A 141154-nucleotide genomic window follows, 5' to 3' on the forward strand; every position below is an offset into this window, starting at 1 on the left:
ACTTGCCAATCAGAAGGTCGGCGGTTCGAATCCCTGCGACGGGGTGAGCTCCCATTGCTCTGTCCCTGCTCCTGCCAACCTAGCAGTTCGAAAGCATGTCAAAGTAAAAGTAGATAAATAGGTACCACTCCGGCGGGAAGGTAAACGGCATTTCCGTGCGCTGCTCTGGTTTGCCAGAAGCGGCTTAGTCATGCTGGCCACATGACCCGGAAGCTGTATGCTGGCTCCCTCAGACAATAAAGCGAGATGAGCGTTGGAACCCCAGAGTCGGTCACGACTGGACGTTTACCCTTTACCTTTACTACCAGGCAAAATTATCAGTGCTTTAAAAAAACCAAAACACTTTTAAAAAGTGAAAACAGGAGCCTCTACAGACCTGAAAGTCCAGATTCCCTTTGAAATAAAGTAACCAGAATAGAAACACTGTGTGCAATTTGATTTCACTTCTGAAAACCAGGTCTGGAGTAACATGAAGCTGTTGGGCCTGATTCTGCTGAAGTCTTGCAGCCGTACTTATCTGCAATCTCACCCGACTTAGGCTTGTGTTTCCGTGTAACATTAGACGCAACTGGTAGGAAATGATTAATTGGTACTGTTGACAAAGCATATTGTTATATCCCTGTGTAAATCTTGGCCGAGGAACCAGTTCCACAAACATTCAGCACTTTATAGCCGTATATAAGTTAATGGAGCTTTGCAGGGTTCTCAAACATGAAGTTGTCCAGACGGGCCGAGAACAAACAATTTCTGTTGGAGTTCACCTAGGAGACTAGATCCAGGATCAGATTAAATACACTAGCCGGGGACCTCTGTCCCAAATGATTGCACAACAGGCAAAAATTCACCAAGATGAGCTGCAGTTCTGGGGAAAACGGCACCTGTTGAAAAAACAACAGCAGCATGGTATAGTGGTTACAGTGTTAGGCTAGGACTTGGCTGGCCAGCATCCAAATCCCTACTGAATCATGAAACTTGCTGGGTGACCTTGGGCTAGTCATACTGCCTGTCAGTCTAACCTACTTCACAGGGTTGTCGTGGGGGTTTAAATGAAGAATCATGGACAAGACCTTGAGCTCTTTGGAGAGAAAAAGGTGGAATATAACTGCAACTAACTAACTTCCACCGCTATTAAAGAGGCACATTTCTTATCAGGAAAGAAAATACCCTAAGTTAAATTAACTGAAAACAGCTTGCAGATACTTAATTGGCTAAGGATTTTATTTATGTTAAGTGATGAATTAATATGTTAAATTTCATAATCTGAAGATTTAAGGATGTTAATGTTTAAGTTAAATTTTATAAGAACTGTGATTTGGAAAACCGTTAAAAGGATATGCAATGAAATTCAACCAAGGGGATGCGAGGAAGTCACTCAACAACGTTAATAAGTGTAATTTTTAATAAGGCTATGATTTATGTTTGTTTGTCTTATGTGTTTTGTTTGTTTATAATAGTGTGAAAACCAATAAAAATTTTTTGAAAAAAAGAAAAAGAAAATACCCTGTGCACATGTTTCCCGCTTCCTCAAAATGAGTTCCAGGAACATATATCGCAGTGGAACTTACAGCATTGTCATAATATTTGTTTTATTTGCAAATATACAAGCAGATCATACTGGAAGTAAATTGGCACTCCTACAGCAGGCAGCATATACACAGATCCATCACTAGCTTTCTCATACAAATTGGTATCACCTTCCCCGAAACTCTGATGGAAATCACAGCTCAAGACTGGAGAGAGAGAGAGAGCTATGAAGGAACATCAACAGAACTTCTGCACTTTTCAAGGTCACTCCCGGCTGACCTGTTTTACTGAGCACTCATTCTGAGTCGTTTGCAGGGATGTTGTATGACACAGCGTCAAGCAACTGTTATCTCCACACTTCGCAGAGCATCTTTCCGACCACAAAAAGTCTGGGCGGTTTTAGAAACGGGTTTGTTGTGGAACAGCACCGTAACCTCTGCAAACTACATAACCTGAGTTTGCAGAATGCAAATCTCACTTGCTCAGTAGCCGCAGTCTGGAAGTGCCCTGAGAGTTGCACAGAAGTGAGAATGTTGTCAGGTGTGGTTTCCCATCTTGCTTAAAGAAAGATGGATTTTAAGGTGGCTGGGATGCTGTGCCTTTAACAGTCTTAGAGGAACTTTTGGCAGAAAACGTATTACACAAGCTGAAATGTCCTCTTTACACAATTGCTTCTGTTCCTTGATGACATTTCAAATCTCCCATTTTCCCCAAGGAGTTTCGGTTGGTACACACAGTTCTTCCCCCTAGCTTTTATCCCCACAACTAATGTTGTTGTTGTTGTTGTTGTTGTTGTTGTTGTTTGTTGTTGTTGTTGTTTGTTGTTGTTGTTAATAGAAAAATAAGGTGCTGATACGCACCATGAAGTTGCCACACTTTTAACATCGCGGGTGGGAGAAGGTGCAGGTACTGGCTACCCTTTGAGTACCTTCAGAGAAAAGCACTGCCCACAACGGCCCTGTGAGGTGGGTTAAGTCACAAAAAAGCCCCTGCCCAAGATTACCCACTGACTTCCATGGCTGAACAGGGATTTAATTGCCACTAGTTCAGGGTGAAGCATTCTGTTGACTAGGCTAACCAGGCTCTTTACTATCCTTTACATCTGGTTAGAGTGAGCCGAGGCTGCAGGTTCGATCCTCATAATGGACAGCTGCATATTCCTGCATTGCAGGGGGTTGGACTAGATGACCCCCAGGGTCCCTTCTATGACCCTAGCTTAGAAAAAGGGAGCAGCTTGCTCAGAGCTCAATCCAGCCTGCGAAAATAGGCTTGCCAACTTTTCAACCGTCTCATGTAGCTGTGCCTTAATCTGGAGCAATTAGCAGGTAGAGCTTTTCACAGCACAGAAATAAACCTGTTCTCTTCCAAGATCCCACAGACCGTGTGGCTATTAAATAAAGCCTAGCTTGTATGTAGCTCAGCTTCTTTCCCCTGTGCAAAAGCATTATAATATTCTCTTGGTGGCTCACTGGGAGAGCAGGTCTACCCATGTAACCGAGTGAGGTGGTAGAATCCCAAGGTGGCTGAAGTGGAGTGGTCAATTTAAGATTGTAGGTGGGGATGGCATTTAAAGACACACACACACACACACACCCCTTCACCTATTAAACAATAACACACCTCCCTGCAGTAAAAAAGTAGCACATCAGTGAGAAACTGGGTCTAGTCTAGCTTGCTTCCTGTTGTGCTAGATTTCTACCTGCACTGCTCTCTCTCCCCACACGCAAAATAAATTTAAAAATGTGAGCCGCTACTTGCAGTTTGAAGAGGTACCCAGGGCTGGCCTGAGATGCAGTATTTTGTTGCCTGTGCAGGGGGACAAGGCGGCACTGTTTCTCATGCCATGTACAAAAGTCAAATTGAATCTTCCTGCAACACTGACAGCGGGACATTTTCATTGACTGAGCAGGCTAGCTTGGGGAGGGGTTGCGTACACAAGGAATACCGCAAGGCACACAAAGGTTTGCCTTCCAAAACTTTGCAGACACTCCTTGCCCCACCTCACTCCACCCAACGGTAGGGCCGGCCCTGAGCCCATTTTTATACCTCCATTTCACTTATACGTGTTGACTGGCAACACAAGGGATGTGGAGCTGGGAGTGCTGAAAGGCTCATGTCCTGTAGGCAGCTGGCTGGAACAGGATCCTGGGATAGATTATAATAATTATAATAATTATCTTACATTTATATCCCATCTTTTTCTCCAAGGAGCTCAAGGTGGCCGACATAGTTCTCCCTCTCTCCATTTTATCCTCACAACGACCCTGTGAGGTAGGTCAAGCAGGGAGACTGTGACTGGCCCAAGGTCAGTATGGCTGAATGGGGATTTAGAACCCTGGTTTCCCAAGTCCTAGTCCGACACTCTAACCACTACACCTTACTGACTCTCAATATATATGGAACATTGTCCAGGAGGGCTCATCTTATGACCAGGCCTCACACACGGGAAAAGGGACATGCAAATTCTTCTCCTGTTGGAGAAACTGCAAAAGAAATATTGTCAGTTGATGCAGAGAATGGAAAAATCCTACTGAAGGTTGCTTTTCACATGGAATGGAAGGGGTTAAAAAACCCTTTGTCTTAAAGAGTCCTTTCCCAATAAGGCCCCTGTTAAAAAATTATTTGCTGACCAGGCCTCAGCTGCACCTGCTGAAATTCTTTCTGCCCTTCAAGATCTGAGTCCTCAACCACATCTCGCTGCATCTGGGGGAATTTCATTTTCTGTCCAAACCCTTATAGGCACAGGAAATGTCTCATCGGCTCACACACCACACCAGAACCGAAAGAGAACACAAATAAGAGGCATTTCTGCATTTCTCACGCAATTCTGTGATGAGCAGCAACAAATTAAAAATTAAACCAGCTTTTGAATCATACTGTAAAAAAGTAATTTAAAAAAACCTTCTTTCTTTGGTAGATTTAAAAGCTGCGGTCCTATGCATAAGGACTGACCTGGGCATAAGCCCTATGGAAATTGGTGTGGCACTTACTCCTAAGTAGACTTACCCGGGCTGGGCCTGCAAATGCCAAGCAGAGGCACAATGCAGTCGGGTTTGCAGCCCAGGGCATTCTCGGTTACTTCTGTGAAGTTTACAGAGAAAGGCAGCAAATCGCTCACATGACTCTCAGGTCTGGCCAGCAACAGATCCCTGACAGATCTTGTTTGTATTTCAGTGCATTAAAAATATATATGTCGTCACGTTTCCCCAAAGAGCTAGGAATTTGAAAACCTTGGCACAAACTGGAATGTACCTGGCAACAGAATATTAAGCAGTATTAAGAAAATACATTTGTGACGTCCAATGATGCTGCAAGTTTACTCAGATGCAAGTTCCATTGCATCCAGATGGGCTTACTCTCAATGATGCATCAGTTTAACTTTATTTACATCTTCTTTTTTCCGCCCTGCTTTTCGGGTGGGGGGACGGGGGACGGGGGACGGGGACGCCGTCCTCCAAAGTCAAGGGTATATAGGACTGCAGCCTGAATCCCATCTCCTCAGCCCATGTCCCCGAGGAACTTTCCTTTGCTCTGAAGGTCTTTTGCTTTAGCCTGTCAGAGAGTTCTAAAGTCCGGGGCTCCATCACTTTCTCTTTCAACCTCCGCCGCTCCCCGCCCCCCCCCCCGCCCCGCGCCTCCCCAATCTGACTGGGGAGGCTGGACAGCAAACTGGGGGAGCGATAATAGGCAAGAAAAGACGGAGTGAGCTCACCCCTCCTCGAGAGCCGGGATCCAATGGAATGAATGGAATATAAATACTAGCCAATAGGCAGCGTGCTCTGGGTATCTATAAAAGTGATGGGAAGGTGGGGGCCAGGTTCCATTCCCGGCAGGTCTTTCTGGGAGAGCTGTAGGGTTGTAAGAGGCAAAGGGAACAAGCGCTTTGCCTTTTCTCGTCTTTGAAGCCCTCGGTAAGTTTTTGGAGACCAGGCGGAGGAGCAGCAGCAGCAGCAGCAGCGGTCCTCTTTAGCAATGGAATGAGACTCCGCTTAGAGATGCAGGCTGGGAGGAAAAGGAGATCGGGTGGCGGCGGCGGCTGTTGTTTTCCTTTTTAGGGAAAAGCAGCCAAGAAATTGCATAGGGATAAAGAAAGCTTTTTGGGGGGGGCGGGGGGGTGGGGTTGCCCCAAGATGCGCGTTTGTACGCTTCTTGGGCTTGGAAGGGAACGAAGATGCTAGATTTTATTCTAAGGCGCGGGGTGGGGGAGAGGACGCAGCTCAGAGCTAGGAATGCGTCCACCATAACCAGGAAACAGAGATGCTTCAAACATTGGATGCCTCGCTTTAAAAAATTTAAATTCTTCTGCTGCAGGTGTATTGCTAGGACGCCTCAGTCCGGCTCAGCTGATATTTAGCAGGGTATTCGCATCCATTCATCCCTCGCTGAGGTCTCCAAAGCAGGCAGAGGAATGCGTTATATAATGGGGACTGTTTCATTTTCCATTATTTGCCTCCCGAGCTAAGCGATCGAGAGGAGAAGAAAGAGAGCCCTTGTAGCGAATGAGGACTTTTTTTTTGTAAAGGGGGATATTAGAAAATATCTGTATCGGTCCTGCGGAGCAGAACTACACCCCTTGAGAGTGGAGAGAGAGAAAGAGTCAGGCGCTGTAGAGAAGCTCCAGGAATCTGGGCGCGCTCGCCGCGTCTTCCTCCCCCGAGCCGTGGCGCTGCCGACTTACGAGCTGCAGCCAGCCAGCCGCCCCTCTCCAAAACGCGGGTCTTGGGTCTTGGTCCGCGGTTCTCCGGGCTGCCCCCGAGCCTCGAGCAAGGCAGAAGGAGCCGGCTGCATCGCGGCGGGCGGGGCGGGGCGGGGCGGCGAGAGCGCGGCCGTGCGCCCTGGGCGCCTCGAGCCCGCGCCCTGCCTGCCTGCCTGCTTGCTCCAAGGGGCGGGAGGCGCTCGGCTTCCCTGCGCTCTCCGAGATGCACCAGCAGCAGGCAGCCCGTGCCACCTGCTCCTCGCCAAAGCGCTTCCTAGCGCGCGGCCGAGAAGCGTCGGCCGGATTTCCTCGCCCCCTTTCCCGCCTTGCTGGCTTGCTGTGCGCCAAACGCTGCGCATCCCGGACCGGCTTTTCTACTCTTGCAAAAGAGAGGCGAGCCGGGGCCTGGGGCGCAAGAAGAGGCTGGGCTGCTCTCGCTCGCTTTGCAAGCCTCTCCCCGGAGCCTGGATCTCTCTCTCTCTGCAAGCGAAACTAGGCACCTTTTAGTGCGCGCGTAATTTTGCTAGCGAGGAGATCGCCTCTTCTGCCTCGCTGCAAAAGAAGTCTCCTCCTCTCCGGCCTTGAAGGTCACCCCTTGGGACCGAGGAAAGGAAGGGAGGCGCTCGGTAGCCAAGCTCTTTAAAAGCTCCTGGAGGAAGCGCTTGGGCGGCTTGTTTTCTATTCCTGGCGCTGCCACCGATGCAGCGCCTTGACCTTGGGCAAATCTCTTAGCGACGGCTTCCCCTCTCTTGCGCTGGCCCTGGAGGCGACCTGTGCCAGCAGGAGAGGGAGCCGGGGACGGGGGACGGGACTGAGCCATGTTTGCCAAGTCCCTGGCATTCCTCCAGGAGGGCAGGTGCCAGGCAGGCAGGGTGTTTGAATGGGCAGGTAGGGCAGGCGGCAAGGTGACCTTGCTCCGTGGCCCAGCCTCCTTCCGGAGAGCGACTGCTAAGCCAGTGCCCTGCGGGAAGAGGCGAGGTGATGGCAACACGCTCTCTTCTTCTTCTCCTTCTCCCCTAGCCAGTCAGGTGCCAGCCATGCCATTCTCAAACAGCCACAACCTCCTGAAGTGCAAGTACTCTGCAGAGGATGAATATCCCGATCTGAGTGTCCACAACAACCATATGGCTAAAGTGTTGACCTTGGAATTGTATGCCAAGCTGAGGGACAAAAAGACTGCTAGCGGCTGCACCGTGGATGATGTGATTCAAACTGGGGTGGACAACCCAGGTAAAAAAATAATAATGGACACCTGCTTTGATCCGGATCTGTTCTCCCTCCATTAACGAGGAAGTGCTGCTTTGAAATGGCATCTGGAAGGGGATTCAATCTTGAAGCCTCCAAAAGGCCTGGCTACTTTAAAAAGCCTTGCGTATTGGTGCAAAAGCCCTTGACCACCCAAAACCTTTATTCAAGGAATATAAATCCGGTCATTACATGCAATGGCCTCCACGGTCACCCAGCAAATCCCTATGCAAATACCCTGCTAAATATGCAAACTGCTGCACAAGAAGAATTTTTCTTTTTAACCCAAGTTCTTAAAACTGAGGCTGTTTTATAGATATAAAAAATATCCCTTCCTTGGTTGTCTTCCGTGGCACTTCTTTGGCAAATTAAAGGGGAGCAGATCTTGGTGACCTTTTTTGCTGTCTGTCTTAACGCTGCCGTGTTTGCGTTTGTTTTGTTTTTGTCACACATTCTCTCTCTCTAGCAAGGATAAAATGGCCCTCTTTAATAACCAGAAGCTGCCTGCCGATGAGGAATACCCAGACCTGAGCGTCCACAACAATCATATGGCCAAGGTCCTAACCCCGGAATTGTACCAGAAACTGAGAGAAAAAGTAACCCCTAGCGGCTGCACCGTGGATGATGTCATTCAGACTGGGGTTGATAATCCCGGTAAAAAGCCTTGATTGAGATTCTTCTCTGGACCGGTGGCTTTTTGCTTAGGCTGGCATTGACCCCTGTGTATGTGTTTGTGGCTGTGACTGCGGAAACGTCCCAGCAATTTTACGAGAAATGTGGTTCCAATGAAACAAGTTACGCAACTGAGCCGAGCTCATAATTTGTGATGGAGTTTCTTAAGGCTTGCTTTCCCCCCACCCCACACTTCCTAATTTGGAAACAGTGCCCTGTGCCATTAACCTTAATGGCTTTAAAAGGAGATTAGGAAAAGACAGGAACGTGGTTACTAGTCACGATATCTATATGTACAGGATCAGAGCTGGAGTTCCTCTGAATATTGGTTGCTGGGGAATGGCAGCAGGAGAGCAATGTTGCTTTTGGGTTTCCCCTAAAAACTCGCCCCCCTCCAAGGTATACCTTGGAGTACCAGTCATTTGCCTGAGGGCTGCTGTCTTGACGTCCTGCTTGTAAATTTCTTGGATGTCTGGGCAGCCAGGTTGGAGACAGGATGCTAGACTACGTGGCCTCTAGGTTTGCAATTTTTTGGGGGGAGATCTGTGTTAACAACTGGACAGGCTCCCGAACTGTGTGCACCTTTGTATAATGGCGATTGCATCATCTAAGCAGTGTGACATTTCCAAACAAGGTTTTTTTGGCCTTCATGGTCCTATACTGGTTCCAGGCAATACATATCTTGGTTAGCTCCATTGGGAACTAGTTCCTTAAAGGATTGCCCACCCCCAGACAGCATAAACACACACAGCATGAAGCTAAAATGTATGCCATGATTATGTGAATCACAGGATTTAGCACTGGGTGCAGAACTTGGTTTCCTGGGAAACTTGGCCGGCTGATGGAGAGAAAATGTTTGCAGTCCTTACTGCAGTTTCTGCCGAAACTTCAGAAGCCAAAGGATTCTCTTGATAAAATTCCAGAGGTTTGAATGTGAAGTTTCTTCCCTTCATAACTCCTTGTTCCTGCAATATTAAATGGTGCAATAAGAAAAGAAAAAATAACTAGAGTTATGTGGGAAGACGGTTCTCCCTCCCCTTCAAATTGCATCATGTGTACTAGCTTCAGAATCTTGATTAACTGGGTCAGATTTTAATGTTGATGCTGAAAATACAAAGCCCTGTAAATGAGAAATGGTGGCCAGACTCTTTGAAGAGGCCAGTATGGGGCTTGCCAAGCTGTAACCTTCCACTGGGTGATTATATTCGTACGGGGAATAGATGCAATTGAAATTAGTCCTTCAGTTTCAATGGGTCTACTCAGAATATGAATGACAATGGATAATTGCCCATTGTCAGTAATCTGCCAGGCTCTTTCTCAATACTAGGCAGTGCCCCAAAGCTAGAAACCCTTTGTAATATCAATGAACAAAAACCAGTTAATTGTGACCGTCCAAGTCTGGTTTTGGGATTTCATAAGAGTCGTCCGCAACTGGACCTAACTGTCAGGGGTCCCTTTACCCTTTACCTTTAATGTTGAATGGGGACAGCTATCCAGGCACCTTTGCTAAAACTAGCTTTCTAAAAATATTGCATTTTTGTTGTTGATGTAAGCTGGTGTTCCGGATGGTCATATTCATTTGTCTGCAAACTGCAAAATTTATTGAACTGGGCTTCACCTTTACACCACAGCGAAACATGCTTTACTTATACCTTATAAAGTGAATGGCATGCAAAATCTGTTTTTGTTCTTCCTGATGACTTGAGTGCATGAAGCTGTTGGTATCTTGGAACTAGACTCGAGCACCATCCAAACGTTGGCTTTTCTGGCTTCTTGACCTCTGTAGGGCACCCCTACATTATGACAGTAGGATGTGTAGCCGGTGATGAGGACTGCTACGACGTGTATAAGGAACTCTTTGACCCCATTATTGAAGACCGGCATGGAGGCTACAAGCCTACAGACCAGCACAAGACGGACCTGAATGCCGATAACTTGCAGGTAGGAAAAACCACTTTAGGTTTGTTGGAATTGCATTTTAAATTGACCTTACAGGGCTGACAGGACTTCAGTACATCTGGAGGGGGGAGGCAAAAGCTCCCTTGGCCTGGGACAATATCATAGGTACTTGCCAAATGTTACACCCTGCCTAGGCGCCGCCTCTTGCAAAAGTGGAACAGGCTTCCTTGAAGGCATCCTTAGTTTGACCTTGATATTTGCATGGGTTGACTAGAATCACTGCTCCTGCTGGAAGAATAGTAGACTCAGACTTGGAGAGTTGGGGAAGGGACACCGGGGGCCAACCTCCTGCAATGGAGGGATTTTAACGAAAGCATCCACGACAGATGTCCAACCAACCTCTGCTTACAAACCTCCAAGGAAGGAGAGTCCATCACCTCCCAACGGGAGACTGTTCCACTGTCAAAGAGCTCTTGCCACCAGAAAATTCTTCCTGATGCTTAGCTGGAATCTCCTTGAAACTTGAAGCCACTGGTTCGAATCCATTCTTAGGGCAGGAGGAAACAAGCTTGCTCCCTCTTCCACGTGACAACCCTTGAGCTATTTGAAGATGGCAATCATATCCCCTCCCTCCCTCAACCCTTCCTCGTAAGGCTGGTGGGAGAAAGTAATAAACCCCCAAAGAGCTTGTTAGCACAGCCTCTGAGACGGATCCAAACCCGTATTTCTTAAAAGAGGTGATTCTTTCCATGTAAAAAGCCCTAATAATGGCTGTCCAGGCATATATGCAGACATAGATAATGAGAATTTATTAAGCTTGGTTGTGTGTAGGGGGGCAAACGCCATCTGTAGATGGGTGCTTACTGTGATTGCCTGGTGGCTATTGCTTCTTGGAGCAATTCTGGTGGGACATGTTCCTCTTAAAGCAGGCATATGGTGCCTCTGAATGAGATTGGTGCAGGATTACTCTCTCCCCTTTGCTTCTCTGCTGCTTCTGCAAAGTTAACCCCTCCTCCCTCTGTGCCCCACTCTCCCCAGTGTGAAGCTTGGAAGGAAGAACAATTCCTAAGAAAGGAATAGAGTAGCCAGCAATATTTTGATCGTCTGCATAAAACTGATAGTGCTATATGTGGCTGAGAAAACAGATCTTTCTATAGCTGTGGTGCTCAGACTTTTTTCTCTGGGCCACACTTTCAGAAGTAAAAATTGCTCATGCCACACAATTATATTTTTATTGGAAAACAAAAAGGAACAACTCTTAGCAGTGCTTGATTTACGGCACGGAACACAACTATTTTATAACATGGTTACAGGACATCCAGGAAGTATAAAACAATGCGGCTACGTATGATCAGGAATCATTCCCAAAATATAATAGATTGTCCTTGGATCTTCCTCCCCCACACCAATGCTGAGAACCACTGATCTATCCATTCACACAGCCAGGGATACTGGGATTGAATGAGCCCTAGATCACGTTGATGGCTGTTGGTTTTAGTGGTGCCGTTAGGTAATCTTGGACGGTTGGGTTGTAATGAGCTTATGGGGCCCCCCTCTGGTAAGCTGTGTTACTTCCGAATGCGGTAGGCTTGACTTGCTGTGCTGGGGGTCTCATTCTGCTGTGTGGGGCCCGGGATCTCAGCCCCTAAGTCCTAACCTGAGCGAGCTACTAGCTGGATTTGACCAGCAAGCAGTCTTTCTGTGAGTTTGGAAGGTAACTTCTTTCCCGTTTAATGTTCTGTGTGTGCACATAAACACCCGCACACTAAATCTATGGTCCCGTCCACACCATATACAGTGTTACCTCAGGTTACATACGCTTCAGGTTACATACACTTCAGGTTACAGACTCCGCTAACCCAGAAATAATGCTTCAGGTTAAGAACTTTGCTTCAGGATGAGAACAGAAATTGTGCTCCAGCAGCGCGGCGGCAGCAGGAGGCCCCATTAGCTCAAGTGGTGCTTCAGGTTAAGAACAGTTTCAGGTTAAGAATGGACCTCTGGAACGAATTAAGTACTTAGCCTGAGGTACCACTGTATATAAAAAACACATTTATACTACTTCAGCAGTCAGGGCTTTCCCCAACAAATCCAGGGAACTGGAGTTTGTTAAAGGTGCTGGGAATTGTTACTCTGTGAGTAATAAATGGCAATTCCAAGGGTTCTTGAGGTTGCAGCGAGGGAACCATGGCTGTTGAAGTGGGATGAATCTGCTTGGAAGGGATGGTGTCGATGTGGCCAGAGCTTATTTAATTTAAATTGTAGCCACTTCCTAGGATTGCTAGGTGGGCTGGTCTCACGGACAAACTGAATCTTGCCGCTTTCCCTCCTTGACCACACCCAACAATCGGGAGGGCTGTGGAGCAGGGGCAGGACACCTGCCTGGAATGCAAAAGGCCCCAGGTGGAATCCCCAGCTCCTCTAGGTAGCGCTGGGAGAGATCTGAAAACCTGGAATTTCTGTCAGTTGGTGTGTCAACAATACCAACGATGGAACTGAAACTTGTATTTTATCACGTGAACCACCCTGATATCTTGTGTATTATCTTAATAATAATAATAATTAATTAATAATAGCAGCAAACTGCCTTATTAATATTGTAATCCCAAGAGCATTCTCTTTGGCAAGTCTGCCATTTATGGCCAACGTCCTGTCTCTTAATATGGACACGAGTCATGTAACTATGACTTCTCCCCTTCAGGGATTACTTTGCACTTCTCTGTGTGTGGATGACAAAATGCTGCTTTCTGCAGAACTCCAGGACCAGCGCTTTTAATTTAGATCAACCCAAACTTGGGTTTCTAGCTGTTGTGGGACTACAACTCCCATCATCCCTAGCTAGCAGGACCCAGTGGTCGGGGATGATGGGAATTGCAGTCCCCAAACAGCTGGAGACCCAAGTTTGGGAAACCCTGATCTAGATGCTGGCTGTGCTTGAAATGTTGTGGCTGCACCATCATCTGGGTAGCTCAGTTGGCTAGAGCATGCATGGTGCTGATAACACCAAGGTTGCAGGTTCAATCCCCACATGGGACAACTGCATCTTTATTCCTGCATTGCAGGGGGTTGGACTAGAATATATATATATATATATATATATATATATATCGTGGCAGCTGAGAACTTGTGATCTGCTGGCTGGGAAATGCATCTGCACCATCTATAATGCATGGCTGTGAGGCAGGCCATTAAAGTTTCAGCACAGAAGCTTCGCCGAATGACTTGTGTTTTAATTCCTGGGTTGTTGCACTCATTAAATGCTGGACAGGACAGCCTTGTCTGCGGTTGTGCCGGGGTTGGTTCTAAGACGTTCCTTCCTGTATCTTGCAGGGTGGCGATGACCTGGATCCTAACTACGTCCTGAGCTCACGTGTCCGAACTGGTAGGAGCATCCGTGGCTTCTGCCTTCCGCCTCATTGCAGCCGAGGAGAGAGGCGTGCTATCGAGAAGCTGTCCGTGGAAGGTAAAAGGTTCTGGCATTTGCATGCTGCAAAAAAAAGCAGTGAGCAGAGACTCTAGCCCGTAGCCCTGAACGTAACCTGATCACGTGGGCCGAGGAAGAATGCAAAACGCATGAATCATTCAAGCCTTGTATACGATGACATATGAGTTACAGTTAAACAAGGCGCTTGGGACTGAATCCTCTCTGGGTGCGCCCTCCCCCCCCCCCCCAGTTTAGGTTCTTGGCAGCGTTTGGGAAGCTGGCACCTCTGTTCCATAGCACCTCTTTAAAAGACAAAAAGGACTGCATTGTTGTCTCCAAAAGGTGAAATGTGGAAGAGGAAGTTTATTGTGCAATAAAGGCAAGCACACAGCCAGACAAGCCACACCTGCGGCAGGAAACTGGAGGAGTTCTGTGTTCTTTCCCATGCTTGCATAATAAGCCTTGGCTCCTCCCAGGTATGGAAAAGCATACCTGGCCGCAGATAAGCAAGCGTTGCTCCTTGGTATCCGACAACTTAATAGGACAACGAAAGGGTTATGAATAGTGGGCTTAGATTCCTTTTTTTCTCTTCCCCCATCACTGACTACCTGGGGAAATTGCCAGCTAAGCTGGTGGAGAATTAAAAAATTATATATAAGCACACCTGAGTTGCCATGCTAAGCTTGGATTTGCTGCCATCTTGGTATGCTGAGGTCATGTCTGCAGCATGCATTTGAAGCACATGACTTCACCCAGAGAATCCTCGGAATTGCAGTTTGCCCTTAGTGGAGCTACAATGATCACCACCTTCAACAAACAGCAGTTTGCAGGATAGGGGAGGGGAGCCACACGAATCGAATCTTAGCTTTGGGACCCAGGGGTCATCTAGACCAACCCCCTGCAATGCAGGAATCTTGGCAAAAGCATTCACAACAGATGGCCATCCAATCTCTGCTTAAAAACCTCCAAGGAAGGAGAGTCTGCAACCTCCCGAGGGAGACCGTTCCGCTGTCAAACAGCTCTTACTATCAGAAAGTTCTTCCTGATGTTTAGTTGGGATCTCTTTTTTTGTAAATTGAAGCCATTGGTTCGAGTCCTAGCTTCCTTTATGATGCGCACATGTATAATCAAAATAAGAACGTTGTTTGCATTCCCTTAAAGATTGTGACGTGTTAACTCGTTTTCTGTAAAAACACACACCAAAAAACCCCCAGCAGTAATTCTGCAAGCCTCTCTCTTGCTTTTTCCAGCTTTGGCTAGCCTGGAAGGGGACCTGAACGGGAGGTACTATGCTCTGAAAAACATGACGGATGCGGAACAGCAGCAGCTCATTGATGACCACTTCCTCTTTGACAAGCCGGTCTCTCCTCTGCTCTTAGCCTCCGGAATGGCACGTGACTGGCCTGATGGCCGGGGCATCTGGTGAGTAACGCCCAGTAGAGGCAACCCTTAAGAAAAATGACGGAAGGAAGGAAATGGGGGGTGCTGATATTGTCTTGGCTGGCAGCACCTAATATGTGTAGGTAGATTCTGGTCTTGCATGTCTTCAACGGACAGGAGGAACAAGCCCTGGTCAGTAAATAGGAGAATTAAGACCTTTTGAGCCATGATTAAAAAGCAATTGCTTCCAGTGTAAAATGGCCTTAGGGGGCAGCCTTTGTCAACCTGGTGCCCTCCAGATGTTTTGGATAACAACTCTGACCACTGGACATGCTGACCAGGGCTGATGGGAATTTTAGCAACTTCTAGAGGGCCACAGGTTAGCCACCATCCTGTAAGGCTGATTCCAAGGGAGGTGTTGATATCGACTGCTCTTCTGATAAAACAGTTTCACGACCTATTATCGAGCAGCTGTTCCCAGAGAAATGATATCCTCTTCCAGGATCTTAGCTTAGCCTCAAAGATCTTTTCCAGGATCTTAGCTTGGCCTCAAAGAATAAAGGCAACGTGAAGCGTTCCCTAGATTGCCCTGATATTCAGTTGTAGTGTGTGAATTTTGTCTTGGGAGCAAGCCAAGTCATGCGCCAGGGAGTGCCAGTTCTGGGATGGGAATGAATCCTTGCTATGCAAATAAATCTAGCATTGCTCACTTCTCCAAGTAGCCTGGATTATAGACGTGGGCATCCCCCTCCGGTATGATTTAGGGTTGCTATACATAAGAGGATGAGAGCTTTAAATGGCACAGCCATGTCTTGGCAAGAATATATGGAAGTCTGAACTTGTCCCAAAGCAAAGATTTGGGAATTGAGCTAGGAATTGAGGATTTCAAAAGCAGAATGCCAGTGACTATTGCAGGCACTGAACATCTTTCAGTAAGGTTTTATTACAGCCTTTCATAATACAATCCAGTAAAAAACCAACTGATCTAAACGAGAGACGGAGAAGTATGCAAAGTCCTCTCTCACAGGTAGATCTTAACTTGTCCCACACCGAAAATGGTGAACCCTCCCAGCTCTCACCCATGAGCTTCCCTTTCTTCTTCCATCCTGCCTCTCACACAGGGTCCTTCACCAAGCTTCCTTCACCTTCACCTGTATGCAAAACCTCTCATAAACACTGAGTAAAGGTAAAGGGACCCCTGACCATTAGGTCCAGTCATGACCAACTCTGGGGTTGTGGCGCTCATCTCGCTTTATTGGCCGAGGGAGCCAGCATACAGCTTCAGGGTCATGTGGCCAGCATGACTAAGCCGCTTCTGGCGAACCAGAGCAGCACACGGAAATGCCGTTTACCTTCCCGCCGGAGTGGTACCTATTTATCTACTTGCACTTTGACATGCTTTCGAACTGCTAGGTTGGCAGGAGCAGGGACTGAGCAATGGGAGCTCACCCGTCATGGGGATTCGAACCGCCGACCTTCTGATCAGCAAGTCTTAGGCTCTGTGGTTTAACACTGAGTAGACAATAACAAAACAACAACGCAAAGAAACATAGTAAAGTAGCAGCAAAAACAAAGTGGGGGAAAAATTAGAGATAAAAATATTAAAGGAGTAAAAAAAAGAAATTAAGAAAAAAGATAAAGAAAATTATCATTGAGGAGGAGTTTATTTGCAAGGCACCTTCAAACCCTAACACCCCATGGATTGGATCCTAACTAGGCTTCCATTCATGGATGGAACTAAGATCCAGTAGATGTTCCTACTGGCAGAATTTCCCAAAAGTTCCCTGTGCTGCATCTCATGCTGTGCCCCCAAATCTCTAGAGCAGGGTTTTTTTTGGGGGGGGGGCACAATAAACTCTAGGGACAAGGGGAGATTTTGATAGTTGCTTCCCCCCACTGTCTTCTACTGGTGGGAATGATAAGTTAGCAGAGTTCCAGTTGTGGGATCTGTCTGCCAATGGGATCAAACTCAGGATCTTGGTCCAATCCCATTTTATCCTTGCAACAAACTGAAGTAGAATAGGCTGAGAAATGGCGATTTGCCAGGGCTCCCTACTTGGGATCCAAATGCAGATCTCCAGGTTTTGAGTGCATTGTGTTACCCACTGCACAACCCTGAGTTGTTGCTTTGTAGAAACCCAAAAGTCTTGGATCCCTACATTTCCAAGGTTTTCTTGTTCAGCTGAAAGCTAAAACAGTCAATCTGTGGTGTGCGTAACATTTGGTTGAAGGCAGAAAGCTCAAAATGCCCTGGGGTAGTTTTGATGGCCATCTAAGAGGGGGGTGGGCTTCTGCAAAGTCACCGTGGGCACAGAAAGCATCTGTGGAAGATATCTCGAAAGCTACAACTACATACGGAGCAAGGTTTAAAAATGTGGCTAGCTAATCTTAGATCTGTGGCTCAAGGAAAGGTTAAAGGAATAGCTCTCAACGCCGTCCCTGCCTTGTGTCCTTCAGGCACAACGACAACAAGACATTCCTTGTGTGGATCAATGAGGAAGATCACCTTAGAGTTATTTCTATGCAGAAAGGTGGAAATATGAAGGAAGTTTTCACCCGCTTCTGTACTGGGCTAACGCAGGTAAATATAAGTGTGTGTCGAAGCAAGTGGAAGTCTTCTCCCTCCCTCCCTCCCTCCCTCCCTCCCTCCCTCCCTCCCTCCCTCCCTCCCTCCCTCCCTGTGTGTGTGTGTGTTCGTGTTTTGATGTGGTGCAACCTTCTCTGCAGAGCTCAAAAGTGCTGACCTAAGTGTCGGCTCTAAACTCAATGCAGCAGAGTGTGGCTTTGCGAATTCCCAGTTCAGGCAGAGGTGGTGGCGCAGTGAGAAGAGAATGCAGCTGCGTTCTGGCAGCAGAGGCCCTGTGCCTGCGCTGGAGTGCTTCTTACCTTCGTATCTGGAGGAATGAGAAGTCTCGGGCAATTGACCTTGGCCATGTGCTCCCAGGGGGGAAGGCCTGTCTCTGAAATTTCTGGAGAGCACTGGAACGCAGGCAACCCTGCATGCTTAAAGCTGTCCTCTTCAGATGGAAACACGGTGCTCTTCGCGGTTGCCTGCATGTACACAGCAACCTGGTTGGCTCAAATAGATGCTCTAAGGCAGTGTTTCCCAACCTTGGGCCTCCAGCTGTTTTTGGACTACAACTCCCATCATCCCTAGCTAGCAAGACCAGTGGTCAGGGATGATGGGAATTGTAGTTCAAAAACAGCTGGAGGCCCAAGGTTGGGAAACACTGCTCTAAGGCACATCCGTAGTGGAAGGCTTTTGTAATCTGTTCCTAAGGTGTACCCCTCTGAAAGGGGTAAGAGGGCAGGCTTCTCTTCTGTGTTTCCAAATCTTGCATTAATCATCTGGGTATTTGGTCACTGCCTCTAAGAAAAGAGTTAGTCGAGTGTGAGGCAGTAGCTACCTATTGAGTGGGGAACCTGTCTCAGCCTGAGGGCCACTTTCCTTCACAATCAACCTGCCAGGGGCCGCACGCTTGTGGTGAATGGAGCCAGCTGCAAAAGTTGGCAGGGAAACAGGTGCAGTTTGCAGTATCAAAGCCAGAAGTTTTCATGCTCTTCCATCTCTTCATCCTAGCAGGCAAGAGGCATTTTGTTGCCTTTTGAGGACATACTCCTGAAGGACTGTATTAAGCCTCAAGGCTGTGAGGCCATGTGGTGTAGTGGTTAGAGTCCTAGGACCTGGGAGACCAGGGTTCAAAGCCCCACTTAGCATGAAGCTCACTGGGTGAGCTTGGGCCCAGCCACTGCATAAGCTCCTGGTTTCATCTCCCTTTTATCATCGCAACTAAACAGCTCATTCGGTCAGGTTGAGAGACTGTGGCTGGCTTCCTGGCTGAGTGAGGATTTGAACCCTGGTCTCTCAGGTCCCTAGCCCAACACTCTAACTGCTGCAGCCGACTGAATTTTACCACACTGCAATTATAGCCATGAAGGGGCCTTGTAGCTCCTTAATCTTGCGAGAGGAAGGTGTTTCTTCATAATGGCCTTGTCTTTCCCCCCCACCCCTGACACACCTAGATTGAAAACCTCTTCAAATCCAAAAACTACGAATTCATGTGGAACCCTCACCTGGGCTACATCCTGACCTGTCCATCCAACCTCGGGACAGGGCTCCGTGCCGGAGTGCACATTAAGCTACCCCACCTTGGCAAGCACGAGAAATTTGGCGACATCCTGAAGAAGCTGAGGCTGCAGAAACGGGGCACAGGTGAGGAACCCAAAGCCTGGGCTTGGGGCTTTATATCAAATTTACTCCTTGCTCTTTTGGCAAGAGCAAGTGGTACTCAGGCTGTCCCGCAGACCAAGCCGTCAAAATATGCAAAATGATCACAGCAGGCATTTAAAAAAATGAACGTTGAAAATTAGGGCTGCGTATGGCTGTTCTCTTGATTTGGTGGCCGGATCCAGCACTTTTGTTTTGTTTTGTTTTGTTTTGTTTTTCAAAAAAATCATTAGTTTTCACAATATTATAAACAAACAAACAAGACGAACAAACATAAATCATAACCTTATTGAAAATTACAGTTATTAACTTTGTTAAGTGACTTCCTCTCTTCCCCTTGGTTGAATTTCATTGCATGTCCTTTTAACGGTTTTCCAAATCCCAATTTTTATGAAATTTAACTTGAACATTAACATCCTTAGATCTTCACCTTATGGAATTAAACATATTAATTCATCACTTAACATAAATAAAATCCTAAACCCATTAAGTATCTGCAAGCTATTTTCAGTTAGTTTAACTTAACAAATTTAACTAAATAATCATTAAATTTATTCCACTCTTCCTGATACTCTTCCTCCTTCTGGTCGCGGACTCTTCCGGATCCAGAGTCCGGATCCAGCACTTTGGAATGGCCCTGATATAACCCTGAGGGCGGCCAGACAGGGTCAAAGCAATGAACCCACTTCATGCAGTTGGAGCTGGGGGTTCTTTGAGAGCAGGGGAGAGTCCTGATTAAGCATACAGGGGGAAGATAAGGTGATGACAATAACTTTATTTATATGCCACCCATCTGACCGCGTTGCTTCAGCCACTCTGGGTGGCTTCCAACAAAATATTAAAACACAAAAAAGCCCTCAAACATTGCTAACCTCCCTGTACAGGTGTCTTCTGAAAACCAGATAGGTGTTTATTTCCTTGACATCTGATGGGAGGGCATTCCACAGGGTGGGTGCCACTGCCAAGAAGGCCCTCAGCTCTTCCCTCTCAGAAGCAAGCAGGCACCCCGCTGTTGGCGCCTGCCCCACCGACAGCCCTGGACTGGGTCACCTCAATTCAGTCTGCGATCCAGTGTTAACAACCATAAGGGAAACCAATCACGGCAGGGCAGGGGACACTTTTTCACCAGGTGCCCAAAAGGAGCGGTGTTCTTCAGCACAAACATTGGGAGAAGACAAAGCTTTCTATCAGTTTCCTCCCACCAATAAATTTTACTAGTTTTCCACTATTTCCCAATAATAGCCCAATTATAACACTCAGTAAAAAGGTAAAGGGGACCCCTGACCAGTAGGTCCAGTCGGGACCGACTCTGGGGTTGCGGCGCTCATCTCGCTTTATTGGCCGAGGGAGCCGGCGTGCAGCTTCCGGGTCATGTGGCCATCATGACTAAGCCGCTTCTGGCAAACCAGAGCAGCGCACGGAAAAGCCGTTTACCTTCCCGCCAGAGAGGTACCTATTTATCTACTTTCACTTTGACGTGCTTTCGAACTGCTAGGTTGGCAGGAGCAGGGACCGAGCAACGGGAGCTCAGCCCCTTGAGGGGATTCCAACCGCCGACCTTCTGATCGGCAAGCCCTAGGCTCTGTGGTTTAGCCCATAGCGCCACCCGCGTACCTTAAACACTCAGTACGAATTGGTAAAAACCAGGCAAAAGCTTTACCCTACAGCGAACACCGCAGGTGCAGCGAAACATTGGAAGTGGCTCTATATCAAGTCAGAAAACTGATTCATTTGGCTTCATATTACATGCACTGGCTGGCAGCTGCTCTCCAGGATTTCAGGCAGCACTCTTTTCCTGAGCTCCCTGGAGATGCCTGGGATCAAACCTGGAACCTTCTGCTTGCAAACCGACTGCTCCATGTACTGCTGTTCCCTTGGATGTAGTCCCATATTTGGAAATATATATATATAACGCAGGTTCTTGCTGCTTTAGGTTTATGCCCAGCCTGCAGGTCCAGCTGTTAGGCTCTAGGGCAGGCACAGGGAACCTTCAGGCAAATGATGCTTGCCAGGGTGCTGAATTGGCCTGCAAACCCTCAGCCGCAGCAGAGAACATATGGCAAAGCTGTGATTGCAATGGGCCTTGGAATGCATTCCTGATTATTCCTTTGCAAGCAGGGCTTGCCTTCAGCACCAAAAGCAAGCCCTGCTGGGCTTGGTGTTACTCAGGAGCTCTTGAGTATAGCCAATTCCTGCTGTTCATCACCCTTCCTGCTTTCTGCAGGAATCTTTCCAGCCATGGTTTGATTTCTAATAATAATAATAATAATAATAATAATAATAATAATAATAATAATAATAATAATATATTATTTGTAGCCCGCCCATCTGGCTGGGTTTCCCCAGCCACTCTGGGCGGCTTCCAACAAAGATTAAAAATACATTAAAATGTCACACATTAAAAACTTCCCTGAACAGGGCTGCCTTCAGATGTCTTCTAAATGTCAGGTAGTTGTTCTTCTCTGTGACATCTGAAGGGAGGGTGTTCCACAGGGAGGGCGCCACTACCGAGAAGGCCCTCTGCCTGGTTCTCTGTAGCTTTGCTTCTTGCAATGAGGGAACTGCCAGAAGGCCCTTGGCGCTGGACCTCAGTGTCCAGGCAGAACGATGGAAAGGAAGAATTCAGACATGCACCTTTGAAGTTGAAAGTGCCTGGTGCAATGCAACACTGGTTGACAGACAGTGGAAGGGAGGCTGCATCTGGCCTTACCCACTTCTGCTCTTGATAGTGCTAAAAAAAAGTATATAGTCAGGCAGAGGTACCTATTAGGCAGTGCAGCCAAGGTGGGGGCACCCTTTGAATTTCATCAGGACAACACTAGGGTTGCCATATCTTGAAGGGCAAAAAATAGGAGAGCTTGAGCAGCTGCCAGCCCGAGAAAGAGGCGCATGGGGCCGTAGCCACACCCATGCACCTCTTTCCCCGGCTCGGGTTGGCAGTGGCCAAGGCGTGCAGAGCAAGCCTGAGCTGCTGCCAGCCTGAGCAGAGGCAGGATCCCAGCTCCTACCTGATGTTTGCTGTGATGGCCTCACTCTGTGGTGGTGCTTCCACTTCCAGGGCACAGCGCCCTCCAAAGCATGTGCTTGCCCCCCCAGCTTCCCCCCAATATTTAAGGAACCCTCCCCCCAATCCAGACATTTCCTTTAAAATGTAAAAAAAAATCTGCCTTGATGAGCATGTTGGCTCCCAAAAAGAGGGCATGTCCTGGTTTTCCCGGACTTATGGCAACCCTAGACAACACTTAGTTATTAAGTTGAGATAAATGTGTGATGTTAGATAGGTTTACAGGATGCCATTTGTAAATGGCTAAGAGGCTGATTCCTAATGTAGTGGAGAAAAATCTGTTTTAGGATTTGGTGCAGGAAGGCATAGATCAGGCATGGCCAAACTTGGCCCTCCAGATGTTCTGGGACTACAATTCCCATTATCCCTAGCTAACAGGCCCAGTGGTCAGGGATGATGGGAATTGTAGTCCAAAAACATCTGGAGGGCTAAGTTTGGCCATGCCTGGCATAGATAGACTCTGTATTCCTAAATTTCTTAGAGCCGCAACATGCTACTCATGTTTTGGAATTTATATCTCCTTATTTGAAGGACCACCCCGAAGCCAGTCTCATAAGTCAAAATAATTAGAAATAACACAGCAATACAACCTCCGGTGCAATAAAATAATTCATAAATTTGGATCCCATTGTTCGCTTTATTGTACTAGCCTGGCTGTGGGGAACGTCTTTCATCCCTTCAGTCTATCCTTTATATGCTGCTAATATAAAAATATCAAAGTGGTTTACAACAACACATAAAAACATATAACGAAAAGAATATTAAAAAGTTAAAAACAGACCCATTTCTGTCTGGCTTCAGGCCTGGTTATGGTACTAAAACAACCATTACTGAGGCTCCTGACTTTTATTAGGAGAAAGAGGCTAGAGATCATCTATCGAATCTCGTTGGCCTCTCTGTGTCATTCATCACCATTGACGATGGTTTCTTTCTGGAGAGACTGTTGGGAGAAGGGAGCGCCCTGTTTATTTAGGAATATATAAATACAGTAGGACCTCGGGTTACATACGCTTCAAGTTACAGACTCCACTAACCCAGAAATAGTACCTCAGGTTGAGAACTTTACCTCAGGGTGAGAACAGAAATTGTGCGGCGGCAGCGGGAGGCTTCATTAGCTAAAGTGGTGCTTCAGGTTAAGAACAGTTTCAGGTTAAGAACGGACCTCCGGAACGAATTAAGTACTTAACCCGAGGTACCACTGTATATATATCCCACAATTCATAGATATCTGAGCAGCTGACAACAATTATCCCATACAGTAGAAACAATATAAAAAATTTAAATCAGAGTTCAGCAGTTACAGAAGGATATTTTCTTAATTGCTGGCATAATTTTGGCAGCATGCAAACGTTTTCAGAAGGTGTTTGAAGGTGTGATTAGAAGGCACCTGCTGAATCTCTTTCGGAAAAAACTTTCCACAGGGGCGGGGCAGTGACACTAAAGACACGGTTTCTTGTTGCTGTCAGAGAAACCTCGCCAACTCAGGAGATTTGCAGACTGGCTTGGGAGACTGAGCTGGATATTAGGGTTTAGGTGCTCCCTGAGCTACCCTGGACCCAAGTTGTTCAGGGCTTTATAAATCAATACAAGGACTTTGATGCTTCATTGACTTCACTCCTCCTTGCTGGATCAGTAGCAAAGGAGGGAAACAAAGATGGCTGCCAGCCATATGGGAAAGAAACTCTGTGAGAAAAGGTTGAAGGAACCGGAGCCTAGGGAGTGGTGGGTCCAGCTCTGTGCGCCTTCTAGCAGCCCCCTCATTGTGGGAAGCGAAGCTACAGGGAACCAGGCAACAGGGTCTTCTCGGTAGTGGCACCTGCCCCATTGAGCACCCTCCCATCAGATGTCAAGGGAAGGGGTGCCAACTTGAATAAAATATTGTGGGGGCCTAGGTAAGCCCCGCCCTGCATAATCGATCACATGATGAAGTGCACACACACCATTTGAATGGGAATGCCCATCAACTTTGTGGGGGCCCAGCCCACCTCAAATATTTTATTGTGGGGGCTTTGGCCCCTAGGAGTTGGCTCCCTATGGTCAAGGACATGAGGAACTAGAAGACATTTGAAGGCATCCCTGTACGCATAGGGAAGCTATTTAATGTTTTATTATCTTTTTATATACTGTATTTTCCCGTGTATAAGACTATATTTCCCCCCATATTTTTTTTAGTTTAAAATTGGGGGTTGTCTTATGCAAGGAATGTTGCAATTATTTATTAATTTTGGGCTCAAAAAATAGGGGTCGTCTTATACATGGAAAAATACAGTATGTTGGAAGCCACCCAGAGTGGCTGGGACAAGCCGGTCAGATGGGTACGGGGTACAAATAATAAATTATTATCTGCAAGGCCAATTTGGGTTTTATGCAGAGTTCTTGGCCTCTCGATTTGATCCCCTTTTCCTGTTTGGTTTTCTTCAGGCGGAGTTGACACGGCTGCTGTGGGAGGCGTGTTTGATGTCTCCAACGCCGACCGCCTTGGGTTCTCTGAGGTGGAGCTGGTACAGATGGTGGTTGATGGGGTGAAGCTGCTGATCGAAATGGAGAAGCGCCTTGAGAAAGGCCAGTGTATTGACGACCTCATCCCAGCTCAGAAATGAAAAGCACTTTAACACCCCAGCTCTCCCCCATGCTTCTTCCTAACTTATTGGATAATTAATTAAAAAAAATAAATGATGCTCCAATCAAAATCCTGGAGTCGAAAGAGAAATTCCCACTTAGTAACACTTGTAGAAAGTCTTCCATCTATATGTGTTAGAGTTTATTTTTTTGATGGCTGAAATGTCACGGAGAAAATGAAATAAAAACCATTGTTTGGCCTGACAAATGACTGATTTGTTGCCTTCTGTTTTTCAAGGGCATTTAGTGGCTAAGCAAGGCTTCTGGCTCCTCAGGGGGTAGTGGGATTTGGGGATGAACTAAAATTATAAGATAATTTATCCTTTGACTCTAGCTTGCTTCACCAACATCATTCTAGGGCCATTGTACAAATCCTGAATTGATATATACCCAGAACACTCCCCCCCCCCATATTTATGTATCTTCCTATATAAAGAAACATGTAAGATTTGCATGCCTCCCAGTTGAACACCCTCCCATCAGATGTCAAGGGAAGGGGTGCCAACTTGAATAAAATATTGTGGGGGCCCAGCCTGCATAATCGATCACATGATGAAGTGCGCAGACACCATTTGAATGGGAATGCCCATCAACTTTGTGGGGGCCCAGCCCCCTCAAATATTTTATTGTGGGGGTCAAAGCACCACAGCCCCTAGGAGTTGGCTCCCTATGGTCAAGGAGACGGACTGCAGCATGAGGAATGGCTATACAGTGGTACCTGGGGTTACAGATGCTTCAGGTCACAGACTCCGCTAACCCAAAAATAGTACCTTGGATTAAGAACTTTGCTTCAGGATGAGAACAGAAATTGTGTGGCGGCGGTGTGGCAGCAGCTGGAGGCCCCATTAGCTAAAGTGGCACCTTGGGTTAAGAACAGTTTCAGGTTAAGAATGGACCTCCAGAATGAATTAAGTTCTTAACCTGAGGTACCACTGTATATTGAAGGGCGAGGGGAGCCCTGCCTCCACCCCTCCTTTTCACAAGAGCTCAGGGACAGTGTACTTTAGGGTCCCCCCCCCTCATTCTCGAAGCAGCTGAAAGATGGTTTAAGACTTAAGATGGTGACTAACTTCAATGTCTCCTATGGGGAGGGGCTGGCTGGAACGGGCAATGCTATGCAACATTGGCGCCAACTCCAGGGGGCCATGGGTGCTTGGGTACCCACAATAATATAATTGTGGGGGCTGGGCACTCACAAAGTCCATGAAAAAAGCCAGCAGGGGGGCTGGCTCTGAGAGAGAAGCAGTTCAGCTCCATCTTCTGCACAGCCAGCAAGCGAGGTATCCTTTTCTGGGGGGTGGGGCTTGGATGTGGAGGCAGGGGCTGAACCCCTCCCCAAGGAAAAGGGTACCCTTTGAGGGAGATTGAGTTGAGAGGTAGCAACAGGCCGCAAACCACCCAAATCTATGGCTACATAGAGATTTCAACATTGTGTTTCTACCGCGTTGGTCCCAATGCTGTAAGGCGTGGACTACAGTGGCTTTGAGGGTTCATGTGTCTTGAAATACCTGAAGGGCCTGTCAGGCTTGTTCTCCTCTGGTTCCAGAGGTCTAAAACTAATGGGTGGAAATTGCAAGGGCATTGGAGAAGCTTTTTAAGCAGTGGAACAGATTGCCTTGGGCCATGCTCTCCTACCTAAACAGGCATTTAGGTAGAAGTTGGGCATATGCTAAAGTTGCATCCTACATTCAGCAGGAGGTTTAGACTATAAGATCTCCTTTTAACTCTACAATCCTGCAAGTGACCTTGAGGTATACAAAACAAGACTGAGTGTCAAATGAACATACAGATTAAAAAATATATATGAGAGTGTAACAGTTACAACAAATTCTCCAAGCACTTCAAATTGTTATAGCAAGATCTCCTGGGCTGCATCCCAACTGATGCTTCATCAGAATGAAAGGGAGAATTTTTCACAGCTGTAGACTCCATTTATAACTCCTCTTTCGACTTTCCAAAATTGTGCTAGGTCATCTGGTACACTTCTTCTGCAACAACTCAATGCAGTAACAAAGGGTTTGTTGTTCCCAAAGACTATTATATGAAGGAAAAGTTTCAAAATCTAGAAAGGGGTGACCTTGCTGTTGCATATAATAATAATAATAATAATAATAATAATAATAATAATAATAATAATAATAATATCCTGCCCATCTGGCTGGGTTTCCCCAGCCTCTCTGGGCGGCTTCCAACTGTATATTAAAAACAATACAGCATCAGACATAAAAAACCTTCACTTGTCTTTAAAAGTAAAATAGTTGTTTATTGCCATGACATCTGCTGGGAGGGCGTTCCACAGGGCAGGTGCCACTATCGAGAAGGCTGAAATGCTTCTGCTCTAACCACTGCACAACACTGACCCTCTTGCCCACTTGTCAGGAGGATGGCACAGATGGCTAGCCTACCCTGAGCACTCAAACAACCGCCTTGCTAAGTGATTGCACAACCACCATGCTGTTTTCACTTGGACCACACCTGCATCATACATTTCATGACTGTCATGGCTTCCCTGCAAAGAATTATGGGAACTGTAGTTTGCCAAGGGTGCTGAGAGTTTCCAGGAGACCTCCTCAGCACCCTTAATGAACCACACTGCCCAGGATACTTTGTGGGAAGCCATGACTATTAAAGTAGGACAAAAGTGCTTTAAATGTATGTTGCAGGTGTGGCCTCAGTAAGTAAGCTATTCACCCATAACTATACTTGCACCTGAGAGAGAGCTGAATATTCTTTCATTTACAAACACCACACACCTTGAGAATTATATTCAAAAGTCTAATGGGGGTATGGGGACTAATTCTCCACACGGCTCATTGAGACTGCAAACATACCGTTGATGCTTATCTCTATCAATTTGCAAGCAGAGAATATTTTTCTTCCCCTCAGTGTGATATGTGCTTTGCAGGTAAACCAGGAGAATCGAGACCTGTTCAACATTTCAAAAGGAGATTTGGGGCCATAGGTGCCAACTTCCTGGGGAACTGCGTGCCCGAGCACCCACAAAATTCCCCACAAATTTCAGTGTCAGGGCCATGAGCGCTGTGTGGCACCCACGGCCCCCGTACCCACAGTTGCAGGGCCAAGTTGGCACTCCTGCTGTTGACATGCCGTTTGTTAAGTTGTGGGCGAACATATCAGATGACACAGCGATTCTTGAAACAGCTCTTCTTTATTCAGATGCCAGAACAGAACTGAACCGAAGGGCTCAGTCAGCCTGCTTATATAGAGCTCCAGAACAACGTAACTGTTGCAACTTTCTAAAACTATCCAATCACTGAACGTCACTTTCAATCCTTCATTTGCATAACTATCTACAGTACTGTATCCCCCTGCTGGCCCAGGGTGAGAACTTCAGTACATAACACTGTTGACACCCAGCTCTATTTCTCAGTTACGTCTGAATCAGGAAAGACTGTGAGACTGGCTTAAGCCTTTTTCTGGACACAGTGGTGGAGGCAAGCAATGCTTCTGGATAGCGGCTGCCGGAAACTACAGGAATGGATCGTGCTCATGTGCTTGAATCCTGCTTGTGAGTTTGCCACAGGCATCTGGTTGGCCACTGAGAGAAAAGGAGGCCGAACTAGGTGAGCCATCAGGCTCTTCTTGTGTTCTTATGGATGAAGGCCAGCAAACTGAATCCTGGTAAGGTGGAGATTCTGTAGGTGAGTGGTTCCCAGGTCTGGAAGTTGGGGAATTCAAGTCGGGTTCTGGGCATGGTCACACTCCCTCTGCAGGAAGAAGCATGTAGTTTGGGAGATGCTCTCAGAGCTACCTTTGTCACCAGATGCTCAGGTGACCTCTGTGGAAAGGAACATGTTGAATAGTGGGTAGACATGGCAGACGACACAGCGATTTCTCCAAAGCAGCTCTTTATTTTGTAAGCTGGAACAGAAACTGAACAGCAAACAGCTCAGCCGGCCTGCTTTTATAGGCAGTCAGCTGTCAACATTGTAGCAACAACAACCCAGGGTTTCCTGCCTAAAATAACTGACGTGGACCTGAGTGAAAACTATCTACAGTATCCCCCTGCTGGCCCAGGGTGAGAACTTCAGTACATAACAGAACACCTATTATCAGCTTGGGTTGATAATGGGACAAACTGTGCCCTTTCCTGGACAGGGATGCTTCATGGGCTGGTGACCTCATAACAGGACCACTCTAATACTCTCTACCTGAGGCTTTCCTTGTGACGCTGAAGTTAGTGAAGCATTCTGAACAACTCAGGACCACCTAAGGGTCTTGGGACTAATGATGTGCCTGATGCCCCCCAAATTCCTGCTGCATTTGCTTTCATATGTTTTTCTATTCCTGCCTTATCAGTTTTAGGTTGTACATTTTGTAAGGACCCCACAGATGCAACAATTGCCCAGAGAATGAAGTCTAGGCAGCTTGTTAAGACAAGAAATCCTCTTGCTTCGGTGAGTGGCTTGGCAAACGTGGTTCAACCTTTCCCTGCTTCCACGAAGGAGAAATATCAAAAGGGTGTATACTAAATAGGAGGGATGAGTGTTCCCTACTACAAAGTAGATACATACCCTAAATTGATTTAGATCATTCATATATATATATATATATATATATATATATATATATATATATATTTGCTTTCGTAGATTTTCACGGGTACAGGAATGCAGGTTTTGGTGTCCTCGGGTGTCTTCCCGTGTAAAAGTTGGGGTGTCTAGGCGACGTTCCTCGTCGAAACGTCGCCTAGACACCCCAACTTTTACACGGGAAGACACCCGAGGACACCAAAACCTGCATATATATATATATATATATGAGGAATTATGAAAGTGCAGAACAGAACAGAACATGGTGGCCGCTAAGAATAAATCGAGGTGTTCTGACACAAGCAATTATTCTTACTGTGTATTATTGCGATGCTAGCAAAATCTTTGTCACCGTGTGTGTGGGGAGGAAGGTCTTATAAATGACGCACATAGATGTCAGGGAGTGCAATTTGTTGCTGAATGCTTTAAGCCAGGGGTCGGCAGACTTCAGGCTTATGAGAGCTGTGCTTTAAATTAGAAATCTGATGTGCACTAGCCAAAGCCAGATGTAACCATATAATTATTGGGGGTGTGCGCGCACACACACACTCATTTAAGGAAAAGGCTCTGGATATGGCAATCATGCGGGGGTTTTTTAGTGGAATAAATAACGTGCACTGACTGCCTGCTAGGGTTGGGGAGAGAGTTTCAATTCAGTTGCCATTTCAAGGGGAATTTATTTAATTCACCCCTTTTAGGAACAATACGAGAACTGAAATACACCAGTCTTCAAAATTTGCACTTCTCAAAATGCAGTTAATGTGCACAAAAATGAATACATTAGTGAAAATAACATACCTTGTGCATTATGTTATATATTATAACAACATACACAATGCATTCAATTAGGAGAAGTTTCACCGAAATGTGTATATCTGGCAAAATAGAAAATTGTGTGCATTAGGAGAATTTTGCAATAAAAGACTTATTAATTATCATGAGGACCTTTATGCAGGGTGGGGGTGGGTGGGGGTGGGATCACAAACTGGTGTGGAAATGTGAAGGCCTGAACTTAAGACTGGGAAATTAAAAATGGAGAGGAACGAAAATTGACAGATTCTCCTGTTCCTACTCCCTGCAAAAAAAAACCTTATAGTTGTACCTTGGAAGTCGAATGGAATCCGTTCTGGAAGTCCGTTCGATTTCCAAAATGTTCAGAAACCAAAGCGTGACTTCTGAATGGCTGCAGGAAACTCCTGTAGCCAATCGGAAGCCGTGGAAGCCCCGTTGGACGTTCAGCTTCCAAAAATAGTTCGCAAACCGGAACAGTCACTTCCGGGTTTGCGGCATTCAGGAGCCAAAACGTTTGAGAACTAAGCTGTTTGAAAACCAAGGTATGACTGTACTCTGAAGGACACTGTCTAGGTTTCCCACCACAAGAAAGTAAAGGATGCGTGTTGACTACATGAAACAAACGATGACTTGGAATGGATAAGGCACGCGCCACTCTGGAATGAAAGTACTATTTTTGCCCAGCTTATCTAGCTTTCAAAACATACTCAGAAATCTTTATTGCCTCTTAGTTCCCAGCTATGGGACATTTGGCACAACGGAAAGCTTTCCTTGCTAGGTAGCTGCAGCTATGCTTTGATCTTGGCTCATAATCCCTCCTTTGCTAATTCTCAACATGTTCCTTCTTGTCTTCCTACCCCACTGAGGGAAAAATAATAATGCTTGAGTTCACATATGAAATTAATCAGGACTAAATTAAAACTAATGGGGGCACTAATAATGCAGGAGGCCCCTTGGGCGCAGTGACTTCCCCCCACTTGCGATGAACATCGAAATCCACAGTGATTCACAGCATTGGAAAACACAGAGGCAAACCAACCACATTCCTCTGCGATCTCTGCAGCTTCACACGTGCCTGTTTACATAAACAGAGAGCATTTGACAGTAGTTTCCCCCTTTACTGCCAGCAGGGGGAGATGTTGCTTTACCTAGCTCTGCTTTAAGGGTTTCACTGGTGAAAAGAATTGCATATGGCGGACTCCCCTTCATTGGAGGCTTTTAAACAGAGATTGGATGGCCATCTGTCGGGAATTATTTAGCTGTGTTCTCTGAATTGCAAGGAGTTGGGCTAGATGATCCTTGAAGTCTGTTTCAGCTGTACAAGCCGTGGCGAAGGGGCTTGAATAACTCAGAGAAGCTATGAACTATGCCGAGCAGGGCACCCAAGATGGACAAGTCATAGTGGAGAGTTTTGACCAAACGTGATCCACCTGGAGGAGGAACCGGCAACCCACTCCAGTATCCCTGCCAAGAAAACTCCATGGACAAAGACAACAAGGTCCGTATAGTTAAAGCTATGGTCTTCCCAGTAGTGATGTATGGAAGTGAGAGCTGGACCAGAAAGAAGGCTGATCGCCGAAGAATTGATGCTTTTGAATTATGGTGTTGGAGGAGAATCTTGAGAGTCCCATGGACTGCAAGAAGATCAAGCCTATCAATTCTGAAGGAAATCGGCTCTGAGTGCTCACTAGAAGGACAGATCCTGAAGCTGAGGCTCGAATACTTTGGCCACCTCATGAGAAGAGAAGACTCCCTAGAAAAGACCCTGATGTTGGGAAAGATGGAGGTCACAAGGAGAAGGGGACGACAGACGACGAGATGGTTGGATGGTGTTCTCGAAGCTAACAGCATGAGTTTGAGTAAACTGTGGGAGGCAGTGGAAGACAGAAGTGCCGGGCGTGCTCTGGTCCACGGGGTCACGAAGAGTTGGACACGACTAAACGACTAAACAACAACAAAACAGGGTCCCCTGCCCCTAACAGTCTGCGGTAGCCAACCTGGTGCTCTCCAAGTATGGCTGGACTCCAACTCCCATCCTCTCCAGGCAGCATGACCAACGGTCAGGCACAATGGGAGTTGAAGCTGAGTGATATTTGAAGGGCATCACATGGCTACCATGGCTAGGCGATATCTGGTTTTCAACACTGTAATAATAAAATTTAAGGTCTTATATATATATATAATAAATGTTCATAAATGTACCAACCAAGCACGTACATAGATCAGCACAGGAAGATCGACCTGAAACCATTTTGACTCCCAAACTGACCAAATGTTTTCTCTGCAAAGGGTCAGGGAGCTTTCCCATTGTCTCAGGAATTGAGAAATCACCATCTCAAAGGAATGGCCAGACTACCAGGAAAGGCAATCAGATAAGGCATTATCCGATAACCTGGCAGACAGGAACAACAACATTCATATTTCTGTTGTAGACCACCTTTTCTGTGGTGTAGGTATGATGTTTGTGGGGGGTGGTCTTGGGTTACGCCCCTTCTGTGATGTATGTATGATGTATGGAGGGGTGGTCTTGAGCTTCAGGGCAGGGAATTTAAAATGTCTATATAAGGCCTTGTGCACCATTGTTTGAGGTCCTCCTTCTTTCCTGCGTGTAAGGGGAGCACCCTGTTGCAGCAGATCAATAAAGATCAGGCTTACTAGCTGCTTTGCTTCTCAATATTATCTGGTTGGCTTCTGTTATTTTCTCCTACCAATAGGGAACCTACGTAAGGACTCTGTATGGGCTCTTGGATACTCCATAAGGGAAAAAGGGCAGATTTTGTTTACAACAACATCGCAATAAATAAATAAGACATCGAAAAGCCCACCACCAAATTAAACAATTTCCAGAGGGAGATCTTACACAAAAATACAAAGAATTAATATCAAAAACCAGCAACAACCCCTTAAACAATACCCCAGCCCAAAAATCTGCTCAGCACCCTCAGCTTTTGTAGCTGGAGTCAGTCCAGGCCCCGCCCTCCTAAAGGTAAAGGTACCCCTGCCCGTACGGGTCAGTCTTGACAGACTCTAGGGTTGTGCGCCCATCTCACTCAAGAGGCCGAGGGCCAGCGCTGTCCGGAGACACTTCCGGGTCACGTGGCCAGCGTGACGAAGCTGCATCTGGCGAGCCAGCGCAGCACACGGAACGCCGTTTACCTTCCCGCCAGTAAGTGGTCCCTATTTATCTACTTGCACCCGGGGGTGCTTTCGAACTGCTAGGTTGGCAGGCGCTGGGACCGAGCAACGGGAGTGCACCCTGCCGCGGGGATTCGAACCGCCGACCTTTCGATCAGCAAGCCCTAGGCGCTGAGGCTTTTACCCACAGCGCCACCCGCGTCCCCCTCCCCGCCCTCCTAACCAGGTGGGAAAAGGCCCGCAAGGCAGGGAGCAGGTCTTCAAGGACTCACAGCCAAAGGAGCCTACTCTTGAAGTTACTACAACAGTAACAACAACAACAACAACAACAACAACAACATTCCTCCTCCATCTGACTGGGTTTCCCCAGCCACTCTGGGTGGCTTCCAGCAAAACATAAAAATAAAATAAAATGTCAATGCTAAAAGCTTCCTGATTCAGGGCTGCCTCCAACTCCCTTATTTATGGCTCCTTTTGCAGTGTGCTGCTGGCCTAGACTTTATTTTGCTTCCATGTATGGCTTTCTGTTCTGCTTTCTGATATATGCAAAATATAGACCCAGCTTTTGGAGCAATGAGCTCCCCGTTGTGCTTTTGCACTTCCTCCTCAGCCCAGCAGCAGGAGGGACATTGATCTGACACACGGGCACTGCCAGGGCGACCCTCATTTGACTGGCTCGTTGCTGCCAGTCGTAAACAGCAGCTTGACTTAAAAATAAAATTTGAAAAAGTCAGCTGCAAGGAACAGCAAAGGGCACAGCTTTTGTTTCCATGGGAACGAGGCAAATAAGTGCCGTGTCGAGCAAGGCTTTGTTTGTGCAGGAACAATGCTTGCCCCTCTTAGCGTTACCTAGCCCCAAACTAGCCCCATATCTCCATGCTCTCGTAAAAGAGCTGCTTTAGGGACATAGGAACCCGCCTTATACCGAGCCAGGCCATTGGTCCATCTAGCCCAGTATTGTCTACACTGATTGGCACAGCTCTCTTCTAGGAGTCTCTCAGCACTACCTTGAGTAGCTGGAGGTTTAGGCTGGGACCACCTGCATGCAAGGCCGATCGTCTCCTACTCCCCTACAGTCCTTCTCCAGCCTTGTGGCTGGGGAGATGGTCACTTTTTAACATTTTACATTATAATAAACTTGCTACGCTTTCAGATTTGTTTTCAGGCACAATCCAAAATGCTGGCCTTTGCCTATACCAGTGGTTCTCTTGAGGATGTCAAGAGGATGACAGGTGCATCAGGAAGATTCAAGGACAAAGAAACAGTTAAACATTTCAGCGCAGTATAGTATAGGATCAAGATCAGAAAAAAGAGAAAGGCTTCTTTGTGTTGATGAGATGAGAGTTAGTTTGTCTCCAACCAGACCCAATACAGTCATAACTCGGGTTGAATGCGCTTTGGGTTGAGCGCGTTCGAGTTGCACTCCGCGGCGACCCGGAAGGAACAGAGCGTGTTCCTTCCGGGTTTCGTCACTTGTGCATGCGCAGACGCTCAAAATGATGCCACGCGCATGTGCAGAAGCGGCGACCTGCGACCCGTGCACACACAGACGTGCAGTTGCATGTTACGTTCTACTCAGGATGCGAACAGGGCTCCGGAAAGGATCCCGTTCGCATCCAGAGGTACCACTGTATAAATGAGATTACCTGGCCACAGCAAGCTCACACCTCTCACTGAGTTTGTATAAGGCATGTAAGAGTCTCATTTATAATTATATTTTGGGAATGATCCATGCTCCTATGTAGCTGCATTGTTTAATAACTTCTGCATGTCCCTTGATCATATTTGAAAGCAGTTGTGTTCTGAGTTATAAATCAAATGCTGCCAGGAGTACAGTAGTTTCTTTTTGTTTCCCAACATGTTTCTTAGCAAAATCAATCAATCAATCAATCAATCAGTGTGGCACATGAGCAAATTTTTATTCCGAAAGTGCGGCCCAGAGAAAAAAATGCCCGAGAACCACTGACCTATACAGACCTGAAGGGACACTTCCTGGAATAGTACAGAGTTTTAGAGCTGGAAGTTGCAAAAAGAGATACTGTCTTAGCTCTGTGAAAATACTTCAGGCAAAAGAAAGCCCACCATCTCTCCCGGCAGTCTGTTCCCTTGGTGACCAGGTCTTAACTCTTGTCAGGCATGTCCAAAGTCCACTTTGGGGGCCTGATCTGGTCCGCCAGTTGGTTTAATCTGGCCCCTGTGGCAGTTTATTTTCTGAGGTAAAATCCTAAAAAAGGTTGGCCCCTTGGTTGGCCCTCACGGCCCCTCACTTCATCAAATCCGGCCCTCTTTGAAAAAAGTTTGGACACCACATCGGCCCAAACGCAATCAGGCATCTTTGGCCAGGAAGCGATAAATTTTAGAGGCATGAAATTAAAAACACTCATGTGCGGATGAAGGCAGAGAAACACCCACATTTAACCAGCAACCCATGAATGCATTAACACCGTAGTACGGACACAGCCATAGTCCGGAACCTCTGGAGAGCACCAGGCAAAGGCTGGCTAAAGCACTAGTTTGTGGGCTGGCGGGCTGGCTCCAGCCATTGTTGCCTCTCCGCCAGCACTGTTCTTCCCCAGCTATCTGAAGCCACCGATGCCAACAGCAGTGCCATTTATTGTTGCTGCTTTCATTCTCACGATTGTTTTGATTTCACAGATCATTTAATATTTACTTGACTGCTAATTTGCATTTTGCTGTGTTTAAAACATAGCAGAATGCTGTTCTGGGGCTTCGCCAGGGAAATGAAAAGGCTAAAAATATTTTTAAAAAACAAAAAACCTAAACCAACCAACACTTTCATCAGCAAACCAAATTAAATCCTGGCATTCCCTCCCTTGTTACTAAATTGCTGCGGCTTTTTGAGGAGCTGTCTATGGCAAGACAAAAAGAGCAGCACCTTTCTTTGCGTCTTTGCATCTGAGCGTCATCTTGTGGCCACTGCAGTCATTACCACTTCCTAGCCTTCACTTTGTGCTAGTTTTTAGCCCTGCTATAAATTCCAGAGTGGTAGTCCTGTTAACTATAGGGATGTGGGTGGCGCTGTGATCTAAACCACTGAGCCTAGGGCTTGCCGATCAGAAGGTCGGTGGTTCGAATCCCCACGAGGGGGTTATCTCCCGTTGTTCAGTCCCAGCTCCTGCCAACCTAGCAGTTCGAAAGCACGTCAAAGGGCAAGTAGATAAATAGGTACCGCTCCAGTGGGAAGGTAAACGGCGTTTCTATGCGCTGCTCTGGTTCATCAGAAGCAGCTTAGTCATGCTGGCCACATGACCCGGAAGCTGTATGCCGGCTCCCTCGGCCAATAAAGCCAGATGAGCGCCGCAACTCCAGAGTCGGCCACAACTGGACCTAATGGTCAGGGGTCTCTTTACCTTTACCTTTAGTCCTGTTAACTGGGGGTGGGGAGGCTCCAGTTTGGGGGTCTCTTGCAAGGCGTCCTTCTCCAATACTGCCACATGAATGCTGTGTGGAGGAGCTACAGAGCAGCATCAAAACAATCAGTCCCTGGAATACAGTGTCTGATTCTGGGTGCCACGCTCTAAGAAGGATGTTGTAACGTTTGCAGAGGGCGACCAAGATGATCAAGGGTCCGGAAACCAAGCCTTATGAGGAGCGGTTGAGGGAACTGGGTATGTTTAGCCTGGAAAAGAGGAGACTGGGAGGAGAGATGATAGCCATGTTCAAATATCTGAAGGGCTGTCATATGGAAGAGGCAATAAGCCTGTTTTCTCCTGCCTTGGAGGGTAGGACTCGAACCAGTGGCTTTGAGTCACAAGAAAGGAGATTCCGACTAAACATCAGGAAGAACTTTTTGACAGTAAGAGCTGTTTTGACAGTGGAACGAACTTCTTTTGGAAGGTTTGTGGACTCTCCTTCAAGGCCACAACCAGATGGCTGGGGTTAAATAAATAAATAAATAAACAAACAAATAAATATTGGAGGTTTTTAGGCAGAATTTGGGTGGCCATGGATGAATTAGCTGAGGGGTCCCTTCCAACCTTGTGATTCTATGAAAAGGGGTATAAAAATGATTTTAATAATAACCCCAACATAGAAAACTACCTTTTTATGGTGACCCGTGGGGCTACTTTTGAAGGTGACCTGGAAACTGCAATTAATCCAGAATGCGGCAGCTAGACTGGTGACTGGGAGTGGCCACAGGGACCACATAACACCGGTTCTGAGAGATCTGCATTGGCTCCCAGTACGTTTCCGAGCACAATTCAAAGTGTTGGTGCTGACCTTTAACGCCCTAAACGGCCTCGGTCCAGTATACCTGAAGAAGTGTCTCCACCCCCATCGTTCTGCTCGGACACTTGAGGTCCAGCGCCGAGGGCCTTCTGGTGGTTCCCTCACTGCCAGAAGTGAGGTTGCAGGGAACCAGGCAGAGGGCCTTCTCAGTAGTGGCACCTGCCCTGTGGAACGCCCTCCCACCAGATGTCAAAGAGAACAACTACCAAACTTTTAGAAGACATCTGAAGGCAGCTCTGTTTAGGGCAGTTTTTAATACTTAATGCTGTATTGTTTTTAACACTCGATTGGGAGCCACCCAAAGTGGCTGGGGAAACTCATCCACGTGGGCGGGGTATAAATTATTATTATTATTATTATTATTATTATTATTATTATTATTATTATTATTATTATTATACTGAGTCAGGCCATTGTTCCATCTAACTCAGTACTGTTACACACTGAGTGGCAGTAAAACTCCAATGTTTCAGACTGAGAACACTCCCTGCCTGAAGATACCGAGACTAGAATCTGGGATCTTATGCATGCCAAACAGATGCTCTACCACCAAGCTGCAGCCCAAGGTTCGCAAAAATACCAAAAGCCCTTAATAAAAGAACACAGGAACAGCCCACGCTGCACCATTTTGTTGCAGAACCCTATTCGTCCTATTTCTACGCATGGTCTTGGAGGAGGTGGGATCCAACCGGTGATATATGGAATCCACAGTCGCATTGTTAAAACCGTATTTATGGAAGCCAATCTTACTCGGCTACAAGTGACTGCCAAAGAAGAAGACAGGAAATGTGCAAACGCCCTTTTAGTTTCTCCCTGTTTTTTCAAATGCGGGCAGATGAAGACAATTTGTAAAATTAAAATGGCAATTTAACTGTAGTAAATTCTCTTCCCCCTCCCACCCAAAACGGACAGAGGGAAGAGATGGCCTCACTCTTCCTAGCAGCTCGCTATGAATAAGACCCTGTGTGTTCCGTCACTAGGGGGGGGAAACAGGCGGCCCTGGGTCCCAATGGTTTCAAAGAAATGTGTGACCAAATCTGGTCACTAAAGGCTGCACTCGTTACTGTGTGATTGCTTGGTGGCATTCAGCAGTGAACAAACTGCTCTGTGGTTGTGACATTAAGCTGCTGGACTCGGAACGGCCAGTGCTTTGGTTTCCAGAGCAACTGTCAACACAGCCACTTTGTATTGCAGAGAATCCATGTGCATCCAATGTTTCGCAGAGCTTCCTGCCCTCGGGAAAACCCTTCTGCGCCAATTTTTCTGCCCGGAGCCCTGCATGCTGCAGAAGGCACTTCACCAACCTGCTGCCCTCCAGGTGATCTAGATCAGTGTTTCCCAACCTTGGGCCTCCAGCTGTTTTTGAACTACAATTCCCATCATCCCTGAGCACTGGTCTTGCTAGCTAGGGATGATGGGAGTTGTAGTCCAAAAACAGCTGGAGGCCCAAGGTTGGGAAACACTGATCTAGATAACAACCTCCGTCAGCCACCAACCAGCATGGAGGGCATTAGATTGCTGAAGGTTGAGCTGCTTGCTCAACTTTGAGGTTGAGGAAGACAGTGTGGTGTAGTGGTTAAGAGCGGTGGACTCGTATTCTGGTGAACCAGGTTCGATTCCCCGCTCCTCCACATGCGGCTGCTGGGTGACCTTGGGCCAGTCACACTTCTCTGAAGTCTCTCAGCCTCACTCACCTCACAGAGTGTTTGTTGTGGGGGAGGAAGGGAAAGGAGAATGTTAGCCGCTTGGAGACTCCCTAGGGTAGTGATAAAGTGGGATATCAAACCCAAACTCTTCTTCTTCCTCTGCATGCATAGGGCAGGGGAAGGGTTGGAAAGCCCTTGCCCCCCAAATGAAAACACACACCACATTTACAGAACCCCTTCAGGGGAAGTTACTTGCCATTGTGATATAGATGCAGGTAAATTTGTGGATTCTGGGGCGTCATGGTCACACAGCTTGGAAATTCAGAGTTTCAGGTGAAATTTTTAGGCAGCAATCCCGTACACACTTCCCTGGGAGCAAGTCCTACTGAGCTCTAAGAGGTTTATCTCTTGAGTGTGAAACAGAAACTTTAGTAGAACAGGTTGTTCAATTTGCCCTTGCCCGAGACTTCAGTTTGTCTCAGCTACGCTGTTGGAAACATCATTAAAGCTATACGTAAGGCACAGCAGGAGAATCAGCTTCTGAAAGTCACGGAATTGTAGAGTTGGAAGGGACCCTGAGGATTAATAATAATAATAATAATAATAATAATAATAATAATTTATTTATACCCCACCCATCTGGCTGGGTTTCCCCAGTCACTCTGGGCAGCTTCCAACAAAAGATTAAAAATACATTAAAACATCAGTCATTAAAAACTTCCCTAAACCTTCAGATGTCTTCTAAACATCAGATAGCTGCACAAAAAAGGCCTAAATAGTTTTTTAAAAATTCTAAACTAGAGATCTAGATACTCACCTAAGAGTTTGTGCCTTGAAATGTTTACTGCTTTAACAAAATGGGAGAAGCAATGCCCATTACAGCTGTTGTTCAACAATCAAATATCTATACATACCAAGCAGTTTCAAAAACCAGACATTTTATACTTTCTTCTACAGTCATGATAACCTTTATCTCAGCCACCAGCAACTGGAGTTGATTATAGAAAACACTAAGGCTGGCTGAGGATGCTTTTAACCAATAGGTAAAGAGTCCAGTCAAAGGTGACTATGGGATGTGGCGCTCATCTTGCTTTCAGGCTGAGGGAGCCGGCGTTTGTCCGCAGACAGCTTTCTGGGTTATGTGGCCAGCATGACTAAGCCACTTCTGGCACAATGGAACACTGTGATGCAAACCAGAGTGCATGGAAACACCATTTACCTTCCCGCCAGAGAGGTACCTATTTATCTACTTGCACTGGTGTGCTTTTGAACTGCTAGGTTGGCAGGAGCTGGGACAGAGCAACGGAAGCTCACCCCATCATGGGGATTCGAACCGCCAACCTTCTGATCGACAAGCCCAAAAGGCTCAGTGGTTTAGACCACAGGGCCACCCACGTCCCTTTTAACTAGTATAGAATGTTTGCAAGAAAGTTTTACACAGATGTGAAATTGGATGTGAAACATTCAGTATTGGCCTCCTGGGCTGAACTCAAGACGGGTGCATCAAGTATGTTTTCAAAGTAATGTAAAATAAAGCTCGTTCCACGCTTGTGCTTTGCAGGACTGGGGGCCACAAGCACTAAATCACACAAGAGGACCCACATGAAAATTATGTCAGGTAATTAAGCCCATATCAAATCTAGGTCTTGAAGGACATTTCATATAACCAGAAGAGCGACCAAGATGATGCTGTTCTGTGCTTTGATTCAAAGATGACATATCCATTTTGGTAGCTGTTGCTAGAAGCGTTGTCTCATAGAAAAGGTTGGTCACTTCTGGGTTCTTAAGACCAACAGATATGGAGAATCTATACAATGCAAATCATAAAATATACTCTGCAATGCAGTGATCCCAGCAGGTTTTTTATTTTTATTATTTTGATTAAAGGTTTTCAGTGATGATGATTTCACAGATGGTGTGCAATTCTTTGGTAAAGGTAAAGGGACCCCTAACCATTAGGTCCAGTCGTGACAGACTCTGGGGTTGCAGCGCTCATCTCGCTTTATTGGCTGAGGGAGCCGGCGTACAGCTTCCGGGTCATGTGGCCAGCATGACTAAGCTGCTTCTGGCAAACCAGAGCAGCGCACGGAAATGCCGTTTACCTTCCCGCTGGAGCAGTACCTATTTATCTACTTGCACTTTGACGTGCTTTCAAACTGCTAGGTTGGCAGGAGCAGGGACCGAACAACGGGAACTCACCCCATCGTGGGGATTCGAACTGCCAACCTTCTGATCGGCAAGTCCTAGGCTCTGTGGTTTAACCCACAGCGCCACCTGCGCCCCCCCCCCCAATTCTTTGGTAATAACTAAGAAAAGAGAGGTATGGATAAAGGCCCAGGAACCAGACTTAGCTACTCAGCGTGACAGTTCATACTGACAACCTTGCAACTGCTGTCTCACGCTGTCCCTTTTCCTGATTCAATGGAATGGAAAAAGTTTCAGATACGAAGCCTGCAAACCCTGATTCTGTGAGCACACAGGTTTGTTCCAATTGCTTCCATGTCTCAGAATATGCTTGGTGTTTGTGTCTGTGTCTGCATGTGCAGAATCTTTTTAGTATTTTAGATATGTATCAAGAAGAGGGCCTCTACTGCCTTTACACTTGCAGGCAAAATGGCAGCCCTCTTTTAATCACCTTTTTTTTTTTTTTTTGCTTTAAGGACAAAATCTCCTGTATACAAGTTAACAGTTTGCAAAGGAAGAGTGGCCACTGGCTTTTGCTCTGGCCACTATTAGGTAGATTTAGAACACTGGTATCCCTCCAGTTGTTTTGCAATAAATGATAATGATAATGATAATTTCTGTACCTTTCCCACTTGACTGGGTTGCCCCAGCCACTCTGGCTAGCTTCCAGCAAAAACAAAAAAAAACACAAAACTACACCTACCATCTTCCTTTATCATTAAATATTCTAGCTGGAGCTGATGGGAGTCCAAATTACCTGGAGGGTTGTGGAAGACTAATTTAGAATAGAAAAATTGACAGGGAAAGAAAGTACAGTGGTACCTCGAGTTAAGAACTTAATTCGTTCTGGAGGTCTGTTCTTAACCTGAAACTGTTCTTGACCTGCGGTACCACTTCAGCTAATAGAGTCTCCCGCTGCCGCCGCGCCGCTGGAGCACGATTTCTGTTCTCATCCTGAAGCAAAGTTCTTAACCCAAGGTACTATTTCTGGGTTAGCGGAGTCTGTAACCTGAAGCGTATGTAACCTAAAGAGTCTGTAACCTGAGGTACCACTGTACTTTCCTCACTTATTTTTGCAACCATTGGTAATCCTCCTCCTCCCCCATGGCCAGCATTAATGGTCAAGACAGTCAGCATTTTAGTCATGGGACAATTCTCCCATTAACTGGAATTCAAGACTTCTCCGGCTCTTGTCCTTTCTTGGCTGGCTTCTGTCCTATAGAAAATGGGTTCCATCCCATGGTGACTTTCTGCTAGCAGAGATGCTTCAGCTTGTGCAAGGAAGGGTAGCTGATTTTTTTCTGGTCCCTCCTACCCTCTGTCCCCCAAAAGCTCCTCCTGAGGGGTTGGGGTAGCCAGTGTTCGAAACTCCCATTGCTTTAGGCTCATTTTGCGACAGGGAACTTCGTTAGTGTGAGCCTTTTCTCAGCTCTGGGCGCAGTACTGCACCTAAGATTTCAGAATAAAACTACAGACTGGAATGAAAGGAGGACCCTTTTCTGCCTCTTCACTTCCAGCTACTCTCTGAAGACTGGAGAAGAGACCCTCTTAAGAATATTAGGGTGGGTGGGCAGGGGAAGGACTAGAGCATGTGAAAAATGAACATAATGTTTTAGCTGCAGTTCATTCATTTTCAGCTTTGTATTCTTGTTGTAACTTGGCTTCGCTGCGAGAAGCCAAGTTAAAGGGAACCAGGCAGAGGGCCTTCTCGGTAGTGGCACCCGCCCTGTGGAACGCCCTCCCACCAGATGTCAAAGAGAAAAATAACTACCTGACATTTAGAAGCTTTTAATGTTTAGTAGGTTATTGTATTTTAGTGTTTTGTTGGAAGCTGCCCAGAGTGGCTGGGGAAACCCTGCCAGATGGGCGGGGTATGTATGTATGTGTGTATAAATAAATAATAATTAGCGTGCCATTCCGTTATTGTGCCCATAACCTAGGTTTAAGGTGCCATTTAGCTCCTAGCTTTCATATCTCAGTTTCTAACACTGGAGGAAACCCCTGAATAGTACGGGTTATGGTATAGAGGACTGCAATTGGTAGGGAGGTTGATGAAATCGGGGTGCTTCGCCTTGTGCTAATGAAAGAGCTTCTATAACACAAAGCCACCACAGGATAACACCCAACGAAAGACATGTTCCAGTAAGTCTGCTGATAAACACATTTCTACCTCAACATAAAGGGTTGCATCCGAAACAGTGCCAGTGGAATTCCTCTGGAACAGTGGCTATTCCATTTCCTCTCCTATCCCTGCGCATACCCCCCAGATCTTTTTGAAGGGTTTCCCAACTTTCCAGAGCTGATTTCGAGGGTGCGTGGGGGACTGAGCAGGAGAGGTGGGGAAAGTTCTGTTCTGCTAGCACAACTGTCTTGTGGTAGCAGAAGGGGAGTGCTGGATACTGCCCATCTGCGTTAAAGAGGAGACGTTAAGTGCACAATTCCCCAGGAAAGTTCCCTGAACTGGCCCCACTGGAGTGAACAGGAGCAATGCAAGAGCAAAGTGGCCCAAAATAAAACGACCAAAAATTGCAATTTGTTCTAGTAAAAACCTTGAGGAGAAAGGATCAAGAAGATAAAATGCTCAACTTTTGCTTGGCAAGGAAAAAATAAAAACTTGAAGCATTTCCCCACAGTTTTAATTATCACAAATGTGTAGTTTTAATTTTGATTCCAGACTTAAATAATAATAAATAGGTGGGAGAAAGATTGCAAGACTTGAGGGGGGGAAAACACGAGTTTTAAGTTACCTCATGAGAGCAAATAAGAAACCACAGGAATACTGTTCACAGCCATAAACCCAAACCCTTCATACTATTCTTAAACACAGCAGTGAATTGCAAAGCCTGAATTTACTGGTGAGCTCGTTAGCTTTGTTTAACGTATTCTTAAGTGTCTCCATCTTGGCCATTTCAATTTTAGCACCAAAAGTAGCCCAAAAAAGAGGTACCAGTACAGCTCTAATGCTTTAAATGGTTTACATATAATACTTTTTATATTATAATTATACACACATACGGTACATTCACACATCCACACAAACAAGAGGAATATTCAAAGGTATATATTTGTGTGTTTCAGATTGTTCGCCAAGACTCGGAGCAATGGAAATAAAGCAGAAGGGAATAATATTTTACATAGTAGGCAACTTTAATGCTGTAGTGCATATATATATATATATATATATATGTATATATATAAAAAGTCCAATTCTCCCTCCCAGCTCAGCAGCTTGTCTCAACAGTTTTAATATCATGATTCAGAAGATGCAGAAATTATTGCCCTAAATATTATTCTATACATTTCCATTGGTGTTCTCAAAAAAACAAAACGGAAAAAAAACCACTTGAAATTTGCTACTTTTAAATTTACAAACTTGATTGCTCTTCCCATTACAGCTTTAATTCATTGGCAATTTTGGAAGCAATGTTTTTAAAAGCTATGGATGTTCCCGATATCCTTTTGAAGCGAACTCCGTTCAGCGACAGTCTTGGCAGCTTACACACCTCCATCTCCCATTGCACGAGGTTCTCTGCGTGGCCGTCTCCATGGACACAGAAGAGCAAGAAACGCTCTCTCTGTTCATAGTCACAGTTATTGGCGTCCAGGACCTTGCGGATTTCCCTCATCATATCGTTAGGGTCCATGGAGCTGGTGGTCTTCATGCTCCAGGTGAATCGTAGCGAACGGGGCTTGGCTTCTTTGTTGTCATCCTTCTGGTCAACGGACACGTTGCGGCTGAAAGGAAAGAAAGCCTTAGTATTCATACCAGATGAGCCCGTTTCCTTTCCGAGTCGTTATGTCAGTGAAAGCCATTATGTTAGTAAAAGGCTTCGCAGCATGCATTATTAAGCATGCTCTCTCGGCAACTGCTTACCAAGCCCCGCTGCGATTAAAAGCTCCCGTTAGTGCCTAGCAACATCTGAATTAGGGGGAAAGCCCAACAGAGCTCAAGCCAACGGGGTGTTATTTGAAAATACGTGTCGCTCACCTCCAAGGTTTCCTTCCCCTCCCCTTACAAAAACAAGTTTCGGAGGGGGAGATGTGAAAAAGAGAAGTCACACACATGTGTGGGTGTGATGCAAACTTTTCCCAGGACACTGATTCTCTCTGCTGCAAATCATCTTCCACTTCCCATCATCATGGAGTGCCAAATATGCATAATACACTAAATGTAGAATTTGGTGCTGGGGACTTTTAATGCAGAACTCTGCATGTCACGATTTAAGTCTTCCCAACATTGGGCACTATCAATTACATGTGAAAGATCCCTTAGGTCCCCTTTCCCCCCCTAACTTTGCTGGAAGCAGGTGGGGACTTTCAGACTGACTTCCCACTTTCCTACAAGTTGAGAGCAGTTTTTTAAAAACTATCACATTCAAGTAGCAATAACTATGGTTTAAAAACTGCCCTTTAAGTTTAGTTCCAGGAAGGATCATAAAATTAACCTCTACTTTTATTTTAAAATGAATAAACTCTGCAGACAAAACTGGAAGGGATTGTAAGTGACGGGGAAAAGATCAACTACGGTGATTAGAATGGAAGCATACTATCAAACCTGGAGATCTAGTGAAAGCAGCAAGCATGACTCCGCCAGCAGCCATAGAATGAATGCTGCCAGCAGTTTCCTGGGCTGCACACTTCTGGGTGAAAACACGCTTGTATCAAGTATACAAAAAACACAAGTCCCCATATTGATGCCTTCCTGTCCCAATTTCCACTATCCTTTTTGGAAGGGCTATGAAAAAAATTAGAAGTCACAGGTATTTCTAGAATTTCATATCTACTTCAACCTGTGAATTAGCAGCCCTGCCTCCTTGAAGGCAGGCAGATATCAAGTTTTAGGGGGGAAAGGCGTCTGGTAGTGTTAAGCTTTGTGTATGGAATCAGAACCAGACACAATAAAGACACTTCCAGAGGTAATTGTTCCAAGTGGTGTCCAAAGACAGAGCAGCACTTTATTCCGTAATCCAGTATTTGAGTCTTTCTAACAGGATCTCAGCATAATTCAATCCAGGTTTTCATATCTGTTAATGAAATCCCAGAACTTCTGTAGGAAAACGAGCCCACCATTCAAAACCAAGGCTCTCTTATAGACAGTTCTGTGATTAATTCTTAGTCACATGACTCTGGCCTTTGTGCTAAAAGGTAATAAAAAAAAGAAAAGCCTTCTACTGTAGGCAGAAAAACATTTCTCCTTATATTTTCCCATTCTCTACTTGACAATGGCAGAGAGTTTTCAATGACAATTTCAGGCTAATTGGGGAAGTCTCCTTTTTGAACTATCCCGTAATCTGCTGGCTCTCTCAGCTGCAATCTAATAGTCATTGCATAGCTCTGAGAGGCTAGATTTTGGTCAGGTGCATGCATGAAAAGTCAGAATCATGTAATATAAGTGATTTAATCACAGCTTTGAGTATAGGAGGCAATCTTAGTTTTGCATATTCGTTAAGTTTGACAGATACCACCACCAGTGTCCTACTGCTTACATCCCTCGAAGGAGTGGATGGGGGGGGGGGTGGAGAGTGTAAAACATCTAAGGTTAACATTTTAAGCAAAAAAATAGTTACCCTCACCTTGAGCCCTCAAATCTCCCGTTCCTCTCATATTCAGTTGGGAGCCTCAATGAAAGCAATGCCGAAGCACAAAGAAAGCAGGAAAGAGAAGACAAATCTTACACTAGCATGGATAAAAGTTGGCAGAACACGGCATAGCAACATCTCACTGAACAATTTACATTTGCAATTAGATGCTTGGGCTTTAAACATTCAAATGATTAGTAGACTCAGAATATCAAACATGCCTTTGTCCAAATAAAATATATTTGGAAGCCTCAAACGTTTGCTATTAGGGCTGTACGTTGATCTACAAGAAGACAGCTATGTGTGATCCTCAAAAGAAGATTCTGGTGACAACAGAAAGGACTTGCAACAATGGTGCTCGATTAAGCATTGGGCTGCTCACATAACTGTTAGGCAGGCAGAAAGAATAAATTACAAACACCAGAAATTCAGTTCAGGTATACCAGACAAGGCCCACCATAATTTATTTTCAGGACTGTCCAGCCTGTCATCTCTCAGTTTACATATAAATGGATGAATCTCATGATCAGCTCAGAACTGCTTCTCCTATATTAAGACAGTTTCCAGCTAGAAATTTCACCACTGTATAATTCCATTCACTTAGCATTCCTCGGCCTTACCTGTCAAGAATAAACCTTTAGAAAGAAACAGAAATAGTGCAAGGCACTTTTGAACTGCTGCAGAGAAGGGTGGGAAGAAAATGTGAAAACCAACTTCTGTTGATACATATGATTTTCAGCAGTTGGGTAGGTATGCAACAGAAGAAAGGGAAATCCTTCCTATACACTGTTCTGCTCCACTTAACACCTTAGCTTTGATCTCAAATGCCAAACTGAAAGCACTTAGAAGGAATGGAAATACTTTACACAGACCTTACCCCAATCCTCAATTTCAGCACCACCCTTGTTGCCCTCTACAGAGTTTTGTGTTAATTTGATACAGACTTTTCATTAGCTTGGGATGCAGAAGTTCTGCAAAAATTTCTGCCCAGGGATATTCACAATAAGCTGTCTATAAATCCAGCAAATTGCAGTATATCCACACCTCTGTAAAAAGTTTACTGCTCATCTCTGCAATTTGTAGTTTCATTTGTTCAGCAGAACATGCTGAACAGAGGAAAGAATCTGAAAGGGATTCTATTTTATTCCTTTTTCTCCACCACTGCACAGAAAGCAACTGGAACAAACTCGGATTCAAGGGATTTAAACGACTATGTGGTATGTTGAATTTGGCTGCAATCTCCAAATGAGCTTCACTGACTACTTCATATTGGAGCAATAGAGCTACTGAACATGGAGGGTAAGAACACAGACTGAACTTTCTGAATGGCAATACGAATGGATGGAGAAAGTCAAGCTATACCGGAAATAGTCAGAATCCGGTAAGAAAAACTGAATTGTCATCTTATCCCACAATCCATTGATTTGTCAAACCAGTTTTATAAAGGGAATTTGTACCAGTAAATGCACCAACTGTTAGTTCAAAATCTTTTCGTAACAGCAAGAACTGAACATGCTTCAAGATAAAAATTAAGCACCCAATCACAGAAATGTAGGAGGCTGCCTTTTACTGAGTCAGACCGCTGGTCCGTTCAGCTCAGTATTATCTATACCAAATGGCAGCAGCACCTCTCCAGGATTTTAGACGGGTGTCAGGAGATGCCAGCGATTGAACCTGCGTCCTTCCACATGCAAAGCAGATTATCCGTCACTGAGCTAAGGCCCTTCCCTGTCCACTTGATTAAGAGTGACCGAGACGTTCTTAAAATGGCAGAATTCATGGCACATAAATATTTGCAATGAGTCCCCAGAAGAACATATGGCTTTCATGAGACACTTCCTAGTTGCACAAACAGGATGGCTTCAAGAAAGAGAGGGCTACAGAATGAAATTCATCTGATAATTCAGTTGTGATTCACCTATACAGTACAATTATTCCCTTGCATGCATGAAAGTGTGAGAGTGTCATATGCATGGTAACGTTCTGAAATAAAAAGGATCCTTGAAGAATTCAAAAAGTGAATGTCACATTTGGGCCATACAGTGTGAAAGCCAACCTAGTGAGAGTGGGCATCTATTTGTGCTTCCTTTTCTCTTGTCCCTGCAGCCCCCCCACCCCAGATGTCCTCTGGAAGGTTAGGGATCCTGCTGAGCAGTGAAGAAAAATCGAAATCCATGCAAGTGGTTTTCCATTGCACAAGCAGATGGACACCCTTAGGATGGTGGTGGAAGGGGTTTTAGTGAACTTTGTTTTTTTACTGATCTTGTTATCCTATCCTGATGGTTTTGGTGCCCTGTTATAACAATACCTTTGGTGCCCCGTTATGATGATACCTTTGCGTTTCACTGTAATTTGACTGGCAGATTGTACTTTTTTATTTACATATTGCATTCTTCCTCTTTGTTAGCCACCTGGCACTCTTTGGGAAGGCACAATATAAATATTTCAAAATTAAAAAGAGCAATGCAGTAGGCCCACAAGTGATGAGCATTTAACTTGTGTGCATTCAGCATTATGCACTTGGCAAAACTATTTTTTTTAATTAAAAAGGGAGTGGAAAGGGGGTGGTCATCTGGGGAGGAAAACTTTGGCCCCCTACCTGCCATTAGCACCCAATGTGTTTTGACGATACACTATTTTGGCTTTATGCACTATCCTCAGAACGTAACCCCCACATATGTTGCAGGTCTACTGTACTGTAAACAAACCACTGGTTTCATAATCTGCTAACTATTGGGATGGGGACATGGGCTTCCTTGAGAAAATTTGACAAAGTGCACTAATATCAGATTTGCACTGCAAAATTAAATTAAGGATGTCGAGCAGTCCAGCTAAGGTTGTGCTTTCAGGGGATTCAAAATATTTAACAGAACAGGTTAAATGCACATAAATAAGTGAAGTGATAAAACATTCAATGCAGCCATATCGCAAACCAGGGTGCCACAAATGTTATGTATCCATTACAGAAAAAGCAGATATCGCAGGGGGGAAAGGCCTAAAAGCATGGGAGCAACCACAGGTGGTCACTGGAGACAGTCCAACTTTAATGAAAGTTCCATAAGTGACCATACATCTGAAAATGCATTGACATTGTGGAGATGTCTTACCTAGCCTTAGAGGACAAAATAGGATTTTATCTATTTAGAGACATCACAAGACACTTCTGTACTTTCAAAGCTCTGAATAATGATCAACACACTTTAGGAACTGCTGCGGTTCATTTAACTGCCTCTCAGCTGATGAAACACGCAACCAGACACTTAAAATCAATGATACAGCAACAGGTTTTATGGAAACTGCCTGGGCTCTAGCTCGTTTTTTGCCATTGGGTAACCTATTAACGTGTCCCAAAGATCTTACACTTTAACTCTAGCTTAATCTGGAAAACTACTGTGCCCTGGTTAAAGGCTCCACTCCAGATGTGGGCAAACACATTTTTGTGTTCCTTAGATTCATGGACTGGTGGAGTTGGAAGGGACCCCAAGAGTCATCACGTCCCACCCCCTGCAATACAGGAATCTCAGCTAAAGCATCCAAGACAGATGAGCATCCAACCTCTGCTTAAAAACCTCCAAAGGAGAGTTCACAACCTCTCAAGGAGTCTGTTCTACTGTCAAACAGCTCTTACTGTCAGAAAGTTCTTCTGACAGATTCCAGCTGGAATCTCCTTTCTTGTAACTGTTCCGAGTCCTACCTCCCCAAAGCAGGAGAAAACAAGCTTGTTTCATCCTTCATGTGACAGCCCTTAAGCTCTTTGAAGATGGCTATCATATCTCCTCTCAGTCTCCTCTTTTCCAGGCTCAACACTCCCAGCTCCTTCAACCGTTCCTCATAAGGCTCGCTTTACAGACCCTTCATCATCTGCACACTTTTCAGCTTGTCAATATCCTTGTTAAATTGTGGTGCCAAAGCTTACAGTGCAGAACCTTAGCTTTGCCCCTACTCAAATTCCTTTTGTTACTTTGGGCCCAGTTCTCTACCACTGAGCTGTGCCATTTCTCTAATGCCAGTAGCGCTGTGAATAGCAGAGACACCCTGAACTGACCAAACACTCGTACACATAGTGGGGTGTGCATTAATCTTTTAGAAACCAAAAACTATGAGAAAGGGGGGGGGGGACAGAACCATTTTTTTCCTCCTTGCCACAAGCTATAAATTCACATGCCAAAAGCCATGTGTGGCAAGTACAATGCTATCTTTGCAGGATGGCCTGAAACTTACCCATTTCTTGCACTTCAATTTCTTTCAAACTGCCTGGTCTACTGCATACAAACGTCTTTCTCAATGTTTAGCTGGTTCTCAAATGTGGCAGGCCAAATGTAACTACTTAATACCAAGCAAACAGTGGAGATCCTTACCTCCAAAGCTGCCTAACAATGCTCTTTTCATCAAACAGCTGAGAAGCGTATCTCCATTCCAGAACCATGAATGCAAACTCAACCAAGCATGTTGCTAACAAGAGAGGCGTTTATAGTTCTGACTATGTCTCAATAGATCTTCAGGGTATTATTTGTATTTTTTTAAAAGTAAAAACCCAGGACTAGGTTCCAAATATATTATCACCAGTGAGTGGCAAATAAACTAAAATGGCTCTTAAGCTGAAATTAAGATTGATAAAGCAAGTAGAGAATTACTTACCTTTGTATTACACTTTTAATCAATATTACTGTACATATCATTTTTCAACCATAAGCATGCTAAGTGTATTAGTATAAAGAACAAAATTATTTTTTGGTACTATCAAAGTAAGTAGAGCGCATAAGACATGCTTTGCATTTCATTATTATTCAGGTGCCAGAGATCCATAGGGATTATTCATTGGTTAATGAATTTCTTTACTTATCTTGGGTATGTGAAGAGTATTTAGTTCTCAGCGGAAAGTTTAGTTTTGTTTCAATTTGTTTTAAAGAAAAACCAAGGCTAGAAAGCCAAATTCAATGTTAATTGCGAGAGCTGGTTCTGAAAATAGAAGTAAAATCCTACCTTTTGATAAACCTGAATGACATGTTTCTAAAAGAAATTAAGCCAAAATAATAATTAAAATGTGTTGGTATGAAATTTGAAAATCCATTCAACAAGCGAGACACATAAGACTATCTCAATGAAATACGGAAACAGTTTCAAATTCACTCTGGAAATACATGATGGTTATTGGAATGGATGGATGGATCTTCAGTGTTAAGGAGAATTCAACACTTTCTTCCCCAGTCACTCCCCTGCACATATGAGAAATCCTTCACATCATTTCTGCTTTCTGAATTTGATAGCCAAGTAAAGGCAAATTATATTACAGTTGTCTGTGTACAGTATACACATGGTTCAGTACTACAGTCATACCTCATGTCGCGTCCGCTTCAGGTTATGTATTTTCGTGTTGTGTCCCACGGCAACCCGGAAGTACAGGAACAGGTTACTTCCGGGTTTCACCGCACTTTGCAGACGCGACAGTTCGGCTTGCGTCAGTTTCGTGTTACGGATGGGCCTCCAGAACGGATCCCGTCCATAACACGAGGTTCCACTGTATGTTCACAAGTAAGAGTTGCTCTCCTCTTCCCCTCCTGGACAGTGGGGAGAACTTCAGTAAAGTTTAGCTTTGCTTTCCTTAAAACTTGATATTGTTATGTACAAACCAGGGGTAATGGTTTAAAGCAAACTGTAGTTAAGCAAGCCTACTTCATAACCTATGGCTTTAAGTTGGCTTTTAGTTTTTAAAAAGAAACTGACTAGTGCAGCAAACTAGGTTTCGTGGGAAGTTAAATTCTGACTAAGTTCCTTTTTCCCAGCAGCATAGGAGGAAATGGAGTACCCAAGCCTGAGGCTTGCAGCAAATCTCAACTGTCCAGCAAGTTACACTAAACCATTGTTTAGCATTGTGTGCAAAGGGTGACTTTTAAAGACCTTGGGGGTTTCCAAAAAACAAAAACAGAACAGAAATAGAGTATCTTCTAGGAACAGGACTCAGAACTTAAGCTGAATGTGACTTCATAACCCTTTCCAATTAATGCACACAGGAAAAACAGGACTGCAAGACCTTGTTTCTACAGCAGCCAGAAGCCCCTAAAACAGAACTATTAGTGACAACAAAACTTCCAGTGGAACTAGAATGGAAGTTTGAAAACTTCAGTCTATAATCACATTGTGAAAGGACACAAATACTGCGAAAGGCTGATGCAACAAAATAGCTTATTCAAGGTGTGAAAAGCAAATAATTACAGCGCCAATTATCGCTTACGTGTCTTAAGTGCAAAAGGAAATACTGACAAACCAGGCAAGGCACTGTAACACTTGAAGTCCCTTACAAAAATCATTTTAAGTTGAAACAGCTAAGTTGCTTCTAAAGTGAAGTCTCTGAATGTTGTGGAAAGTCTGTGACGCTGGGTAGTGAGGCTTAAGAGTTCATGGACCCCCCCCCCCAAAATAAAATGCATGACAGATGACACACAGACACTAGACCTGCAAAGGCTGCAAGATCTGTGAAGCGTGGACAAGGATGAAATATATATGGCTGTATTAATAAATGGTAAAATGACATTAACTGAAATAGGCTGAGCAAAATATATATCTCAGTGGTCCAACAACAGTGGCTTACAGAAAGACAGCTCAGTGTTTATCTCCTTTTCCTGAATGAGCGCAGTGTCACAACAAAGCACACACAAAAGTTATTCGACATTGTCGCATCATCTGGCCTGAGAGCCTGGAGAACTTCTCCAGTCAATCTCTTTCCCAGTCCTGCTACTTGAGACCCCTTTTAGCTAGAGATGCTGAGGACTGGGGTTCTCTACATAAAAATGATGTCCTCTGAAACCAAACTATTATTACTACTATTACTATAATAAATTTCTTAATCCCTTCTAAACCACTGCCCCAATGGGATTTATACATAATTAAAAACAGCTGAAAAATAGAAAATATATATATATTTGAAACAAGACTAAAACTCTTTAACAAGTGGACACACATTGTAAAAGATCAATTTATCCTACTGGTAAAGCCTACTGGAATGAAAATGCCCTCCACTCTTTCCGGATAGTGGGTGCCTGTTGTATTTCGACAGGAATGTTATTGCACAGGAGAGGGGCTGGCACGCAAAAAGCCCTGCTCCATGTGACTGCAGAGTGGGCTTCTGAGATCTTCAGAACTTGCAGGAAAGACTCTCTTGCAGACTGCAGTGATCTACAGGGTGTATAACGCTGTCCCTCAAATAACTGGGTCCCAAGCTGTACAGGGACTTACATGTGGGTACCAACACCATGAACCTGGCCTGGTAGCAAATTGGCAGCCAGTGCGAATCCCACAAGCAAGGTGTTACGTGCTGACCATAGTTTGCACTCACAAGCAACCTAGCTACTAGGTTCTCCACCAGCTGCAGCTTCTGGATCAACCACAAGGCTTTCTGCACCCTTCAGTTAATTAGTGGTATGAACAAATCTGTTATAGGAAACTGCATCTAAAAGACCCAAGTTAAGAACATTGTTCTGAGCACAGACAGATGTCTATGAGGCCATTCCTGCTTCCGGAGCATGTCCTGGAAAGAGCCAAGTTGTAACTCTTAAGCAAGTGAAAGCTTACTTGCAAAATACAAATCTGATTAAGTTTGGAACTATATTTTACATTTCTCAGTTTCCCGTTTTGGGACTAGCAGCCCTGCACACCAGTACCTAGGCTATCCATCTGCTTCTGTTTTCTTTAGGAAGCTTTGCATCACTAAATCCTGAGGTGTCTAAAGCTAGGGTTTTTTCCTATGGAATACTGACTAATCATTCTCCTGGGTATACTTCAGCGGTTAACCAACAGTATGTGAAGCTACAGAGTAGCTAAGCTTTCAAAGTGTCAGGATTCCTGAAAAGTTCAGCTAGCTTATGCTAGCAAGTGGGCGAGAAAGAAAATTTCACTTCTTGCAAAGGGCTGAAGTGAGCTTCTGTTGATTAGATTTCCCAAGGGGAAACTTCCGTTATTAGCCAATTACATTGTTCATCATTACTGCAGGCTACTATTCTTGACATGTCTAGCCTTCTAAAGACGGGCTGATTTAAGCTAGCTTTCCCGCCCCTCACAATTTAAGTAAACAGTCTTGTAGATTACCGATGCAAACCATAATCCTCTCTGCAGCACCAGAGCAACCACATTGCTTTTTGGAGAAGTGTGTATATAGGTTTGATAAAAGAAAAGGCAAATACTAAAAGCTAAGTTCTATGTATGTCACTTGAAACTCCCACTACTTGGAAGGTGAATATTAAACTTGTAAAAGCTGAACTGCAGCGCATGGTTAGATTAAGTTCTTGGATATGGAGAATAACTGTGCCAAGCAAATTTCTGCAAAAATTATGTTTTTTTTTTTAAAAAAAAAATACATACCTCCTCGTCAGCTTTGAAGTCAATTTACTGAACAGGTTAGTGGAGCCCCTGCTTCGTGTCTGCGAAAGTGGGGTTGCTTCGTGAGACAGGCTGGGTGATGCAGGGGGCCCATTGTAAGTGGCAGTGCGCCGTTCTCTGAGCTGGCCATGGAAAGTGCTGCGACTGGCAGTTCCTCTTGGGAAACGGATACGGTCAGGTGTTGTTGCGCTGCTAATGCTGTGAGTTGAAGCAACTGGAGTTCTCTGATCAGGAACAGCGCTGGAATAAGATCACGGGTTATGTTAAAAATTCCACCACAGAAACTCAAATCTCTACAAGGCTAACACAGTACAGGTGACTCCCCATTTTTGTTCTGGGCCAGACTCCTAGGTGCATATGCAAAATCGCATAAAATGGGGAGCACCCTGGAGAGTCCTAATGGCTTGCGAGGAGACCCACCCCAGAGCCTGAAGAGGTCTCATCATGAGCCAGAGGGGCAGCAGGAGTTTGTTGAGCTGCTCAGCTTCACTGCCTAACAGCTGACGTGCGGGGTAGCACAGCAGCAATCAATGCTTCCCAAGAGTCAGCTGAGACAGTCCCACTGCCCCTCCAGCTCACACAGAGAAGCCCCCTGGAGCCCAAAGAGGATGCTTTCCACCTCACGAGGAGACCCTGGGGTGGGTCTTGCACACAAATAGATCGCAAGTAAATGAAGAGTTGCCTGTACATGTTTACAAGGAGCATTAGGTACCTCTAGAATACGGTTAAGAGAAAAGTTTATAGAATACAATCTAGAGGTAGCATTACTGCAGCACATAAATGATTCATTAAAAAACACAAAAAACTCACAAACACTCTAGAAGCAACCAGGAGATCTAAAAACCTGGGTTTGCAGGGCAAAAAGAAAACCCCTACTGCAAGAAAGGAGCTGAGCAATTTTCTATGTTGATAATCTGAGAACAGATTTCCAGAATATCACTCTAATCGAAAATATTAATTCTTAATATTTTCCGAAGCTATACAAAATCACAACATATATTACATTATCTGAAGGAATTTCGACAGCAGCAAGGCACACTCAAGATGTTCATTAAGGGATCACAGCACAAACAACCTTGACCACCAAAGGATAAAGGGAGGGCAGGGAGAGAACACACCTTCTAGGTAGCATCAATTTCTAGCACTATCTAGAACTAGAATATCCTTAGCGCAGAGTTAAGCAACAATGGATGCCAGCATTTCTTACATAGACCTGAAGTTATCTGCACCATTGTTTACTGAAGGTAACATCATCTTCGCATGCACAGAAGCCGACATGGACATCGACTTCTGGTATCGCAGCCGAACACTGGTGGAGGATGTAGTATAAACTGTATCAGGGCTAGCTGCACAAGCGAACATTTCAGCCAGGCTGCGAGGGAGGGTTGGGTTCAGGCAGAGGCAGAAAGAATAGCATGATGGACCAATGACAAAGATGCAAACTCAAAAGCGAACACCTTTTCTCCCACCAACATCTTCCAACTTAGACTGAACGCTCATATGCACAATCAAGTCCACAACGGGTTAGGGAAACATTTCCTTGCTGGTCACAAACACATGAAGCTGCTTTCTATTGAGAGGCAGGCTATTCGTCTATCCAGCTTAGTACGGTCTACTCGGAATGTCAAGAATCTCTCTAAGGTCTCAAGCAGAACTCATGCCTAGCCCTACTACCCAAAACCTTTAACTAGAGATGGAAGGGCTTCAATCTGGGATCTTGTGCATGCGAACATGTGCTCTACCTCTGAACTATTAGCCTCTTTCCTTCTCTAAGTTACTTTCAACTATGCAAATGGCTAGTCCCGTACTGTTCTTACTGTAATTATTTGCATGTTTTAAACAGGTTTCATATATGTATATAGTTTTAGTTTTACCAATGTTTAACTGTTTTTCGTTATTGCTTTTTCTATGTTTTAAACAGTTCTTGTTTTTAATCTGTCAGCAGCCTTGAGTAAACAGAGAAAAGGTGGGGTATAAATTATTAACAACAACAGGAACAACAAGGCCATTTCACTACTGCAGTAGTGAAACCTAAGCAAATACTTATCCTATGCCAATTAAAAATTATGCGATCGGCTATAGTTTTTCCAGTCAAAAGGGAACTCATTGACCACATTTGCATGCAATGCTGAAACTAAACCATTTAGAACAAGGAGTAGATTGGAAGCTTTTCTGGCTATGTTCAAGTAACAGAACTGGAACTGTGGTTAGCATTCACTTTGTTCCTTAATACACACACTGCTAAACGATGGCTTACTGTTACATGCAACTGTAGTCTCTACGCAGTCTTCTCCTGATGGTGCAAGACAAAGGAGACTGTTTATGAGTACCCCGATTGGGGAAAAAGCACTAGACCAAGTGTTTCCGGCCAAATCTTCACACCCCACAAGTTATGTATTTTATAACTGCACACATATCCCTCACTTCTTGTGTTACTCGCAATCAATCAAGCACTGCTCACTTCAGTCCCATATTCTGCAATGCTCTTGTGCTCCCTTCCTCCTACCCTGCACCTGAAGGGAGGTTGGAATTCAGGTGGCAGGGCTTGAGATAGTGGGGGGGGGGGGGAAATCATCCCATTGCTACCCGAAATAGCACATGGTCTTCAAAAAGATATGAAAGTTCAAATCTTCTTTAATTAGCTTGTCACAGAAAGGAGTTGAATAGTTTATGATCCTTAACAGCAGAGGACAAAATACATCCTGACTAAGGCATGTTAATCCAGGGCCATATTACAAGTGTAGAACTGCAGAGGAGGACGGATGGCATGGGACTTCCCAGCAGGTTCATGGATAGCTAAGATTCCACCCAAGTTCATAGTTCATGTTCTAAATTAGCTACTGACTTTTACGGTGATTAATTAGCAGGACAGACTCTTCTTAAAGGTAAAGGGACCCCTGACCATTAGGTCCAGTCGTGGCCGACTCTGGGGTTGCGGTGCTCATCCCGCTTTACTGGCCGAGGGAGCCGGCGTACAGCTTCCGGGTCATGTGGCCAGCATGACTAAGCCGCTTCTGGTGAACCAGAGCAGCACACAGAAACACAGTTTACATTCCCGCCAGAGCGGTACCTATTTATCTACTTGAACTTTGAAGGGCTTTCGAACTGCTAGGTGGGCAGGAGTAGGGACCAAGCAACGGGAGCTCACCCCTTCGTGGGGATTCGAACCGCCGACCTTCTGATCGGCAAGCCCTAGGCGCTGTGGTTTAACCCACAGTGCCACCTGAGTCCCCTAGACTCTTCTTAGGCACAGTTAAATTATGGAATTCACTACTGAAAGATGGCAACCAACTTGGGGATTGGACAAATTCATGGAGAAAAAGACTACTGATGGGTACTAGTAATAGAATCAGAGAATCACAGAATTGTAGAGTTGAAAGGCTTCCTGGGGGGTCATCTGGTCCCACCCCCTGCAATGCAGGAATCTCAGCTAAAGCATCCATGATGGACAGCCATCCAACCTCTGCTTAAAAACCTCCAAGGAAGGAGAGTCCACCACCTCCTGAGGGCGTCTGTTCCACTGTCAAACAGCTCTTACTGTTATGATGCTTATATTACCTCCAGTATCAAAGGTACTATGTTTCTGAATACCCATTCCTGGGAATCATGAGTAGGGCAGTGCTATTGAGTTTTTACTCTACTTATAGGCTTCCCTTAGGCATCTGGGTGCCGAAAAAGAACGCTGGACCAGATAGGCCTTTGGTCTAATCCAGCAGGACTCGTCTAAGTTTTTTATGCCTTAGCAATATGCATCGTTCTTCATGTAAAACACCAGGTGGCCAAGAACTACAGAAACAAAAAGGTTATGGGTGGCCAGAGACAAGAGCGAGTCTAAAAGGCAGGCTCTTCCAGTCGTGCCAGTAGAGGAAGTGGTCATTTGCAGATCTTTCAAATACTGACCAGTCTTCCTATCCTTATTCACTGGAATAAAACATTCTGTCTCTGGCATACACAACCAATGACAAGTGTGTCCAATTTGAAAAGACGACCTACTTTGCACAGCCTCAGAGACAAAAAATATACCAGGCTTTTCTCCTCCAAATAACCTCCGTTTCTGAACTACCTAGTGACCTGCCAAAGCCAGTTCAAACACAACCAGTTGTATTTCATCCACTTTGACTTTTTTTTTCCAATTTGAAAAATTACAGGGCAGATATCGTTCTTTTGAGAGGTTCGAAGCTGCATGATTCGGAACTAGTAAAGTAAAATATCAAATTCCAGGGGTCTTATGTGACTACACAGGTCCTGCACAAATTATTACCCTGCAGGATTCTGTTAACCTTTGCCACAATGTAAGTACTTGAACTACTTGAACTGCTCTGCACACTGGATTTTATATGAACATTCACAACTGACACTCAAAGCAGTTGTGCCGTTAAACACGCACACACAAAATCCTCCACGGGTGTGTGGGTGAAACTACAGGCCTTCCCAGGAATCTTAAAATCTATTTCTCACTGTGCTGTCATAGTGAACTGCCCTTCTTGCTTCTTTTCTGCCACCGCCTCCTTTGTCTGAGCTGCATATTCTCCAGTGGATTACAGGCCCTGGTGGGAGACGACAGGCAATTTAGTCATCCACAAGAATGAGCTAATTTGTTTCCTATAATGTTTCTTCATGTCATGCTGGTGTCTTACTGCACTGCAGAGCAACAACTCAGCCTTTTTTTTTTTTTAAATGCTTGGTGGGGGAAAAGCAGTGAATCCCAAGCTGAGAAAACCGAGAGGCTGCCTGCAATCAGAGACTAATCAGAAATGCATTTTGTGCTCTTTCTGACAAAGTTGCCCTATTTGCGCAAGGACATCTGTTTGTGAGGTGGAAACCAATCCCGCCCCCTTCCAAAGTGTTTTGAGGCTCCCCCCGCCAACCCTTTAGATCAGATCTAATGCAGGGAGGGGGGGATTTCTGTTGTGCAAATGGATATCTTTGTGTGAATGGGATGACTCCACTGGATACAACCCTTTGTTTCCAGGGCAGCAGTACTGTGAGTATTTACCAGACTTGCAGGTGAATATGGTTTAAACTGGAATTTATTGTGGGGTGTGAGATGCCAAAGAAACATGGATTTAAAAATGCAGCACATTTTTAAGAGTGTCTGCGTGTGTGCATTCACACATGCACAATACACACAGATGTTTCTTTGGGTTCAATGCACACCCCCCCCCAAAATAAATTAGTCCTTAAAAAATTACTGCAATGTGGAAGATATCCCATGTGTTTCTTCTTTGGAGGCAAAAAACCCCCACCCCTTAGTCTTAATTCCCCTGTTTTATTGCAGCAACGCACTTAGCACATGTTGCAGACAACACACATGACATATTGTATGTTGCTCTTCTAGAAGACAAAAGCATTTCTTACTTGGGAGACAAATAGTGAATTATTGCCTCTCCCAATAGTGGATGCAGCTGAAATACACACTTGAGTGCTTTCAGAAATAAAACATGCCATTTTCTTCCAGCATCTTCCATGCTTTGACTCGTTTCCATAGAAGTAATTTTCGCTTTCATTGATACTGAATCTAGATCTCTACCCTACTTTAGGACTTGTAAGCCAGGAGAGAAATCTCTCAGCATGGACAAGTGCTGAAAACTAAAATTACAGTGGTACCTCGGATTAAGTACTTAATTTGTTGCGGAGGTCTGTTCTTAACCTGAAGCACCACTTTAGCTAATGGGGCCTCCTGCTGCTACTGCGCCGCCGCTGCACAATTTCTGTTCTCACCCTGAAGCAAAGTTCTTAACCTGAGGTAATATTTCTGGGTTAGCGGAGTCTGTAACCTGAAGCATATGTAACCCGAGGTACCACTGTATATATATTTGGTGCTGTCCTCCTTTCCTTCTGCTTCAGGAAAAGCCTCAACACTAAAAGAAAGCTCAAGTGGGAGCTTTGAACAGAAGCAAGCATACCAATATTACATATAGATTCTGCAGACTTCACAAACAATCATCAGCATAATCCAGTCAAATTTAATCTTACCCAGGAATAAGTTCCATTCAGCTCAGCGGGACCTACTTCTGAATAGACATGCATAGGGTTGCAGTGTAAATCTCTATTGACATCTGCTGAATTTAAAGTGCTTCGCATTGGCTGGATCATGCATTTTGCATTTTATTTTCAGGGACGTCAAGTTAGGATTTATCAAGGTTATTCTAAGGTCAAGCAGTGAGTTTATCTGGTGCATGCTCTAGCTGATGGGCACTGTAGTTCAGAAACATCTCAGGGTTCACCACATCTGTTTTAGCTTTTGTGCATGCTTACTATTTGCAGAAGAAAAACAGTTGCATACACGCTCCCAGTGTTAAATGGCACCCGAAAAAAATTCAACGCAGGCTAACATTTATGTAGCTGCCTTGCTTTTATTATCTCTGCACCTCTTTGATAGCCTGCAGGATGAAGGTCTGTTGAAAAGTACCATAAAGAGAAAAACTGACTTTTGCAGTTTGGAAAGCTTTCCCCCTAAAATACCCTTACCTGCTCTCTTTGCCATTTTGAATGACTGAATGTCTGTCTGCGGTTGTTCTTTCGCTACAAACATATGTATTTCGCCGCGTCATGGCCCCAGGCGCAGTGTTGTTCTAAAAAAGAAAGAACACATTTGTCCATTTCCAAAAAGAAAAGAAGGGGTCACCCAGGATCTTATTAGAAAAAAGCAGGTTTATTTGATTATGCTTAGGCTCCAAGTTATCTTACAGCTACTTGTGAATGTAAGATGTTCCAGTGTTCATATTTCAGCTGCTACGTATTATTACGAATTTGAACAGGGTCAGTTCAAATTCAGCTTTTTACTAGAATAAGCTCTCGACTCATGTGGAAACTGGAACTCAAGGAAATGCAAATTATTTATATACATCATATGGTTCTTCCGAAATAAAGGATTTTTCAACTAAACTATGTGCCAAATAAGAATACAATTCAGAGGCTAACAGACGCCGAGGCACAACTCTTAAATATTATTATTAGGTTCACTGGGAACAGAAACAAAAACTTAACACAAAAAAGCAAGGCTGGAAGGAAAACACAGTTAAAACAAAGAATAGAAAGGATATACAGCAGAAGAGTTGGACAAAACGTTTTCAAATATGTACACATACGCACAGAGGAAGAGAACCACAAGCCCACTCAAAAATGACATTTTGTTTGGGGGCAGGAGCACAAAGAAAGTTAAATAATTACTTTGCCTCTGTCTTTACAGAGAAAGAGTGTGGAGATATGCCCAAGCCGGTGGTCAATTTTCCAGGAATGACAGAAGAGCTAGTGGATAACAGAATGGTTTTTAAAAAGTGTTAAGAAGCACTGAAAACAGACAAAGCATATGATCAGGAGAAAGGCTTTAGAGGGAACAGGGAGAGCTTGAAAGGGTTGATCTCTCTCCCTCCTGAACAGTGCAGTGAATCAAGAGTGGGGTAAATCCCAATAAGGACTAGTAACGCAACAGACAATTCCATTACCACCCCCCTCCCCCCACTCTAAGTTTCAAGGAATGCTGCAAGAAGAAAGGAGGTCACTGAGTCTAGCATTCACTGGCGAGGGAAATCTTGCAAAAGCTGTTGTCTCTGTCTAAGTCCTAGGGCTAAGCAAAACACCTTGATAAAAAGTCGGCTAATTAAAAGTGTAAAGAAAAACAGATGGGGCATGCTCAATTATCCTGTGCATGTTCTTTGAAGATTTAGTACTACAACAGAAAAGGAAAATATAACGGATATACACCATTAACTATAGTAGTGGACACAAGTGTATGTGCATGCACACACACACACACACATATAAAATGCAACTAGATAAAAACTGGTATGCGGCATATGGTGGTAGAAAGTAATTTATTTGTTTTAGACCGGGGGGTAGGGGTGGGAATTCAGGCATGATAGGATCTTCCACTGCCTGCAATATGGCACAAGCAAAGGCTTGTTAAACAACTTCCCCTGACTAAATTTATCAAGATCCCAGACATCTTGCAGAATTTACAATTGGCAAAACTATGCCAGATTCAAAAGGAAGAAAAATACTTTTGCTGTCGTATATCTTTATAGATTTGACTGGTTGAGTCAGAAAAGTCTCAGAGAAACATACTGTGCTTCTCTGGGTGTTACTTTCCAGATGCTTTTGCTGAGATCTCAACGATAAATCCAAGCAAGGAAAATAAGGTAAAAAACACAGAAAAAGAAAACAAAGGAACATGTGTGTGTGCTGAATATCCAGGACTCTCCAAATGGAAGGCATGGCTAAACTGGAGATCGGAGGATGGCTCCTCCCCCAAGCAAGGATCTTTGAGCATGTGACCCTGCCTATCCAGTAAGAGGGAAGACTCATCCCACATGTAAGGCTATCCTCAGGAGCCTTTGGGGGAACATACTGTGCTTCTCTGGGTGTTACTTTCCCTCCTGGACCTTTCCGAGGGACATACAAAGACCAGGAATCAGAACGGTTCACAAACTCTCGTCGCTGCAGGGAGAAATGGGGGACCACAACTAGCCGAATGAGAGACCTCCCATTACATTGCTCACTTCCCTCCACGGTGAGGTCGGAAGGCAAGGGAGTGTGCAAGCTAGAAGCTTGATTCCAGTCTCTCCCAAGATACAATTCTGAGGGCAAAATATCTCAGCTGCCAGACCTCTCCATTTCAAGCACGAGGCCAGTGCAGGCAAGGTGCATCCACTCGTTCTACACCTGATATCAGGTGCGAGGCAGGTAAGGGTAGGGCTAGGCCAAAAGGCACTTTGCAAAGCCCACTGTGCAGCGCTTCCAAAATGCTCAACGAACAGTTGATGGTTGGACACCTTGTAAATTAGCTATGCCATAAACTACTTCTGATACATTAAGCCTAAGAGATAACTAAGAGAAAGATGTGCATGCAAACAAGCTCTTTATGGTTGTTGTTTTTTTGAATCCCATGACTTACATTGGGTGCAGCAGAGCTTCTCTTACGCTCAGGAATATCAGCCTTATTTGGATTGCTGGCATTCCCAAGCATAGGGCTGGCAGGAGCAACTCCTCTTCCTCCAGCAGTGCTGCTGGACTTCCGAGACTGGATACCTTCTTCTTTGAGGTCACTGTCTGTAGTGCTAGTTTGACTTCTTTTTGGATATGCCACTACTGGAGGAACAGATGGACCAGCTGAAAAACACACAGAGAATGGATTAGACGTTTTGATTCCAAGGTATCTTAAGGCAAAGTAGTAACAGTATGTGTCCTTGATCCACCCATGAAAAAGAACAATGAAGAAGCTCAGTGGTGATGATCAAAAGCGTTTAACAGATACGGTTTTATACAACGTTGACAGTATAAAGAGTAAAGAGAACGTGGGCTGCTCTTCAGGCCTTTGAACAAGTAGTGCAAAGTCTGAAGAGGGTTTTAAAGTATGTTTGACTGATTACACATAGAAACCCTCCTGCGAGGAGGAATTCTCATGTTTTCAGAAGAATGCCTGAATATGGCTGGAGACACTATTAGTAGGTGGTTCTCTAGTCCAGATGCATGAGATTCAAGCTGTAGTAAAGGTCATACTCCCTCTGAGTGATCTGGCATGTAGCTTTTGGTGCCCTTGAATCCATCATTTTTCATTAGAGGCTCAAGCGGCCTTGAGGGCTCAGAGTGTCTTTTACCAACTTATCTGGAGTTGGATAACCTAGCTGCAATGAAGAAATGTGCATGCACACGAAAGCTCATACCAAGAACTAACTTAGTTGGTCTTTAAGGTGCTACTGGAAGGAATTTTTTTTGTTTTGACTAGCTGCAATGATCCATGATAGGCGTTCGGATTGCTGTAGCGAGCTGAACACAGGGCTGGAAGTCCAGAAATTTCAGCTGGTGCAAAGTAAGGCAGCAAGTTTTAAATGGAAAGCAGTTGTTATGAACACATCTCATTGGTCTGTTCTGACCTGCACTGGCTTCAAGTTAGCTCCCATGTCCAATTCAAGATACTGGTATTGAGTATAAAGTTCTATATGGCTTATAGCAAATGAAACACCTCCTCTTGGGTGTACCTATCCATACCCAAAGGTGATCTATGGAGGCTCTTCATCATGTGGTCCCCTCTACCTGAAGCTCAGATGGTGTCTACAAGAGAGAAATCCCTGTTGGTATGCAATGCTCTTTCTAGAGAAGTTCATGTGTCACCAACATTGTTGTGCTTCTGGTGCCAAGTTAAGATTTTTTTTGTTCTCCCAGGCTTTTTAATATTTGATTTTGAGTCTCTGCGTATGCTGTTTTAGTACATTTGATGGCTGTTTTAGTTCTGGTTCTCTTTGCTAGCCTTTAAAAAAGGTAAAGGACTTAAGTCCAGTCGCGAACAACTCTGGGGTTGCGGTGCTCATCTCGCTTTACTGGCCGAGGGAGCCGACGTTTGTCCGCAGACAGTTTTTCCGGGTCTTGTGGCCAGCATGACTAAGCCGCTTCTGGCGAAACCAGAGCAGCGCACGGAAACACTGTTTACCTTCCCGCTGGGAACTGCTAGGTTGGCAGGAGCTGGGACCGAGCAATGGGAGCTCAGCCCGTCATGGGGATTTGAACCGCTGACCTTCCGATCGGCAAGCCCTAGGCTCTGTGGATTAGACCACAGCGCCACCCGGGTCCACATTGCTAGCCTTTATCTTTGCACTAACATAAAAAGCTGAAACTTCAAACTTTTGCTTGCCTACTTCAAGCCAGACTCAATGAGAAAAAGCTGCCCCTTTTCAGGTTGCAGTTAAACTTTGCAGTGCATTCAGCTCAGTAGAAGGTTGCTTTTACTAGGTCATACAAGGCAAACGCCTGTGTGTTGCTGCTCTGCATAACTAGTAGACTTTGTTGAAGAGATGACAGCCGCTCAGGAGAGAGGAAATTCAAAGAAATACTGTTGAACACCCAGTCCCCCAAGTTCTTTTATATACAGGCTGACCTAATAGTGTCAAAAAGAAAACAGAGACAAACACACACAAACACAGTAGGATAGAAAGAAGGGGCTTTTGTGCTTTTTCTAAGAAATTTCACAAGATACTTAATTAAGTCTTCTCTAGAACAACTATGAATGCCAGGGGGTGTACTGGCAAAGCGAGCACACGTGATTAAACTGATAAGGAAAAGCAACCCATGAGCCAACCAAACCTGTAGTTGTGTGATATAAATATTTTTGCCAGAAAGCACTGAGCAATGTGGGGGAAATGAAAAGTCTAAAATGAGTATTTTAACGCTACATACTTAGGAGTAATTTAACATGTTTATTTGTGACACTCCACATTCTGATTTATTTATTTTTTGGGAAGATTTACAAAATATCCCTTAAGTAGGTTTGTAGTTTGTAGATTGCCACAAATTTTGGGTGTCATCTTTGCCACCAATGTACAATACAAAGCTAAGCATTCCAGAAAAACCTCCTGCAGCTGGCTAAAAGTAACTTATTAATGATAGGCTGCTATCAAGGTGAGGGAGCCTTCTATGTAAAAAAAAACCACACATACTGAAACCACCTAGTTAAAGGTCTCAATGAAACTGAACCACATGGCAGAACAAAATAATTTCTTCTGGAATAAATTATTGCCTGCCAAAGAAGTTTCTTGGTCAGTATCGCCAACAGAAACCAAACCTATGAGAAGTAATAGGGTCTCCCTTTTACCAGGACACTCAAAAAGTTAGTGAGAATTGGAGATGCTAGGCAGTCTTTAGGGATCTTCAATTTGCGGGAGGGTGAGGGGAGAAAGGGTTTAAGTATTTCTGGGTGGGTCAAATCTCATACAAATACATCTGGATAAGTCCCACATATGAAGTATCTGAAGATAGCTCCTAGATATTTGAAATATATGTCTAGCATCTCTTTACAGTTCTATGAAATATCTCTGTAAATACAATGTAGACATTTTCATTGATAGCCATTACTGGCAGGGGAAAACTCTCTGAAGTGAAACTAGAGATGACATGGGCAATTGGGAGAGGACTGATAGCTTAACTTCTGAAAGAACCATCACTCTCTGTAACAACTGTCCTTTGAATTTGCCATGAGTATTTGATCAAGTGGTGGTGGCATAACTAACATGCACTAGCCAAAATACTTATCACAGTAGAACAGGACCACACCAAGTATCTAACTGGCTACCCTTTGTCTCACTTTAGAATTTACACGGCGAGAATGTTTGAAACTGGTTATCTCAAAGCATTACCAAGATCTGCAATAACAGCAGTTGGAGCATAGAATTGGTCTCTCAATACCAAATTAAAACTTCCCATGGTTCAGCATATGCTGAACTCTTCATCCTCAACACAATCTTTTCTTTAGCTTTTCAAGAAGCCTTCCCCAATCATGAGTCATCCAAGCTTGGGAAAGGCTGTTTTAGAGAGACTCTCTCAAAAGGTAGCTTGCCTGCCTACCAGAGGGATGTCATTGCCTGCCTACCAGAGGGACTGGACACATTCCAATTTGCTTATAAAACGGAAAGATCGACAGAGGACGCTGTGGTGATTGCCCTCCATGCCGTTCTTGCACATTTGGAGCAGCGGGGGGGGGGGGGGGGTATGCCAGACTGCTTTTTTTAGATTTCAGCTCGGCATTTAATACCATTCTACCACAACGTCTGATGTTTAAACTGGAAGATCTGGGGCTTCCGTTATCACTTTGTGGGTGGATATTGGACTTTTTGTCAGACCGCCCCCAGAGGGTTCGGTTGGGCCCTTATACCTCTAGTATGCTTAAGACTAACACAGGAACACCACAGGGATGCGTACTCAGTCCGCTCTTTTATATTCTCTACACGTACGATTGTGTCGCTGTTCACCCTAGTAATAGGGTTGTCAAATTTGCAGATGACACAACCGTGATTGGGCTCATCTCTGAAAGGGAAGGTGAAACGGACTATAGAGATGAGGTGGAGCGGCTGACAGAGTGGTGCAGAGCTAACAACTTGCTCATAAATACAAGGAAGACAAAGGAGCTTGTGCTGGACTTCAGGAGACAGAAGAGCAATGTCCAGCCACTTTTGATTGATGGGGTCTGTGTGGAGAGGGTAACAACGTTCAGATTTTTGGGCATTGAATTACAAGAGGATCTGTCCTGGAGTGTCAACACAAGGGGGCTTGTGAAGAAGGCGCAGCAGAGACTGTACTTTTTGAGAATTCTAAGGAAAAACCATCTTCCTCAGAAACTGCTGCTTGCCTTCTATCACTGTGCCATTGAGAGCGTGCTCACTTATGGCTTATGTGTGTGGTACGGAAGCTGTACTACCCAGGACAGGTTGGGGTTGTGCAGAGTTGTTAAGGCAGCAGAGAGCATTGTTGGCTGCCCACTCTCCACCTTAGAGCAGATTTATGCCACAAGGTGCCATAGGAAGGCACTGGACATAGTAAAAGATCCATCGCATCCTGGTCACTGTCTCTTCGAGCTCCTGCCGTCGGGACGGAGATACAGGACGATGAAGACAAGAACGAGCCGTCTTAAGAACAGCTTCTTCTCCAGAGCGATCTCGGCCCTGAATGGGAACTGTATTGTTTTAATTAGTGTCTTTATAGTTGTTTTGATTTTGTGTGGAGTGCCCTACCTGGGTGGATGGAGCAGCCAAGTAATTTCGTTGTCCCCGAGAGGGGGCAATGACAATAAAGATATTATTATTATTATAATCGTCTTTCTGCAGCAAGAGTTCCCAAATAATGAGAAGGCCGCTCACCATGGTCACTGTACCGTCGCTGCTTCTGGCTGGAAGATATACTTCTCTGCACTTTGTGATGGGGAGATTGTCCAGTACTGTTGTTGAGATCACTACTTGGCCTGACTTTTGCAAGCGAAAGGTTGCTGCTGGAACTTGAGTCGCTGGCATCCAACTGAACAGAAGCAGACAGGGGAAAAGTTTGCATTATTAGTTCTGTGACCCCAAACATAACAAAGGGAGCTTGAAATCCAACACTCGTTGTGTCTACAGGGCAAAGTACAACCAAGTTACCTGCTTTGTGGATTTGAATGGGAAGATGAATGAGCTGGGGAAATTAGTCAACACATGAGAGGGAAAAGCTAAAGGCATGAGCAAACAGATTCTTTTAAAACTTCTCATAACAGGTGGCAACTGACCATTCCCTGCCCATGAAGCATAGGGGGCAGCATCTTAGCAGCACTGATGAGAACTGTGTGCATCTCAGGTGTCTCAGGCTAACCTCCTAGCACCTCCCATTAAAGAATTTCAAGAGCATGGATAGGAAATTCCTTTCCTTGACACCCTGGAGAGATGCTGCACTTAGGGGTTGACAGCAATGGGGCATTCAGAAGAAAGCAGCTCTCTATAGACCTAGTCAACCTGACATTCTTCAGAGTTTGCTAACTCACCAAGAGAAACAAAATAAAAAGGTTTAAAAAATAGGGTTGGTTTTCAGAACTTGGGGACCATGTTTTCACTGTACTGAAGAACAAGGCAAAGTATGTGGCAGTGCTTTAGCCTGAAAGCCTTTTGGCTAAGATCAAGTGTGATGTACTGCATTTTTCTCTAACGGGCTGAAATTTAATCAATAAAAGGATGCTTCTAAAGAACCATCTGTCAGAGTGCTTTGTCTTGCAGCCCAGTCACCACTAAACAAAATATTGCAAGTCATGCACACTACTCACTTAAATGATGTGTAACTTTCAACTGGCCATAACAGCATGAACGCCAATAAGGAGCATGTGTCATTTATTGCCTTCACTTATTCACAGGTCTACAAGTCACGTTAACTAAAATATTACTATAGTGGTTACCCTGTGGCAACAACTCTCTTCAAACCTAAGAATGCAAGAGCAGTACGTTGAAGTAAATACAATATGAGAAAGCCTGGAAAGCACCTCACTGGAGTTATGCTAAAACATGGAGCAGAAATATTTTAAATATATTCACTGCCTCTAATCTAAGTTGACAATACAGCTTGCTGAATCTGGACCCAGTCACTCCAGGCCCAAGACTGTACGTATTATCGGAAGTCTGAACATTTCCTTCCACAGACATTGCAATTATCTTCAGTTTGCCAGCAACATGCTTGATGGGAGTTCCATAAATTCGGAGGACCCACACTTATGGTGCAAGAGTTGCCCTAATCTTGCCAAACCTAGAGGCGAGAAGTTCTTGTTCAACTAGGTTCTAGGTCAGTCTTAAAATAGAACGGAAGTATTAAGAATGGTCCTGGGTCAAAAATAGAAGAATGGGAAAATATTAAGCACCTGGCAGCTTGATGAGAGAGGTAAGATGACTGCAAGAGTCAATAATAAGCTACCTCATGTATATCAAGATGCTTGAAGAACCAAACCAGGTTTCTTCTTTACATCTAGGTCTGTGGGCAAATGTGGACATAATAATAAACCATGGTTTACTATGATGGGAGTGGGCCACAATAAACCTCAGATGCTTGCTCCTCTCATCCTCCAGTGCAGCTGCAAGGAGATTAGAAGCTTCTACTTCTAACTTCCTCCTTGCATCTGTGATGAACGAAGAAAGGGGAAGGTGAGGCTCAATGCTTGCTATCAACTCATTCCCAACATGATAGAGCATTGGTTATCATGAGTACAAGCCAGTTCTCAGCCATGGTTTGAGCATTTTACTCACCTCCGATGATTTTCTCCCCAGTAGCAAGTATGTAGCAGTGATTTCATCATATTTCATTTTACTAAGAGATTCTTGTATTTCTTCTTGAGAATATCCCATTCCAACCATAATGTCTAGAATAAATTGAAAGTTTCCTTAAATGTTTTACTAGCTTGAGTAGTCATACAAAATTACTACTTAATAATGGAACAAATTTAACACCTTGCTATGGGAGACGTCGTTAACCAAGATCTAAATTTGAGCATTTAAGCAAGCAATAAGGTGTTGAGCCACAATCCACACCGTTTGTCATTATTAAGTATGTATGCTGGTGATCTTCCATCTTCTGCTTACCTATTCTCTTCTGGTCCGAGATGTCTAGCTCTGGTTCAACAAAAGGCTTAAGTTCATCGTCCTCATGCCCTGCATTGATCCATCTGTCCTTCATAATTTGCTGCAAAGATAGGTTTTGAATGAGTATTACCAGTAACAGAGATCTGTAGTCAAGGCCAAAGCTTAAGATTTTTGAGCTGCTTAAGTGAAGGCAAATAAACTACCTTGTATAAAAAAAGACACCTACCTTTTACACCCCTTATTTACTCTGCCTCTACCAAAGGGGGGGGGGGTTGTTTGTTAAAACCCCTCTAATATAATTTCTCTCATATTATGGTTGTGCTGACTGAGTATGGTGATGCTCGATGCTGTTCAGGATAACTGTGTTGGACAGCTGGTAGAGAGGTTAATTCTGACTACTTCACGGGTAGGAGCTGGTGGCTGGAGAGAGCTTGATTGTGGATGAGTGTTTGGGTGAAAAGTGTGAGGTTTTATTGGGGTTGGTGGAGTCCTGGATTAAGTTTGGTTTTAGCCTCACAGTGTTAGGTTGTCAGTGGCCTAGTGTGGTTTCTTGTATATGTACTTGAGAGATTGTTAGGACTGGTACCCGTGAAGTCTGTGTGCTGTGCCTGGGTGACAGTGTGCATGTGCAGGTTGACTGAGGAACAGGTGTGCTAGCAGATGTGGAATTCATGTGGATATTGAGTGGAATCCCGTGTTACAGACTTTGATGCTTCATATACTGCATTTTGTTTTTATTGGGTTTGTACTCAAATGTAGTGCTACAGTGATCAATGCAAAGATTTCACCTTGTGCAACGGAAGGTTCTCCGCTCCCTCTGCACATGCCTAAATCTGTTCTGGGGGTTGCTCCACGCCCCCCCCCCCCGAGAAGAGTTGGGAACAACACAGGACGCATGTGTACGGTGGCAGGAGAGGCCACAGAAGTGCTCTTGCATTAGAGCAAGAATTTAGTTTAATACTAAATACAACATTTCACACTTCTTTTTTTCCTTTTTAAAAAATTATTTTGAAAACTGATGTTTTTTTCTGATGAAGAGCAGTATAATTTATGTTTTTGTTTTTTTAAAAAAGGGACAACTAAGCGAATAACAAGTGCTGTGTAAGCCATCCTATTTGCTGTCAGCCTGGGCAAAAACAACTCTAGGTGACATATGAGGATGGAGGGGAGTGCTCCACTGGGACCAGGACTAGGAAAAGTGCTCAAAAAAATGAAAATGTAAAAATGTTTAACAAAAGAAGCCATAGATGAGAAAACACACACACTAAAAGGAGTAACATGTTTAAAGCGTTTCTATACCTAATACTGAATATTACTAACTTAATATTAACTATTATTCAGTCAACAGCCCATACTAAACTGTTCTTCATCTTAATAACCCAGCTTTAAAGGATATGGCTTTTATTCAACCACTTGATATGATGCTTTGTATGGGAGTCACCATGGGTGGACTAGGCCCCCAAAGGGGGCATATAAATACTTTTAATTAATAAAATTTATTTTCTCAAATATAAATATATGTATGTGGGTTAAACCACAGAGCCTAGGGCATGCTGATCAGAAGGTTGGCGGTTCTAATCCCCGCACAGGGTGAGCTCCTGTTGCTCGGTCCCTGCTTCTGCCAACCTAGCAGTTCAAAAGCATGTCAAAGTGCAAGTAGATAAATCGGTACCGCTCCGGATGGAAGGTAAACGGCGTTTCCGTGCACTGCTCTGGTTCGCCGGCTCCCTCGGCCAGTAAAGCGAGATGAGTGCCGCAACCCCAGAGTCGGTCACGACTGGACCTAATGGACCTTTATATATAATTTGGGTAATAAAAGGCAGCATCAGAAATCCCAGAATGTGGTTGGTAGCCAAAACGTCAGTTCATAAAGTGTGTACTGACACCGACGTACGTTTCATGATCTGCCAACGTTAGGTAGGTCTAATGAAAGAGAGCTAGTGGGACTTCCAAGTTCTGCTTAATGTGAAGAACGCCCTCTAGGTGGAGCACCGCACCTCCAGAACAATCACAGCAGCCTCGAGCTGCCCCAAGAGAAGAGATCATGAGTCATTACAATATCCTGACTTCTATCCAACTGAAGGGTAGCATGACGTGCTTCTTCAGTACATTACAATGGGATGATGCTATGAACACTTCCATTTAGACCAATGGCAATGTCGAGGTAGCTTTTGTGTGTGGGTTTGAGCAAGTCACTGCCTGGCCACCACAGATGGGGCTTAATGCACTTGGAGTGATGCACCATGCTTAATGCACCATTTGCCTGCAATTCCAAAATGTACCGTTCTTTCAACTGGGGGAAACCATTAGAGAGGACCAAGAGGAAACAATTCATCTGTAAAAGACATAACTATCCCTATTATGTCCCTCGCAAAGCCCTAATTGCACACTGCTTAGAAATTACTGTATAAAGTGGCGTAGAATTTATTTAAAACAACAAGGCCAAAATTACCTGGATGCACAAGCAATTTTAAAATTCAAAATGTGCAAATTCCTTTCAATGAAGCAGGAGGGGAGAAACGATATTATAATGGTGAGGAAGATAATACTACCTCAAGAGTGCCTCTTTTAGTTGGGTTTAGCACCAGGAAACGTTTCAGTAGGTTTTCACAGTCCGTTGACATGTAGAATGGAATCCTGTATTTCCCTCTCAGCACTCTTTCTCTCAGTTCCTTTAATCAAAACACACACCAAATAGGAAATTACAGGTGTGCTATTAATTATTGCCATAAAAAACATGACAGTCCAGGAACTCCCCATCCTCCTCCCACCCTTTAAGCATAAATTAGGTGTGTACCTTTAGATTCTGCCCATCAAAAGGCAGAGAACCGCTCACAAGAGTGTAAAGAATGACGCCTAAGCTCCAAACATCTACTTCAGGTCCATCATACTTCTTGCCTTGGAAGAGTTCCGGAGCAGCATATGGAGGACTGCCACAAAATGTGTCCAGTTTATTTCCAACTGTAAACTCATTGCTAAAACCAAAATCGGCTATTTTAATGTTCATGTCTGCATCAAGCAACAGATTTTCAGCCTGGAGGGGAACAACAGAGTAAGACGTGAGATTTCCCTCCCTGGAAACGAACAGTTTCTTCTAGTCTAAGTCCTTCAAGATCCAATTCATATAGTCGGGCATACTAGCATGTGTCTTAAAGAGTTTGCTGATTTGCTCACTTACATTAAGTACAGCCAGCTTTTCAGAAGAGACAAAAAAAAATTGTTTTGTTTATAACAGATCCTTCTCTTTAGTAAGGAACCCGGTTTATTGTAATATAGTAAGCAGAGCTCTTTTTCTTTTTTTAAGTAGAAAATTGACAGTGAGTTATACAAAATTGTTTTAGACAGTTCAACCTGCTCCAGTTGTGGAAATTGGGTTTACTGTTCATGATGGCAAAGGTGTTTGGCAGTGGGGAGGAAACTAAATGTGTAGGGCAGACAGAAGTGATGGAGGCATTCGGCAGGGAGAGATTAAGCGAAACAGCCAAGGCAACTTTTGAAAAGCAACCTTTGAAAAAGGGAAGGGGAGCCACGAGAGGCTACGCTCACATATTTACTCAGTGCAGGTTCTGGTGGATTTGGGGTGCCTTTTAACAATTCTATTCGATTCAATCAGGAATTTGGTTAAATTGGTTGGAAGTAGCGCCTGTCCTCCCTCATTTTGATCAATCTGTGATAATTTTGAATAGTTTTTAGATTTGTATCATTGGGTGTGTTTTATGAGTTTTCCTTGCAACCTGTTCTTGGGATTCATTTTAATGAAAAGTGGGTTCAAACTGGTTCAAATATACAAATAAACGGATTTTGTGATACACCAAGAACGGGTGCAAGCCCCAAAGAAGGTGGAGCTGTGAACCAAGGGAAGTAAGCAACTAACATAATCCCATGAAATGGGGGTTCGTCTCAGGGCAGTTCACAATATAAAATATAAAATACAAAATTAAAATGACAACCAAATAATCCCCCCTTCCACAACACATTTTAAAAGGGCATTAGAAGTCAATCAGCCAAAGGCCAGGGAGAAGAAGAATGTTTTGGCCTGACACCTAAAGATACGTAATGAAGGTGCCAGGCAAGCTTCCCTGGGGAGAGCATCCCACAAGCAGGGAGCTACTGCAGAAAAGGCCTGTTCTCGTGCTGCCACTCTCCAGACCTCTCATGGAGGAGGCACACAAAAAAGGGACTCACGAGGATGATCTCAGGGTCTGGGTAGGTTCATATGGAGAGAGGTGGTCCTTGCAGTCCTGAGTCATTCTATGTCATTTTAAGTGTGTTTCTGGCAGGAGGGTTATTGATTTGATTTTTGTTTTTATTATGTATTTTGTGTTCTCATTTTGCATTTTTATGTTGTGAACCGCCCTGTGATCTTCAGAAGAAGGGCAGTGTACAAATTTAATAAATAAATAAATAATAATAATAATAATAATAATAATAATTCTCTCTTTCACCATGACCCATGCAAACCTGAAAGTGAGAATCGAGCTAGCAAAATCTGTACTTACAGCAGAGTCTATTTACTACCATAAATCATTTCTACTTCTCAAAATATTACCCTCAGCCTTAATAATATACTAGCCTGCAGTAACTAACATGGTAGGTCTTTTACTCTTCACATGCCAACTAGTAGTCAAAATTCATCACAGAAATTCATCCTTTACTTTTCCAGTAAAGAACAAGGAAAATTGGTATTAATCTGGGAACAAAACAGAGTATAAAAATATTTAATAATGTTCAAATACAAAATCTTGTGTTTCTCTTCTTACCTTGAGATCTCTGTGAACAATATGCTTTTGGTGGCAATACTGCACTGCAGATACTATCTGGATAGAAAACAGGCTCAATTATATAAAGTGACATATATCAGGCAAACAGTATTGCAATAATAGGTTTTAGTAGGAGTTGCTAAAATTGGGAAGCAATTATAAAGTCAATATAATGCCCATTATGAGTAACAAAATTACCAAAAGCTCCAAGCCTAAGCACACTTAATTGTGGGTAACTCTTACTGAAATCAATAAGAATTATTCAAAAAAGTGCATTTAGGATGAGAGTCAAAGTGACAATTGAAGGCAAGCCTATTACTTACTTAGGCTACTGTTACCCTTCAAGCAGATTGTTATGGTTTCTCTGTATGGTAAACAAGATTAACAGTCAGTCAGACAGTATGCGACAAGTTATAGACATCTTATAAGTGATGCTTATGAAAATCCCTAAGATTTTTCCAGCTCTTACTGTTGACTCAAAACATGGCATGCCCTATTGCAGCACTCAATTATCGCCCATTTCCATGCATATGCCAAAACTCCGCTATGCAACTTGAAGATATTATAAGAGTGCCGCCAGACACAAACAGAATGAGAGGTAAATTTCACCAAGAAATTTCACTAAATCAGAAGCCTGTTCTCAACATCAGGGTTCAGAATACACATAATGACACAGACAGGCAAGTTAACATCCTGACAGTCAATCTCACAAGAATCTCAAATCTCTTTAAGAAAAGGTTCATTTCTAAGTGTAACAGGTATCTCTTCTGCTTCCAACTGTCTGAGTAACAGATCAAAAGTTAAGCTACTTTCCCTCTGCGCTTGCACAGCAGATTGGTTTGCAAGATGAACAGTGAGAATCACAACAGAGAATAGGAGCAGGGGGCGGATGAAAAGAGGAACAGCAGACTTGCAGTTTGAAACAGGAGGAACTCAAATCAAGGACAAGCTGTTCTGCAGCCATTACATGCTTTCTTTGAGCAGTTTCCAATTCATGACCCTTTATTCCACTGCAAACGTGTTATAAAAAATAATGGCTTCAGACATAACACCAAACCATGGCTTGGCACTATGCGAATTACCCTCGTTTTCATGTACCTACCCTTACACAGTCTGATTAAATTCCTTCCTTTTGTGCAAACCATAGTCTGTTGTTACATACTAGCCAGCAAACTATGGTTTGTGCTTGCCCTCGAAACCAAGATTGAGACTAAAGCTTAGCACCTCTATCTTAACACCTTTACTTGGAGTTTATCCTTATTGATTTCAATGCAACTTACTTCCCAGGAAGGGTGTGTGTGTCACAATAAAATTGTCAAGGGCTTCATTTTCATACACACACTGAATAATGTAGGTGCGACTTCCCTGTAGTGATAGATAATCCAATGTGGCTTCAGCATGAATGTGAAAGTATTTGCTGACTGGGCCAATTTTGCTAGTATTTCCCAACATCAACACTCCTTCCAGGAGGGAGAGCAATCAGTGACTGGGGAAAATGCTAATTAACTTAAAACATTTAAAAGTCTAGTACAGAATAGCCCATACATACCTGTCTAAATTTAGCTCTTGCTTCCTTTTCCTTCATTCTTCCATGTGCAACTAGATAGTCAAACACCTCCCCTGTAATTGAGATATATGAATGGTGAAATCTTTTGAGCATTTAAGTAATAACTAATTTATTTCTGACTGTGACAATTGGATTTTCACGTTCTGGAGAATTCAAAAGCTTGCCATATTTTTGTGACTTTTAAGGTAAAGGTAAAGGTACCCCTGCCTGTACGGGCCAGTCTTGACAGACTCTAGGGTTGTGCGCTCATCTCACTCTAGAGGCCAGGGGCCAGCGCTGTCCGGAGACACTTCCGGGTCACGTGGCCAGCGTGACAAGCTGCATCTGGCGAGCCAGCGCAGCACACGGAAACGCCGTTTACCTTCCCGCTAGAAAGCGGTCCCTATTTATCTACTTGCACCCGGGGGTGCTTTCGAACTGCTAGGTTGGCAGGCGCTGGGACCGAGCAACGGGAGCGCACCCCGCCGCAGGGATTCGAACCGCCGACCTGACGATCGGCAAGTCCTAGGCGCTGAGGTTTTACCCACAGCGCCACCCGCGTCCCTCATTTTGTGACTTTTAGGCTGGCCCTAATGACAACATTACCCAACTGTGAACAACAGAACCTTAACAGCAGCAGCAGCAGTTTATGAGAGGAAACAAAACATACAAGAATTTGGAAAAAAAGAATTTGGTGTGTGCATGAACACATGATATATGCAAATTACAAGATTAACATAGCTGCCAAGTTTTGAAATTTTAATCAAGTAGTCAACAGAGTAGCATGTGTTTTTCCAGGGAAGAAAAATATTATCTTATTAAAATCTTGTTTGACAGGGAGGGCTTCCTTACTGCTTGATGATTTGTAGGAACAAACATATGATAAATATTATTACTTTCAGAAAGAATTTTTAAAAAGCTTTTATCAGTGACACACAACCATCACACATTCTATTTCTAAGGCTTTTAATTAATGAAACCAGTCAGAGGAACCAATTAAATATACATGCTAAAGACTACAGTCACAGTACACAGTAAGTGATTCATTCCGAATCAGACAACCAAGGCAGGAAATTCTCAGACAGTGATATTAGATGTAGCCCCTGACAACTCACCCTGCAGACTTGTCTTTCAGCATCTCTACAGAATGATTTTAGCTCTTTTGCAATAGTGACGTGGCATGGGAATTAGATATAACACTACACTGGTTCCATCCACACACCTATAATGCTCATGGAATATATAACTCTGTGCCAGCATTTCAATCTCTTCATGTGATTTAAATGGGTATAATCAAAACAGTGTAAACTGGGGTGGTAGTAGAAATGGGAATTTGGTGTACTTTGGCATACAAACAACTTATAAGACCATCTGTGAATATGAGCCCTTACACAGATTCTATGCTCTACTGTTTACTTACTAAATAAATAATTGTATGCCACCATTTATCTGAAAATCACAAGCATTTCACAATCCAAAATCCAAAATGAGAACACAAGCATACATAATAAAACAAAAACAAACTAATAACTCTGACTCCCACACACATTTAAAAGGATACAGAATGTTAATCAGCCCAAAGCCTAGTTGAATAGGCATGTTTCACCTGGTACCATCTCTCTCTCTCTCTCTCTCTCTCTGTGTGTGTGTGTGTGTGTGTGTGCGTGTGTGTGTGTAAGTAAGAGAGAGAGAGAGAGAGAGAGAGAGAGAGAGAGAGAGAGAGAAGGCACCAGGAGAGTATCCCACAAATATATAGCCACTGCAGAAAAGGCCCGTTCTCATTTTGCCACCCTCCAATCTCTCATGACACTCAATATGCCAGCAAATTTGGAAAACTCAGCAGTGGCCAGAAGATTGGAGAAGATCAGTCTACATCCCAATCCCAAAGAAAGGCAGTACCAAAGAATGCTCCAACTACCGCACAATTGCACTCATTTCACACGCTAGCAAGGTTATGCTTAAAATTCTACAAGGAAGGCTCAAGCAGTATGTGGATCAAGAACTCCCAGAAGTGCAAGCTGGATTTAGAAGAGGCAGAGGAACCAGAGACCAAATTGCAAACATGCGCTGGATTATGGAGAAAGCTAGAGAGTTCCAGAAAGACATCTACTTCTGCTTCATTGACTATGCAAAAGCCTTTGACTGTGTCGACCACAGCAAACTATGGCAAGTTCTTAAAGAAATGGGAGTGCCTGATCACCTCATCTGTCTCCTGAGAAATCTCTATGTGGGACAAGAAGCTACAGTTAGAACTGGATATGGAACAACTGATTGGTTCAAAATTGGGAAAGGAGTACGACAAGGCTGCATTTTGTCTCCCTGCTTATTTAATTTGTATGCAGAATACATCATGCGAAAGGCTGGGCTGGATGAATCCCAAGCTGGAATTAAGATTGCCGGAAGAAATATCAACAACCTCAGATATGCAGATGACACAACCTTGATGGCGGAAAGTGAGGAGGAATTAAAGAACCTTTTAATGAGGGTGAAAGAGGAGAGCGCAAAATATGGTCTGAAGCTCAACATCAAAAAAACGAAGATCATGGCCACTGGTCCCATCACCTCCTGGCAAATAGAAGGGGAAGAAATGGAGGCAGTGAGAGATTTTACTTTCTTGGGCTCCATGATCACTGCAGATGGTGACAGCAGCCACGAAATTAAAAGACGCCTGCTTCTTGGGAGAAGGGCAATGACAGGCCTAGACAGCATCTTGAGAAGTAGAGACATCACCTTGCCAACAAAGGTCCGTATAGTTAAAGCCATGGTTTTCCCAGTAGTGATGTATGGAAGTGAGAGCTGGACCATAAAGAAGGCTGATCGCCGAAGAATTGATGCTTTTGAATTATGGTGCTGGAGAAGACTCTTGAGAGTCCCATGGACTGCAAGAAGATCAAACGCATCCATTCTTAAGGAAATCAGCCCTGAGTGCTCACTGGAAGGACAGATCATGAAGCTGAGGCTCCAGTACTTTGGCCACCTCATGAGAAGAGAAGACTCCCTGGAGAAGACACTGATGCTGGGAAAGATGGAGGGCACAAGGAGAAGGGGGCGACAGAGGACGAGATGGTTGGATAGTGTTTTCGAGGTTACCAGCATGAGTTTGACCAAACTGCGGGAGGTAGTGGAGGACAGAGGTGTCTGGCGTGCTCTGGTCCATGGGGTCACGAAGAGTCGGACACGACTAAACGACTAAACAACAACAAATCTCTCATGGGGTAGGCACACAAAGAGGAACCCTCCAATGATGATCACAAGATCTGGGTCAGTTCATTTGGGGAGAGGCGGACATTGAGGTATTGTGGTCCTGAACCATTTAAGGCTTTATAGGTCAAAACAGTACTTTGAATTGAGCCCAGAAATTAATTGGCAGCCAGGCCAGTATCGGTGTGATATGCTCAAACCTTTATTATACCATGATAAAGGACAAAAGTGGCAAGGACCTAACAGAAGCAGAAGATATCACGAAGAGGTGGCAAGAATACACAGAGGAATTATACCAGAAAGATATGGATGTCTCATACACCCCAGGCAGTGTGGTTGCTGACCTTGAGCCAGACATCCTGGAGAGTGAAGTCAAATGGGCCTTAAAAGCACTGCTAATAACAAGGCTAGTGGAAGTGATGATATTCCAGCTGAACTATTTAAAATTTTAAAAGATGATGCTGTTAAGGTGCTACGCTCAATATGCCAGCAAGTTTGGAAAACTCAGCAGTGGCCAGAGGATTGGAGAAGATCAGTCTACATCCCAATCCCAAAGAAGGGCAGTGCCAAATAATGCTCTAACTACACTCATTTCACATGCTAGCGAGGTTATGCTTAAAATTCTACAAGGCAGGCTTAAGCAGGATGTGGACCAAGAACTCCCTGAAGTGCAAGCTGGATGTAGAAGGGGCAGAGGAATCAGAGACCAAATTGCAAGTATGCGCTGGATTATGGAGAAAGCTAGAGAGTTCCAGAAAAACATCTACTTCTGCTTCATTGACTATGCAAAAACCTTTAACTGTGTTGACCACAGCAAACTATGGCAAGTTCTTAAAGAAATGGGAGTGCCTGATCACCTCATCTGTCTCCCTGCTTATTTAACTTATATGCAGAATTCATCATGAGAAAGCGCTGTGCTGGGTGAATCCCAAAATGGAATTAAGATTGCCAAAAGAAATATCAACAACCTCAGATATGCACATGACAACCTTGATGGCAGAAAGTGAGGAGGAATTAAAGAACCTTTTAATGAAGGTGAAAGAGGAGAGTGCAAAATATGGTCTGAAGCTCAACATAAAAAAACACTAAGATCATGGCCACTGGTCCCATCACCTCCTGGCAAATAGAAAGGGAAGAAATGGAGGCAGTGAGAGATTTTACTTTCTTGGGCTCCATGATCACTGCAGATGGTGACAGCAGTCATGAAATTAAAAGACGCTTGCCTCTTGGGAGAAAAGCAATGACAAACCTAGAAAGCATCTTAAAAAGCAGAGACATCACCTTGCCAACAAAGGTCCGTATAGTTAAAGCTATGGTTTTCCCAGGAGTGATGTATGGAAGTGAGAGCTGGACCAGAAAGAAGGCTGATCGCCGAAGAATTGATGCTTTTGAATTATGGTGTTGGAGGAAACTCTTGAGAGTCCCATGGACTGCAAGAAGATCAAACCCATCCATTCTGAAGGAAATCAGCCCTGAGTGCTCACTGGAAGGACAGATCCTGAAGCTGAGGCTCCAATACTTTGGCCACCTCGCAAGAAGAGAAGACTCCCTGGAAAAGACCCTGATGTTGGGAAAGATTGCGGGCACAAGGAGAAGGGGACGACAGAAGACGAGATGGTTGGACAGTGTTCTCAAAGCTACCAACATGAGTTTGATCAAGCTGCGGGAGGCAGTGGAAGACAGGAGTGCCTGGCGTGCTCTGGTCCATGGGGTCATGAAGAGTCGGACATGACTAAACGACTAAACAACAACATGCTCTAACCACCTTGCCCCTGTGAGCAACCTGGCAGCCCTATGTATACTGCATTGCAGTAATCTAACCTAGATGTTACCAGAGCAGAGACAACAGAGATTAGGCTATCCCTTTCCAGGTAGGGGTGCAACTGGGCCACCAGCGGAAGCTGATGGAAAGCACTCTGCACCACTGAGGCTACCGGACCCGTAAGTGACAGCATAGGACCCTGAAGCACCCCCAAGCTGCGAACCCACTCCTTCAGAGGGAGTGTAACCTGATCGAGAGCAGGCAGCATATGATTATTATTATCAATTTGATATGATAAAAAATAATTGTACCATTTATACTCTGCTTATATCATCACATGATTTTATCATTTACACTCAGTTTTTGCATCATGTATCAAATAACTGTTTGTTCACAAATAATTCAGAACAAAATGTAAAACAACCAACATAGCAAATGTAAAAACAATCTAATTTTAAAAACTGTAATTTCAGCATGACTAAAACAAAACTTAAGCAGAGCATAAAGCACTGAACACCTTTTAAAATAGGTTTTCAAAACCCATCTTAGACACGAGAAGAGAAGGGGCCTGATAGATCTCCACCAGGCAGCAATAATATTCCTCAGTTTTGGCACCATAACAAAGAACACACTCTTTCTCTCTCTTGTCCATCCTTCCTCCTCTAAAGCTGACTTACGCAGGTTCCTATAGAGGCCAACCTTGGAATAATTTGTTCCCAGGTCATTAAATATTTTAAAGGTCTGCAACAACACTTAAAGTTGAGTCCAGAAACAAGCACCAATGTAGCTGGTAAAAGATTGGAGGTATACGGTCTGATCTCGTCAGCACATTTTGGACCAAGTGCAGTTTCTCCAATGGTTTTTAAGAGGTCTTTGGATTGCTTCATGCAATAAGATCTCACTATTTAGTCTACCGGTAGTTCCATCAAACTGAGGGGGCAGAAGTTTGCACACCTATTCACTACTTAATTCCTCTCCAGTGCCAAAGGTAAGTCAAAATTGCCTTTAAAAATTAGAGAGATGGCATGAATCTGGCCTGGGAAAGGCTAACAGTTCCAGGTTTCCCTAGATGCCAAAAGGCCTGCTTTGAATCAACAGTGAAATGCTGCACAGAAGCTTCACTTGTTTTTTCCTCTCTTTTGGGGGGAGGGGAAAGAGAGAAACTCTATGTCAAGTTTCTTTAACTCACAATCCATTGAGCTAAATACAGCCCATCAGCCATAGCCCACCTCCCATTTTGCTGTGGCAAAAATAGTACAATTGTTAAGCACTTGGAAGGTCACAACATATGGCTGGAGGGCTGTGTTTGGCTCGGTAGGTCACATGTTGTGCAGCAGTGCTCTGCATTTTCTGTTCGCTTAAAACCTTTGTATTTTTCACCTGGTTGTTTTAAAGCGCTAGTCTCTACTTTACACTGATACATGCATCCAGGGAATATAAAGGGATCTGGATTTGTTTTCCCTTTCATATTGTTTAATTATGCAACAGTGAAAGAAATGCTGAAAACATATATATTGACATCAACATGTCTGCAGTTGGTAAAGTTAGCACTATGGTCCATGTAGTTTTGCATATGTAGATTATATTTTTGGAAAATGTATACCTTATGTTAAAAGAAAATTGATACATCTGGCTTCAATGTGGAACACTTTGTGTTGCTTTATTTTGTACACCACTCTGAGGGCCTTCCAGATTATAAAACATGAATACAGACACACACTCACTCCCTCTCTCTCTCAGACTGAGAAAAGCAAATCAATAGTACAAGTGTCCACTGAAGGTACAAGGCAACTAACTGGAATTTTTGGAGTCTGACCGTATGACTAACTTACTGCTTCAAGATAACAACAAGGGCAGTAAGCTCTTGCTGAAGTCTGCAAATATTTACATGCTCTTACATTTATTATGCGGAGAGTATAAGTGGTGGTTTTGAAATGTTATTATTATTTTTTCCAAACATAAACATTACATATAGCTTATCACTTGATTTTTTAAAATCCTATTTGGTTTGAAATAGTTTTGTACTTACCTCCACTTGCATACTCCATGATTAAGTAGAGCGTTTTTTCGGTTTCAATTACCTCGAATAATTTAACTGGAAGAGACAAGAACTGATTTAGAGATTAACATCAGTCTTACCTATATAGACAATATTTGTTACTGGACTTCAGTTTTATTTACCATTTCAAATAGTGACCTTAAACACCATGGGGAGGCAGGGTCAATACATATTTTAAATCTATTTTTCCCTGCCAGGCACATGAACATTACACACTGGTGCCTTACAGACACTCAGGTCAAGTGTCTACCAAATATCCTTTTACTGGAACGGCTAAAGGCTGAATCTGCAAAACATGTCCTCTGCCACAATCTCTCCCCAAGCTGAAGCCCTGAGTCACAACCCAGAGAACTGTTTGCCTAGCGCTGCAATATACAACAAAGCTTTTGATTTCCCCCTTGAGCAACTCAGACCCCAAACCGCATGATAAGCCGCAACAGAAACATAGGGGGATTTTAAAGCAGTATATAGTAAGGAATAAGTATTAAAATAGAAATACCAGAAGCAGCAATGAACATCAACCTAAGGGGAGCTCCCTGGACTGCTGCTGTAAGTATTTGCTATGTATGTGTTGATGCAGGACTAATTTTGCAGTATTGAGACCACTTACAAAATCAATGAAGCAGGTCCTCTAAGTGCTTTCAGGAAGCATCAATTGATTGTGTTTTAGAAAACTGACATATCACATTTTTCCTAGGCACACACATCAACGACTAATGCAGAAATATTCTGCTTTTTCATATGACTATCTACACTAGACATTAAAGTAATAGTATTTAAGACCTGAAGAATAAAAAAATACAGCTCTTCAAATGTAACTGGATAAAGGGGTAAAATAACCGTATCTGATAAATAATTATTTAATAATAGAATCTGAAATAAGCCATTACATCGTCTACGAAACTACCAGACCTGCTACCAAAGTATCATATTTATAAGGCATGTAATATATTTCTTCATTAGGAGATAGTTTGCTTTGTGTATGATAAGCATAGCTTGGTTGTTCCCAGGACATTGTTTCTGAAAAGTTTACCAGAAAGTGTCCTTTGTTTCAAAGGGCACAACGTTTAGGGAAAGGGCTGCAGCCTGGCAATCACACATCTGTTTTCCATTCATAAAGTCAGTGCTGGGAGAGAGAGTCCAGTCTGGAGAGCCATTATCAGTCTGTGTACACAAATACTGGGATAGATGGACCAATGGTTTGACTCAGTATAAAGCAGATTCTCATGTTCCTATGGTTGTGATAATCCAGCACTCAATTATGTAATAACGTAATGTAAGACAAGAGCTCGTTGTCGCTAAGATTTTAAAAATTATTTCCAATTGCCAATCATTTTCTTACAGAACACGAAGAACTATGAAGAAGCTCTCAGCTTCATAATACATGCATACATCATTATTCAATTATTCATGCTAGGGTATGATTTGTGCTTAAATCCTAAGTGGTGGGTATTTATAGATTGAGTTGGATGAAAAGTGCTCATCTAGCTGTTGGAAGAGATTTATGGGAATAAGCTACATTGACTTTCAGTGTTACAGTAGAGCCACTAATCACTTCCAAGTCCTATCTTGACATCACCCTTTTAAAGTTAGCACTGTTATCTTTGGATCGCATTTGTATATATATTTAAAATTCCCATGCTTATCAATCCGAAATTCCCTCTACAAACCTGATAATGCAGAAACTGATAGTAAATTACACTTCATATTGTAAATGTCAAACCACTGTGTGGAGACTCAAGAACTAGCTTCAATCTTCTCGTTGCCACGTCACAATATGCACAGCTTAATTACTTCCCGCTTTGATCAACCATAGTTAGTCACTGGCAACATTCAGATGTAACACTAGAACATAGTTTAGCATGACATGAACAAGACTAGTCTTCTTCCCCGGTCCTGTGTGTTCCCTATAATACCTCAAGAACTGCATCTCCCCATATGAACTAACCCAGACCAGGCAATCATAGTCTGAGGCTCTTCTTTGTGTGCTTCCTCCATGAGGTCCAGAGGGCCTTTCTGTGGTGGCTCCCCACTTGTTTAATGCTCTGCTCAGGGAGGTTCACTTGGCACCTTCATTAAATATCTTTAGATGCCAGGTGAAAATATTCCTCTTCCCCTAGATCAGGCATGTCCAACTCCCAAGAGACTGTGATCTACTCCCAGTATAAAAATACTGGAAGTGATCTACCCATGGAGGGGGGGGGGAGTTGTTGCGCTTTTCTTGGGGGGGGAGTCTAAGTTGTTGACTTTTTTGGGGGGAGAGCCACAGGTGTTTAGTTTTTTTGGGGGGGGGACTCGCTCACCTAAAACAACGACGCAGCGGGAATGACTACTTCTGTTTCCAAACTCATCAGCAAAAAAACAATTAAAGACCGCCCTTTTGACATGACGGAGGAACAGAGCAAGGGAGGCGGGGGACTGGGACTTTCACTCCATTGTTTTTCTCTTTCTCCGATTGACAGGGATCCCACGATCGACCGCGATCATATGGGGATTGACCTGTCGATCACAGTCGACTGGTTGGACATCCCTGTCCTAGACCTTTGATAAATTAATCTATGGTCTTTTAAACTGTGGAGGGTGGTGTTGTTCGTTTGTTATTATGGTATGTATTTTTGTGTTTTTATATTGTAAACCACCCTGTGATCTTCCTATGAAAGGCAGTATAGAAATTGAATTCATCATCATCATCATCCACTGGGAAGAGCTGGGATCATGGTTTGTCACTAACTATAAGAAGTTTAATAAGAAAGGTCCATATCCCTTGTTCTGAAGAAGGAATATTTTGAAACTGAGCAGAATTACTGAGAAACCATGACACAAAGAAATCCTGTTCAAGGGAAACCAAATGTAAAAGCATTCAAGCTCCTCTTACTTGCTATGCAAGGGGAGCAACTAGATAGAGAAAGCCTGCAAGAAGGCCAAGCTCATACACTTTGCGCTAAACTACCGTTTCAATGCAACATCTGAATGCAGCCAATTGTGTCTGAAAGTGGCAAATTATTGCAAACCAAGATGATCTGAAGGCGGCTGTCTATTTTTGTTTTTAATTAGATTTTCAAACTATTACAGTATAGTCCTAGAGGATTCCAGAAGTTTAATGTGATCAGTATTGACTGGACTACAGATTTAATCTAAGAACAGTTATTTCCTGGCAGTTGAAGACTAGCTTCCTCTTTATTTTCTTCTCCCTGATGAATAGGTGTCAAAGCTACAAAGCCTACCCAATGTACACAGCAGAATCTAAGCAATGTTAATTGGAAGAGATCTTGGCTACTTCTGAATGCTAGATGCAGGTAGCACAATTAAATCACTTTTGCAAAAGACATGTTTGCTTCAATTTTAGATACAGCATGTGAATGTGTCACTGGGTTCTGTATGAACTACAAATGCTAACAAGTTCCGATACTAGTTTTCAATACTGTATATTAAGTCTGAACTTTGTATCAAGAATATTGAACCGCATAGGAATGGAATTCCCTCAGAAACCACACTTATAAATGACAGTATCAATTACCACTTATTTTTACACTGAGCTTAATTTTAGGTTGACTCGAATTTTCATAGTAAATGTGATAGAGGTATTGGGGATTATGTAGAAGCTGTCAGAGAAACCTGAGTCGACTGGAGATTTAAAGTGCTGAGTCAGGGAATAGCTGAATCTCTTATTTAGGAGACATGGGATTTATTTTATAAGCTTAGAAACATGTTTGAGCAACAGCATGCATCGTTTTAAACTCTGACTATCCCCATTCTCTTCAGGAAAAGCAAAAGGGAACTTCAAAACTGGAATGTATCTTTAAACCAATATACCCCTTAATACTACAAAATTAAGTAAAATATTGTAATTTAATGTTCCTCTTTAACATTCTCCTGAATAAGACATCTGAAACATCAACTGGACTGCGTTTGTTGCCCAAAAATGTCCTCTGAGAGGAAGCTGCTGGACTTATTGTGCCTAAATATGTAGCAATGGATAGGCAATGGATAGGCATTCATATAGGACATGCTGGCTAGTAACCATGCAAACAACTGCCTCTATTTCTTGAGTTATCAAGAACCAACTTGTTATTCAGGCTCTCTGCTTACGGTACACTATATCCTGAGGGTTCATATGATGAATACATTATTTTGCCTAGCAGCAAGGGAGAGGCATTCAATGAAGGCAAGTTTAAGCAACAAGTGATGAGCTTTACTGTTGTACATCAATTTATGACTTCTGTAGAAAGCAACAAGCAAATAAACTAAATAAATACTACACAGATGTTGTTGTGATCAAGTCCATCTTGCCAGCAGGGTTTTTGATTTCCCCCCTCTTTTTAATTGGACATGAGGAGTTTCTTGCACAACTTTGTGGAAAGGTGGGATTTGCAAAAGCAGTTTGAATGTGGCACAGGGGACAGCCACTGAAATCTTGTATTGTGTACAAAAGCCCCATAGGCTGAAGAGCCATAATGTATTTTTTAAATAATTTTTTTAAAGCCATTAATTTCAGTTGGAGGACACTCAAATATAAATTTAGAGCAACACCTCTGTGATTGACGTGTACATGTATGGAATAATAGAAACAGAAGCCTTCACACATTTTATCACATGGGGTAACGTGTAAGTAATACACAAAGCTAGTTAAGTTCACCTAAAGCAAAAACATGAACCCCGTCAAAAATTACTGGGATAATGGAAAACCTTCATATTCTCTCTATCTCTGAGGGATGCATCAAAAGTAGCACTAGCAGAGTTGTACTGAGACAGGGACACAACTACTTCCTCAATCCCCTGCCTACCCCCAAAATCTTCTTCAGCTGGTCCCCCATCCTTCAGAGCTGAATTTTGAGGGCGAGCAGGGCACCGCACGAGAGAGGAGAGATTTCTGTTCCACTAGCACACATGCCTTATATTAGTGGAATGGGAGCATGGGATGCCGCTCATATTTTATAAACACACACATACTTTTAGTCAATTAACTAATGAATATATATTTATAAATACAGTTATTCCCACTTCTCAGCCCTCAAAAGTAAAAGCCTTTAACACATGCCTTACCTATATTGGGATGGTTTAAAATCTTCATTATCCTCACTTCCCTGAACAGCTGGAACGGAGAGAAAAAAATACAACCGTTTATGATTTTTTAAAAATCAGCCGTTTCTTTTTATTTTAAAGGGTGTATAATCACATTTTAGGAACTTGGAAAAGGGTTCTTATATCTGAAAAAGGTTTAAGAAACACCCCAGCAAAAAGCAAGCCACACATATTGGGACACAAAGCTGTAACAAGCTGATGCTAAAGAGATTTCAGAAGGACATTCAAGCTTCTTTGCATGTCTTCTTAATCTGAACTCTAGAAATACTTTAGTGCTCCAAGTGCCAAAGGATGAACATTCCAGGAATAATTATACAGTTTGATATGTATCTGGAATCTGTCCAGTTCTGGGTCAAAATAAAATGTTTACCTCAAAAGGTTTCACAATGATTTTTGTGACTGTGCCAACAAGCTAGCACAAGTATCTAATAAGAATAGTGGGCAGACATGAAGGAGAAATTTCATTGCTGTATGCTTTCCTAGTGGTGACATCCAAGGTATAGAAGAATGGCCCAGTTTGCAGTGTTCAAATGAGACTCTATGATCTGTGTATGTCTGAATAAAACCCACAGGTCTTGCTAATTAATTAAGACAACGCCCAAAAATTTAGTTGCTTATGCTTTAACAAGGGCTGTGCAATTCCTTCCCACAAATACTGCTTTTTTTAAAAAGAAGGTTGTAATAAAACCTCCCAGAACACTACAGATTTAACAGTGCAGCTCAAGACCTCTAACAGTAATCTGCTTTTTCATATTGCAAGATAAACAAAAAGCAATCATAAGAGTTGGCAGCGGATTAAGTCAAATGTCAGCTATATGGGGCACTTCCTGGGATACCTGGCAGATGTAAGGGATTTAAAATATATATATACTATATTAAAACTTCTCTTTTTCAAAGTCTGAGATAACATTGAATAAAAATTCCCAAATTCCTCATGTATATATTTAGCAAATTGCTCCATCTATTCCTGAGACTGATGGTAGCCAATCACTCAGAGGGCAACATCACAAAAGGATTCCTTTGGGGTTTAAAATTATATCAAGGAGGAGGAGAAAACTCTGGTCCTCTTAAGTTTCCAGAGATGCCTACACAGAAGAAATAGTGGGACCTACAAGTTTATCCATCTGTCGTTCCTTTCCTTTCCTTTCCGTGTAAAAAGTCTATTATTGCATTATGTTGCTAGGCCATTTGCCTTATACTAAATGCACATTCAATAATTAGCAAATCTGAATCCATGTTTAAATATTTTTAGTTCTTGCCTCACAAACAATGCAACTTCCATTGAAGCATTGACAAATAAAGTACATGATAGACAGCACGTATAATTTGGAGGGTGTCGGGTGTCCAGCTTTTGAAGGCTCCCCAAGAATGAAAAGTCTGCTTCCTGGGAAGTGCAGTAATCTTGCAATTCTCTGCAAAGGAGTGCTCTGCTCTCACATCCTTTCAAGAAACCCAGGATTCCAGATGGCTGGTACTCTCAAGCATTTTCTTGATTATTTTCTAAAAGCTGCCCTTAATGCTAAAGGAGGGAGAGCAATCAAGTGGTTTTGTATTAAACCAACGACTCTCCTTAAGAGATATATTAGGGCATTGCTAGAATAGTATGTGGAAAAATATGGTGAGTCAGCATACAAACTAGGTAAAGGTAAAGGGACCCCTAACCATTAGGTCCAGTCATGACTGACTCTGGGGTTGCGGTGCTCATCTCGCTTTATTGGCCAAGGGAGCCAGCGTACAGCTTCCAGGTCATGTGGCCAGCATGACTAAGCTGCTTCTGGCGAACCAGAGCAGCACATGGAAACGCCGTTTACCTTCCCGCCGGAGTGGTACCTATTTATCTACTTGCACTCTGACATGCTTTCGAACTGCTAGGTTGGCAGGAGCAGGGACCGAGCAACGGGAGCTCAACCCGCTGCGGGGATTCGAACCACCGACCTTCTGATTGGCAAGTCCTAGGCTCTGTAGTTTAACCCACAGGAAAGCAGCATAATTTTATAGTCTGAAAGTCTAGCAACAATCCAGGTTACCATGAACAGCTGAAAGGAAGCAGGGAAAAGTGCACAATATCCAAGAGAGAAACCATGGGGAGGGTGGAGTACTAAGTCCTCCCCTCTTTTCACCTGAAAGCCACACCCAGGTTGCTTTCCCCAGTAGAGATTCCTGTCTTGGGCTTGCAGCATTTCAAGAAAAATCCAATTGGATTGAGAAGGGCTGCAGTGAGGGAAGGGGATAGGTTAAGCCCCAACTCCATCCTGCTGCTTTTCAGTTTTTCCACAGGAGTTGGGTTCCCAGACTTGAATCTGTCATTCACTTTGTCTCTGTATTGGTACTATTTTTAACTGGTTTTATATGTGGAACTGTTTTCAAAATGTTTGTATTGTTTTTATATGGAAATGTTTTAAATTGTTTTTAGACATGTTTTATGGTAACAACGGTTTTATAACGGCATATTCCACAGTTGTAAACTGCCCTGAAACATGGTGCAGGGCAGGAAAGACGTCTAGTAAAATAAATAAACAAATGTGCAGCTCCAGTCTAAGAAAGTGCATCCCAGTAAATGCTTAATGTTTAATACATTTTGCCCATGAGACAAAACAGCAGAAGAAACAGAGGCTCTTGTTCAGTTTATGCAGCAGTTTGGAGTACTAGAATAAGGAAATAAGACGGATAGGTGTTATTTCAGACTTTTTTCATATGTAAATTCCTAGTTCAAATGGGATCAAATTCATCAGATAAGACTGTGCACTTTATCCCACCCCCTGCAAAATGCAGGAAAAAGTCAGCATTAAGTTGAAACCACCATGGACTATGGACTTCACCGAAAAATGCCAACACAAAGTTAAAACTAAGTCAGGGCTAACATGAAAAATACTACAAAGGGATATGAACAAAAATACCTGAATGGCTAAACAGCTAAGTGAACCTACCTTCTGTAGACTGGTTGGGTTCAACTGTGTTTTGTCGATTATTTTTATTGCAACCTAGAGAGAAAATGGTTTACAGTTAATATTTGTTAACAAATGATTTCATGTTACAGTTCAGAGATATTGGTGATGGTAAATGCACCACCCTTTGAGCACAGACTGCACAAAACAAAATGACAAACACATCTGACATGATCTGAAGATTCAACCATTAGCACTTAAAACCTGTGGATCGGGGATGCTGTGAATCTATCATGAGCTTCCATAGGAGTATCACACAATCTTTGTCCAAAATCAATCACAAGCGGCATTCCATCACATGCAACTTATGTGGCACCTGTATCTGTGAGAACCTAACCTGAAGGCAGTCATCAGCATCATATAAAATGGAGTTGGTGCTCAAAAAGCAAACATGCGACTTGGCCACCAAAACAAAACAGAAATAAACTGGATAGAAAATAATTCAGGGCTCACATTAGTTTATCATTAATGAGATCTGAAAGAGGTTCTAAATATTGTTGCTTGGGACCTGCACAAAAATACGTTGCAGTGTCGTGTTCCTGTTCACTGCTCACATCTGTCCATCAAGCCCTCTATGACACGCCATTCCCTCCCTCTTTAACAGCCATTATTCCATGGTCACTAAACATGGTCAGACCCCACTGGGAATATCTTGTGTTTTATTCTGCTGCCCTTCACCTGAGCATCACAGGCCGGTTTACAATATAAAAACACAAAAATACATAACGTAGTAACAAATGAAAACAATAATCTCCATGGTATTTTATTTATTTTATTTTCTATTTTATCTATTAAATATAATATCTCTCTAAACCCTAAAGATTTCTTGTATTTCTGCAAAACAGGGGTTTCCCTAGGCCTGCTCATACCTAAGCCACCCAGAATGCCTGGGGCAACCCAGTCTGAAGGGCAGGGTATAAGTAAATACCATTATTATTATTATTATTATTATTATTATTATTATTATTATTATTATTATTATTATTATTTCCCTCCTCTGTGTGCATAGGTCAATTCTGGCATCATAAGCAATAGCACTTACACCTGACATCTGATATAGACAGAATGATGATATAGTGCAATATGGTGATTTGCAAATAACAGGAAGAACAAATCCCTGTCTTTCAAGGACTGAGCCATGAATGGAACACTGGATCCAATCAAATGAAATTGCTACACATACTCAGAAAGACATAGTTACATTAGGAAAAGAGGGGCAAATGAGAAAAGCCATGTTTACAAAACTAATAAAAGATCAATTTTTTTCAGAAGACGTTTTGAGTTATATTTAATTCCTGGTGCCAGTTCACGCCACTTTCAGAAGCTCTGTTCAATATTTCAGCCTCAGTAGCAGCAAAAGAGAAAGAGCAATGGGTACAGCAGCAGCAGCTAGGGAGGTGACAAATCATATGACTATTCTATATACTAGAGGCAACAGCACTGGTAGAGCAGGTATAAAAAAAATAATAAAAAAATACAGGGGGGGGGGGGAATTATGAATCCAGCCTTTGAAAGAATGCCAAAGTCTCAAAGGTACCCTTAAGGCAATTTAAGGCAATTCAGTTTTGTCCCAAGGGCATGTCACCTCAGCAAATTTATGAGGTGTTCAGTTAACCATGTTTAGTGACTGATACTCCTAATAGATAGAAATTCAGCCTGTTGTCCCGCATGTAAGGAGAAATCTGTGGATCAGCTCAGCATATGAGAGAGGAAGAAAAATTCTCTTTATTCACACATCTCAATCATTTAAAGCATTTTTACAGTGCTCTTCATCAAGAAGAGTTGTTAAACCCCTTGGCATACAGCAAATATGAAAGTTTTAATACCAGGGAGGATTTGAAAGCTTCTCACAGTGTACACTGAACTTTCTATCTGCAGATGATGAAATTTCAATTTCCTTCCTTCCTTTCTAAGCGATCTCAGACAATCAACTTTAACAGAAGTTTCTACACAAGCGTTACACTGAGCTATAAGCCTCTTTGCCTTGATTCAACTTTCAACAATGTGTTCAACACAGATCATCCCTATACACAGCGGCGCCAGCCAATCCTGGTGAAGACGACACAATGCTGCAAGCCCCTTCTGCGACTCACCAGATGCACATTGATCCATAGCTTTATCACCTCCAGACCAGATTAACTGTAGCACCGTATACTAGGGGGATGCTGCAAAGCTACTCACAAACATCAGCTAGTATAAGACAGCTGTCTGTTGGCAGATTGGCCTTCCTTTTGTAACTAGTGTTATCACGCTTGCATGCGGTCCACACTGAATTCCGCTGCACTTCTAGGTGCTCATTTCAAAAGGTAACTTTTCAAATGCTAGGAATCCTCAAAAGTGAAGACCAGCAGTTGAGCAGAAACAATAGGTCATGCCTATTATCCAACCCTATCTTTTCTTTAAAACAATACGTTCGCCTGGATTTGCAAACGTATTTTATATTATATTATCTCGAGTACCCTCTGTCAGACACTCCTTGAATTTATCAGATTAAGTCACCCATCTACTTCTGAAGTAGCTTTCTGAAAAGTATCTGGAGACGAAGGCAGCACCTTTCCATGAATATGAAAGCAAATACGTGACAGAATAGAATATTCACTGTTAAGTGCATGTGGAGAATGTAAAATTGTGGGACACAGCTGGATCAAGAGGATGTCTGCATATTTGAGTTCCTTTATTTTTGTCTATAGGAATTAGTATTTTATTCAGTACATAAATAAAATAAAAATAAATGAATTTCACAATGATGCCAAGTCAAAGTGGCAGCACCATAAGCAGCAAAAACTCCAGAAGTTATCAAAAAGTGAGCCACCAAGCCACCCAGATTTGCAAATGCAAGGGAGATTAAGGAATGGCCATCTTTTAAGCAGTCTGCATCTTTTAATCAGGGTGCTGGTGACTAGCACAAAGCAACAACCTGAGTAATTTTTTTGCTAAGCCTGCTCCCTGCTACAAAAAAATGTCAGCATTCAGTCCAGACTTCAGTCCAGTCCATTTGCAAGGGAAACAGAGCCTTCATTTCTCCCAATTGTCCAAAATTACATACTAGCTTTGAATGGTTTCTGTGCTCCCCCATTATTAAGGTCTGCCTCACACTTCAGTTCAAAAATAAAACTACATTCCACACATGCCGGCTACTTCTTATTCTTGGAACGTGATCCTGAATGAATTTGGAAGCAGGTTTCTCTGAATTTAATGCAACTTACACCCAAGTAGGATTACAGTAACATTAGCATACTGCATAAATGAAACCCAGATCATGAGTTTATACAAAATGTAAAGTGATGCATTTTTTGTTTACGATGAAAGAATGTATGACACGAACCTACTCAAGCATGGCAGATCCAGGTTAACCAAAGGAACATAACCTCAATTTTAGATTATCAAAACTGAAAATTAAGCTGGGCTACAATTGGTCCTAGACCTTTTAAAAAGGCACAACAACAGTCAATACATTTAAAACAAAACTAAAACAATACAAAATAGACACTCAGGGCAAAGACCCATTTACTCAGCTGGGAAAGCCTGTCAAAACAAAAATGTCTTCGATTAGAACTGGAAAGTACAGATAGTGAGCACCTGTTACATCTCAGCAGAAATACTATTCCACAGAACAGAGCCAGTTGAACCACTACTATATTTAGCTAGCTGGTTTTTCCAGGTGACACTAATCTACAAAACTGATGATTGAAAACTGATGATTCAATTCTATTCCTAAAAAAGATTTTTTAAAGATCTTTTAAAACATATTTGGCAAAATATTGCTAGGAATACCTACGAAGCACAGAAATTCATTTGAGTCAGGAGGTGGGAAACCCATGGGCTGCTATTTATTTATTTTATTTTCGCAATAAATGTTATTCTCTCTATTCTGGTTTACACACATTTCAATCTGGAAAAGTATCTTCTTTGGATCAAACCTTTAGGGGTTTCTATTCAATATAAAGATGGAGTATTCATGCACAGTTTTGAGGTAACATGATTATGTGCTAAGTTCACACTATTACTGTGTTTGCTAGAAATTGCTGTGTTAGGGACTTCTTGATAAAGCCAAAATATTAGTAGTAGCAGCAGTATTAATTATGGTACCGTATTTTTCGGACTATTGGACGCACCGGTCCATAGGACGCACCTAGATTTGGGGGGGGGGGAAAATAAAGGCAAAAAAATTTATTCCCCCCCCCCCGCCAGGCGCGGGGCTGGGGCGGGGAAGCCCGAGCTTCCCCCTCCCCCAGAACGGGACCCAGAGCCATGCCGAAGCTGCGCGCAGCTTTGGCATCGCTCTGGGAGCTTGCGGGGCTGGGGGAGGAGGAAGCCTTCCGCCAGCCTCCAAACCATGTCGGGAGACAGCGGGATGGCGCGCTGCGCCTCTCCCGCTGTCCCCCGAGTTTGCGGGGTTGGGCCAGCCTTCTAACCAAGTCGGGGGACAGCGGGAAGGGCGCGCTGCGCCCCTGCCGCTGTCTCCCGAGTTTGCGGGGCTGGCGACGGGGAGGAGCAGGCTTCTCCCCCCGCCAGCCTTCTAGACAAGTCGGGGGACAGCGGGAAAGGCGCGCTGCGCCTCTCCCGCTGTCCCCCGAGTTTGCGGGGCTGGCAACGGGGAGGAGCAGGCTTCTCCCCCCGCCAGCCTTCTAGCCAAGTCGGGGGACAGCGGGAAGGGCGCGCTGCGCCTCTCCCGCTGTCCCCCGAGCTTGTGGGGCTGGCGGTGGGGCTCTCCTGAAGCCTGGAGGTTGTGGGGCTGGTGGGGGGGAGAAGCAGGCTTGCTTCTCCCACCCCCAGCCTCCAGATCAGGTCGGGGAATAGCGGGATGGCGGAGCGCCGCCATCCCGCTATTCCACGACCTGATCTGGAGGTTGTGGGGCTGGGGGGGGGGAGAAGCAGGCTTGCTTCTCCCACCCCCAGCCTCCAGATCAGGTCGGGGAATAGCGGGATGGCGGAGCGCCGCCATCCCGCTATTCCCCGACCTGATCTGGAGGTTGTGGGGCTGGGGGGGGGGAGAAGCAGGCTTGCTCCTCCCACCCCCAGCCTCCAGATCAGGTCGGGGAATAGCGGGATGGCGGAGCGCCGCCATCCCGCTATTCCCCGACCTGATCTGGAGGTTGTGGGGCTGGGGGGGGGGGGAGAAGCAGGCTTGCTCCTCCCACCCCCAGCCTCCAGATCAGGTCGGGGAATAGCGGGATGGCGGCGCTTCGCCATCCCCCTATCCCCCGAGCTTGTGGGGCTGGGGGGGGAGAAGCAGGCTTGCTTCTCCCCCCGCCAGCCTCCAGATCAGGTCGGGGAATAGCGGGGTGGCGGCTCTGCGCCTCCCCGCTGTCCCCAGCTTTTGGGTGCAGGCTGCTGCCCGCAAGCCTTGCGAGCCCGCGGGACATCCCGCCGGGCTTGCAAGACTTGGGATAGCTTCCTGAAGCCTGGAGAGCGAGAGGGGTCGGTGCGCACGGACCCCTCTCGCTCTCCAGGCTTCAGCAAAAGCCTGCATTCGCACCATAGGACGCACACACATTTCCCCTTCATTTTTGGAGGGGAAAAAGTGCGTCCTATAGTGCGAAAAATACGGTAATTAAATTTGTATATTGCTCTTCATCTGAAGATCGCAGGGAGGTTTACAATATATTGGCTGCTCTTTTATGCTTTGGCATATTTAAAATAGCTTTTTGTTTTTGAAACATGAACAACACTGTACCTCTCTGCCAGTAAGAATGTGTCTGGCCAGTTTGACTTTTGCAAAATTCCCCTTTCCAATCGTTTTAAGAAGCCGGTAATTCCCAATATGGGGTTGTTCATCTGCACAGGAAGCTATAGAATTCCTACAGCGGGCACCAGACCGACTAGGTCGAGGGGGAGCTTCCTGCCGTCCTTCGCCATGAGAGGTGTGCTGTAACAAAGAAACACACATATTTAAGACAATGTACTTTGGAAAACATTGTTCCAAATCAAAGAGAGAACAGACTCCAATGAACTAGAACTTGGCGATCACAATTAAAGTAATGGGGCAGTAGATCAGGGCAGACGAACAGTGTTTCAGACATCATAAAAGGGAAATGAACAAATTCATGGAGAGATACAAGCCATGATACATAATAATATGCTGTATGCCCATCAACAGTTCCTCAGTATTATCCAAGTACAGTGGTACCTCGGGTTACGAACTTAATTCGTTCCAGAGGTCCGTTCTTAACCCAAAACTGTTCTTAACCTGGGGTGTGCTTTTGCTAATGGGGCCTCCCGCTGCTGCCGGCATGCAATTTCCTTTCTCATCCTGGGGCAAACTTCTCAACCTGAGGTACTACCTTCCAGGTTAGCGGAGTTTGTGACCCAAAGTGTTTGTAACCCGAGGTACCACTGTATAAGATCTGTAGTGCTCTTGTGGCATCCAAGGAACTGATTATTAGCTTCACCCTCTAAAAAGTGCATTTCAGGATTTGGCAAATGTGTCTTACGGAATCATCAAACAGGAAAGTTGGCATTGACATAGAACAAATGTGTGCAGATGCAGCCACATACATATAGGCTATAGTCATACCCACTTACTTAGGAGTAAACCTCACTGAACTCCACCAAACTGTCTTCTGAGTAGATGTGTATATAACTGCATTGTTAGGCTTTGTTGTGGTCCACAAACTCCAATAGAAACAGAGCCCAAGTATGTGTAAATCTATTTGCTCACACCTCCTTCACTTCCCCAGCTCTTCTAATACATTTTTCCTGTTTCCATTTGTTAAGCTATTCTGGCCTCTCCATCCACCCCACTCTCCACACTGTCCAAATGCAGGTGGTAACCTGATTGAGGCAGAGACCTGCTTTTCTTATATTTTCCTTGTATTTCACAGTGCACACTGATGAAGCTGTAGAACATAACAAAAAGGAAGTGAATCATTGTTCCTCTTTCAACAAGGGCTGTAGCTCAGTAGCAGAACACATCTCTCAAATGCAGGAAGTTCCAGGTTCAATTCCTGGTATCTCCTGATAGGGCTGAAAAAAATCTGACAACCTAGAGAGCCTGTATAGACCAGAGGTAGCCAACATGATGCTCTCCAGATGCTGTTGGACTACAACACCCATCATCCCTGACCACTGGCAGGGTGTTAGGAGTCAAACAACTGCTGGAGGACATTGACATGTTGGCTAAACCTGGAGAAGACAATTGCTAGGTGAACCAAGGGCCTGATGCAGTATTAAGCAACTTCCTACATTTTTCACCAAATCTCTTTTCTAAACTTCTTTAAAATATGTTACTAATAATATCTACAAAAACATTGCTTAGGGTATAAAAAGAGTTCCCTAGAATTTTCTACATTGGCAAGACAAGGACATGATGAACTGCAGGCAATAGTTTTAGACAAACTCAGTAACATCAATGATGCCACTATATTCTTCATCCAGAGGACCATAGCTGAATTATCTAATTCTATCACAATTTTTAAAGGTCTTGCCACTAAAATTGCTTAATCTGAAGCAGCAGAAGTGCTAACGTATAAGAAATGATAAAGAAATATAATAACGTAAGCCAACTGCTATCAAAAGCCAATTGAGCAACAAGTAGAAATGTATAGAATAGCCACACCTACAGTGATAACAAAAGCTTCTTCATTCTGCCTTTTTCACTATTAAGTCCTAAAGAAAGGGAAATTAAGTACTGAAGAAGTGATGTGAAAATTTATGAAGTGACTGACACACAAACAAAGTAGCAGAAGGTTTTGAATGGCAAGAAATGGTGTGTCGTGTTCTATTTGTTTTTAAAGGGGAAGTAGCAAATGTACAGGATGATGTAGTGCTTGGCAAAGCCTAAACTGGCCTATTTGCTCTGACATTTATGGGATGTGCATCTGTACACACACACACACACACACACACAGAGAGAGAGAGAGAGAGAGAGAGAGAGAGAGAGAAAGGAAGGGGAAAAGAAGATGAGAAAAATGACCGGGTCATTGAGAAGACATTCTGGTCCAAGTAGCTAGACAAAATCAGCAAACTGTGATATGGTTACCTTACAAACATGCACCTAAATTATTTCTCTACACTCAAAGTGCACAGCACTTTCTACTAAGGGTGTGCACCAGCCAAAAGCCCTTTGCTAAAGAACTGAGATTAAAAAGCTTTGGTAAAATCATTGGGTATTGTATCTAGAGTAGAGAAGCCAGCCCATTCATACAAGAACTTATCTTGCACAGCACTGCTTGCCTCCCTCTCAACCTCCCCCCACCAATCTGTTCTGGAGGTTTCGCCACTCAAAGCAGATCTGGAGGGCAATGAGGCACAGGGAGAGCAGAGGGGAAGTTTTTGTGTGTAAGTCCTTGTGCCAATGGGATGTTTTCATTGAATAAAACCTAACCCCCTTAAATTAGTCCTGTCATTGACAAAAGAGCTCTCCCTCCTACCACCCACCTGCTTTTCTTATAGGGTAAGCTTGGGTCGAAATGTTTAAAACTTTGCAGATACAATACACGGCTTTTTTACACATCCGTACCTCTGAATTGCCCCAGATCACTTCAAGGTCCATATTTTAGCTCAAGGTGCTTCTGAAAGCTCTTGCTTTGTCCTGGACAAGCCACAAATCTGTTTGGGGTGCCCTATTTCAGTTCCTGATTTGGGATTCATTCAAATCTGATGCACTTCTAGTTTCTACTATGTTAAGGACCATCACACTGGCAGTAAATATTGGCCACCAAGACAACTGTAGAGACTTCATTTTAGTTTAGTAGTTGTGGCATCTTGCCAAAAACACCTCAAAGTGAAAAAGAACTTGCAGCCAATGTAAGATGAATTTAATCCCTCTCATTCTAAACATCAAGTATGTTGTGCATGGACAATAGCATTCCTTCTGAATTCGTAATAATTATTTTACAAGATTCTAAATAACCTACACTAGCAGCTTTAGGTTGTGCACATATGACAGGTCCTCCTACACTGTTCATAAAGGGAAAATATTGTGTTGTTTTGAGATTTTTACAGCATTTTTTCCTTAGTCCTGTGCTTGAGAATGCCTCAAAAAGGTGAAAGGCTCTGTGGAAAAATATGGTAAACTAGCACATAAAGGTGATAAAATGTAAAACCATGCGAAGAGTTCATTTCCCTTTAGAAACCACACTTGGGACACCACATTTTCTCATTTCCTCGCTTCAATCTTCAGCCATTCTCCTATTTTCATTTTTCTTCTATCTTTTCCAACATACTTCACAATTTATATCCAAATGCCACCCCATCTCATTTATCTTTTCTCCCCATTATCCTTACATCATTTTATCCATCACTTCCAACCTGATGGGCCCTGACCCAACCAGCTTATCCTTCCATCAGATGCAGAGCTTTGGTTTTTAATTACTGATGGAAGCAGTGGGAGGGCCTCAAGAACTAATAAAAAACCAACAACAGTGTTACATAATGTGTGCAATATAATCAGCAGTCTTTGTTCAGAGGCTGAAACTTAGTGTTGAGTTCTCTGTATTTCAGTGCCAAGTGAAGAAGCCAATGGATCAAAAGCTAGTGGAAAAGTAAACCCTAGAAACATCATTGCATGAAGACTATGTTGTGTTCCTGGGCAGCCCACTTCAGGGCTCCCTACCAATAGACACAATGAGGCAGCTTAGGATTTACTTCTCAAGTAACAGATTTTGGGGTACCATTAAATAGGCAAAAGCTGCCCATTATTTAAGATAATGGGGGTGCCATTTGGATATCCCACCAAAACTTCTGCAGTGCTCAATGTCAAAATATGGAACAGGGCACAGTACAGGTCAGAAAACAAGAAGAGGAAACCTTTTTATTTTTTAATAGAAACAGTCAAGCCTTCATTTATGTGTATTCAAATCCTTCATTGTGGAAAATTGATCCAGAATCTGATTTAAGAGCTGGCAGCCACGGAGAAGTCAGCAATATACAGGAAGAAAGTAGCACAGATAAAAGCTGACAAGCCCTGCTTGAACGAAACTATCCTGACAAAGCAAGAAGGGGCGTAGATTTCGTCCTTGTGATGGGAGTCACTGCCTTCTCCAGTTTAAAAAACTTTTAAAAGTCTACAAAATGCTTATGGACAGGGTTTGTGATTTCACAAGCTACTTCCTTGTCAGCGACTGAGAAAGATCTTATCTTCTGGAAGGACAGGAATAAAGCAGCAAACTAAGGAGAGAGAAATAAATTGCGTAACATGCATACATAGAAAAAAGGCAGAAACAAGCCAGCTTTTTGAACAAAATTTATAACCCACCTTTTCAGAAAAGCTTTCCCCTACTGATGTTCCGGCATCCTTTCCCATTAAGAAATAAGCATGAAGCAAGAAAAGAAAAGAAAAGAAAAATGAACAAAAATAAAACCTGGGAAGTGTGGTGTTGGAATTTTAAGGAGATACTTGTGCCAACTTTCAATTTGTACATATTGCAAAAAAGTTAACACATTGCAAACATTAGCAGCAACTCAAAGAACAACCATTCACCAAGGTTAAAAATTTCATGACTGACTATTCTAAAAAAGTAACCTGAAAATGAAAAACCTGTCATATGAAATTTTACACCCACTGAAGGGGAAAAAATCTTATAATATAAACCGTGTGCATGCTTAGAAGAATTAGTTTATTTAAGGAAACCTATATTTATTGTATTCTGCAGGGAAGTTGTAAGTGCAAATGCTTACCTAAGCACGAAAGGCAACAGAAATAATTCATATGTTCAAGTTGAATAATGCACAGCAGCCTAAACCTATCTATGAAATATTTCAGCTATAGTAAAAAGAATCATCATTAAGATATATCTCTGGATCCCAGATAAACTCAAGCGGATAGCAGTACATGATTAAATTATAAAGCAATAAACCTTTAAGAGCAAGTGTGCAAGAGTAATTGAGGATACATCTTACATGCCTTCAGTTTTACCCTACCACATAATCTGTATTTGCACTCTACACAATTCCCTTCCCTAACTGCATGAACACACTTCTGTACCATGGGCATAGCCGGGGGGCGGGTAGGGGCAGCTGCCCTCCCCAAAAGCCTGCCCCCACAACAAAAAGCCTGGCTACACCCATGTTCTGTAGTCTAGACAGGGAGTTGTGTAGGCAGCAACCTGCTCCATCCAGAGAGATGCTGTCTTGAGTCAATTAGTGGGAAGTGATCTCTCTAGAAAAGGGAATTGTGCCCCCCCCCCAATCCAACCAACATCATCACTATTTCTTGGAAATTCTTTAAATGTGTTTGATTTGGAAATAGAACACAATAAAGGGAATATGTTAAATTTCAGGTCAGAAACACCCAAGTATTTGTGCATAACAGCATTCGAGAAGTCAAGCATCTCTATTATAGGAGCATCAAAAACAAGGTTCTGTCATTCTGTCATCATTCCATAGCATACAGAAATGACATTTGTTGGGCTACTTAACTTGAAATACATGCATACACTATCTACCCAATGTGATTTTTCACATTTATCGCCAAAGAAGAATGTCTAGTTGCCATTTGGGGGCAAGGCCGCTCTAAAGTCCTATTTTTCAAAGGACTGCCTGCCTGTGATTGGTTAAGCATCTGGTTAGTTCATATGGCAATCCTGAGTTAGGTTAAGAACTTTGAGAATTTAAATAAGGAAAGTCACTTTATCCAGGGACAGTCCATATATATATATTGGCCTATTCCTACCTCTCTTTCTTAATGGTGACACAGAACATTCATAACATAGGAATATTCCTGGGCAGTGGGGTGGGTAAGTGAAGTCAAGCTACAACAATTAATTATAAAATCGCTCATAACTATAATGACTGCACAAAAAAAGCATTTTGGTTCCTGAAATTCATTCTGATTGTGCAGATAAAATATAACTGATAGAATTCTACAGTTTGATAGAATTCTACAATTCTATTAGTGTGTGAAAATAGTCAAGATCCAATGATATCCAGGCATGCACCTCCAGATGGGTTGAGATGTCATGTACCATCTTGGCACCCAGGCATCTTCACTTGGTCGCAAGTGGCCAATAGGTACAAAGTACGCCTGGCTAATTTTGAACACTACAGAGCCCCATCCCATGCAGCAAGACCCGCAAATAGTTTGCCCATACTGACTCCCGCTCCACACTAAAACCTCCACACACACCCCACAAACCCACATAATTTAACACATCAACACCCTGAGTGATATCCAACAAAGCAGTTCCGTTAGCAAAAAGATTTCCACTTATGCAATGGAATTTCTCCTCCATCTCCTATTTTCTCCCCATGCCCCCCCCATTTGCTCCATTAAGCCAAATGGGAACCCGTTTTCCCCCACCATATATTTATTGTTGTCAGTCTCATGTTGAGGGGGAGATAGGAACAAAGTAACATCTGAAGCAAGAGTAATTTTTGAGGCTTAAGGGAGTCTGCCTGCCAGAAGGTTATCATTGATCAAGGAGGATACGGAAGTTAAAGAATATAGTGCAATCCTGTGTCAGAATACTCAAAAGCCTCTCTGAACAAAAGAGGGTTATAACTGTTCATCTGCACACATTTTAAATAATTAATAATAATAACAAAATGTATGCAGGTAACAGCTCGTTTGTAGTTTCCCCTCTTCCCAGAATAATTCCATAACTTGGAAATAATGCACAGCTACTGTACAAGTTTCATGCCAGACCAAGCATTGGTAAGGATTAAGTGCACTAACTGATGGAATAAGAGCCTGGGTAAATACTTTGGGGGTGGGGAGAGAAAGATTGTGATTGTTTAACTGATCCTGAGAGAGAACATGCTATCTTGAAGGTTGTATAGCTCCCTTCAACTGCTGCCCGTGGCTCATGGGTTTTGGAGGTGACTCAGATCCGTACGAGATTTTTCTAGGTCAGCCTAATGGCATTTTCAAATTTATAATTTTAACTTTCAAAAAATGATATGGCATGTTAAGCTCTGGACCACGGTCTCCCCAACTTGGGTCGCCAGCTGTTTTTGGACTACAGTTCCCATCACCCCTGACTACGTGGTCCTACTAGCTAGGGATAATGGGAGTTGTAGTTCAAAAACAGTTGGAGACTCAAACTTGGGAGCCCTGTCCTAAACCAGCCTGAGCTCAACTTCTAACACTGTGAGCTGCATTTCAGTCTATGTATTATTCACAACACAATGATCCATAGTGTTTGGAGTGTGAATGGAAGTATACACATAACTGAGAACAGTCAACTATATTGAACAATAGTTACCGAACTACTTTCTTATGTTCAACAAACCCTAATGTTTTAAATGCATTTTCTTCACTTAAAGAAAAGAAAACCTACTTCAGAGTGCAAATTGTTCAACTCTCCCTAGTTTCAACAGTTGCTATTTAGAATTTGCTGGGCAACAAATAATGCAAATAATCACTCTCAGATGCACCAAATACAATTAGGTGTAATCTGTTACATTCTTGCCAAAACTATTTTTTAAAAACTTGCAAAATTACAAATGTATTTGAAATCCCAACCTTTTTTAGAATTCTGTTTCCTAATGTAGCAAGTTATAGAACAACTAAAGGAAACCTATTTTCACTTCATATCATGAATACACAGTGATGCTGGGATAGTAGAACAAGTTCATAAAATGATACAAACTGTCCTTGGACAGGGTCTTTGCTATACTGTATAAAAAATTCAATCTCAGTAGTATTGTTCCAGCTTTGATATTCTTTCAGGCTGCCTTTTGTCCTTAAGGCCTTGACACTCAGCCTCACCTTCTATCTTATTTCATCCACTTACCCTTGAAGTCCCCAACTTATCCTCTTGGCTTCTATGAATTTAGAGCAGCTCAGCCTATGGCTAGTGCAGACAGAAGCAAGATGTACTAAATTCAAGGGGAAAAACACACACACACACACACACACACACACACACACACACACTCTCTCTCTCTCTCTCTATATATATATATACACATACACATATTATATAATCTAATATAATCTAATTGCCTGGTTGGATAGTGTTTTCAAGGTTACCAGCATGAGTTTGACCAAACTGCGGGAGGTAGTGGAGGACAGAGGTGCCTGGTGTGCTCTGGTCCATGGGGTCACAAAGAGTCGGACACGACTAAACAACTAAACAACAACAACAATCTAATTGCCAAATGGTGCCTTAAACATGGGTTACAGTCTCCACAATGGAATGTCTAGGCGCTGTTTTCATTGGTTTTTGTAATGGACTACATTATTATTATTATTATTATTATTATTATTATTATTATTATTATTATTATTTCTATACCGCTTTATATTTTAAAGAACAAATCTCAAAGTGGATGACAACATATTAATACATCAAATACAACAAGGCAGAACAAAACAAATTCAAGCTTCAAGGAAAATATTTCAGATCCTTCTCTAAGTGACATCATGCTTTCCCCAGTCGCCAACCCAGCATCCATCCCCATATGGTTGCAACTGGGCCTGTGCCAGTTGCAAAACGTGCCTGGTGCCTGGCTAATTTCGAACACTAATTTCAGTCTATGCGAGGTCCCTCCAAAAGGTTTGGGGAAAGCTGTGGATAGTTTTTAGGAGGTCAGCAAAAACTGATGGATAAAGCATTGGTAGGATTTTGTAAGTAAAGAACTTGTGGTCTTCTGTGGACTGTGGCTTTGCCCAAATTTATATTTCTATTCCTATACTCATTTTCACATGATCATTTTCTGCAAGATTGTTTTAACCACGTGGGACTTCTGCAAGTGAATTAACACAGAATCCACAAAGCACTTGGCTTGTTATGAATATTTTAGACTTCAAGTGCAACATGTCTACCATAATCACAGTGAAAACTTTTACAAATAGAGAATCTGTGCAGCCTTTGCTCTTTTACACACATTAAATTCTTTTATAATTTCCATTATTTTATAGAAACTCTCTTTCATATGGTGTTAAATCCTGGGGATGGGGCAAGTGTTCTTTTGCAAACAAACCAGTCCCTAAAAATAGATTCAAGGGAACATGTTTTGCAGTTATACACCTTGAGCAACTGTGCTCTACTTCAATGTGAACTGAATGCAAGGTCGATTTTGTGTAAGAGCTAGACAACATGACAGCCAGAAGATTGTAACCAAAAGTCACACTCCAATTTAAATGATAAAATATTTCATTGTGCAAAGGCAATCCTTTATGTCCTCTTGGCTACTAGCTTCTTCTCCTTCCCAATCATACAGCTCCTAAGAATGTTAAACTGATTGGCCAGGTATCCCTGCCAAACAATAATCAGTTTAAAAAGTTGACAGCAGACAAAGTATAATCTTTATAACAAATAGCTTGATCACCTTAAATCATATCCTAATTTTTCCTCCACATTAAAAAGTATACCCTAACAAATCAAGCATTCAAAGGCAACTAACGTGAAATTATTAAACCCCAAAAAGGGCAAAATTCAAGGACAGTAGTGCATTAAGTAGCCAATAGAAAGCTAACAATATTGACCTGTCAAGGCCTACATGACTCACTGGATCACCAGCATATGTGATCAACAGAGTTCTTCTTACTGTAACATTTTCATGTGTCAGTGTAACTGCATTTCACATACAGTTTAACCGTGTAGGTCAAAGGCAAGCACACAAACTCTAAATATAGAATCCCATCTGCAGCCAACCTGCAAACTGGGGAAGACTGACAAAGCTGGGCATCATCATGCCAAGGAGCTAGAAATGGGAACAGCCTGGCAGCCAAAAGAGTTTAAGGCCTTTAAGGCCAAGGACTATTAAAATGCCAAAATTCAGCCTCTCACTTGCACTATTATTTTCTCAGCTCCTGCTTAGTTACGTAAGCAGAAGTAATCATTAGTTTGGGCCACAAGAATGCTGTAATAATGTGATGTTATTAATAATGAGTACAACCTAGCTGCTATTAATCATGGAAAACACAAATTTAATGCTAGAGCTGTGCAACTGCATAACCCCAAATATCTGGGTGCCTATATGAAGGTGGCATTAGATTTAATCACAAAATAAAAAGATAAAGGTGCATAAAGTGGGGGGTGGATGGACTAGAAAGAAGTGACACATCCAGAATAAGGAATTATCCAGCAATAGCACAACAGCTTTACTGTAGTGCACGAATATTCAGAGTGGATTTTGTTTTTAAGAAAAGGGAGAATCTGTAGCACGCATCTGAGATTTACTATATCATCCAAGTCACACTGACTTTGTTCACTGATCAAAAGAAGTTTTTACTGACCTCAGCACTGAAGTGTAAATATAGCAGCTGAAGAGCAAGATGTAGTCAAGCCTGAATCATCAATAAAACTGCATACTAAGTCCAATTCCCATATAGCCATTGTTAGTAATTATGTATGAAGCCAGAAGGACACCCAATGGTCAAAGAGCTGAGATTGATGTTGGAAAGCCCCTGTTCAGATTTTTATCCTGTGATTCAGTGTCGTGCTATTTTTAAATAGTCAATTTTTGGCCAAAAAGTTCACTTACAGATTTGATCCCCAAGGCTAGCTATAATAGGAGCTTCGGGAGTTCAGTATCGTAAAGGTCAAACTCCAAATCTAAGAGGGATACATAATACCACCTCAATTTTTCCATTGCCTTGAAATAACCAAGGATATACATACCAAGTGATCTAAAATGTGCAGATCCATATTCAGATTATCAAAGTATGCATGTTTTATAAGATAAGAATGGCCACATAAGGCTCTTTTTTTGATGCAGTAGATATCTCTGATTCCACAGTGCAGTTCCAGGTATATGTCTCTGATAGCACAATCCTATGCAAACTAACCAGGGAATAATGAACACAGTGGAATTTACCTCCACATAAAAATGCATAAGACCATACTGTGAAAAGAGCAGCGATGCACAGCCCAGCAGCAGATATAATGTGGACCAGACTTCATAGCAATGCCCACTGCTGGTGTCAAAAGTGTTACTACAGAACGGAACATGCTATATTAAAGACCTATTAGCAAAGGCAATGCAGTATCTTTTCACTGATCAGCTATTATAGCAGAATTCACTATGACATCCACAAGGCCACTGTACAGGCTGACTGTACAGAAAATGGGTTTCATTTGACGCCATAAATATGCCTTCAAAATGTGTAATAGCTTCCAGGAACCTTGATAGTACTTCCTATGGGATGAAGGGTCTAGAAATACAAACAAAAAAACAAACAAAGGATGGACTGTAGCTCTGGGTAAAGAATCTGCTTTGTGTGAAGAAGTTCCCAAGATCAATCCCTGGCATCTCTAAGTAATGCTGAGAGAGGACCCCACTTGAAATCCTAGAGAGACACTACCAGGGAGCAGAGATTATTCTGAGCTACATGGACCAGTGGTCTGACTTGCTACGGCTGTTTCCTGTGTTCCTAAATAAATAGCACCCAGAAAAATGCAATTCAAACAGAAAGCATTAGGAGTTCCTCCCCCTTAGAACAATGCTTTCCAAGTCAGCTTACTGAGCCACTCCTGAACTACCTCTCTCTATATATATTTTAAAAAATTAAAGTAATCCAATTTTCTGCTGGAGAAGCAGTGTAAAGACTGCTTCACATGCCACTGAGTGTTAATTTTCAGCATTAAATAAAACCAGTCTTGCAAAAAGTGCCAGAAATTAATGAGGTGCCATGCGCATTTTGCGACTGGTGCAGGTCCAATAGCGACCACACAGAGATCTCTGGATGCCAGGTTGGTGACTGGGGAAAGCACCTAGAAAAGATCTGAAATATTTTCATTTAAGCTTGAACTTGTTTTATTCTGGATTGTTTTATTTTATGTTTGAACGTGTTGTAAACTGCTTTAAGATTTGTTCTTTAAAATATAGAGTGATATAAAAATGAAATGAGGAACAACAACAACAAACTTCACAGGGGGGATGTACCTAGAGATTCCATTGTGGCGATGATTATAAACTAGGTTTAAGGTGCCATTTGGTTACTAGATTATATATCTGAGTTTCTAACACACTAACATTATCTAACCTACAAAACTCAATAATCACTTCACACAAGTTACATACACCCATGCACTACATCATGTGTTAAAACCATGAAGATGCCCATTTCCTTGTCTCAAAGCTACTGCTTATAGGAAGGCCTGGCTCAAAGATTACATTAAACCAAGAACAAATGCTGGCCTCTCAATCTTTCAACAGAAGCAAACTACAAGTGCTAGTTCACACATAACAAAGCTAGCCTCTGGGGTGTTGCCTCCCTAGCATGGCAGAAGAAGCAGGGGAAGAGCAACTCAGGGACTTCTGAGCAGCATGCACCAGCATGCAACTATGGGATAATATGATGTGTGAACCAGCTCCAAGTGTGAACATTCCCAAGAGGCCACAGTCTCTGACAGGAAGGGACATGTGGGACAGGCTGTTGCTGGTATGTGAAGAAGCGCAACAGTGGAGCACACAACATCTCAGAGCTGCAACTATATCAGATGTGGGGAAACTTTGGGCCTCCAGTTGTTACTGAACCATAAGTCCCATCATCTCTGGCTACTGCTCATATTTGCTGGGGCTTATGGGAGTTATCATTCAGCAACATATGGAGAGCCAAATGTTCCCAAAATCTGAGCTAGATAAACTCTAAGCAGAAACTGAAGGCTTAAGTTCACATGAAGTAGCCATAAATGTCAGAATTCAAGAATCAAGCGAGATTCAGAATCAGCTATCTGAGTTCAGAGCACAAAGGCTGTCTTTGGACATTCATATATATTTGTAAAGCTTAAATGATTTTGGAGCATGTCATTGTGCCTAATGGTTTTACAAAAGAAAAATGGGCTTCTGCACTGACTTGTAGGATATGTCTTCAAAATTAAATATAGTTCAACTTCAAGCACAGGCAAGAACAATGCTCATTCAGCATTTTTCTAGAAACTAATACGAAACTGTAGTAAACATTATCTGTCTTTGCCAATAAATGTTGTAGATTGCTACCTTGGAAAGTTCAGCATTGGCTCAATTACATCCCTCCCAGGTAACAGAAATAAGCTTTAAAAATTTAGTATAAAGAAATTCAGGTGGCAGTCACATGACTAAACCAAAGAGCAATTTCGTAATTTATTTAGGTGGCTTATAATCTGTTCTTCATTAAAATCAATCCTAGAGTAAAGGACATGCGAAAACAAAGCAATAGAAAAAAGTAAAGCACAAAAATAGATCAAATTCTATTATAGCACTTTGGGAGCAACAAAAATCTCTTGCAGTCAACAAAACAAATGCCTGAGTAATTAAAAATGTATTTACATGGTGTCTAATACTTACAACCCAAATCTGCAAGACGAGGGCTTTCCACCATCAGAGTGCTACTATAAAAGACACCTTCTCACATGTTGCTACATAACACACCATCAGCAAGTACAGCTCTGTTGTCCTACCTGACCTCAAAGATGGGGGGTAAACATATAGGGGAGCAGGCAGTCTAACCAATACTTGGGTCCTAAGCCCCAGTTTTCATTCTTTCTTTCTTTAGGACACACTTTCAGAATGAAAATTTGCTCATGCCACACCAAATTTTTTATTGGTAAAAAATACATTGGAAATAAAAGAAGACACAACTCCTAGCAGTGCTTGATTCATAACAAAGTGCACAACTACTGTATAATGCAGTGTTTCTTAAACCTGGGTCCTCATCTGTTGTTTGACTGCAACTACCATCATCCCTTACTAGCAGGACCAGGGATGATGGGAGTGGTAGTCCAACAACAGCTGAGGACCCAAGTTTGATAAACACTCTTATAATATGACGATGGAACATCCAGAATGTATAAAACAATGCAGCTACATTAGAACATGAATCACTCATGATTGTCACTGAATCTTCCTGCCACACTTGCTATCCTCTCCTGCCACACCAGTGTGGTGCACCACATCCTTTGAGAATGACCTACCTGTTCCCCCACTAAGCACTGTCACCACACTTGTAATGGAAGACTCTTTCAACCTGAAGAAATTACAGGTGTAAAATTTAAATTATCAAATTTAAAATGCAACCAGGAAGCACTGAGCTGTGTAATCTAACACTAAGGATCCTCCTGCAATCTAGTACTTGCATGGTCAAGTGCAGGCCTCAATATAAATGATACTTTAAAACTCACTACTACCCACGTGCATCCTCCGAAACCAACCAACCCAATTCAGCTTAGTTTGCAAGCTGGGACATGATCAAAGAGGCAATGCAACTAAGCAAAAAATCTAACAGCATACTGTTTTAATTTTATATTTTTAACAAATGGGCTATCCACAATAAGTTTAAGAATTTACCTAATCTGGAACTTGAATATACACACTGGAAAATGGCATTAAGACAGTTTCCCACCAAATACTTCTAAGCCTGATGAACTTGCTGATACTAGAGTGATCTAGTTAGTAAAAGAGTTAAGTGATCAAACCTACTGAAAAAACCTCAAGACTGACAATGAACTACAGAAGTGTCCAACACAGGACAATTTCCCCTGAAAGACAACTCTGGAGGCCTGGAATGAAGTCCACAAAGATTCTATAATTGAATTACTTAATTAACTCCGGCTGAATATAGTCTTTAGTTCTTTTTATAATCTGTAAACTAAAGTAAACAAAGAATAGAGAAGTTTTATCTACTATGTCAATAAATCCAGAGACTTGACAATGCAACAATTGTTCCGCTAAGCATATTTTCCACCTCTGTATCTAAGCTTGTTGCAAGTATCCTCAGTCAATCACAATGAATAGGCCAGCTAACACACATACAACAAAAAATATGCATCTAAGTATATTTTTCTCAACAGTGGATGGAGCCTATTGAAGATATTCCTTTTCCAACAAGCCTTTTAAATGGAGATTTTTATTCCCATCTAGATAGGTGTACTGAACTTGAAATTGTTTATATATATATTTCATTGTTTAACTGCTTTGGGATCTTTTATGGGAGGCAATTCATAAATGAGATAAATAAAACGCCTTTTTTCTTGGAGCCTATCAGAGATTCTTAAGTTTACAGTAAAACTGGCTATCTGATAAGCAGCACACACAGATTTGTCACTTGTGTCTTCAGTCCTGTTTCAATGGACATGCTGCCAATTTCTTTGCCAGAAAGAATTTGCATTTGAAATCATATTGATAGCAAACCTGGTTTTCCAAAAGATAAAGAAAATATTCAAGTTTTTCTCTCCAAATTCCAGAGACACCAAACGTCCAAACCTTTATTGTAATACAGCATAAATACCTCTCAATTCACATATTTCATTTGAAAATAATTCAATTTTCTTTAGCATTTATGCAACCAACCTCAAATGCTATATATACAGGTAAATATAACATCTAGATCAAAAGGAGGGGGGTACTTTAAAATCACCTAAGTGACTGCCAACACAAGGGCTTACTTGGTCACTTATGAGATATACAAATCAGATTTGAAATATATGTTATCTAGGTCACTCAATCCAATCTTTGTCAGAGGAAAAGAACCATTCTTTACCTTTCTAAGTGTATACATGATCCACTTGTAATGATAACCATATTTTATGCCCAAGAACATCTGTTCTGATTATGTCACATTCTAAAGACATAAGACTAAAGTGTGAGGGACTTAGAAAGAGAAGTAGAAGTAAGAGGGGTCCCAAGTTTAAAGAGAAGGTTATTGCAGGCAGGCCTTGATAAGAGCTTCCCTACTGATAACATTCTTCACAACAACCTGTACAACATCTGTCACCAGATGTCCAGCTGCCAGACAATGAATGTCATAACAGTAGAGCAATGGATGCCCTAGGTGATGTCAAGATGTCCTCTGAAAGGATTTCAATTATCACAATTTGACCGCATATTATCAATTTCATCCGAACTTCAAACATCCGTATTTTCATAGAAAACGGAACATTTCCACCCACTATTTAATAACCCATGTCATGATACATCTTTTAAGATGGAGGCAAAATATACTGTGCTGCATACTGTGAAATTTAACACCAGGCATTAAAAAAAAAAAGGCATTCAGCTTACTATAAAATTCTCATTACAACAATGGACAATCCTGAAGTACACTCACGTTTTCATTCACGGTGGGCAGTTCATTCACTGTGGGCAGCGGAGTTCTAGTGGACATTTTCATCCACTTGCGCTGTAGCACCGTTTGCAATGGCAAAATCCAGCTAACGTATGGTGTATACAGATATAGAAAATACTAACACCCTCCCCCCCTCCGAATAGTTTTATATATATATATATATATATATATGTATATGTATATATATATATATTTACAAAAAAAATCGCATTTTTACTGCATGATAGTGGTTACGAAGCACCACCATCAAGGGTGCGGGTGGGTGGGAAAAGAAGGGGAGTGTGGGGAGGGAAATCCGGCTTGCTTCCCCCTTCTCCACCACGACCCCCGTTTCTCATCTATATTCCAGTCTGATAATGGAGCATTGTATCCTCCCGGGAGTTTTCAGGGATCATCCTACAGACCAGATTAGGATCCTTCGAAGGCGGCGGATTAAAGAAGACGGGGATTCTCACGGAGCACAAAAAAGAGGGGTGGGGGAGAAAGAGAAGCGTGTGCCTGGGTTAGGGGGGGCAGGGAAGGAGACGAGGAGAGACCAGAGCCGCTTCTGAGGAGGGAGGGGACGGGGCTGCGGGCGAGGGGGGGGTGTTTCGGGGCGCTGCAGAGACGGAGTCCAAGTGAGAGGGGGGGGGATAAACCGGAGTCGGGGAAGATGAACCCCCTCTCAGAGCTGCCCAGGGGAGGCTTCCGTCCGCCTCTAAGGACCCCCAAGCCCCGCTTCACCGGCCCTCGGCGCTCATGCCTTTCGCCCCCCGCCCCGACTCCGACTCCTCCTCCTCCAGAGAAAGTCCCGGTTCCTCCTGCCGCCGCTATGCTAACAAGAGCGGGCCCTCCTTCCTCAGCCTGAGGGGTCTGGCGCCGAGCCTTCCCTTCTCCGACAACACCGAGCGCGGAGGAGAACCGCCGCCGCCGCCGCCACCGAGCGGGCTTCCTCCTTCCTCCCCACCACCCAGCCCGCTTCAGCCAGAAGCAACAGCAGCAGCAGCAGCGCCGCCGCTCCCGGATGATCCAAGATGGCCGCCCGGCTTCCTCTGCTCCGGCGTGAACCGGAAGAGACCACCCCCTGCACGGAGAGAGGCCGCGGCTCCTAATGCTGGGGCTGCGGGGAGAGAGGCAGGGAGACTGTGGAAGAAGGCGCAGGCGCAGGCGCGCGCGCTGCGTTTCCCAGCCCCCTCCTCCCTTGTTGCTAAGGTCCCCTGGAAGGAAGGGAGGGGGAGGAGCTTTGATTTGGGCGCGCGCTTTGGGTTTCTCGCGCGGGGGGGGGGCGTCGTCGTGAGGTGGGGGGAGGGGTATTCTCGCCTCAGAATAATAATAATAATAATAATAATAATAATAATAATAATAATAATAATAATAATAATAATAATAATAATAATAATAATAATAATAATAGGATGCCACTTTTTATCCTGGAAGCTGTGTTATCGCCTCAGAAGATTGTTAATATTATTATTTATTAAAATTGTATACCACTTTTTATCTGAAGATCACAGGGGTGGAAGCTGGGTTATCGCCTCAGAGGATTATTGATATTATTATTTATTAAATTTGTATACCACGCTTTATTCAAAGACCACAGGGCTGGAAGCTGGGTTAGTGCCTCAGAAGATTGCTATTATATTATTATTAGATACACTCCAACTTTTCTCTGTTGAAAATAGGGACATCCCATTCAATAAGGATAATTTGACTATTTATACCTCACACATCTGAGCAGCTTCCAACATATATAAAAACATACTAAAACATTAAGCATTAAAAAAACAAAAACTTCCCTATACAGGATTCCCTTCATACTGAAGGAGGTGAGGACAGGTGACCCCACCTAGGCCCGAAGTCACCCCCCCCCCAACCAGGCCTCAAAACTGTCCAAAATTCCCTTTCTCCTAAAAAATCCAAACAACTTTTCTCTGCTCTTCTCTGCTTTTAGGCTACAATACGGCTTGCAGGTCAGATAACTCCATACCCTCCAACATTTCTCCAATAGGGAGAAAACAGGGACATCCTAAGGAAAAACAGGATATTCTGGGGTCAAATCAGAAACCAGGACGGCTTCTGTAAATCAGGGACATCCCTGGAAAATAGGGACACTTGGAGGATCTGTTCTCGCCTCACAAGTTTGTTGTTGTTGTTGTTGTTGTTGTTGTTGTTGTTGTTGTTGTTAAATTTGTATACTGCCCTTCATCCAAAGATCATAGGGCTGGAAGCTGGGTTATCGCCTCACAATATTATTAATAATCTTATTTATTAAACATGCATACCACCCTTCATCCGAAGATCAAAGGGCTGGAAGTTGGGTAAGCACCTCAGAAGATTATTATTATTATTTATTTATTAAATTTGTATACCATCTTCCATCCGAAGACCACAGGGCTGGTGACAACATAAAAATACAAAATGAGAACACAAAATACATAAGAAAACAAAAACAAACTCATAACCCTCCTCTGAGAAACACATTTAAAGGGCCACAGAATGACGATCAGCCAAAGGCCTGGTTATAGGGAAATGTTTCTGATAGGCTGCTGAGGAAGAGCATCTATTTTTGTATTTTCATATTTGAACCGCCCTGTGCTCCTCAGTATGGAAATTTAATAGATGACAATAATAGTGAAGAGTCTGCCCTCCTTTCACACACAGCTAATAATATATTATACCTCCCAGCAGTAGTCATACATATTGATAATAATAAAAGAAATCCATTTCCTCTCAGAGTAGGGCATGCTTAAAGTATGGGGTTGTCGCAGTCAAGAAAAAGAAAGGCTTGCTTGTGGCACCTCAAAACCAAAACCAAATTCCCTAAATCAGATTTATTCTGGCGAAAGCTTTTGTGGTCTGGAGCAGAGCCTCTGCCTTGCATGCAAAAGGTTCAGTCCCCAGTGGTATCTCCAGGCAGAGGCTGGGAGAAACCCCTGTGTGAAATCCTGGAGAGCTGCTGCCAGTCAGTGTAGGCAATACTGAGCTAGATGGACAAATGGTCTGACCTGGTGCAAGGCAGATTCTCTTATGTTCCAATGTGTGTAAGAAGCATAGCTGTCAACCTTCCCCTTTTTTTGCAGGAAATTCCCTTATTCCAATGCCGTTTCCCGCTGCTATCCCGGATTGTTAGATATCCCGTAGACTGTCCCCGGGACAGGTGAGATTGCTGATCCCTTAATTTTGAGGCTGCTGATTCCTTATTTTCAAATCTGAAAGTTGACAGCTATGGTAATAAGCTGGCTGATGTTTAAGAAGCTGTGGCACCTCCCGAACCAGTGGTGTTCAATATTTATATAAATGACTTGGATGTCACATGAAATACAGAGCAAGATTGTTTTTCTGCAGTTTCAGAGAGTAGTACCTGAACTAGTGGGTTCAAATTACAAGACAGGAGATTCCAACCAAACATAAGGAAGATGTTTCTGACTACCTCAGAAGCTGGTGGACTCTCCTTCACTGGAAGTTTTTAAACAGAGGTTGGATGACCACCTTCTACTGATTTTTTTAGCTGTGGTTCCTGAATTGTAGGGGGTTGGGCTAGATGACCCTTGGGGTCTCTTTCAGCTCTTGTTGTTGTTGTTTAGTCGTGTCCGACTCTTCGTGACCCCATGGACCAGAGCACGCCAGGCACTCCTGTCTTCCACTGCCTCTGCAGTTTTGTCAAACTCATGCTGGTAGCTTCGAGAACACTGTCCAACCATCTCGTCCTCTGTTGTCCCCTTCTTGTGCCCTCAATCTTTCCCAACATCAGGGTATTTTCCAGGGAGTCTTCTCTTCTCATGAGATGGCCAAAGTATTGGAGCCTCAGCTTCAGGATCTGTCCTTTCAGTGAGCACTCAGGGCTGATTTCCTTAAGTCCATGGGACTCTCAAGAGTCTCCTCCAACACCATAATTCAAAAGCATCAATTCTTCGGTGATCAGCCTTCTTTATGGTCCAGCTCTCACTTCCATACATCACTACTGGGAAAACCATAGCTTGAACTATACGGACCTTTGTTGGCAAGGTGATGTCTCTGCTTTTTAAGATGCTGTCTAGGTTTGTCATTGCTTTTCTCCCAAGAAGCAGGCGTCTTTTAATTTTGTGACTGCTGTCACCATCTGCTGTGATCATGGAGCCCAAGAAAGTAAAATCTCTCACTGCCTCCATTTCTTCCCCTTCTATTTGCCAGGAGGTGATGGGCCCAGTGGCCAGGATCTTCGTTTTTTTGATGTTGAGCTTCAGACCATATTTTGCACTCTCCTCTTTCACCCTCATTAAAAGGTTCTTTAATTCCTCCTCACTTTCTGCTTTCAGCTCTACAATTCTATGAATCTAAGTCTACATATACGTCCATGGGCAAGAAGGTCCTGCATGTATATATAAATGTGGTATATAAAGACACAAAGACAGACAGACAGACAGACAGACAGACAGACACACACACACACACACACACACACACACACACACGCCACTATGCAAATATGTGAGTGATTCTAGGAACTGAAGTACCTTCTAAAAGTGGTGTTTGAATTAGCCCTTAGGGAACTTGAGTGTTCTTTCACTTCCCCCTTTTCGTTTAACCCTGACAGTTGCAAAGCTGATATTGGCATTTGTCTTAACACACCATGGAAGTATTTTTTGAAAGCATCCTGTCTGAATTTTCCGAAACACTATGTCATGGTTTTTGTACAGTTTGCCATTTGAGCATCTTCCTTAATGCAGAAAGCCTTTCAGGGCTCTGATCTATTGAGCCACCCCAACTGCTTGAGGTGGGCTTTAAAGGAGCAATTTATCAGCTGGAAGGTAGCCAGTGAATAAGAAATAATACTGCATTTTTCAGCTACCTTGCAAGAAAGCAACAACGCGGGAGAACTGGGCTTCAGTAATATGTTCTTTTTGATAAACACTAGCACTGTGTGTCTATCAGATGGGTGAGTGCTCCTCCACTATTTTTTTTATCATAATGAAATTTACTCAGGGAAAGGCTGTCCTTGGAAGTTCCTACTGCTTGGGGAAGCGGGGAACATTTAAGGCCTGAGAGAGCCTCTTGTCTGAAATTCTGGAGAGTCACTGCCAGTCAGTGTGCACTACTCTTCCCCAACCTGGTGCCCTCCACTGGTTGTGGACTACATGTCCCATTAGCCTCAGCCAGCCATACCTGTATAGCCTGATGGGATGTGTAGTCCAAAACATCTGAAGAATGCTAGGTTGGGGAAGACTGGTGAAGGCAATGCTGATTTAGATGGTCTAATAATCATTAAAGCAGCTTACTGTGCTGTTAGGCTGCCTACCATGGCTGATTTGCAGGATTTGATTTGATTTGCTTCATTGTATTTCTGTGCTGCTTTTCATTCAAATGAATCCCAAAGCGGCTTGCAAACAATAAATAACAATAACATGATAGAACATCACAAATACAGCGTAAATCATAATTAACAGATCATCAGTAAAAACAACTACAATCCATAGAACACTGTTGACAAAACAACAGCTAAAAAATAAGCTAAACATCACAACTAAAGCCAAAGTCATATTATATGATTAACAAATCAATAGTGGAGGTGGGCATGATAGAGATATTTAAATTTCTGCATGGTGTGGATGAAGTGAATAGAATATTTCCTCCTCTGTCATAATACTAGACCTCAGGGGTCATCTCAAAAAATCTGTTGGCAGTAGATTTAGAACAAAATAGTAAGGATTTCACATCATGCATATTTCCTTTCTAGAATTCACTGCTACAAGCTATGGTGATGTGTACTAGCCTAGGTGGCTTTAAGAGAGGATTAGACAAATAACGCACAATAAGGCTGTTTGACCATGGTGGGTTCAGCCACAGGTACAGTATGAGTTGCTGGAGGTCAGCAGTGAGAGTGGTCAGTTGCCTTTAGCTGCAGCGACTAGGCTTCCTGGAGGTATCTATAGGGCAATTATCAGAAATGCTGGACTAAATGGGGGGCAATTCAGCTGGTCTCTTCTTAGAACGGCTGTAGGTCAGTGGTAGAGCATCTGTATTAGGTACAGAAGGTCACAGGTTTGGTCTCAGGTAAGGCTAGGACTGGGAGAGACGCCCACCTGAAACCCTGGAAAGGCATTCCCAGCCAGTGTGGCCCATATTGGGCAAAATGAGCCAATGGTTTGACTTGGTATAAGGCTTCTGATGCCAGTTAAGATTTTACCCATACAAAGGAAAGTTCAAGTCATAGCAGACCTCTTGAAATCAATGGACCTATTTTAGTTACACCCATTAATTTCAACAGGTCTACTCTAAGTTTGATTTACATTGGATACAACCCAAAGGTCATACCGGTTTTTCATGTGGCAGACTACTTGAAAGTTTGGGACCTGGGAAAACCTGGCAAGGGTAGATAACAAACAGGCAGGGCAAGTGATTTTGTTCCAGAAAAAAATCTGGAAAAACCTGCATGCTATGCATTTGTCATCTAGTTTTGCTGCATGTTCAAAATCTGGCAGTGTTCTTTGGCTTCTAGGCTCACATGGTGAGGGAAAGAAAGACAAATGAAAATGATCCGTAGGGAATAATTTCCATTTGACTTTCTTTCCTCACCATGAGACTCTAACATATAGCATATGAGCACTGCCCTGTCTAGATATATTGTTCTTCAACTTCACAAAACAGCCCTTTATTATGCAAATAATTTTGCAATTCTACTCTATCTTTATCCTCACAGTATCTGGTGCTTTCATGGGAAACTGAAAACACCTTTTCTTTGAACCTGTTGTTTGTACGAACACATGAATATTGTTAAAGGGTGCAAAACAGGCATTTGAAAATGGAATGCACAATCTAATTAATTTGTCTCCAGCTTTTTCAAAGCTAGGGGACGCGGGTGGCGCTGTGGGTAAAAGCCTCAGCGCCTATCGAAAGGTTGGCGGTTCGAATCCCCGCGGCGGGGTGCGCTCCCGTCGTTCAGTCCCAGCGCCTGCCAACCTAGCAGTTCGAAAGCACTCCCGGGTGCAAGTAGATAAATAGGGACCGCTTTCTAGCGGGAAGGTAAACGGCGTTCCGTGTGCTGCGCTGGCTCGCCAGATGCACCTTGTCACGCTGGCCACGTGACCCGGAAGTGTCTGCGGACAGCGCTGGCTCCCGGCCTATAGAGTGAGATGAGCGCACAACCCTAGAGTCTGGCAAGACTGGCCCGTACGGGCAGGGGTACCTTTACCTTTTACCTTTTCAAAGCTAGTGTTCACTTTTAACCTCCACCAGCAGTATGGCACCCTTTGCTGATTGCTTTTGATATCTGCGGAGTTGCCTTGTGCCTGTAGATGCAAAGGGAAGGACACTGGGCCCTATTCAACAGCCAGAGCAATATGTGTTACTGGGAGGTTTCATCTCCTTCATCTTATATCAGGAAGAATATATTACTTGCTTGCTTATCTTAAATACTTTTATCCCACCATTTATTTACTTATTTGGGGGGTGTATGGGGTGTTTTGGGACAGGTAGTACTTCAGGTGGGGGACATTTCATGCTCCTTCTGGGGTAGGTTGTCCACCTTTGGTCTCCACCCTGCACTCAGTTCTTACTTGAAGCTCCTAGAAGCTGCCAACATGCAACAGCGGCCATACCCCAAGAAATGGCTTCAACTGGCTGGCTAAACCAGGTGAGGATAGCCGATGGGTCTCAAACCCTTGGTGAGTGAGGGACTTCCCCTGCATATAAAGCTGGGCTCCAGTAGCTTGAGCTGATGAGACCAGTCATGGGTCCAAAGGTCAAGAAGATAGTTTCTGCTCCTACTGTAGAGGGAAGTGAAAGGCAGCTGGAGCTCATCAAACTGGGAAGGTAGCCCATCTAGGAGAAGTAAAGTTCTTTAGGATGGAGTTTTTGGGTGGTATTCAACTCAGTTTAACTCATAACACACCTACTGAACATTGAACCCTTTGCAATGTTAATTTCAGTGGGTCTGCTATGAATAAAACTTAGTTGACTATCATCCTTTGTGTTCCTCCTCCTCTTTTCTCCATTTCTCTCTTCTTCTGTTGTTAAAAAAGAAGCTTTAGCAACAGCTACAGGCAAAAACATTCCTCTTGAACTAGGCTTTTGAGTTTGTGGGAGTGGGTAGGGGAAGCGGTGTTATTGGTTTCTTTTGTTCATGCTTTTATTGTGCATTTTGTGTTTTTGTATTTTTAACCAAATCTTATGCTGGTTTTGTATGCTTATTCCCAGTTGCTTAAGTTAAATTTCCAGTTATCTCTCAGCCATACCTGCTTTGAATCTTATGCTGGGTTTGTACACTTATTCCCAGTTGCTTAAGTTAAATTTCCAGTTATCTCTCAGCCATACCTGCTTTAAAGCATTATTGCAAAGATAAAATGAGACAAGCATGTCTGGAATGAGGGTGAGATAAAAAAGTGGAAAAAAGTAACCTAGAACCTCTAAAAGCTTCACAGATATAACACTGAGGGTGTCTCCAGATTATGGCTATTAGTTCGAAAGCCCGTCAAAGTGCAAGTAGATAAATAGGTACCGCTCCGGCGGGAAGGTAAACGGCGTTTCCATGCGCTGCTCTGGTTTCGCCAGAAGCGGCTTAGTCATGCTGGCCACATGAGCCGGAAAAACTGTCTGCGGACAAACGTCAGCTCCCTCGGCCAGTAAAGCGAGATGAGCACCACAACCCCAGAGTCGTTTGCAACTGGACTTAACTGTCAGGGGTCCTTTACCTTTATCTTTTACCATCACATCCTGGCAAATTCAGGATGTCCAATTAAAGTTGACTTGGAACTTTTGCACAACTAGATGACCCCTAGTGGTACCTTCCAACTCTACCATTCTGATTCTACTTGAATTGACTTTTCCCCAAATAGGACTTCTTGTGATAAGGAAAGTGATGGGCAGATTCACTGGAAAGCTGGGATAACATTTGATTGAGGCAACATTGTCTAACTTCTATGAAAACAAATGGGATAAATTACATCATCTAGCCTCCAACAAGCCTTTCAAACTTCCCCAGTGTACATCTGCATTGGAATTATTTGAACGGATCTGCTTTAGAGCAAACATGCATAGAGGACTGTGCTGTGTTTTTTGTTGCTAGCAGCCTCAGCTGACAGCCGTAAGCACATTTATGGTAGGAAAGGAAGGGGTCATATTTCCAGCTGAATGTGCTTAGGACTGGGCTATAAGTTTAACATGCTTTACGTTTAGTGTACTATAAATCTGCAAACACTTGTAATTTGTGAAGCAAAAGCTGCTAAGGGCAGAAGATCAAACTTCCCCCGGTATTATTTCTTTGAAGCCGGTGCAGTGATGCTAATAATTAAATTTTGCCCAACATGTTTTAAAACCAACAAGCTTGTTTTATAGAAGCCTTCTATTCATATCTCAGCACGTCCCCCATGGAGATTCATCTCCTTTAGGATACTTTGCCTTCTGAGTCAGGCATGTAACTGTTCCACCTACACTGTATTTCCTGTGCGGTTAATATTGAATCAAAGACTCCATTCACAGGGATGGGAAAGGAAAATAGATGACTCCAGTCCGTGTGATGTTTTCAAGTGCAAATTAATAATGGATGGACCTGAACATTAGCAGGAAGGAACCAATTTTGCGGCAGCAAGAGAGACGACCTGAGCTGTTCTGCATGTTGCTTTGTAGTAGCAGGTGTTGGCACCCATCTGTCTTGGGAGACAATGGAGGAATGTGCCTTTAGAGGCGATGTCAAAGCGTTGGAGAGTTACAGCACCTGTGGGAGAGACATGTTTTGTTGCAGCTGGGGCAGATGAAGGCATCCTGTTGGGCTGCTTCAGATGCACCATGGCGTTTCTTCTCTCTGGGCTCCTCCCAGTGGTCATAGCTCCTCTGGTCACTGCTGCGGATGCACAACCTGACTGTCTCCAGGTACTGCAGTCGTTTGCAAGGAATTCCCACATGGCAGGATTAATATTGCCAGCCTTCATGTTATGTTTGCAGACATATTTGTAGCACAGAGTTGGTCTGCCAACTGGCCTGGTGCCTGAAGCCATAGAGCACATCCTTGGGATCCTTCCATCTTCTGTTCTGTGGACATGACCAAGCCAGCATAGATGTTGCTGAGACAGGAGTGCAGACATGTTGGCTTGGAAAAGTACATCTTTGTCTGAAGCTCTGGTTGTAGTAACAGAACAGTGGTCTAATACTTAGAGGATAATCTCCAGTGTTAGAATAGAATAGAATAGAATAGAATAGAATCATAGAGTTGGAACAGACCACAAGGGCCATCGAGTCCAACCCCCTGCCAAGCAGGAAACACCATCAGAGCACTCCTGACATATGGTTGTCAAGCCTCTGCTTAAAGACCTCCAAAGAAGGAGACTCCACCACACTCCTTGGCAGCAAATTCCACTGTCAAACAGCTCTTACTGTCAGGAAGTTCTTCCTAATGTTTAGGTGGAATCTTCTTTCTTGTAGTTTGGATCCATTGCTCCGTGTCCGCTTCTCTGGAGCAGCAGAAAACAACCTTTCTCCCTCCTCTATATGACATCCTTTTATATATTTGAACATGGCTATCATATCACCCCTTAACCTCCTCTTCTCCAGGCTAAACATGCCCAGCTCCCTTAGCCGTTCCTCATAAGGCATCGTTTCCAGGCCTTTGACCATTTTGGTTGCCCTCCTCTGGACACGTTCCAGTTTGTCCGTGTCCTTCTTGAACTGAAGGACATCATTGGGGTCATCATTGTTAGTCATCATTGGGGTAGATCCACTTAAAGGAGTTGAGTAACTACGCCTATCATTGGCTATCACCATAGTATTAACATTAAAAAAACATTAAAACATTAAAAACAAACAAACTATAAAATATCTCTTAGAGACCCCATACAAGTTGAAATATACTCGGAACCCAGTGCATAACACAAGTAATAAACAAGACCATCAAAATCAACCATTTGCATGCTCTTCTGAATGAAATGAATCCCATCGAGCTCAACTGAGTTTACTCCCAAATAATGTGAGCACAGATTATAACTCATTTATCTATTAGCTGAGATTACTTTAATTAGATGACAGCTCTGAAGTTCACTTATAGATCTTGGATCCTGTGTCTTTAGTGAGATAGGCAAATGCCAAGGCTTTTGAGTATGTGAGAGCTGGGTTAGAAGCAGGCAGAAGACAGTGTGTGAAAACCATACCTGATTTCTGCTTGATTATGGGACTATGGGACTTGATTATGTGACTGAAGGGGGAGAATCAAGACCTCTTGGGGTTAAGTGCTTTGAGGCTCTTTAATATAGTCTCTGGTTGTATTTATGATAGCCATCTTCAAATATCTGAAGGGCTGTCATATGGAAGATGGAGCAAGGTTGTTTTCTTTTGCTCTTTTGCGCCTGGAGGGTAGGACTCGAACCAATGGCTTAAAGTTCAAGAAAGGAGATTCCAACTAAACATCAGGAAGAACTTTCTGACAGCAAAGGATGTTCAACAGTGGAAAGGTCTCCCTCAGGAGGTGGTGGACTCTCCTTCCTTGGAGGTTTTTAAGCAGAGGTTGGATGGCCATCTGTTGTGGATGCTTTAGCTGAGATTCCTGCATTGCAGAGAGTTGGACTAGATGACCCTTCCAACTCTTGTTGTTTAGTTGTTTAGTTGTTTCCGACTCTTCGTGACCCCAAGGACCAGAGCACGCCAAGAACTCCTGTCTTCCACTGCCTCCCACAGTTTGGTCAAACTCATGCTGGTAGCTTCGAGAACACTGTCCAACCATCTCATCCTCTGTCGTCCCCTTCTCCTTGTGCCCTCAGTCTTTCCCAACTTCAGGGTCTTTTCCAGGGAGTCTTCTCTTCTCATGAGGTGGCCAAAGTATTGGAGCCTCAGCTTCAGGATCTGTCCTTCCAGTGAGCACTCAGGGCTGATTCTTCGGCGATCAGCCTTCTTTATGGTCCAGCTCTCATTTCCATACATCACTACTGGGAAAACCATAGCTCTAACTATGGTTGAGAGCCAGTGTGGTGTAGTGGTTAAGAGCGATAGACACGTAATCTGGGGAACCGGGTTCGCGTCTCCGCTCCTCCACATGCAGCTGCTGGGTGACCTTGGGTCAGTCACACTTCTTTGAAGTCTCTCAGCCCCACTCACCTCACAGAGTGTTTGTTGTGGGGGAGGAAGGGAAAGGAGAATGTTAGCCGCTTTGAGACTCCTTAAAGGGAGTGAAAGGCGGGATATCAAATCCAAACTCTTCTTCTTCTTCTTCTAACTATACGTACCTTTGTCGGCAAGGTGATGTCTCTGCTTTTTAAGATGCTGCTTCCAACTCTACAATCCTATGATTCTATATGTGTAAATAAACCATATAAAGGCACCACAGTCCCTGCTGTGCCTCATTTCCAAAAGGAAACATGGAGCCTGCATAAGCTCATGGAACCCCTGCAACCTCTCACTTTTCAGAGATTGGTGTGCAACAGTATTTTGCGGCACCCACAGCCATGTTTTAGATTTCAAAATGTCTCCCCAGCCCCCCCCCCGGCCGAGGAGCCCTGTTAGGGTTGCCTTATTTCAAAAAGTAAAAACCAGGACACCCTAAAGTTGTTGAGATTTTTTGGGGGGCAGCCCTACCTGTTATGTATGGACAAAGGAGAGTGAAAACATGAAAGTATTGTTAAATCAAACGAGCCTCCAGAAACCGAATGGTCAGGTCCCTGTGTTCCCTAAAAAGGAACAGGTAGTGTTTTCTGGAAATGTTATAGTTTATAATGCTTCATCGACTGTCGTCTGACGTATTTAGTCTTTAAATATTTTATGGCAGCAAGTTATAGCAGCAAAGGAAAAATGAGAAGAAAGACTTGTGCATCTGTCAGAACAAGGAAAATGGAAAATAATGCAGGGAAGAATAGCTGTGTTTTTCAAAGACATAAAAAAGGAATAGAATATTAAGTACTATTTATACCAGACAGACCAGTGGAAGACATAATGTGCCCACATGCTTGAAGGTATGTGTGGTTAAAATGAGGGAATATTCATGTAGCTTTGGATCATTATGGTATTGATTTTCTAATTACTTAAGCATGTAGAAAACAGTGGTTAAGAGCGATAGCCTCGTAATCTGGGGAACCGGGTTCGCGTCTCCGCTCCTCCACATGCAGCTGCTGGGTGACCTTGGGCCAGTCACACTTCTCTGAAGTCTCTCAGCCCCACTCACCTCACAGAGTGTTTGTTGTGGGGGAGGAAGGGAAAGGAGAATGTTAGCCGCTTTGAGACTCCTTAAAGGGAGTGAAAGGCGGGATATCAAATCCAAACTCTTCTTCTTCTTCTACCATAATATTCTATTGTCAGAATGCAATTAAAAGTTGACTTTTATTTGTTTGCATAGCATTCATATGTTTTTCTGTGCATCGTACTTTTCAGTGAATTCCCCAGTAACTTTCCTAACTGCAAAAGCCAATCTTCAATTTATTTATTTTTTTTAAAAAAGGATGTTTGTTTCACTAGGGCAACTGAACACTTTAATCTACAGCACAAACCCAAATTTCCAGTACTGTATGTGTTTGAATCTGTCCCTGGACAGCTGTGCTATGAAAAATGGAGACAAATCAGAATAAAAACATACCCTTCGATATTACTCTGATGAAAATAGGGACATCCTGTTTAATGATGATGTGGATGATTCTATGCTGCCCATCTGCCTGGGTTGCCTCAAGAAAATATTAAAAACACAATAAAATCTCAAACATTAAAAGCATAATTTTATAAACCTTGATTGTGTCCTTCCTCAGTCCCCTTTCCTTTCTGTATATTAAAAAGCCACAAATGTTGTGGGAGTGGAGCTCCACCCATCTGGTCATTTTGGTTTCCCCTTTGCCAAATCCAAAATATACCACTGTCAGAGTGTCACCTGCCAGGGCCACAGCTCTTACGTGACCTTACTGAAGGCATAGCAGCTGAGGACCCGATTTAAACGTGAAGGCAGCCATGGGGAACACCACATGGGTGAGCAGTTTTAGCTTCCCTGACAAAATCTTTAAAACAGAAAGGCTTTGCTGAGCTCTGAGGAGTTTCTTTGCTGTTCACACTTCTCTGCCTGGTTCTTTCAAAAAAAACAACCTCTGGCAATTGTCTGCCCACATCTCTTTATGGTTACATAAAACCCCGAGTTGTATGTGGCCCTCCTCACGCTTCTCATGCTACCTCTTCTGTTCCATGATCCGCGGTTCTAAAATAAAATCATTTTCTCCTTGGCATGAAAATAGATGCCTCTGTGTCAATTCTGCCTGTCTTTTCCCTCACTTGGTTGCACAACTGCTGCAAGGAACGGCTTGCAGTAACCAGGTGTGTGACTCACACAGGTAAAGTGTACTTATAGAATTAAGATAATTATTTAGCATATATTTTGGCTGACAGATAATAGGAGTCCTAACAAGAAAAGGCAACCTTAGGAGAAAAAAAATAACAGAAGCTGAAGAGCAGAGAGAGAGAGAGAGAGAGAGAGAGAGAGAGAGAGAGATGCCCTAATTTGGTTCATGTAACAGAGTCAGTTCTGCATAGGTACCATTAAAAGAGAATTTGAGAGAAAGACGAAGCATCTTGAGAGAGGAAAGGTTAAAGGAGAGGGTGTTCTTATGGTTTCTGAAATATACTCGGAGTCGTGTGTGAATTTCATGCTCTTTATTCAGCTCATAGTAGTGAGGAATGAATGTTCCCCCCAAATATCTGCTTTATATACATTATTTACACAATGGGCCGCACGTGATTGGCTAATTCCGGGATTCTCCAGTGGGCCAATCAGGTTGCGGATTCACTTCCACTGGAGCTGGATTGGGTGGCTCCTGCGGACCAATCATACTGCTGCATTGTTCTAGGACCAATCAGACTGCTGCATTCTGAATCCTATTGTTCTAGGACCAATCAGACTGCTGCCTTTTGGATCCTATTCAACTCAGTACATAACAGTTTCAGATCTGTTGAATGTCAATGCATAAAAGTGGTGTTCTATAACAAACAGGAAGAACCTGTAGGGAAATGCTTTCTCACCCCTCCAATATGCCGCCTTTATTTAATAACAACAATAAAACGTTCTTTCTGCTCTCCTTGTCCTACTACTTAAAGCAACCTTGAGGTTACTGTTATCGTCATCCATCTGCAAAAAATAAAAATAAATAAACAATCACAATTCGAGTGATAAGAATCATATAATCGTAGAGTTGGAAGGGACCTCGAGAGTCATCTAGTCCAACCCCTTGCAATGCAGGAATCTCAGCGAAAACATCCAGGACAGAGGTCCATCTAACCTCTCCTTAACTCTGAACTTTTTTCAGTTTATTTTATTTGCTCTTCAATCGGGCATTCGTAAGGCAGTTTGCGAATTATAAAATAAATCCTGTGCTTGTGACGCAAACTCAAAACCACCCAAACCATTAAAACAAGCAGCAGTAAGATCAGTATTGCAAATCATCATAATAAAAACCGTATCTGCAATGGAGGGTGGGGTGGAAACCATGTACAGTATGTGGCAGCCAGAACAAAGAAGTCTCATGGTTCCATACTCAGGGGTGGGGGGTGGGATTCAGTGCGGCTGTTCCACTGCCGCAACACACTTCTGCTTGCACAGGGGTCAGCAACCTTTTTCAGCTGTGGCTGTGGGCTGGTCCACCGTCCCTCAGACCTCGTGGGGGGGGGCGGACTAAATTTTGAAAAAAATTATGAATGAATTCCTATGCCCCACAAATAACCCACAGATGCATTTTAAATAGAAGCACACATTCTACTCATGTAAAAACACGCTGATTCCCGGACCGTCTGCAGGCTGAATTGAGAAGGCGATTGGGCCGCATCCGGCTCCTGGGCCTTAGGTTGCCTACCCCTGTGCTTGCACAACAGAACTTCCCTTTCCTCGCCTCTGCTGCCTCTCGCACAGCCTCAAAATCTGCCCCAGAGGGTTGGTAGAACCTTCTGAACCTTTTGGGTGTTTGGGAAAACCGAGTCCCATTCCATGGCCCCCTGGTATACCTGTCCTGTTTCTGATGCCACCCATATGCGGAATAATCTTCAAAGGGATGCATGTGTGTAAAATCCATGGGGTGTGGGTCTATACTGTGCAGTCAGTATCCTGGGAATGGAGTACGTGATTTGGGCCTTTGGACTTTAGGTGCGTACACGTTTTCAAACATACATATGTGTCCGGTGACATCAGACACGAGGCATTTGTATCTGGTCGTCACACCTGCCTCGCACATTTAAAAGGCACGACTTCCCCCAAAGAACCATGGGAACTGTAGTATACCCCCATAGAGCTATTTTCAGCACCCTTAACAAACTAAAATTCCCAGGGTTACGGGGGGGGGGGGGAGCCATGGCTTTAAATATGTGCTGGTGTGCTTTAAATGTGCCGTGTGGATGCAACAGGAGATAAGTGTGCAGTTGATGAAAACAGGAGTTTCCCATTTAATAATAATAATAATAAACATTTAAAAACTACCCTATAAAGGTCTGCTTTCAGATGTCTTCTAAAGGTTGTATTTCCTTGGCTCAGGGGGTCGCAGAATTCCATACCCTCCAACATTTGTCCGATGAAAATAGGGACGTCCTTAGGAAAAGCGGGACGTTCCGGGATCAATTCAGAAACCGGGATGGCTTCTGTCAATCCAGAACTATCTCTGGAAAATGTTGTTATTGTTTAGTCGTTTAGTCGTGTCCGACTCTTCGTGACCCCATGGACCAGAGCACGCCAGGCACCTCTGTCCTCCACTACCTCCCGCAGTTTGGTCAAACTCATGCTGGTAACCTCGAAAACACTATCCAACCGTCTCGTCCTCTGTCGCCCCCTTCTCCTTGTGCCCTCCAACTTTCCCAGCATCAATGTCTTCTCCAGGGAGTCTTCTCTTCTCATGAGGTGGCCAAAGTATTGGAGCCTCAGCTCCCTATTTTCTCTGGAAAATAGGGACACTTGAATAATAATAAAATTATATTATTGTATTATTATCATTTATTAAAATTATTACCATATTTTTTCCACTATAAGATGCACCAGACCACAAGACGCACCTAGTTTTTGGAGGAGGAAAACAAGAAAAAAAAACATTCTGAATCTCAGAAGCCAGAACAGCAAGAGGGATCACTGCGCAGTGAAAGCAGCAATCCCTCTTGCTGTTCTGGCTTTTGGGATAGCTGCGCAGCCTGCATTCGCTCCATAAGACGCACACACATTTCCCCTTACTTTTTAGGAGGGAAAAAGTGAGTCTTATAGAGCAAAAAATACGGAAACGAAATCCCTGCCCATCTGGCTGAGTTTCCCCAGCTACTCTGGGCGGCTTACAACATTTATAAAACATCAAACGTTTCAAAGTCCCCGATACAGGGCTGCCTTCAGATGTCTTCTAAAAGTCACGTAGTCCTTTATCTCCTTGACGTCTGAAAGGAGGGCGTTCCACAGGGAGGGCGCCACAGGGAGGGTCTGTGACAAGCTGTTTCTTATGTAGAAGCCTTGCCCCCCCCCCCACCCTCACCCCCACGAGGAAAATGTCAAATATATGACCTTCCCTCCACAGTCTGAAATGGCACAGGTTTGAGTAGATCATGAGGAGTAGTTTAGGGCTTTGCTTCAACTTGGGAGTTGCAATGCCAGAAGCTTGCATTTGCTGGAGCGCCACAGTACCATGCAGTTGATATGTGTAGCTTTTACATGATCTTCTGAAATGAGGCAGCCAAGTGTCTGTCTCAGCACAGATTGTCTTGCTGGCAGCTACAAGTGCCTACAGATTCAGAGCCTCCCCTTCGCTGCTGTGGAGCTAATCTTAACTTAGGGCATTAGCGTCAACAGGTGCCTTGAAGGGAAGAGGGATGAGGGGATATTGGTACAGCTGGAGCAAGTATTTATAGTTGCTGTATTTTTATTTTTTTTTAAAAAAACAACAGCTTATAGATCATATCTCTGTTAATACAGTGGTACCTCGGGTTACATACGCTTCAGGTTACATACGCTTCAGGTTACAGACTCCGCTAACGCAGAAATAGTGCTTCAGGTTAAGAACTTTGCTTCAGGATGAGAACAGAAATTGTGCTCCGGTGGCACGGCAGCAGCAGGAGGCCCCATTAGCTAAAGTGTTGCTTCAGGTTAAGAACAGTTTCAGGTTAAGAATGGACCTCCAAAACGAATTAAGTACTTAACCTGAGGTACCACTGTATATGTAACACAATCAGGAAACTCCCCCTTCACTTTTCTCGATTCTATATCGATGGAGGATATCCTCTGGAATCTTCCTGCGACCACAAAACTGCGCTAAAAATAAACGTTTTCCTTTCAATGTGCGGCGAAATATGCACAGATCTTTCTGCAAAATGCTCAGGCGACACTTGCACACTCGCAACAATGACTCCTAGCGTGGAGCTGCCCTTGGCTTTTCTCATGGGGATTAGCAGGCCTGCCCATTTTTCATTTTTCATTTAAACCTGCAGGTCTGCGCGAATGTTTTGGGTCGGAATCTGCTCTGTACCAAAACAGCTTAGTCTTACCGTTTAATCTTAAGCAACAAGCAACATCTAATTACACTTGGCTTTCGCTATTGTACGAGTCCCTGGGGATTGTTTGGCATCCACACACAGCTGTTCTCAGCACCAGAATAGGCTCATGGGTTGGTGGGCAGGTGTCTTGGGGTCCCATCAAGGACTCGGTCTGGATGCCCTGTAGGTTACATTTTAAGATCAGGCCTCCCAGCTGCCTGTACTCAGGGTGCACTGAATTTAAAGAGCTGTTCTTTCGCATGAAAGATGGCAACGTAGAAACAGGGCCAACTCCAGCTTAGAACAGGCCTTCGGCAAAGTGTCCTGTGCTTTCCCCTAATTAATTCACTCCCCACACCCTGTTTATACCACCCTCCATCCTTTTTCTTGAATTTCAGGGCAGCGTACAAGCAATCATCCTAACAAACATACCATATACAATACAATCCCATACCATAAAGCACAGTGGTTTGAACCACCCAGCCTCATGGACTTGCCGATTGCAAGGTCAGCAGTTCACATCTGCATGACGGGGTGAGATCCCGTTGCTCTGCCCCAGCACCCAAACCCTCCAAGTGTCTCTATTTTCCAAGGACATCCCTGATTTAGAGAAGATGTCCTAGTTTCTGATTTGATCCCGGAATGTCCCAATTTTCCGTAAAGTTAAAGGGACCCCTGACCATTAGGTCCAGTTGTGGCCAACTCTGGGGTTGTGGCGCTCATCTTGCTTTATTGGCCAAGGGAGCCGTAGTGGGGATTCAAACTGCCAACCTTCTGATCGGCAAGTCCTAGGCTCTGTGGTTTAACCCACAGCGCCACCCGCGTCCCCAATTTTCCTTAGGATGCCCCTATTTTCATTAGATAAATGTTGGAGTGCATGGAGCTATCTGACCCCCAAGCTGTCTGAAAGCATTCCTGTGTAGGGAATGGGTTTTTTATGTTTAATGTTTTATTATGTTTTTATATATGTTGGAAGCTTCCCAGAGTAGCTGGGGCAACCCAGTAAGGTGTGTGGGGTATAAACAGTCAAATTATCCTTATGGAATGGGATGTCCCTACTTTCATCAGAGAAATGTTGGCGGGTACGAGCTTCTGCCAACCTAGCAGTTCGAAAGCATACCAGTGCAGGTAGATAAAGAGGTACCACTGCGGTGGAAAGGTAAATGCCGTGCTCTGCTACTTGTCACAGTGTCCTATTGCATCAGAAGCGGTTTAGTCATGCTGGTCACATGACCCGGAAAACTGTCTGCGGACAAACCCTGGCTCACTCAGCCTGAAAGCGGAGAGGAGTACCGCCCTCCAAAGTCGAATTTGACTGGGCTTAACCTCCAGAGGTCCTTTACCTTTTACCTTTATAATACAATAAACTGCACAATACAATACCATATACAATGAAATACATTCTGTAAAGAATATCAGGATATGTGAAATATAATAACGGGATTTGATTTCACTTCTTAATCTTTGTTGCCTCACTAGGTATTCCCTCGGCAACGCTGGGATTTTACTGCTGCTGGTTATTAAATTGTTTTCTGTTGCTTGTTTTGTATGCACATTGTTTTACCCTGCTGATATTGTTTCAGTTGCTGCCCCTCTAATTCTTTAAGGTATTATTCTTCCCAGCTGCATTTGTGTGTCTTTCATATTTATTTATTTTAATTTAGAGTTTCAACAGTTTCAACAGGGCACACCTGGTATCCCTGAAAGTTGGTTTTTAAAATATTGAAAACGGGGGGGGGGGGGGAGTTGATTATCTGCCCACATGAACCAAACTGGACTCTGTAGGCATTATCTGACACTCTTCTAAGCATGCCCTCTCCAAGAGAGGTGCAAAGGATGACAACATGAGAAAGGGCCTTTTCAGTGGTGGCTCCTCATGGAAGCACACCTGGTGCCATTGCTGGTTGGTTTTTGGCTAAAACATTCTTCTTTATCCATTCTTCTTTAATTGGGCGGGTAACTAGATATGCTAGCGACCTTTGCTGTGGTATGGGCAGGGCTTGCTCCTTTTACCATAAATATATTGCCAGAAGAGCATTTTTAAAAATTTAACCTTAATTCGTTTGATATTTTATTGGACTGTGCAAGTCGCTTTGAGGCCCTTGAATGGCAAGGTGCGACTTATAAATGCAATAAATGTATTTGAAACCAACGGGCTTCCTGAGCCAAGGGATTTCTTGGGGAAGGCTGTTGGCCCCCACACTGCAAGTTGACACAAGGCTGCTGCCTCTTGCTATAAGGTGGGGGGGGGGAGGTTTGCTATTAGCTGTGCAGCAGCAGCAGCTGCTAACGGGGCAGGCTGTTAATTAGAACCACATGAGGGCAACTCCAGGACTGTAAACAGTGTCCCTCAGAAAGGAGAAAATGCTATTTCTGGCAGGCATGAGCTGAACCTTATAGTTAAAACCGTGCAATTATCCTAGGATGCTGCAAATGTCACTATTTGAAGAACGAGAAGAAGAAAACCCAAGTTCAACAACCCACGGCTGACAGGAGAATGAAGGGGGTGACTCTTAAACAAACTGCAGTAGCAATAATATTCGAATTATTCTGCATATATATATTGCAATCGCACATCCCTTGAAGGGTTGAATAGTAGAACTCTGGCGGGATTTTTGTGTGGCTTTTTGTCTGGATTGTCTCAGTTGGTTAGAGCATGGTGCTGATCACACCGAGGTCACAAGTTCAATCCCCGTATGGGACAGCTGCATTTTCCTGCATTGCTGGGGTTGGACTAGATGATCCTCAGGGTCCCTTCCAGCTCTACAATTCTATGGGGCGATGAGGGAGCAAAGAGCAGGAAGTGCATAGAAGCAGCGTCCTCAAGCATTTAAGCCTTTCGCAGGAATCACCTCTATTTTTAGAGGGGGGAGTCACATAAGAGGAGCCCTGTTGGATTAGGTAATGGGTAGGCAAACTAGTCCCATCACCTCCTGGCAAATAGAAGGGGAAGAAATGGAGGCAGTGAGAGATTTTACTTTCTTGGGCTCCATGATCACGGCAGATGGTGACAGCAGCCACAAAATTAAAAGACGCCTGCTTCTTAGGAGAAAAGCAATGACAAACCTAGACAGCATCTAAAAAAGTAGAGACATCACCTTGCCAACAAAGGTCCATATAGTAAAAGCTGTGGTTTTCCCAGTAGTGATGTAGGGAAGTGTGATGGCCTGGGAATCCGATTCAGAGGCTGAACCGGAGGAATCCCAGCCTGCACAGGAGTCCCCGCCTCCAGGGCCGGCTGAACTGGGGCAGGGCCTTGATTCTGAAGCGCCTGCACCTGTGCCGGATCCTCAGGAGCAGGCACCAGGTGAATCCACTCTGGCTCCGGAGGTGAGGACACAATGCCTACAGGTGCGCCTCTCCCAGCCCTGTCAGGGGAAGGTGAGTCTTCCCCTGGGTCCAGTAACCCTCCAGCCTCTCCTGAGCTGCAGAGGCTCAGGGCAGAGAGGCGGAGGGAATTGGTTTCTCCCAGGAGGAGTGCTCGCCTTAAGGCCAGGAGAGGCGGGTCTCCTGGGGGCCGGGACCGCCCCTGGCCTCAGAGAAGATAAAGGCCAGTCAGCCCGGTCCCAGGTTGTGGGAGCAACGTTGGTGAAGAGCTGTTTCGGCCAGCACCCAGTCCTGTTCCTCCAGAGTTACTGTCCTTGCCCGGCTCCTCGCTTTGGACCCCGCTTCGCCCGTGGAGGACTGTCTGCCGACCCTCGACTCAGGTCCTGGACCTCGCCCCACGGTAACCTCCCCCCGGGACCAGCACAGGAAGTGAGAGCTGGACCACTCTGGGCGGCTTCTATTCTGAATTCTATCCAATGCCAGCCCTAGGGATAAATGAATCTGTCAATTTCACTTCAAATTTACCTGCGGTTCAAGATGCAACTATGACCAAAACAAGAGCAGAAGTGAGAAGGCTGATCACCGAAGAATTGATGCTTTTGAGTTATGGTGCTGGAGGAGACTCTTGAGAGTCCCATGGACTGCAAGAAGATCAAACCTATCCATTCTGAAGGAAATTTAGCCCTGAGTGCTCACTGGAGGGACAGATCCTGAAGCTGAGGCTCCAATACTTGTGGGGCGCCGGACTATATTTTTTTAAAAAATATGAACGAATTCCTATGCCCCACAAATAACCCAGAGATGCATTTTAAATAAAAGCACACATTCTACTCATGTAAAAACATGCTGATTCCTGGACCGTCCATGGGCCAGATTTAGAAGGCGAATTGGCCAGATCTTGCCTCTGGGCCTTAGTTTGCCTGTTGTTGTTGTTGTTGTTTAGTCATTTAGTCGTGTCCGACTCTTCGTGACCCCATGGACCAGAGCACGCCAAGCACTCCTGTTTTCCACTGCCTCCCACAGTTTGGTCAAACTCATGCTGGTAGCTTCAAGAACACTATCCAACCATCTCGTCCTCTCTCGTCCCCTTCTCCTTGTGCCCTCCATCTTTCACAGCATCAGGGTCTTTTCCAGGGAGTCTTCTCTTCTCATGAGGTGGCCAAAGTATTGGAGCCTCAGCTTCACGACCAGCCTTCTTCATGGTCCAGCTCTCACTTCCATACATCACTCCTGGGAAAACCATAGCTTTAACTATACGGGCCTTTGTTGGCAAGGTGATGTTTCTGCCTAGCAATGGCTATTCAGAAGCCTTCCATCCTGGAAGTACACAACCAGCTATTAATGTTGGTTGTCTTCACTCACATCCCATGGCAGCAAATTATACCATTTAGTAGCTATAAGCTATTATGCTATGTTGAAGTACTTCCTTTTGTACTTCAGGTTAGGTTGGCAGGAGCAGGGACCGAGCAACGGGAGCTCGCCCCGTTGCAGGGATTCGAACAGCCAACCTTCTGATCGGCAAGCCCAAGGCTCAGTGGTTTAGACCACAGCGCCACTTGTGTCCGCATGATGGAATAAAAGGTAAAGGTAAAGTTACCCCTGCCCGTATGGGCCAGTCTTGACAGACTCTAGGGTTGTGCGCCCATCTCACTCAAGAGGCCGTGGGCCAGCGCTGTCCAGAGACACTTCCGGGTCACGTGGCCAGCGTGACATCGCTGCTCTGGCGAGCCAGAGCCACACACGGAAACGCCGTTTACCTTCCCGCTAGTAAGCGGTCCCTATTTATCTACTTGCACCCGGGGGTGCTTTCGAACTGCTAGGTTGGCAGGTGCTGGGACCAAACAACGGGGGCGCACCCCGCCGCGGGGATTCGAACCGCCGACCTTTTCAATCGGCAAGCCCTAGGCGCTGAGGCTTTTACCCACAGCGCCACCCGCGTCCCACATGATGGAATAGGATGTCCCTATTTTCATTGGATAAATATTGGAGGGTATGGGACTGCTCCATGCAGATAACCGAAATGCAAAGCAGTGAAAATGCCTTATATTTCAGCTACTCTGTGGGACATGAGTACCAGAACAGAACTTGGTTTCTGGAAAAAGAATTTAAGCAAAAACAACAAAGTATCTGGTCCTCACAGTTGCGAAGTTTAATTGCAATATTGGGGTGCTACTTAGTTCAATGCAGCTTGAGCAATGGGGGACATTGTTCTTGGTGAAAGATGTTTTCTGGCTTCTATAAACTTAGCCCAATAACCTTTACTTTCTGCTGTTATTATTATTATTATTATTATTATTATTATTATTATTATTATTTGTACCCAGCCAGATGGGATTGCCCCCACCACTCTGGGCGGCTTCTATTCTGAATTCTATCCAATGCCAGCCCTAGGGATAAATGAATCTGTCAATTTCACTTCAAATTTACCCGCAATTCAAGATGCAACTATGACCTAAACAAGTTGTGTCGTCCCCCCTTTAAAAGACGTTTGAGCACTGATAGTTTCCCTCTACAGGCCGGTTTTTAGATAATACATGTTTTGAGACTCTCCTTCCTTGGAGGTTCTTAAGCAGAGGTTGGATGGCCATTTGTCCTGGATCCTTTAGCTGAGATTCCTGCATTGCAGAGGGTTGGACTAGATGGCCCTCAGCGTCCCTTCCAGCTCTACAATTCCACGGTTCTGTGCCTTAACAAAACCCACGCAGTGTGTGCAGGGGGCTCGCTCCTTCATGTAGAGTTCAATTCACTTTCCTTTCTTAGTCCTTTCCAGAGAAATAGGGCTGTGGGCCTCAGCAGGTGCCCAGGAATGCCAGCTCTTGACGCCTGCCTTGCAATTTCTTTAAAAAGTGGCAAAGCTCTGCTCCCGGGGCCAAGTTCAGCTGGGGTGAAAGCCTTTCTGGAATGCTTTTCAGACCTAAAGCATTCTGTCAGCTCCCAGTATGCGATGAGTGCAGGTCGGCGAAGCCTTCCTGGCTTCCTTGCGGGTCCCCAATATAGCAAAGGTTTGACATTGAGTTTGAATCCTGGCAAGACTGTTTTTGGGGGACAGGAGATGGGCAGGTGTGGTGGGCTCCCTGGTCCTGAATGGGGTAACTGTGCCCCTGAAGGACTAGCTCATAGCTGTCAATTTACAGATTTGAAAATAAGGGACCAGCTGCCTTGAAATAAGGGATCAGCAGCCAAAATAAGGGATTTTCCAAGCACAGGGATGTTCAACTTCTGAGCCCCTCCAAGCCAAAGGCAGAAAGCCCAGCCAGCAGCCAAACGAAGCCTCAAGCAGTGGTTCCCACAGCGCAGCAACCTGGCAAAGGGGATGCAGCAAGGAAAACCACCGTCACCTCTCCGCTGGGAAGCGCTGAGCAAAGGCAACAGGGCAGGCACAAGGCATGCAAGCTCCACCCCCAGTCGTTCTTAGACTCTTTATTGGGTGAGCAACACAGCCAAACAACACAGTTGGAGCCTCCTTCCTCCCTGGCCGGCAGGGAGGGAGGGAGAGGAGCTGCTTCCTTTGAAACTCGGGAAATTTTAGGGACATCATCAATAAGGGACAGCAGCGGGACACAGCACTGGGATAAGGGACTTTCCTGCCAAATAAGGGATGGTTACCAGCTATGGACTAGGTGCGCAGCCTGGGTGTCATTTTGGACTAACAGCTGTCCATGGAGTCACAGGTCAATTCTGTGCCCAGGGCAGCTGTCTACCAGCTGCATCTGGTACACAGGCTGAGACCCTACTTGCCTGCGGACTGTCTCGCCAGAGTGGTGCATGCTCTAGTTATCTCCCGCTTGGACTACTGCAATGCGCTCTACGTGGGGCTACTTTTGAAGGTGACCCGGAAACTACAACTAATCCAGAATGCGGCAGCTAGACTGGTGACTGGGGGCGGCCGCCAAGACCATATAACACTGGTCTTGAAAGACCTATATTGGCTCCCAGTACGTTTCCAAGCACAATTCAAAGTGTTGGTGCTGACCTTTAAAGCCCTAAACAGCCTCAGTCCAGTATACCTGAAGGAGCGTCTCCACCCCCATCATTCTGCCTGGAGACTGAGCTCCAGCGCCGAGGGCTTTCTGGCGGTTCCCTCACTGTCAGAAGCAAATCTACAGGGAACCAAGCAGAGGGCCTTCTTGGTAGTGGCACCCCGTCCTGTGGAACGCCCTCCCACCAGATGTCAAAGAGAAAAACAACTACCTGACATTTAGAAGACATCTGAAAGCAGCCATGTTCAGAGTCGCTGGGGAAACTCAGCCAGATGGCCGGAGTACAAATAAATTATTATTTATTATTATTACTACTACTACTACTACTACTACTACTACTACTACTGTACTACTACTACTATAATCCTCACGGACCTCTTTGCCATGCTGGAGGCCTCTGAATAGATGAAGCAAGGCTCCAGCACCCCCTAGGGGTGGGGTCTCCAAGCTGCGCTCACATATTCAGAGGTCTCTAGCACACTGAGGCATCCAGGATACACATGGATATTCATCCTTGATATTCCTCTGTCTGGCTCTGCCTAGCAGGTTCGGAATGAAATGTCTCAACAACAGTTGTTTTAAAGTACCGTATTTACTCGAGTCTAACGTGCCATCAAATCTAACGCGCACCTCAATTTTCAGGACCTTGAAACCAAAAGAAGTACCATATTTGCTGGTGAATGTAAATGTGCCATCAAAGCTAATGCACGCTGCAATTTTCGGAATGTTATTTGGCTGAAACAGATGAGCATTGGATTTGAATTAAATACAGACCTTTCTTTTGACCCCAAGCGCTCGGAAAAATCTGTCAAAATCTCCAGTCATTTGAAAACTAGGAAGTTAAATATATATCAAAAAATAACATCAGGGAGTACCTTTCAGGCAGTCAATGAGTCTATTTTGCAAAATTACAAATAACTCGCCTTTTTCATCTTAGTTTTAAGAAATCTAAACTCAAACAAGTTTTCTTGAATTTGCTGAAAACATTTCTTCTCAAATTCCCCCTTTTTCCAAATGCAGTTTTTCTGTACACATTCATAGCTCCCCTGTCAATTA

General features: G+C 43.7%; 2 protein-coding genes across 10 annotated transcripts; one reads left to right on the top strand and one right to left on the bottom strand.

Moving 5' to 3' along the window:
* The first annotated feature begins 5282 nt into the window (after positions 1–5282).
* Positions 5283–24962, top strand: CKB (creatine kinase B). 4 transcript variants are annotated; one of them, XM_028702900.2, is made up of 8 exons: positions 5283–5435; positions 7241–7450; positions 9924–10078; positions 13367–13499; positions 14711–14882; positions 17298–17421; positions 18864–19053; positions 24554–24962. In XM_028702900.2, exons 2-8 carry the CDS (start codon positions 7258–7260, stop codon positions 24730–24732), a joined length of 1146 nt encoding a protein of 381 aa, XP_028558733.1. In that variant the 5' UTR covers positions 5283–5435; positions 7241–7257; the 3' UTR covers positions 24733–24962. The 4 variants fall into 4 exon arrangements, with proteins under 4 accessions (XP_028558733.1, XP_028558886.1, XP_028558806.1 ...); XM_028703053.2 differs by lacking the exon at positions 7241–7450 and adding an exon at positions 7932–8119 and having other exon boundaries at positions 5285–5435; XM_028702973.2 differs by having other exon boundaries at positions 5308–5435; positions 7245–7450.
* An 18969-nt stretch (positions 24963–43931) lies between these two features.
* MARK3 (microtubule affinity regulating kinase 3) lies at positions 43932–115458 on the bottom strand. 6 transcript variants are annotated; one of them, XM_077923833.1, is made up of 20 exons: positions 114387–115458; positions 102669–102707; positions 98148–98339; positions 92453–92506; positions 89487–89535; positions 84414–84479; positions 77425–77495; positions 75876–75932; positions 73913–74149; positions 73668–73787; positions 71116–71215; positions 70783–70895; positions 68890–69043; positions 64161–64375; positions 61736–61839; positions 56472–56636; positions 55247–55504; positions 51875–51901; positions 46886–46930; positions 43932–45047 (listed from the first exon to the last, which is right to left on the bottom strand). In XM_077923833.1, the coding sequence occupies exons 1-20, from the start codon at positions 114447–114449 to the stop codon at positions 44702–44704; spliced, it is 2475 nt and encodes an 824-aa protein (XP_077779959.1). In that variant the 5' UTR covers positions 114450–115458; the 3' UTR covers positions 43932–44701. The 6 variants fall into 6 exon arrangements, with proteins under 6 accessions (XP_077779959.1, XP_028559017.2, XP_028559264.2 ...); XM_028703184.2 differs by lacking the exon at positions 56472–56636 and having other exon boundaries at positions 114387–115454; XM_028703431.2 differs by lacking the exons at positions 46886–46930; positions 56472–56636 and having other exon boundaries at positions 114387–115454.
* Positions 115459–141154: the final 25696 nt, after the last annotated feature.

The sequence above is a fragment of the Podarcis muralis genome, chromosome 1 (genome assembly GCF_964188315.1).
Source record: "Podarcis muralis chromosome 1, rPodMur119.hap1.1, whole genome shotgun sequence".
Lineage (NCBI taxonomy): Eukaryota > Metazoa > Chordata > Lepidosauria > Squamata > Lacertidae > Podarcis > Podarcis muralis.

Coding starts and splice junctions, on each gene's coding strand:
- MARK3 (XM_077923833.1), bottom strand. CDS start 114,449: ATGAAAATGTCCACTAGAACTCCGCTGCCCACAGTGAATGAACTGCCC. Junction 89,536..92,452: donor ACCCAACCAGTCTACAGAAG/GTAGGTTCACTT, acceptor TCTCCGTTCCAG/CTGTTCAGGGAAGTGAGGAT. Junction 84,480..89,486: donor TTTAAACCATCCCAATATAG/GTAAGGCATGTG, acceptor TGTCTCTTCCAG/TTAAATTATTCGAGGTAATT.
- CKB (XM_028702900.2), top strand. CDS start 7,258: ATGCCATTCTCAAACAGCCACAACCTCCTGAAGTGCAAGTACTCTGCA. Junction 13,500..14,710: donor CGAGAAGCTGTCCGTGGAAG/GTAAAAGGTTCT, acceptor TGCTTTTTCCAG/CTTTGGCTAGCCTGGAAGGG. Junction 14,883..17,297: donor CCTGATGGCCGGGGCATCTG/GTGAGTAACGCC, acceptor TGTGTCCTTCAG/GCACAACGACAACAAGACAT.